Consider the following 133000-nt stretch of genomic DNA (forward strand, 5'->3'; position numbering starts at 1 on the left):
CAAATGAGAGACAGAATTTTTGTTTGCTTGTTTGTTTAATTGGTCCGTTGTGGCACTTGAACTCTGGGCCTGGGCTCTGTCCCTGAGCTCATCAGCTCAAGGCTACCACCCTACCCCTTGGGCCACAGTACCACTTCCAAGACACACACTAGGATTATGTGTCCAGAAAGAAAGAGTCTTTGTGCTACAGTTCCACTTGTGGCTTTTTCTGAGTAGTTCATTGGAGATAAGAGACTCATGGACTTTTCCGCCCTGGCTGGCTTTGAACTGTGATCCATAGATCTCAGCCTCCTGAAAAGCGAGGATTCCAGGGGGCAGCCACTGATGCCCAGCTAAGAGTGATCCTTTACCATAGCTCAGCGAGTCTTTCATCACTATTCAGGGAAAAGAAAAAGGAAAAACAACAACAAAAATTGAACAAACTCATGACATCCAAGATATTCTGGAGCTGTATTTGCACAAGATCTTCAAGCTAGATGGCCAAGCTGTGTTCCAAGAGCTGCTTGACCAGCACTCCAAATATTGGGCCCACGAAAGATTTCCTGGCTGGGGAAAGGGGGTACGGGTGAGAGGGTTGATGGATCCAACATGTGGGCCTTAAGAGTAGAAGTGATTCACTCAGGAAACTCACTATGGAAGCAGCGCCATTACCCTCCTTCCGCTAAGACACGGCACTAGGTGTGCAGCTACGCAGGCTGGGAGGAGATGGGAACCCGAGATGCTACTGCCATGGTCCCTGCTCAAATGGCTTCCCACAGTCACCACTTCCTGTTATTGGTTCCCCCCCCCCTCAGGATAAACAGGACCTAGTGACTTCATTAGTAGTGGAATGTCCTTTCCAACATCAGTGACAAAAGATTGACCTTTGTCTTCCTAGGGACCTGTCTTGCCTTCTTGGATTTTTCACCTCTTCACAACCAAGGTGAGCTGCCATTTTGGAAACATTCCTGGGGCCAGGAACTGAGGAAAAGCCCTTGGCCCCCATCCAATAAGACCGCCAGTGAGCTTGGAAGTGGGTCACAGCCCAGGGGAAGTCTCCCCAGGAGCCAATGACCTTGATGGAGGCTGCCTCCAGACCATGGAAACAAAGATTCACACTACTCCATGCTCACATTCCATTCCGGGCCCATGGAAATAATAGGATAATAAATGTGTGCTGTTGTAAGCGGCTTCATTTTGTTACGTAACACAAAAGACTCCTTTGGTTTTGACATCTTGGAAGTCAATTGCCTTGTTCTGTTGGTCCAAGTTCTCATCCAGTAGTTAAAAATCGATGGTGTGAAACAGAACATGTAGACAAGGAGCTTAGAATGACCGAAGGAAGGCAAGATTTTCTTTCTTTTTTTTTTTTTCTTTTCTTTTCTTTTTCTTTTTTTTTTTCTTTTTTAACCTTTTTTAGTTGCCAGCTCTGCGGCTTGAACTCAAAGGCCCTGGGCTTTCCTTTAATTCTTTTATTCAAGCTAGTGCTCAACCACTTGAGTCATAGCTCCACTTCCTAGCTTTCTGGTGGTTAAATGGAGATAAAAATCACACAGACTTTCCTTCCCAGGCTGGCTTTGAACCATGGTCCTCAGATCTGCCGGGTAGTTAGGATGACAGGCGTGAGCCACCAGCACCAGACAAAATCTGGTATTTCCAAGGTGTGTCTTGAGTTGGGAACACAAGGCCTGGGTAGATCTGTTCATTTTTGCTTGATCTCTAAGTCAGTGGCAACCTACCCTGCCCTCTGTCACCAAGGTGACAAAATGCCACTACAACTCCCAATGCTTTGTCCTCTGCCTACCTTCTCTCTTATTATTCCACCACTGGTAATATTTTTAAATAGCCACAATACAGTCAAAATGACTAAGGAGCTTGAGAACAAGATAATTACAGAGCAAGAGGCCAGTGATAGATTGGAGAGATACAGATGGAGTTTTGATGTCTCCTCTCAGAGAGGCTTCAGTAAGTCAACACTAAATCCCTTAAGTATATTAGGATATCCATATTAGGATAACCAATAAATATAGAAAGGAAGGGTAAGAATCCCAAACTGATGGAGTGGGAGGAGAGGAAGTGGGAGAAAAACATGAGAAGGCGTATCAGTGTTCAAGAAGTAATGTACCACTACCTGATATATGTAACTGTTACCCTGACAATAAAATACAATTAAAAAAATAAAAGAATGCCAAACTGAAAGCAGTGTGGCAGTGCCTCAAAAGGCTAAACATAGAACTCCCCTATGACCCAGCAATTCCACTACTTGGCATTTACCCAACCATCCAGAAACAAGGGCATACTAAATCCACTAGCACAACAATGTTCATTGCAGCACTATTCACCATAGCAAAGATATGGAACCAACCTAGATGTCCCTCAGTTGATGAGTAGATCAACAAGATGTGGTATTTGTACACAATGGAATTCTATGCTGCTGTCAGAAAGAATGACATCGCCCCATTTGTTAGGAAATGGAAAGACTTAGAAAAAATCATATTAAGTGAAGTAAGCCAGACTCAAGGGAACTTAGGCTCAATGGTCTCCCTCATTCGTCATAATCAGTAGAAACCTTGGGCTCTACTAGCAGAGATCTGCAATAGAGCAAAATCTTGATACATAAGGCCATATAATGTGAAGCTAATTGAAAGGACCTCCAGGATAGTGAAACAAAAGCCATATAATGAATGATTGTTGTCCTTAATGTACTATGTTGTCTCTCATCTCCTTTGCTGTCCCTTGGTTATCTCATATTGGTATAGTATCTCACTTTGTTATCTGATATATTGCATTTATTTGTATTTGGATATTTGAAATTTGATAGGGAAGGGGGGAAAACCAAGACGGGTGGGGGGTGTAGGGGGGGAGGGAAATGGGTACCAAGACATGTGAAAGGGTATCAATGTATGTGAATTAATGCACCTTCTATCTGGCAAATATCATGTAACCCTTTTACTAATTAAAAACAAAAAAAAGAATGCCAAACTGGTAGAATTCACCCAGGTCCAAATATAGATAGAGCTAAGTAACTAGGGATGTGGCTCATGCCTATAGTCCCAGCTATTCAGGAGGCTCATATATGAGGATCACAGTCCAAAGACAGACAAAGCAAGACTCTTTCCCCATCCCCTCAAGACCTGGGCTTGAACTCAGCGCCTGAGCACTGTCCTTGGACTTTCTCAGGGCTAGAGCTCTACCACTTGGGCCTCAGCACCACCTCCGGCTTTTTTCTATGTCTGTGGTACCAAGGAATTGAACCCAGGTCTTTGTGCATGCTAGGAGAGCATTCTACCACTAGGCCAAACTTCCAGCCCCAAGACCCTTATCTCCAAATAACCACCAAAAAGCCAGAAGTGGAGCTGTAGGTCAAGTGGTAGAGTGCTAACTTGGAGTGGAAAAGCTTAGGGACAGTGCCTAGGCCCTGAGGTCAAGACCCAGGACCAGCATAAAAAACAAACCAAACAAAAAACTGTTATGGTCAGAAATCATACATCCTAGGACTTAGGACCTAAAGCCAGACTGTTGCTTTCCCCAGGAACCCAGCACAGAGTGTGCAGGAGTTTGACTCTACTCCCCCGAGGCCTCACCAGACACCCCGCCAGCCTCTCACCCACTCGCCGACTGGAGCTCTGGCTCTGCAGGGTCTGGTCTCTGGGGTCACTGGGCAGTGACCCTCCTCGGGTGTCTCCTTGGGCTCTCACGGACTTTGTGAACTTGATACTTTGTCCTTCCATCGGTCAGGTGCCCGGTGTCCTTCCAGCTGCTTCCCTGTCTTTTGAGGAAGTTCATTTAAATCAGTGTCCAGTTCTAACCCAGAATGGCAGGCATGGAGAGCGAGCCCTTCATGGCTGCATCCCTGAGGGGGCCAGGCATTCCTGCTGGCACGCACCGACTCACATCCACCGATGGGAGAATGTGTCTACCTTCCCACCAGTGCTGGCCCAGGGCCCACAGGGGTCTGCCTGGCTGTGATACTTGTTTAGTCAAGTCTCCCCAGTGTCACTTGTTCTTGTCTCACTGGCTGCTTCTCCCTCCTGTGATGCTAGCCCTTCCTGACCTCACCTTCCTCACACTGAGTGTGCAAGGATGCACAAATACCTTGCTCTACGTCTGCTGCGTCTACAGACGCCAACCTCGTACCACACCCATGCACACCACGCTTTGCTTTGCCACACTCACTGGTCCTGAGATGCTCCCCGATCAGAAAAGGAAGGGAAGGGGGAGGAAGGAAAGTGAAAAAGAGAGGAAGAGGCAGAAGAGGGTGAAGAAGAGAAATAGGACGAGCAGTATTAGGTGTATTTTGAATGTAAGCTGAGAAGAAAAGGAGACACAAAGTTAACTCCAAAAGTGTGTGTGTGTGTGTGTGTGTGTGTGTGTGTGTGTGTGTGTGTACTAGGTTTTTGTCTCAGGACCTTGTACTCTAGCTTGATTTTTTCTTTTCTGTTCAATAAAGATTATTTTATATGATCAGAGACACAGAGGCATTGCACCTGTTGTGGCTTGGCTTTTTCTGCTCAAGGTTCGAGCTCTATTATTTGACCCATAGCTCCACTTCCGGCTTTTTGCTGGTTCACTGGAGATAGTCTCATGGGCTTTCCTGCCAGGGCTACCCTCAAACTCTGATCCGCAGATCTCAGCCACCTGAGTAGCTGGGATAACAGGTGTGGGTTCCCAGGGCCTGGCCTCTTCTCCACTCCCACCCCCGGTTATTTTTAGGTGATTTTTCATGCTTCTATGTTATTATTTGTGGGGAATTGGGCAGGCGAAGGGAGCTGCAACATTATGCCTCTCAGCTTGATCCCTGTTTAAAGTTTTTCCTCTGAGTGTCTGAGCTCGGTCCGGCAGGGGCAGTCACCTCGGCGTCTCCGCATTGGCTGAATCCACCAATGGGGGAGAAGAGATGAGGGAACCTCGCAAGGGAAAACTTTGTGTGCTGGATTATTACATCTGTTTTCCCGAAGCCACAAAGTCAAATCCCAGCAGGCACTGTGGAAGGCCAGCTCGACACATATTTCAAGAGAAGGTAGATCACTGGGAGATGTCCACATTTTAAACTCCTAGGAGTGCATTAAAAACGTTTTTTTAAAACTGTACACTGGTGGCTCACACCTGAGCTACGTAGGAGGCTGAGACCTGAGGATCGTGGTTCCAAGCCAGCCTGGACAGAAAATTCCATGACATTCTTCTTAAGTCCAATAAACCAGCAATAAGCCAGAAGGGGTGCTGTGGCCTAAATGGTAGAGTATCAGCCTTGAGCAAGATAGTTGAGTGTTAAGTAAAGTCCTGAGTTCAAGTCCAGTCCTGACAGAAAATAAATAAGCAAATAAGATGACAATCTGAGCATTTACGTACAACCTAAATACAACTCTGAGCTAGGGCATAGCACTGAGAATCCCTGGACTTACCTACCATGAGTTTCCTGTGACAGTGAATCCATAAACATAAAAGCATAAAACACACACACACACACACACACACACCTTTCATGGTAGATGTCTTCCATGTCCACTTCTACAAGACATCCATCAATGAAATTACTAGAAGCAGGGAGAAGAGGAAAATGACAGAGACGGGCAAGGAAGAAACGAAATGGCATGGTTTACAAGAGACGGTGGTGTACGTGGAAAAATATGACACGTTTGTGACCCACCAGCACCGGATGACACCATTCACATTATGCTTTGTCCAGAACATTTGGAGGACGGAAGGCAGATGGGGTCCACAGGCCACTTAGCGCCAGCCCTGGCTTCCGTCACCTTTTCCTCCTGTTTTCCTTCTTCCCCCACCTGCTGGTGACTTAGCTCTCATTTAGATGGTGGCCCTTCCACTTGATTGTCCCCACAAAACCCTCATCACCAGCAGCACAGGGGTGGAGGAGCTTCCTGGCCACTCCCGCTTGTGGTTCCTATTTGGTGTGTGGCCACAGCTCTCCCTTGCACAGTGGCTTCCTGTTGAAACGACTGGGTCCCACCTGCACTTGGGACTCCTAGACCAGAAGGGGTGCAAAATGGGGGCCCTGCTGCTTCTGCTACCCCTGCTGTGGGCTGGTGAGTGGGCCCAGGGAGGGGGGCCAGGCCGGGGGAGGGGTGCATCTGAGCCTCCCCTCCCCTCCCTCACTCCAGGGTCCCTGCAGGAGGACTCGGGGCTCAATCTCCAAGTGCCAGAGCAGGTGACAGTGCAAGAAGGCTTGTGTGTCCTGGTGCCCTGCACCTTCTCCTACCCTTGGCACAAGGGTACAAGACCGCTCTACATCTACTGGTTCAAGAGTGAGTACAAAGCAAGGCTTTATCCTGTGGCTACAAACAACCCACAGGCAAAGGTGGAAACAGGCACCCAGGACCGATTCCAGCTCCTTAAACATTCAACGGGCGTCAACTGCTCTCTGAGCATCAGGGACGCCAGGCTTTCGGACACAGGAAGTTACTTCTTCCAGGTGCAAGAAGGAGCGAGTGCAAAATATACTTACAGAGATAGGAGGCTGAATCTGGAAGTGACAGGTAGGCCAGGACTCCAGGGAGGCCAGGGGGCTGGCTGGCTTCAGAAGGGGTCAGGTGCTGAGTCACTGTCCTTTCTGAGGGTCACACGGTGGTCTCCAGAGACCTGGATTCAGGTGTCCACCCATCTCCTTCTCAGCCCTGACAGAGAAACCGGTGATCCACTCTAGGACGCCTCTGCAGTCAGGCTGCCCCACACAGCTGACCTGCAGTCTTCCAGGATCCTGCCAAGGGGGCCGGCCTCTCACCTTCTCCTGGATTGGGGATGCCCTGAAGTCCGTGAACCCCAGAAAGACCCACACCCCAGTGCTCACCTTCACCCCACAGGCAGAGGACCACAACACCAGCCTCACTTGTCGGGTAGAACTGCAGGGAACCACAACTACCGAGAGAACCATCTTGCTCAATGTCTCCTGTGAGTGCTGGACAAAGGGGTGGAGGAGGGAGGGAAGAAGAGGGAGGCCCAAGTGGGGAGAGTGCTCACAGGGGTGTGTGTGTATGGAAGATGGGGGGTGTCTCTGGCCCTTTGACCCAGCTTGTCTTTTTTCTCACCACAGGGACAGGGTCTCTTTTTTCTAAAGCCATCAGAGGCTGTCTGCTTGCTTGCTTGCTTGCTTGCTTGCTTTTTTTTGTTTTGCCAGTCCTGGGCTTGAGCTCAGGGCCTGAGCACTGTCCTTGGACTTTCTCAAGGCTAGAGCTCTACCACTTGAGCCTCAGCACCACTTTCGGCTTTTTTCTATGTATGTGGTACCGAGGAATCGAACCCGGGTCTTCGTGCATGCTAGGCAAACACTCTACCACTAGGCCAAACTCCCAGCCCTGTCTGCTTTCTTTCTTTCCTTTTCTTTTCCTTTGGTGGGTCATGGGACTTGAACTCTGGGCTTGGGCATTGTCCCTGAGCTCATCAGCTCAAGGCTACCACCCTACCCCTTGAGCCACAGCCCCACTTCCAGTTTTTAGTGGTTAATTAGAGATAAGAGACTCATGGACTTTAGTGCCTGGGCTGGCTCTGAACCGCAATCCTCAGATCTCCACCTCCTGAGTAGCTAGGATTACAGATGTGAGTCTGCTTTCTTTCTTCCACAAAATCCAAGTGGTTGGTGAGGCTTGGAGCTTCCTCTGAAGATAAGGGTCCCAGAGGCATTTGTCATTGTCCCCAGGGGCTGCAGCCCCTCTCGGACTCTGAGTGGAGAGGGGGCCTTCGCCACCTCCTTTCCTACCTTCTCTCCTCCTCTTTCATTCTCCCATCCTCCTTTTCCTATTTCTACTTGTTCTTCATCATCATTTCCTCCCTTCCCATCATTCCCCCTGCAGCCTCTCTGCCTTTCATATTCTTCCTGCAAACTCTCTCTGCCTCTCTGTCCTCCGAAGACTTCAAGAGTGTGCGTGCCTCCCTTTCTGCCATAGAGGGCTAGAATCTGCAGGTGCACTGTGCTGTGGACAGGTAGCCCCTGCACAACCAGGCTGGTTCTGGGGTCTCAAGCCCCCAGTACCTTCCATCTCTCCCCCATGGAGACCCTGGAGCAGGGTAGAGACTGAAGAGGAAGAGGGCTTCACCTGCTACGCTCAGAATGTGCTGGGTTCTCAAACTGGCTCTGTGAGCTGTGTGTGGGCAGAGGACACCTGTTGACCTTTGACCTTTCTACCACAGACCCCCCACAGCTGCTGGGTCCCACCTGCTCCTGGGGGGCCGAGGGGCTGCACTGCACCTGCGCCTCCCGCACCTGGCCGGCCCCCACCCTGCAGTGGTGGCTGGGGGAGGAGCTGCTGGACGGGGACATTGGCAACGCCTCGGTCACCATCACCTCCAGCTCAGAGGGGCTCTGGGCCAACAGTTCCCTGAGCCTCCACAAGGAGCTGGGCCCCAACCTCAGGCTCAGCTGCGAGGCCCGGAATGTGCACGGGGCCCAGAGCGCCTGGGTTCTGCTGCTGCCAGGTCAGGAGCCTTTTCTAGAGGGACCCAGAGCAGGAGAGGGGACACTTGGGTCTCAGGGGAGTGGATGTGCAAGTGAGGGCAGGCTGGGAGAGTTGGTGAGCAGGGGCCCGGAGTGAGTTCCAGGGAGGTGGGTGCAGAGGACAAGGTCCTGAGACTGAGTCCTCTGTAACCCTTTCCCTCTCCGCTCCCCGCCTCAGGGAAGCTGGCATCCAAGGCAGGGTCTCCACAGGCACTCGCTGCCCTCGGAGGTGCTGGTGCCACCGCCCTGCTCTGTCTGTGTCTGTGCCTCGTTTTCTTCTGCATGTAAGTCCTGGTCCAAGGGGAGGTGCTGGCACCGAAGATCGTTACTTGGGAGAACTGGGCTCCAAGAACAGGAGGAGCACAGAGGGGGAGAGCTCTCCTCCCTCCATGCCAAGGAGTCTCGTTCAGTGGGGAGAGAGTCAGGAGTTGGACGAAGACACCGGGGTACAGGGCACACATGTACCCCCGCCTTCTTTGGGGGTTCACACCATTATCCAGACAAGCTGGAGCAGTAAAGTACTTGCTGACCACAAGGGGAGCCAAGCCCAGGCCCTGGGTTCAAACCCTAGTACTGGTAAAAAAAAAAAAAAACAAAAAACAAAAAAACAACAACCAAAAAACTAAACTATAAGCCTGAAAGGCTTGAAGTATATATTCACACACACAGTCACCATCCATCTGTACAAGTTCAGAACTTTTTTCATTAGACCACAAGGGAGAAAACAAACACTTGAGGGGGTCTCTTTCCGGGATTCATGGCTTCAAGGGTGACCACAAGGACTCCTGGATTAGTGATTCCCACTCCTTTCTCTTCCAAATAACATCCAATCGTGTAGAGAGAAACAGGTCCACTTGTCAACTGCTGGCTGCATCTTCTTCTGGGAAATGGTGAAATCACTGTGACCCCCCAAATGTGTGTGTGGGGGGTGCTTCCAGGAACAGCAACTCAGTCTTAGATGACCTTGGGCAGATGACCTCAGGCTGCCTGGGGCTGGGGTGGGAGCCTCCTGTCACATGTCAATCAGTCCTCTGGGCCGGGTTCTGGGGACCTGGAGCTCAATCATCCTTTTTATAGTCTTAGCAGGGGCAGAGGTATCCTGCTCTCTTGTTCCTGAGGCATCCTGGCCCACAGTGTGCTGTTCTCTTCCCTTAGAGTAAAGATGCGTAGGCCTCACGCCACTGGGAGACCGCAGGGCATGGACGGTGAAGACCCTGTGATGGGTACCGTCAGCTGGGTGAGTGACCAGGACTTCTTCCCCCGAGGTTGCCCTCTTGGATACTTGTGTATGGTGTGTGCTGGTTTGGGGACTTGAATTCAGGGTCTATCCTTTGAGCTTCTTTTTACTCAAGGCTGACACTCTACCGCCTGAGCTACAGCCCCACTTCCCATTTTTTGGCTACCAACTACGATCTATAGATCTCAGCCTCCTGAATAGCAAGGAATACAGGTAGAAGCCACCAGCACCCAGCTTGGGTCCTTGTTTGGTTGGTTGGCTTTTGCCAATCCTGGGGCTTGAACTGAGGACCTGGGCTCTGTCCTTGAGCCTCTCTGTGCTCAAGGCTGGTGCTCTACCACGTGAGCCACAGTGTCCCTCGGCTTTTTCTGAGTAGTTTATTGGAGATAAGAGACTCATGAACTTCCCTGCCCAGGCTGGCTTTGAACTTAGATCACTAGCACCTGGCTGGTCCATCCCCACCCACCCACACACCCTGGACACTTTTTGTTGCTACTGTAATGCTATTTGTTAAATAATGTACTCCCTTAATAATTGCGAGAATGCAGAATTATAGCATTAAAAATATGTGATGATCTTTTGTGATTCAAATAAACACCACAAGTTGGTACAGTTATGCTCTTGCTGCTTTAGCAGCCGAATTAAGCAAACCTGATACTGTATTTATAGATAACATCTAATCAATTGAGAGCATTATTAGATTTGAGCAGATACCTGAGTTCTGGCCATGACTGAGGGCCAGATGCAGTTGTTTTTAGTTTCCCTCTTGTCAACACGGTGCCAACACGACCTGTGGTTGAGTTCCTGGCCTGGACTCCTCTGGGGCCTCCCTGTAGCTCCTTCCAGTGACACCCACCTCTGCCGGGTGGGCCCAGTTGCCAAGGATTACTTTATTTCCTCCATAAAGTGAAACTTTAATTACATCTGACTCCTAGCAGGGCTGGGGTTTCAACCCAGGATCCCCGCAGCACACTCCAACCCCCCCCCCACCTGCTAGGCAGTTGCTCTACCACCTGAGTCAAGCCCCCAGCTTTTCACTTTAGTTATTTTTCCAGTAGGATGTGATCTAACACCATACATGCATGTATGGAAGTGCCATAATGAAACCTCTTATTCTGTACAATTAAATATATGCAAATGGAAAAAGATTATCCATGCACACAAACCCCAGGGAGATAAAGTGAGCACATGTCTTCTCACAGGGCCAATGGGAAAGGAGGGAGACAGACAGTCAGACACAGACTGACTTTTGAGCTCCAAGATGTCACGCCACCTCATTTCTCTTAGGAATTCTAGTGGGTTTAGCGGATCTGGTACCACTTCCCCTGGTACACCGCCAGTGTAATCTGTGTGGCAGCAGGGCACATCAGACACCCAGGTTGCTTATAGCTCTCAGAGGGAATTGGTCTCCTCGAGTGACCACATATCACAGATTTCTGGCTTAACACATCTTGAGTAAGTGAGAGGAAACAGCCAGAAACTGTGTGTGTGTGTGGGGGGGGGAATTAACAGAAAAGGTCAGTTTACGTTCAAAATAGATTCTGAAGCAATATAAAATTGTAAGAATTTCCGGGCTGGGAGTTGGGTCTAGTGGTAGAGTGCTTGCCCAGCATGCATGAAGACCTGGGTTTCATTCCTCGGTACCACATACATAGAAAAAGCCAGAAGTGTTGCTGTGGCTCAAGTGGCAGAGTACTAGTGTTGAGGAAAAAGCCCAAGGACAATACTCAGGCCCTAAGTTCAAACCTCAGGACTGGAAAAAAGAAAAAAAAAAAGAATTTCCATCCTTTCTCCCTCCCCCCCTCACCTTCCCCTCTTCTTCCCTCCTCTCTCCTCCCTCCCCCCTCTCTCTCCCTCTCTCTCTGGCTGATCTTGAAGCTTGAACTCAGAGCTTGTGCACTATCATTAAGCTTCTTTTGCTCAAAGCTGGCGCTCTACCATTTGAGACACAGCACCACTTTCCAGCTTTTTCTGAGTAATTTACAGGGGATAATAGTCTCATGGACTTTCCTGCTGGGCTAACTTTAAACTGGAATCCTGAGATCTTAGCCTCCTGAGTAGCTAGGATTACAGGTGTGAGCCACCGGCACCTGGCTTATCTCTATTCTTGTGACTCTTTTTCGCTTCTTTTTCAGTGGTCCAGACAGAAGCCCTTGCCAGACAACTCTGGGCACCAAGCATCACCAGCCAAGGCAGCTCCTATCTCCACCGTACCACAGGAACTCCATTATGCCTCTCTCAGCTTTTCTCGGATGAACTTTCAAGAGTCTTGAGACCAGAAGGTCCCTGAAAACAAGTACCTAAACATCAAGACAAGCAAGTGAGGGCTCCTCAGAGCTCAGTCTTGGCTACATTGCCTGTCTGAGGAGAAGTCAGAGGTGAACCACTGAAGTACCAGGCCCCGAGACAGCAATCACTTCTTTCAGATCATCCTCAAGCAGAGCAGAAAGATGATACCTAGGGGATTGGGCAGACTTAGGCTCTAGCACTTTCTAAGGCATGGCTTTTGTGAGTTCTCCAAAGGATTTATTTTATCCGAACAACAAAAGCTAGGAAGACATGGTAAGACAAACATTTCAATGCTATACCCTGATGTCCTGATATCCAAGTTAATATATACTCTGTTACCAATAAAAAGCAAAGGCCAGCTCCTCAGGGAGCTGAGATCTGAGAATTGAGGTTTAAAGCCAGCCCGGCACTAACGTCTGTGAAACTCTTATCTCCAATTAACCACCCGAAAACCAGAAGTGGCACTGTGGCTCAAGTGTAGAGTGCTAGCCTTGAGCTGAAGTGCTCAGGGACAACACCCAGGCCCAGAGTTTAAGCCCTAAGATCAACCAAAAAAAAAAAAAAGCAAAGGCCAGGGAGCCCCAGGACTGGCCAGATGGGTCCAGGGCCTAACTCTCTCCACGTGGTATGTCCAGAATGATCCTTTATGCCAGCACTGAATTTTCTGGACAAGACCCTAAGGGAGGCCACATCCACCCTGCCATCTACTCACCCGTCTTCTCTTCATCCAGCTTTCCTGAAACCATCCATGCTGGCTCACCCCTGTGGTGTCTTCACCCCTGCCACCTGTCCCTTGGGAAATCAGGACACCTCCTAGCCCTGGCTTTCATGCTTTTCAGACATGGGCTGTTGGTGGAGTCTACTGGAGGTCCAGGCGAGGCTGGAACCTTCAAGCCTGTTCTCCAAGGTGGAGCTCTGAGAATGCTTTTCACTGCTGAAATCAGGCAAACTGTCCAGCAACAGTGGTCACAAGAGAAGGTGGCCAGCGTGTAACTAACTGGGGGACATTGGCTCTGTGTCCACTGCCCAAACACATGGCTAACATTACATAGTGGAGCTGTGGAGCCGGGGAGGGTGGGGAGCAGACGCCAATCCCCCACTCCCCAGCCACCCAGCCGGGCCGGGCCCCCACCCCCAGGCCCCGCCTCGTCTGGAGCTGGGGTCTCCAGGGTCAGGGTGAAGGGTCAGGCCGGCCCTCAGCCCTTCCATCGGAGATGGGCCTCGGCACCAGGCCTTTGACCTTGAGGTCCTCCGCCCGGGGCAGCCCTGCCCGAGCCGGCTCGCAGGTGGGGGATCCTGCAGGGCCCCAAGCCCGGCCTGGACCTCTGGGGCTGCTTTGCCAGCGGAGAGCGGGGAGGAGGGCAGGGCCAGGCGGGGATTCCGTCCTGGAAGAAATGGGGCCGGGCCGCCGAGCCCAGCCCGCGTCCCAGCGAGTGAGGCAGCGGAGAGAGGAGTCCGGGCACCTCCAGAATGCCGGGAAAGAAATTCAGAACCCCTCAGTTTTAAGACTCCAGCCCGACCGGGGGTCGGGACCACACAGCGCCGTCTTCGTTAGCCTTGGCCTGGGCAAACCCGCACTGAACAGCCTGGGGACGCCGAAGCGGGTGAGCAAACTACGACTCCCAGAAGGCTCTGGGTCTGCCAGCTCGCCTATGACTCCCAGGCCTACAACTCCCGCCGGCCCTTGCGGTGAAGGTGCCCGCGCCGTCCACCGTTCCCCGAGGAGACAACCTGTGCCTACAACTCCCGTCGGCCCTTGCCATCGGATAGCGAGCGCTGCCGGCGCTCCCAGAATGCACCAGGGCCCCTCCGTTGTCTGTGCGCGCGGGAGCCGGGCGGCGGGCGCTGCAGGCCCGCGCTGCGCCGCTTCTTCCTCAGCCGGGATGGGCTTTTCTTTTGTTTCTCTTTGTTTCCGTTTTCTTCGTTTTTGTTTCTTTCCTTTTTGGATGATTTTTCTGCCCTTGCAACACTCGAGGGAGAGAGGCGGGGAAGGGGCTCCCCGGAGGGGGGCGTGACAGGCCGGAGCCGGCGGGCCGGGGCCTCCTCGCGCGCCGGGGCTCGGGGCCGGACGGCGCCGAGCAGTTAAGCACTGGTCGGCCCCGCACGCGACCCCGGTGAAGGCTGAGGTCAGGAATGAAGGTGGGTGAGGCCGGCCCCACCACCTAGCAAACCCCCTCACGTCCGGACTCAGGCCCGGCCCCCCGTGTGCACTGGTACCGATTCGGGGGGCGGGGGGCGCGTGCGGACGGCGGCCCCCGGGTTAGGCTCTGCGTGAGGGCGCCGGAAGGAGGCCTCCCTCCAGGCCTGGCCTGCGAGCACGCTGGTTGAACGGGGACTGGTAAGGTGGTGGAATTTAATGGGAGGGTCCCCTGGCTAAAAACCGGAGTGGAAGAAACAACCGCACACAATGAAACGGTGGCTTGTGCCAGCCGCTGCTCTTACCCAAGCCTGCTCGCTCCCGAGCTTCTCTCCTGTGACGTGCCTACAGCCTGGAAGACCTGTCAGATATAAACTCGTTCACACAGAAAAGTGTTGACAACAGTCAGTTCTGCCAAACGACCATCGCTGTCATCTCATCGAGACTGCTTCATTAGAGAGATGTCTTTCCGAAACTAAGTGTTCTTCTATTGCAAGCAACAAGGTGATGGTTAAGTGTCTGGAAGCACTTTAAACGTCATAAATTAGAAAAAGGGAAGGCCACTTCGCGCATCTTGTAGCCAGGGACCAGGAACACACTATGTGTTGGTAGCCTCCAGCCCCAAATGTTAGTGCCAAGGTAAAGAAACTCCAAACAATGTTCAGACATGCCTTCAGTTTCTACCCTAACACTAGTACACTTAACATTTGAATGTAGCATATGTAAGAACTGCTCATTACGTGAAACACCAAAAGTATTTCCTGAAATCTGACATAATGGTTTTCCTTTGCCATGACAGTGAACTGGAAGTCACATGATTATGAATTGTGTTTTGGTCATTGCTCGAAATTAAGTTTCCATCACCCCAAATACAGTGACAGCAGGACTTGAGTGATAATCCCCATAATGGGGATGAGAATTATGAAGAGAAATAAGTAAATGATAGTTTTTGGAATCGGCAAAGGCTCCCCTCACTGAAGTCAAACTGTCATCTTTTCTTGGCTCTTCAGAAGAAAAATCCCATTTTGCCTAGCAACAGCCCTAAGAAATCTCAAGACATGTATCCTGATAGACTTACCCTAACAATGTGTGACATTTGCTCATTGGTGGCAACACAGAAACTACCATTCACATCTGAGGAGTTGTGCTCTGGGGCCAGGAGATCACATGCCATCAAAGACAAGTTAATTCCTTCAAGCTCACCAGTGCCTGCATGACTAAAACAGGGATATAAAGCCACACAGCTTTTCTTTGCACCTGTTGCTTGTGTGACACAGTTCAGGCATTGTCTACATTCACAGTTGGGAAATAGAACCTAGGATCCCTGCTGTTTTCAGCTCAACAAACATCCCTAAGTTACAGTGAGTCAGGTCTTACTGGGATATTTCAAAGACTAGCCTTGGTCCCCAAAAGCACAGCACTAAATCAAGCTGAAGTTCCTGATCTTGAGCATTGAATGAAGGTCTTTGTGTAGGTGGTGCAAAGTTCTTTCTGGTAGGGTTTGATTTCTCCTTGTTTTGCTTAAAACACATGGCTGAATCTAGTGGCTGAATGATATTCTATGAAGCCATGCTCCCTTTTAAGTTGCCCTCCAGCTGAAGAGCTGGGAGAAAAGGGCCAGGAGTGTGGCCTAGTGATAGAATGCTTGCCTAGCATGCATGAAACTCTGGATTTGATTCTTTAATACCACATACACAGAAAAAGCTGAAAGTGGTGCTATGACTCAACTGGTAAAGCACTAGACTTGAGAAAGCCCAAGGAAGTGCACAGGCCTTGAGTTCAAGACCCAGGACTGGCAGAAAAAAATGATGATGACAATTAGAAGGAACTTCAAACGCCTGTCCCACAACAGAGGATGTACAACTGAAATCCAGTTGTCTGTTTAGTGCTCGTGATCAAGAATTCATCCTTGCTTGGCTTGGTGGCTCACAACTGACATCCCAGCTACTCAGAAGGCTGAAATTTGAGGATCGCAGTTCAAAGCCAGCCCAGGCAGGAAAGTCTGTGAGACTCTTCTCCAAATAACCACCAGAAAACTAGAAATGGTGCCATGGCTCAAGTGGTAGAGCACTAGTCTTGAGCAAAAAGAGCTCAGGAACAGCAACTGAACCCTGAGTTTAAGCCTTAGAATTGACCATGAAAAAAAGAAAAGAAACAGTTCCTGGAACATATCTGTCTATACCCATTCATCCACCAAAGACTTCCTGTGCTCGGAAAAACGAGGGCCCTGGGGATGAGTCACTTCTGAACCTGGCCTGTGCCGTGTTACCAGTGTGGTGGAGGAAGTTGTGCCTAGTCTTGATCCAGGATAGACTGCAGCAGGGGGAGACTGCTGAGCTGTGGAAGCCACTAGAGACCTCTTGGGGATGAGTGGAGGAGGGACAGCATGCACAAGGAAACCGCCTGGTGTGGGAGCCTCCCATGCCAGAGGCTGGAGATGTGAGGCTAGGGTGGGTGAGGCTGGGAGAGAAGGGGCTAACCACAGGCAGGTACTGGCAGTATGACATTGAATGTCTTTGGACCAGCTTCTCTCACTGGCGTCTCTGTGGCATCTGCAAAGCCAATCAGGAGGCTGAGTGCAGGAGACTAGACTGAGCCCCAAGAACAGTGAGCTAAAGTAAGCCAGGTGGCTCCTGGGCTTTGAGACTGGCCCTGTGACTGAAGGACATAAAGTATCCCTGAGCCCAACACATCCCATGATATATTGACACTGCTGCCTTGTTAAACATGCTTTCTCTTCTCTCCTTCACCGTCTCAACTGTCTGTCACTGCATCCCTGCTGAACCGTGCATCTGTGCTGTCACAGCTAGCACCACAGAGCATCTTCCATTCCTGCTGCCTCCTATGGGATTGCCAGAGGTCCAGCTGGGTAAGTGGGGTAAGGTGGAGCCTGCTGTGTGCAGAAGCCCGGGATGGGTCGGAGTGTAGTGGTATGAAGGGAATGTGAGGGCACAGGCACAAGTGACATACAGATTGGATGCCTGCTGGTTGCCAGGCAGTGGCAAGAGTAGGGGAGTTTGGGGACAAATAGTACACTGGGGCAGAAAGGAGGATTGGGGTGAGGGTAGTGGCTCAGGCAGGCAGCCGTGCAGATAGGGTAGCATGGAGAGGTGTTTGGGGTGTCATGGAAAGCTCTGAGGTTAGCTTCCCTGCATCTCCGTGCCTGAAGGGCAAGCTTCCCAGATAGTAAAGACCACCATGGAGAGAAGGGAGCTGTATCCCACAGTCTTGCAGTGATTCCAAAATGCCTAGGGCAAAGGAATACCTTCCCCATATTAACCTCAGAAGAAGCCCCAAGATAAAGGTAAATGTATGGGGAAATACGAAGGACTGAAGACATTGAAGAAGGTGATTGTCCAATGTGTGTGTGTGTGTGTGTGTGTGTGTGTGTGTGTGTGTGTGTGTGTGTGTGTGTGTGGTCGTGGGGCATGAACTCTGGGCCTGGGCATTGTCCCTGTGTTCTTCAGCTCAAGGTTACCACTCTACCCCTTGGGCCACAGCACCACTTCCAATTTTCCAGTGGTTAAGTGGAGATAAGAGTCTCACAGACTTTAGTGTCTGGGCTGGCTTTGAACTGTGATCCTCAGATCTCCACCTCCTGAGTAGCTAGGATGACAAGTGTGAGCTCCACACCCAACATGATTGTCCATTCTTAATCCAAGTTAGTCACCAGTTGTGTCTACCTCTCTTCCTTTGAGTGGGGGCATTTTGAACTTTCCTTCCCAGAAAATGTCATAGCATCTGTGGCTTCAGATGAAAGCTCCATTGAAGATAACTGGGAATGGGATGGGGGACACAGAGAAAGATATTCTGTTTCCTTTGCCATGCACTGAGGTAGGACACTTATTCTCATAGTGATGATAATAGGAGATAAGCTATCCCAGTTTTCAGGCAAGAGAAGGGAAGTGACTTATCCAGTGGCATCCACACACTAAGAAAGGGATAGAGCAATGACTGAAGATCCTTGAAGGCAGTTGGAGAGCGAGGAAGAAAAGCTGCGTAGACTTTGACATCTAGTGTTTGAGGCAGGGGAGGGATCAGAGGCAGCATAGAAGCTCAGAACACTCATCTTCATCCGTCATTCACCTACACACCCATTCATCCACCCATCCATTCATGTACCCACCTACCCATCCATTCACCCCTCCGTCCATCTACCCTCTCATCCACGGTCTGTTCGTCTACCCATCTATCTATCCATTTACCTGCCATCCATCTGTTGATTCTTCCATCTACCCACCCATCCATCCACCCATGTATCCATCCATTCACCCATTCATTCATCCATTCATCTGCCCATTTATTTACCCATCCATCTTCTAACCATCCACTCACCCATCCATCCAACCATCTATCCAGTCATCAATCTACTCATCTGGAACTTAGAGCATCAGACCAAGGTCAGATGAGGGAACAGAATGAAGTAACTGGCTGGCAATGGAGGATTCTGTGGACATCATCTTACCCCTGACCCTTGCTCTCCACAGCACCTGCTAGGCTGCTCAGCTCTTCTTGCTCCGTGGAGAAGACCCTGAAGTGCAGTTGTTCCTTCCACGGGATCCCCACGCCCTCTGTGGAGTGGTTGGTGGGAGATGTCCCTGTGGACATGAGGATTGTGAGGGGTGGCTTCCAGGTGACGTCCACCACGCTCGGCCCCTGGGCCAACAGTACTCTCCACCTGATGGAGCCAGCCAAAGGCACAAGCATTCTCTGTGAGGGCAAAAACCCAAATGGGACTCACGCCCTGAGCATCTTCCTGATGTCACGTGAGGGGGACCACGGGGACATGGTGACAGGGAGGGGATGTGCACTCAGGCTGGGGGTGGACAGCATGTGGTTTCCCATTGGAGGTACCGGGAGAAGAGCACCCCTCACACACCTCTACTTACAGCAAGGAGTCCTCAGGCTCCGGGGGTCTTCCTGAAAGGGATCATCCAGGGTGTTGTCTGCGGAGCCACTGCAGTCACACTGATATTCCTCTGTCTCCTTCCCATCATGTGAGTATATCATGGCTCCCCAGGCCCCAACAGTAACCCCTGATCCCAGGGACCTCAGGGTCAGAGGTCTTCAGTGCTTTTGGCAAAGAAAGTTGCTGAGGGAGCGGTGGTCCTGGAGAAGCCAGCATGGTGGCCCTGGCTGCTGTCCAGGGTGGCCCAGGAGTCCATGTGATCACTTTTAGGTGGAACATAGTGTCCCCAGAGGCCTAATGACACATCTAGGTATCTTCAGTGTCTGTGTAAGGTCAGATGCATTGAGAGAGGCAGGTACCAGCTAAACGTAAAACGGTGCTCGTTCATAATTACCCTGGGTACGTGCTGAAGGGGTTGGCTGGAGGCACAGCAGAGTGGCTGCAGGTCTTCCAGGTCAGGCAGGGAACCTCCAGCCATTCAGCCATACCAGCCTCACCTGGCAGCTATGGGGCATGGGCTTTGGTTGGGACACAGCTTATCAAGCTCCTCCTTAACACGCATGCTTCTATCGACATTATACGCATGGAAGACCAGTCCCTGGGTAGGTTTGGCAGCTAGCCCTAGATAACACAGCAAGCCGGCTGAGGTGCTCAGGCTCTCACCCATAATGCCTGAACAAGGTAAGAGCCCATGCAGGAGCAGCTCAGAACTGACCTCGGCTATTTCCACAGAGTGAACTATATCAGAATGAAGATAATGAAGACAACGGCAGTGACTGAATTTCAGAAGAGCCTGGAAGTGAAAAGAAGCCAAGATTCTAAGACATCTTTGAGGCCAGAGGCACCAGGAGCACTGACACTAACCTCACCTCCTGAGAGCTGGGTTTTGGTGGGTAGCTGTGTGTCTGGAGTCCAGTGGATCAGAATAATATCAGTGACCCCCGCGGGGAGAGGTTTGTGCAGTGTAGGGTCAGGATTCTCCATCCTGTAGGATGTCTAGATACCCTTGAACTTAAACAGCACAGAATGAGGACTGTGCCCAGGAGGTTATATTGTGTTGGCCAGAGGGGAGAGGAACCAAAGCCACATAGGAAGTCATACAAGACACCCTGGCTGTCAGTGACCATTGATTGCATGCCCACCGTTCATGGGAAGGGAAGGCAGGGCTCCTTCCACCCTGTAAGGAAAGGGCGAGTCTGTGAATTCTGTAGTGGCAGAGTACTCTTTCTCTCTGTGTCCATACTGTGCCTCTAGAGCTGTTCCATGTTCCTCTCCCCTTTCCTCCATGCCTTCATTCTAGGCAAGTCAAGATAAGCTGACTCCTGTGGAAACAAAACCACGCCTGAACTTTGAATCATCCTCAGAGTTACAAGAGTCTACACAACCTATGGAGACTCCAGAAAACCCGGTGCCCTTGGAGTCTCGGATCTCAAAGCCCTCTTCACCCCGTCCGCTTCCTCACACAGCTTCTCAGTTGCGTATGGGTCACCCTGGGACCCGGCCTGAGAACCTTAGAAGGTAAATTCTGCCATCTGTTGTTTGAGCTGGCCAAAAGAAGCATGACGCACTGGCCATAGTGTCACCGGCAAGAAAGAGGTGAAACTATGCAATAGATCTGTAGTGTTTGAGGCCCTGCACACACACAGACATCAGGATTGGAGCCATCTTTCAATGTTCCATGTCATGTTCAAGACAACTCATCACCAACCTCTGGACATCAACATCTCCAAACAGCATGCATCTGGGTGGACAGTGAGCTATGAACAGTGGTACCCAGAAATGTAGGTGGAGGGAAAGACACTGTGGTAGACCTTGAATGCAAAGCTAAAGCATCAGAGCTTTGTCTTATAGGACCTTATCCTGACCCTTAGATGATAAGCTCCAGAGAAATAAGGATCCTGTCTGCTTTGTTTTCCATTTGTAAAAACCAACACTTAAAATATAAGAAGCTCACAAAAATGCTTGCCAAATAATGAGTAGTTGCATCAATGCATGCACACATGCATGGATGGAAGGATGGATGGCTACATGGATAGATGGGTCGATGAATCAAAGAATAGGTTACAAGCTATCACAAAGTTTGAATCAAGGAAGTGGAGTGACCAAATGCATAAGGATCATTCTCTCTGAGGAGGAGAGAGATAACATGTACTTAGTAAAGGGCTGGGAGCGTGGTAGAGTGCTCACCTAGTATGCATGAAGCCCTACGTTTGGTTCCTTGGTACCACATACAGAGAAAAAGGCAGAAGTGGTGCTGCGGCTCAAGTGGTAGAGCGCTAGCCTTGAGGAAAGACCAAGGACAGTGCTTAGCCTGAGTCCAAGCCCCAGGACTGACACACACAAAAAAAGTACTTAGTAAAGATTGAGGTAAAAGAGGCAGCCAAGAGTTGACTTTGAAGATTGTTGCCACCTTTTTGACCCAGCTGGATGGCAGGCATTCAAGGAAGAACAGGATTCCAGCATTTGAATGGCCTATGGCTATGCACCACTCCACGGGCCAGTACTCATGAGTCCATGCCGATCCCGCAATGATTCGAGTCCTCATCTTGTATTCAGGGTAGATGCCCTGTCGTCACCATATATACAAGCATCTCTCCACAGAAGTCAGAGCTGCCATCATGTGCCCGCTGAGAGGGAAACACTGATGACACTGGCCCAGCCTCTGTGGAGATGATGAAGAAATAGAAGACACGGGTGTGTAGTTGATTGGGCAGAGGAATACTGTGGGGAAGTTAGTAGCAGGAGAGGAACTCGGTTTTGACAATTTGCTGCTTTTTTCTGAGGAGCCAGCCAGAGGGAACAGCCCCCATTGTGGGCTCTGAGACTGGTGAGATCTGGTGAGTTTGGGAGCCCAAAGCAGTCCTTGGTGGCTTGAGCTCAGCGTGACAGTTGCACTCAGAGGAGTCAGAACCCGGGGCTCCAGCACCCGAGTGAGTCCAGGTTGATCTCCTCCTCCTTTGTTTTGTAAGTTGGGAACTCCAGGGCACACCTTTGTGGATCTAGGAATCTGCAGTGAGCCTGGCACTGGTGGCCACACCTGTCCTCCTGGCCGCTCAGGAGGCTGACCTGGGCTCTTGTTTGATTGACAACCCGGCTCTGGGTTCCCACACAGAAAACAAGCCCACTCGGACTGGCCCTGGGAGGCGAGCCTTGGTCATTCAGACTTCCATCAGTCATTACCTGCTTGTCCATGTGGCTGAGTTGACCGGCACGTTGACTGGCTCCGGATGGGTGGCAGACCAAGGCTCCCCACTGGGCGTCGAGGGGGAAGGGGACAGCAATTCAGCTTCTCCACGGCCCCGCCCATGTCCCAGCAGCTCCCACGAGAGCATTGCCAGGCCCTGATCGGCTCTGGGTTGACATAGGCATGCTTGGTAGGTTCAAGGGGCGGGGCTCCGCGGGGGCGGGGCTCCGCGGGGGCGGGGCTCCGCGGGGGCGGGGACGTTGAATCCATCTGCTGGATGGATTCCATCTGTGGGTAGGAGGTTGGTGGGGCTCGGTAGTTGGCCCAGTGGCCCAGCAGCTCCGCTTTGTCCACAAAGAGAATCTCGGAAACTCTGCAGAGCATCGGCTGAGTGAATGGGCGAGTTTGCTGGGGATGGAGGATATGGTCAGTATCCAACCCCCAGCCCAGGTCCCTGGGCCCGGTGGAAGTCTCTGTGACCTTCCTCCTCCCCGGTCACTTCCCCTGAGTCGCCCAGCCGTTGTCCCACTCCTCCCGATCGATCATCACTTCGGCGGGCCCTCAGGACACCCTCGCAGGGGTCCAGTCAGTCCTTCCCTCCGGAGAGTCATTTTTCCATTCTGAGACAGCCAGTAAGTCGCCTGGTGCTCTGCACAAAACCCCCAGAAAGTGTTCCATTTTCCAAGAGAATAGGTACAGAGGTGGGACCAGCCTGATGCTCTCAGAACCCGAGGCCAGGAGGTAAATTTGGGGGAAGAAAATGATCATTTAGGGAGAGGGAAAGGTGGTTGGTTTTAAAGATAGCCCAGGGATGTGCCAGTTTCTGGGATACATGTTGGAGCCAGGGGTTGTAAAATACCACAAGAGGTACGTGTATAAAACTAGAAAGCTCTAAAAAGAAAGCAACAAAATGTTCAAAGGATGGGAGAAGGAATGAAATTATTGCATTACTTAAAGATTTACATTACATGTGAAGTGGTGTGACAGACCCTGGAGTACAAAGAAGGAAGTCTAGGATTATCTGATCGGCCATCAATATGTTACTTGTTTCTCAGAAAACCCTCCTAAATACACCCCTGCTCTGTGCCTGCCAGTTTCCATAATAAAGTCCACAAATCACAGACTCCATCCCCAGTCCTCTGGCCAATGGCCTCCTCCAGAGAGGCTTTATGCTGATGAAACCTGCCCCACCCCACACCCCCAAGTTTTCCATGGCTTCCATGACCTCCTCATTGACATGAGGGGGGTCTGAGCTCCGCAGCTTTGAAACAGGAAGGGGCTGAGCCTGAAGATGCAGTGAAGGAGAAGAAAGTGGCCCCAGTGTTAGGGCTTCACCATCATGGATGACCACCATCCCTAAATCCCTCTAGCTGGTCCCTGTGGCTCTTAATTCTCCAGGTGAGGAGGTGTAATGGCACTTAAGGAGACAAAGGTCCTTGGAAAGCAGTGAAGGTTTTCTGTCTCATTCCCTGCCTTGTCCTAACCTGTTCCACACTCTTCCCTCCAGGACATTCAGGTCTGATGCCAGACACTGCAGCAATACACATCCTGGGCTTCTCTGGGTCCTGAAATCCTGCCAGGAGGCATGACATGGCCACTGTTGTGTTTGGGTAAGTGGAACAAGGGGCAGGTGCAATGTCTTAAGAGTAAAGGAAGGGCTGAGGTGGACATAGGTGGAAGAGTAGAGTTGAAGATGAAAATGGAAGGCAAACAATTATCTTGGTGTTACGAATATGGCCTAGTGGTAGACTGCTTGTCTAGCATGCATGAAACCCATTCCTCAGTATCACATAAACAGAAAAAGTTGAAAGTGGCACCATGACTCAAGTGGTAAAGTGCTACCCTTGAGCAAAAGCTCAGGAACAGTGCCCCCAGGCCCTGAGTTCTAGCCCCAAGGCTGGCAAAAATATATATATTCTTGATGGACATGGTAGTGTCTGCCTATTATCTCAATACTCAGAAGTCTGAAGCAGGAGATTAGAGAGTTTAAGGATAATCTGAGCACGCAATGAGACCAAAGAAGAAAGAAGGAAGGAGGAATTGCATTGTTGATAAATAAGCAACAGACATGTTCTCGATGAATACTTTTGGCGAATGCTGGTTTTGTCTACAAAGCCACTCTTCCAACAATTATTACTCCCTATCCCCCGATGAGCAAACCAGCCCTGAGAGGTTAAGCAATTTACCCCAAGCCTCTACTTGAATGCCCAGCTCCTATTGCAGCAGAAGGTCACTTCAGCCACAGTTGTTCTCGCCATCGCCCCCTGGTGGTGGCTACTGATAAGTCACAAGAATCAAGTGTTCAGCATCCTGGGTGTGTGATCTGGAGAAATCACTCTGACTTCTCTGACCTGAGGACTGGGGCTTGATCTCACAGAGCCTCCATTTACCCCTATGTCTAGGGGATACACATGAACCATTCTGGAGTGGCTTGCGCGGGCATCTGCGAGGACACTGGGTAGAAGGGCTGCCATGGTTCTGACGTGGTCTGAGGAGCTGTGTAGCTCACCTTTGTGTCCATGTTCAGGCAGAAGCAGAGGGGATGGATATCCAGCAGGAGCCAGGGGCCAGGGTTGTTTTTGATACTGACCTCAGAGCACCTGTGCCTCTAGTTCTCTTTCATTCTCCTGACACTGTAACATGGGATTATTGTAGCCATTTCTCAGAGACTCAGAAACAAGGCAACACCCAGTTGCTGGTCATAAGATACAATTAGTACCAAGATGAGAAGGAAAACCGATTCAGCAGGCTGAGTTGGGACCACTGAGAAAGTCAGTGGAACTGTCACACTCTTGGCGATGGAGATTACAGCAAAAGCATACAGATTCAACTCAGCAGAGGACAATGGCACAGGGAGGAGAGAGCAAAAACTTCCTCTTGTCCTTTCCCGGGGCGGGGGAGGGGGGAAGGGGAGTTCATAAAGCCAGCACCGTTCTCCACTGCCATGCCAAAAAGCTCGCCAGCCAAGTCCTGGGTCCCAGGGTTGGTTGTGTGGTGTTGATTTTGTTTTGTTAGTGTTTTTTTTTTTAAGACAAGGTTTTACCAAGACATGTGAAAGGGTATCAATGTATGGGAATTAATGCACCATCTATCTGGCAAATATCATGTAACCCTTCTATTAATTACAATAAGAAATATATGAAAAAAAGATAAGGTTTTGCTGTGTGTCCACCTCCAGCCCTCAGTCCTTCAGCCTCTATCTCCCAAATGCTAGGAAGACGGGACAGTGCCACCACGCCTGGCATGGTGATCCAGTGACCTAGGTGTAACTGGCTTAGGCTTCACCCCTGACAGGGGTCAAGGACCCCACTAGTGTGGGGTTAAGCATGGCTCCCTATGGCTCAAGGACCTTCTCAAAAAGGACATCCCAAGGCCTCCGGGGTGGCCTTCTGGGAGCTGGGCACATGCCGGGTCCATTTCTGACTGAATCCCTCCCCGTAGGTTTCCTGTCTCACGCGTTGATGGACATCACACAGACGCCAGTGGAAGAGGCGCTGTGCGCCGGAAGTCCTTGTTTCTCTGAGTTTCCTAAAACCTCCTCAAGCGGTTCCGTGAGGGCCAGCCCTCATCTGGAGGAGGACAGCAGCTCCTCCGCAGCCACCATGGAACTCAAGGCTACCACCGACGGCAGCGCCACGGTTGGACTCGATGCAAACGGGAGCCCTGAGGGGCATCACTGCACGCTGGCAATCCAAGGTGTCCCCAGAAGGAGCAGCCTGGCGTACGTGCTCCCCGTGCTCCCCGAAGACCTCGGAGAACCAGAGAGTGCCGCCAGCTCCGAGGCAGGTGATGCCTCATCTCCTGCCACACCGCGTGAAAGCGGGGAACCCGGAGGGTTTTCACCTCACCCGGCCCTAGGCTTGATCAAACATTCAGTATTTGGTTTCTACAGTAATATGACGAGATATAGTTGGTCCACTTATGGGTTGGTTTATGTATTTGTTTTGTGCCAATGATGGGGCTTGAACTCAGGGCCTGGGCACTGATATCTTTCAGCTTTTCTCTTCAAGACTGGCACTTTACCACTTGAACCACAGCTCCATTTCTGGCTTTTTAGCAGTGAACTGGAGAGAAGAGTCTTTTTTCACTCCTGGGTTGGCTAGGCTCACAGGCTTGAGCCACTGGCAGCTGGCTGGCTGGCTCATTTTATCCAAGTAATGATGACAAAGGGAGCATGGAACATGTTCCCAGGGCATGGAACAGGAGAGGGCAAGAAGGAAGATGTGCAGATGAGACTGGAGAGCTGATCAAGTTCAATCTCGAAGGTTCTGAATTCAAGTTCAGGCAGTCTCATCTCAGGTCTTACGTGTTGGCTCATTTGTGGAGCTGAGTGCACCCCATCCCCACAGAGAACAGAAAGCCATTAGGGAAAAAAGCAACAACACTCACAGCCTCTAAACTGTGGGGGCCATGGGGTGGAAGCATGGCGCAACAGTGGCTGTGAGGCTCTCGCCCCTAAAGTGTAGAATCATTCCCTCTCTCTTCCAGATCTGACCCCCAAACCAGAGCTCACAATCCCAGAGGGGCTGATGGCTGGAGACCCCAGCGCCTTGACCTGCACCATCCAAGGAGCCTGTGGAGAAATCCAGGCCTCCCTGCTGTCCTGGGCCGGCGTTGCCCAGTCCTCCAGGGTCCCACCCCACCCTGTCCCTTCAACCTCTCCCTGGATAACTTGAGCAGGAGTAACAATGAATGCTGAGGGGTGGCCAGGACAGGGTTCTGAGTTGAGGACGGTCACAGATCCAACAGAAAGTGCTGATGGGACTCAGTGGAAGAGAGGAGGTGAAGGAAAAGGGGGATCAAAGGGGAGAGGAGGGCAGGTGTTATCAAATCACTAAATGTGCATATATGAAAACCTGATTAGAAAGTGGCTCAAGGGGTAGGGCGGTAGCCTTGAGCTGAGGAGCTCAGGGACAGCACCCATGCCCAGAGTTCAAGTCCCATGACATAGGAAAAAAAAAACCTGATTAAAAAATAGTTTTTAGAGCTGGGAACTGGGTATTCAGGAGGCTGAGATCTGAGGATCCCAGTTCAAAGCCAGCCCAGGCACCAAAGTCCATGAGACTCTTATCTCCAAATAACCACCAGAAAACTGGAAGTGGTGCTGTGGCTCAAGGGGTAGGGTGGAAGCCTTGAGCTGAAGAGCTCAGGGACAACACCCAGGCCCAGAGTTCAACCCCACAACTGACAAAATAGAAAAAAAAATAGTTTTTAAAAGGAGGGAAGAGGAATAAGGAGTGATTGAGAGGATAAGCTTGATAAAATATATAAATATAGACGATCTAAATATATAAGATGTAAATACCACAGTGAAACCCCATTGTGTGATGAATGCATGCAAATAAAGAGGAAGCCGGGCTCCGGTGGCTCGCACCTGGAACCCTAGCTACTCAGGAGGCTGAGATCTGAAGATGGAGGTTCAAAGCCACATGGGGCAGGAGAGTCCAGGAGACTCTGATCTCCAATGAGCCACCAGAAAACCTAAGGGTGCTGTGGCTCAAAGCTGCAGAGGGATAGCCTTGAGCAAAATTGCTCAGGGACAGCGCCAGGCCCAAAGTTCAAGCCCGTGGGTACTGGAGGGTCTCAGTTCCCGTTCCCCCTTGAGAGGGCTGAGTCAGAGCTCACCTGAGACCAGCGCGTATGAAGAGAGAGAGCGAGTGGGGAGCGTCTCAGCTCTGGGTTTTGTGGAAAGTCTCTTTGTGAATCATAAACACAGAGACAGAAGAGGAGGGAGGAGGCAGGAGAGGAGGGGGAGGAGGAGGAGGGGGGAAGACTGGAGGGGGAGGCAGGAGAGGAGGGAGAAGAGGGGGGAGGCTGGAGAGGAGGGAAAGGAGGAAGAGGAGGGGGGAGGCAGGAGAGGAGGGGGAGGAGGGGGGAGGCTGGAGAGGAGGGAAAGGAGGAAGAGGAGGGGGAGGCAGGAGAGGAGGGGGAGGAGAGGGGAGGCTGGAGAGGAGGGAGAGGAGCAGAGAGGCTGGAGAGGAGGGAGAGGAGGGGGAGGCAGGAGAGGAGGGAGGGGAGGGGGGAGGCTGGAGAGGGGGGAGGCTGGAGAGGAGGGAGAGGAAGGGGGAGGCTGGAGAGGAGGGAGGGGGGAAGGCAGGAGAGGAGGGAAAGGAGGGGGGAGGCTGGAGGGGAGCAGGGAGGAGGGGTGCTGGCTGATGCCACCCCCTCTCCACAGCCCCCGCCAGGCTGCTCAGCTACACTTGCTCTTTGGAGAGGGCCCTAAAGTGCAGCTGTTCCTTCCACGGGGTGCCCACGCCCTCGGTGCAGTGGTGGATTGGAGACATCCCCGTGGGCAGCGGCAGGACGGGCAAGCCCCTGCAGGTGACTTCCAGCAAACTTGGCCCGTGGACCAACAGTACCATCTACCTCCGGGGGGACCCAGATCTCATCATGAGACTCCAGTGCGAGAGGAAGAACCAGCTGGGGACCCACGCGTCCAGAATCATCCTGCTAGCAGGTGAGTCGCGGGGGCCTCATAACCAGCCGGGTCCACAAGGAGGCCGGAGGGAAGCAGGACGCCACCGCGCCACCCTGGAAGTCTTAGGAGGAACACCTCCCTCTGATTCCAGACAAGACGCCCCTTTCCAAAGTGTTCAGGAGAGGGCTGACCCACGGCATTGTGTATGGAGCCATTGCATCCGCCCTGCTTCTCTTCCTCCTGGTCCTCTTGGCGTGAGTATCCAGGTTCAAATCAGCCTTCTCGAAATGGACTCGACATTAATGGTCAGTCACTCTTTATTCTCCTGGCTATACATTTCCCTCTACATGCAACCTTAGCTGCATCCCATGGATGTTCACTTACATTATCTTTATTATCATTTGGTCAAAACATTTCTAACTAATAGTATGGTTTTTTGACTTATGTTTTTGTTTGTTTTTTGCCAGTCCTGGGGCTTAAACTCAGGGCCTGAGCACTGTCCTTGGGCTTTCTCAAGGCTAGAGCTCCACCACTTGAGCCACAGCACCACTTTCAACTTTTTCTATGTATGTGGTATGGAGGAATTGAACCCCATCTTTGTGCGTGCTAGGCAGGCACTCTACCACTAGGCTAAATTCCCGGCCCGACTTTTGTTTTGTTTTGTTTTAAAGATACATTAATAATTTCTAATAATCCTCTTTCTAGCTTAAATCCAATAAGACTAGAAAATATATTGTGCACAAAATCAATTTCTCTCTGTGTGTGTGTGGGGAGTGGGTGTGGTACTGGGGCTTGAACCAATGGTCTTACACTTGCTAGGCAAGTGCTCAGCCCCTTAAACTAAGCTCCTAACCTTCAATTTGCTTTGTAGCAACTTTTTGTTTAGGTTTTTTTTTTTTACCAGTCCTGGGACTTGAACTCAGGGCCTGAGCACTGTCCCTGCGCTTTCCTCAAGACTAGTGCTCTACCACTTGAGCCACAGCACTACTTCTGGCTTTTCTGTATATATGGTATCAAGGAATTGAAACTTGATTGGTGTGCATAATAGGCAAGCACTCTGTCACTAGGCCACACTCCCAGCCCCTTTGTTTAGGTTTTGTAAACAAACATTCCACCGAGGCTTAAAAAGAATGTGTATTCTACACTATTTGAATGCAGTTCATATGTATTAGATATGTGTGTATATACATGTATGCAACTTGAAATCAAACTTATTCATCATGTCTGAATCTTTCCTCTTTGCACCTATTTACTTGCCTGATTTTTTTTGAGGGGGGGGTCATGGAGCTTGAACTCAGGCTGGGCGCTGTCCCTGAGCTCTTCAGCTCAAGGCTACTGACCTACCCTTGAGCCAAGCCCACCTCCCATTTTCTAGAGGTTCATTGGAGATGAGTCTCAGGTCCTTTTGTGCCTGGGCTGGTTTGAACCTTGATCCTCAGATCTCAGCCTCCTGGAGTAGCTGGGATGACAGGCGTGAGCCACCGCGCCCTGCTTGCCTGCTTGTTAAAAAGAAAGGTATGCCGGGCATGGTGGTTCCTGCTTATAACCCTAGTACTTGGGATCCTAAGAGTTTGCACATTCAAGGGCAGCCTGAGAAAAGTCAATGAGACAGTAGCTCAGAAAAAAACAAAACAAAACCGTGAAGAGCACGGGTAAAGCTCAAGTGGTGGAGCACTTTTCTGGTGAGTAAGAGGCCCGGGATTCAGTTGCCTAGAAAGAAGAATAAAGGAGAAAGGAGAAGGGGAAGGAAGAGGAGGAGGAGGAAGAGGGCAAGAAGGAGATGACAAAGGAAGAGAAAGGGAAGAAAGTGGGGAAGGTGGAAAAAAGGAGACAGAGGAGGAAAAGGTGAAGAGGAAGAGAAGGGGGGATGGAGAGGGTGGGGTGGGGGCTAGGCAGATCACAGCACCCTCGAGTCCAGTCCAGGGCTTCCTCCAGGAAAAGGGAGAGGGTGGTGGTGGGGTCAGGTAGAGAGGGGTGCCAGCCTGGCACTCAGCATGGGTCTCATCCCCTTAGCAAGAAGATTGTTATGTGGTGTCAGGAACTTCAGGATGCCAAGGCCATCGAAGACCAGAGCCTCAACTCCCTGGGTGCTGGAGAAGCCCCGGTTCCGGAAGGAGTCTGAGTTCCCTGGCACTGCCAGGAGGCGAGAGCCCAGGTGCCCACTGCAGGGGGCACCCTCGAGGGCCAGCAGGACTGAGGCAGGTCTGTGGTCCCTGTTCCTCCCACAGCTGGGCGGGGAGTGGGAGAGAAAGAAGAGGGTAGAAGGAAGAGTTCGGACACCCCTTTTACCCCTGAAGCCTGCCCAGCCTCCCCTCAGACTCAAGACCACGCTCTTGCACCTGCACAGGACATATGTCCCCTCTCCCAGGCTCTGGACTGGGAGACAGAAAGGGTGAGACTGTGGAGGAAGTTCAGGTCACCATAGCTGTGCGGTCCCCCCCCCCCAGGCCCTTGTTGGTGGGACCCAGGCAGAAGGGGGCATGCAAGGGGGAGCAGACAGCCCTGAGAAGTGAGCCCCAAAGGTCCTCTGTCCTGTGGCAAAGACACTGCAGCCCCTCTTTTAGGGAAACATCCTGAGTATAATCCAGTCCTCACCTTCCACGTCTGCCATTTTATGACCTTCCACGGACAACTTCCCCACCCCATCCTCCACACCTGCCAAGCACTGCTGCAGTCTCTACTTCTGAGCAGTCCACCTTCGTTTTACTGTTAAGACTCCATATGAAAGTGAACTAGTCATGCCATGTGTGTCTGTGTCTGGTTTGAAGTGTGCCTGAGGGAGGGGGCTGGGCCTGAACCCCGGGTCTGAGGGAGGAGGCTGGGTCTGGACCCCGGGTCTGAGGGAGGAGGCTGGGTCTGGACCCCGGGTCTGGGGGAGGAGGCTGGGCCTGGACCCCGGGTCTGGAGGAGGAGGCTGGGCCTGGACCCCGGGTCTGAGGGAGGAGGCTGGGTCTGGACCCCGGGTCTGAGGGAGGAGGCTGGGCCTGGACCCCGGGTCTGGGGGAGGAGGCTGGGCCTGGACCCCGGGTCTGGAGGAGGAGGCTGGGCCTGGACCCCGGGTCTGAGGGAGGAGGCTGGGTCTGGACCCCGGGTCTGAGGGAGGAGGCTGGGTCTGGACCCCGGGTCTGGAGGAGGAGGCTGGGGTCTGGACCCCGGGTCTGAGGGAGGAGGCTGGGTCTGGACCCCGGGTCTGGGGGAGGAGGCTGGGCCTGGACCCCGGGTCTGGGGGAGGAGGCTGGGTCTGGACCCCCGGGTCTGGGGGTGGAGGCTGGGCCTGGACCCCGGGTCTGGGGGTGGAGGCTGGGGTCTGGACCCCCGGGTCTGAGGGAGGAGGCTGGGCCTGGACCCCCGGGTCTGAGGGAGGAGGCTGGGGTCTGGACCCCCGGGGTCTGGGGGAGGGGGCCGGGCCTGGACCCCCGGGTCTGGGGGAGGGGGCTGGGTCTGGACCCCGGGTCTGAGGGAGGAGGCTGGGCCTGGACCCCGGGTCTGGGGGAGGAGGCCTGGACCCCGGGTCTGAGGGAGGAGGCTGGGCCTGGACCCCCGGGTCTGAGGGAAGAGGCTGGGCCTGGACCCCCGGGTCTGAGGGAGGAGGCTGGGGTCTGGACCCCCGGGTCTGGGGGTGGAGGCTGGGCCTGGACCCTGGGTCTGAGGGAGGAGGCTGGGGTCTGGACCCCCGGGTCTGAGGGAGGAGGCTGGGCCTGGACCCCCGGGTCTGAGGGAGGAGGCTGGGCCTGGACCCCCGGGTCTGGGGGTGGAGGCTGGGCCTGGACCCCTGGGTGTGGGGGAGGGGGCTGGGCCTGAACCCCTGGGTCTGGGGGAGGAGGACTGGGGTCTGGACCTTGGGTCTGAGGGAGGAGGCTGGGCCTGGACCCCAGGGTCTGAGGGAGGAGGCTGGGGTCTGGACCCCGGGTCTGGGGGTGAAGGCTGGGCCTGGACCCCCGGGTCTGGGGGTGGAGGCTGGGCCTGAACCCCCGGGTCTGGGGGTGGAGGCTGGGCCTGGACCCCCGGGTCTGGGGGAGGGGGCTGGGCCTGGACCCCCGGGTCTGGGGGAGGGGGCTGGGTCTGGACCCCTGGGTGTGAGGGGGGAGGCTGAGTCCGGACCCCAGCCCGGACCTGCTGGAGGTGGGATGTGTTTGCCAGGCGCCTAGTGGGGAGAGGGCGGACGGGCGCAGGGCGGCCCGGTAACAAAGGCCTCTCCCTCCGACTCGGCCCCCCCGAGGCCCCGCCCCCGCGGCCCCCCGCCTCCTCTGATTGGCCGGCCTCCCTGCCCGTCAGCGCCGCCCCCCTCCCCGGGTCTGCAGCAGCTCCGGCCGCCTTGTCGCGCCCCCCCGGCCCCCGCCCCCCGCCCCCGCCGCCCCCCGGGCCGGTGCAGCCGCAGGCGGGGCCCCCTCCCCCTCCCCTCCCCAGGCCGCGCGCCGGCCCCTCCCCTCCCCCGCGCCGCCGCCGCCGCCGCCGCCGCCGCCGCGATGCCCCCCCCTGCGCCCGGGGCCCGGCTCCGGCTCCTCGCCGCCGCCGCCCTGGCCGGCCTGGCCGTCATCAGCCGAGGTACCGCAGCGCCGGGCGGGGCGGGCCGGGCCGGGGTCCGGGGAGCCCGCTCCCCGCCGAGGCGGGCGGCGCGGACGGCTGCGGGCCCGGGGCGCGGGAGCGCGGCCTCCCGGCCGGGTCCCCGAGGGCCGAGCCGGGGCGCGGGCGGCCGCACCGGGAGGCGCGGGGCCGGGGTCTGTGGGCGGCCGGGCCGGGGCCGCGGGACCGGCGGGTCTGCGGTCCGCCGCCCGCCCCGGCTCCTCCCCGCCGCGGGCAGGTCGACGTCTGGGTGCGGCGGTGGATGGGGGATAGTTCGGGGTTCCGGGAAGTTGGGGTGACTCCGACGGAGAGGCTCGGGCGCGGGGCCGGGCGAGGGGCGGAGGGTGCATGCGGCGGGGGAAGCGGGGCGGGGGCGGGCGGGGACGGAGCGGGGCAGGGCGGCCACCCCTCGGGGGCGGGCGGGGGGACTCGGCGCCCGGGGCAGGGCACCTTGTGACCTCCCCGGGGTCGCGGGGCAGGGGGGCCCGGCCCGGAGGCTGCGTGGCTCTGCTCGCTGACCGCCTCCCTGGGCGCGCGCGTGTCTGCGGCGGTCACTCGCGTCTCCCCATGTCCCGAAGCCCCTGTGCAGCCTCCGATGCTGGAGGGTAACCCCCCACCCGCCTTCCCACCCCTCCCTGCTCAGCCGAGTCCCATCTTCCTCTCCGCCCTGCCCCAGCCCCTCTCCCTGTCCTGCCTGCCTTCCTCCTCCTCCACGACTCAGCTTCCACCACCACCTCTTGACTCTCAAGGAAGCAGACCCCCAGATCACCCCTGTCCCCGAATCCCAGCAGAGCCCGAGCGAAGCCATGTGACCTTGGTTCAGAGGTGATGGGCTGGGGGTGAGCCCAAACAAAATGGAGTGCCAGGGACAGTCCGAGTGAGCTATGCCCTGGCCTATTTTTTATTTATCTACTTATTTATTGTTGGTCACTGGGCTTGAACTCTGGGCCTGGGCACTGTCCCCGAGGTCTTCAGCTCAGGGCTGTGACTCTACCACTTTGAGCCTCAGCCCCACCTTCGGTTTCGTGGTGGTTCTTTGGAGGTGAGAGTCTCATGGACTTCGATGCCCAGGTTGGCATTGAAGTCTGATCCTCAGATCTCAGCCTCCTGAGTAGCTAGGATGACAGGTACGAGTCACTGACACCAGGCCCCTGTGGTCTGCTTTTTAAAAACAAAAACAAAAACAAAGTTCCTTCCTTCCTTTTTTGTTCTAGACCAGGATGAGATGCCTTTGCTCATGTCCCGGCCCCCTGACACTCAGCTTATGCCACCAGGTATGGTGGCATCTACTTGTAATCCCAGCACTTGAGAGGCAGAAGCTTGAGTTTGAGGCTGAGTCTGGGCTACATAGTGGGACTGTCTGGGGGTGGAGGGGGGAAGAAACCCTGTGGGACTAGGGAGAGAGAGACCCAGACCAGCAGCCCCAGATACAGGGAACCCCTCCCCAGCGTACACAAACTCAACACAGAGGTCAAGGTTAAGAGAGGATGAGTTGGTTCATTCATTGGTGCTTTTCCAAACGCAGAAACGAAATGAGCCCATTTCTCAGCTCCTGGCTTATTTCCACTTCACTTACGAATGCCTCCCTGGCATTCGTAAATATTAATCTACTTTTAATTCTTTTCTAAACTCTTGCCAACACCCCCTTCATGCCATCAACATTCATTCACAAAAGCAGCTCCCTTGTATCGTGAAATAATCCCATTCAACCCAGCAACAACTCCAAGTAAGTTAGAGGTGCCTCTGCCCCTGCACACCTGCAGGCCCACAGTCAGGGTTTGAAGCCTGGTACTGCCCCTGGCTTTTTTGTCCCAGAAGGGGTGGGGGCTGGCCCTGCTTTACTAGTTCATTTAGCGAATGCATTGGTGTTTTGTTGGTGTTGAAACCAGGTCTCAGGTTGCCTTTGAACTAGAGAACTGCCCTTCCCCAGCAGAGGGCACTCTCTTGGCTGGGGTCCTCGAAGGTGCCAGGATCCATTCTCACATCCAACTCCACGTCCCTCTGTGAGAAATCACTTCCTCTCCTTGATTTATTGGACAGAGGTGAGGCCTGCTCTCTGCAGCAGGAGCCCTGTGATACCTCTGTGCCCACAGGATGCCCCCCAAGCCAGGAAGGACTATCCTCTCCATGGGGAAACTGAGTCCAAAGAGGTGGAGTCACCGCACGTGCCCTCCCTGCCGCCAAGGAGAGGTTATTGGAGTAGATGCTTACAGTGCATTGTGTAGGAGTTACACAGCACTAGCTCAGTCAGTTGTACCACACCAGGGAGGGGTGGCATGGATGCTTGAAAAAGGAGGCACCGTTTAGGACCAGCCAGCACGTCTCGGGCTCTCTGCGTGTCGGGCGCTGAGCTAAGCACTCTGCTGTGGTCCTGGGTGCCATGGAGTTTTTGGGAAAGGCCTCCTTGGCACGGGAGCTCTCTGTGGCAAGGTGTGTGCGTATCCATCTGTCAGGCTGTGTGCTGAGGTCCTGCCTGCCTGTGTGTGTGGAGGGTGCCCGTCTCTCAGCCCTGGCCTCTGGTTCTGGGACGCTGCAGTCTGCGTCTCCAAACTTGGCAGGACCCTGGACAGCTCCTCCGTCTCCTCCGGAGCCCCGCCCACCGCCGAGCCCCGCCCACCACTCAGCCCACCCCCAACCCTTTGGCCTCTTGGTTTCATTTCTCTAAGAGGATTTCTCACTTTTGCAGGATTGGCCTCAGACTGCAGCTCCTTTGCCTTTGCCTCCCAAGTAGCTGTGACTGTGGTGTGTACCACATTCAGCCCCAGGCTTTCCTTCCTTCAAGCTCTCTGCTGTCAGGGTCACTGGACCCCTCAGGGACACACAAGCAGAGTTGAGCTATGACCCACTGCGGGATGGGGATGCTTTTCAGAATCAAGTGGATGTAGAGTAGGGATGCTGCCAGGATCTTGCAGTGCCCAGAACAATCTGACCTCGAGTGCCAGCGTGGGAGGTTGGCGGCCCTGGCCTAGCGTGCGTCACCAGCACCTTCGTCTGCGTCTGCCTTGATCAGTCTAGGTAGTGATGTTAGCACCCACATATCCACACGTGGCTGATGTGGGTTTGGGTCCAGATCTTTTTTGTTTGGATTGAACACCGGGCGTTGGTGTATGCTCAGCAAATGCTCTATCCCCAGCCCTTGCTGTGTTGTTTTGTTTTGAGTCTGGGCTTCATAATGCAGCTCAGGCTGGCCTTGAACTTTCAGCCCTCCCACTTCAGCCTCTGGGGTGCTGGGGGTTGCCGGTCTACATTGCTATGACCCAGGCGTTGTTTTCGTGACATCTCCTCGTGTAGGTTGTAGCTTGGTGTGGGTGTACCCGGTGCCTCCTTCCAAAGCTGGGGGCGGGGGTTCAGATCTGCTTGGGCTAAGGATGTCACTGGAGGGGGGGGCTGTCCCCTGAGTGGGCTTCTTCTTAGCCATGTGTGGAGTATCGGTGTGTGGATAGCACTGTGGGCAAGAGTGGCATTTTCTGAGGTGACTCAGTGCGTGGGCTGCCTGGCCTCCCCTCCCCCCCATGACTGAGCTAGACAGTCTGGCTGCTCCTGGAAGACAGCCCGCATTTCCACCTGACCTGCTGCTCTGCGTGCATCTGGGCCGTGGGTGTCACCGTGACTGTGTGTGTGACTCTGGCCTGGCCTCGGGGCTCTGGAGTCCCACATCCTGGCTAGCCATTGCAGTTGGCTCTGTCCAGGTCCCGTCCTGAGGGACTGTGATGGAGAGGGCTCCTGGGAGCCATTGGGGCCAGCATGGGCAATTAATTCATTAGATTAATTAGCTCTTCTTCCCAGGCTGGGGGCAGGGAAGCCCCTCACAGGGCCTTCCTGCTCCTGGCGTCCAAGGTCACCCAGCTGGCCTCCTCCCTCCCTAGCCTGTGCCATCTCCTGCTGCCGCTGCACACTCAGCCCCCACTTGCTGGCCCTGGTCCAGCCCACTGGCTGCGGTCCACAGAGAAGATGGACAGGCCCTGTGGACCACGGGCGAGTGTGGGCAGGAGCAGGCTGGGCCTGTGCACAGGGGTGCAGCAGGGTCTGACAGGGGTGCATGCAGTCTGTGCATGGCCCAGTGCTATGGATGCCTATTGTCAGGTCTGTGCAAGGGTGTCCGCGCTGAGTGTTTGAAGTTGGCTGGCTCCATATGTCTGGATGAGTGTGTGCATGCATGGGTTTCTGCACGTGGGTTTCTTATGTGTGGTGTGTTACATGATGTGTGTGCCTGTGTCCTGTCTGTGCATAATCATGGAGCTCTGTGTGTTGTATCTGTGTGTAAGGGCTCTGTGTACTCATGGCTAGTCACACACCTGTGTCCACATACCTCCTCTGTGTGTGCATGCACCTGTGTCTGTGTGCATACCTGCTCACACATGTGTGTACATATGAATCGTGTCTACATGCATGTGTGCATTTGTATGTGTATTTGCACATGCCCCCGTGCATGTGTATATTACTTATATATGTGCAGGTGTCTGTAGACATGTGCTTGACCTGCACATGTGTATTGCCGTGTATATACACATGCTAGTGTGCATGTGTATCCATGCATGTCTATGTGTGGGCATCTGTGACTGGTGTGTATACATGTGCTGCTGTGTAAATGCACCCCCTGCCTGTCTTGTGTGTCTGTATCTGTGAACACATGTGATTGGCATGTACATGTATATAGACATTTCCCTGCACATATTTGCGTATCAGTGTATACTGTATCTGTGGGCACATGTGATTAGCATGAATGTAGTTTGTGTTGCACCTGTGTGAGCATGCGCGTTTGTGTTCGTGTGCTGTCTGTGGGTCATTGAGGTGTGACCGTTCACTTGAGCCCGGACCCCGCCTGTGTGTTCGCCTTGTGTCTGCTGTGTCCCTGTTGACACCATTGAATGCGGTGTGGCCGTGGGCACACAGGCTCGTGTCCCCAACCTGGGGCTGAGCATGTGTGCTCCCCCATGTATGGCTTACCCCTATACCCCCACTGCCGGGACTGAGCCCCCCTCCCCCACTTCCTGCAGGGCTGCTGTCTCAGAGCCTGGAGTTCAACTCCCCAGCAGACAACTACACAGTGTGCGAAGGAGACAACGCCACGCTCAGGTAAGGAGCGAGCCCAGCTTCCATCCCGAGGGGGTGGGGAGCCTGGCCCAGGATTCCAGAGTTGTCCTCCACCTTGCTTAGAGGGCGGACATAGTGGACCTTCCCAATCTGTGAGCACAGAGGCTGCCGGTCCCTGTGCTTGCCCACTTCACCTGAGGGCCCGGGGCCCCTCTCACTGGGCCTCTGCCCCCTGCCAGGTCTGAGGCTCTGAGGATAATCCTGGATCTCTCTAATCCCTCAGCCCCTGGGCTCCACACATGCCCTGTCTGAGCCTCAGTTTACCCACCGGCAAGGCATATGCGCAGGATCGGCCTGGCTCAGGGGCCCTCCCTCCTCTCACCCACCTCCCCCACACACAGCTGCTTCATCGATGAGCATGTGACCCGGGTGGCCTGGCTGAACCGCTCCAACATCCTGTACGCGGGCAACGATCGCTGGACCAGTGACCCCCGGGTGCGGCTGCTCATCAACACACCCGAGGAGTTTTCCATCCTCATCACCCAGGTGGCACTGGGCGACGAGGGCCTCTACACCTGCTCCTTCCAGACCCGCCACCAGCCCTACACCACGCAGCTCTACCTCATCGTCCACGGTGAGCTTCCCCAGCCTGAGGTGGCCGGGACCCCAGCGCAGGCACACCCCACAGGTCATGGCGGGGTGAAGGGTCCCCACCCACCCTCACAGGGCTATGACAGCAGGAGATGTCGCCTGGGCAGAGGGAATGGCCTGGATAAGGGCAGCTCAGGGCCACAGAGCTGTGGCTGGAGAGCCATGTGGGGAAGGAGTGCAGGGGGTTTGCTGGGATCCATGAACTCCGCACCTCATAAGCACTGAGGGTACACGGGGTGGGCTCGTGGTCCTTGTTGGAGGTGGACTTTCCAAGGAAAGGCTCAAAGAGGGGCTTCCTAGGTGGGACACCTGCTGACATGTGTGGCTGGACACAGAGCTAGTGTTAAACAAGCTGCTGGACCTGCCAGGCCTGGGACAGAATGAACCAGATGCACACAGGCCCTGCCTCAGGGTTCCGAGCAAGAGACATGGAGCCCCAGAGAGCCCCAGAGAGGCTAGAGGGAGCAAAGAGGGTTGGAGCCTGGACCCCTAGGTCTGAGGGAGGAGGCTGGGCCTGGACTCTTGGGTTTGGGGGAGGAGGCTGAACCTAGACCCCTGGGTCTGAGGAAGGAGGCTGGGCCTGGACCCCTGGGTCTGAGGAGGAGGCTGGGCCTGGACCCCTGGGTCTGGGGGATGAGACTGAGCCTGGACCCCTGGGTCTGAGGGAGGAGGCTGGGGTCTGGATCTCTGGGTCTGAGGGAGGAGGCTGGGGCCTGGTCCCCCAGGCTAAGGGAGGGGGTCGGAGTCTGGACCCCCAGGGCTAAGAGAGGAGGCAGGGGCCTGGTCCCAGGGGCCAAGGGAGGGGGCTGGGGCCTGGACCCTGGGTTAAGGGAGGGGGCTGGGGTCTGGATCCTGGGGCTAAGGGAGGGCTGGCCTGGCCCACGTAGCCCATCACTGACTGCTTGCTGTGCCCACAGTGCCCGCCCGCATTGTGAACATCTCCTCACCTGTAACCGTCAATGAGGGAGGCGACGTGAATCTGCTCTGCCTGGCCGTGGGGCGGCCGGAGCCCACGGTCACCTGGAGGCAGCTCCGAGGTAAGGACCCCACCCTGGCCAGTCTGGGCCATTCCATCTCCTGGACCCCTGCCCTCACCAGTGGATTCATTTCCCCATCCATCCTGGTGTTTTCGTCCCCAGACCCCAGGCCCTTAGCACCTCACCAGTGGCTTCCCTCCTGCTGCCCACATGAGGCCAGTGCCTTGAGGCGGTTATCTGTCACACCATCCCAGCTGCCCCATGCCCACTTGTGTGTTCGGGACACAGGACCCCACCACTAGATCCCCAGGCCAGACGGGAGCCTGGGACCTGGCCAGCTCCCACCTCCCACTCAGCTCCTTCTGCCATCCTGCTGGGTGCTCTAGCCCGGAAGGATTTTTTTTTTCTTTTCTTCCCCCTTCTTCCTCCTTCTCCTCCATTTCCTCCTCCCCCTCCTCTTCTCTCCCCCCCCCCTTTGCTTTCTTTCCTTTCTTCTTTCTTCTTCTTCTTGGCAGTACTGAACTCACAGCCTTAGACTTTGCTAGGCAAGGCCTCCACCACTTGACCCACTGCTGCCAAGCCTACTTACTGGTTTTCAAAGCATGGTCTGCACACCCTGGGAAATGCCCAGAAATGCATGTTCTCGGGCCCCTGCTTAAATGCACAGGGACTCAGCAGCGGCCTTCTCCCTTACCTTAATGAGCGCTGGGTCACCGCTGCAGCTGCCCCTAAACCTAGCATCAAGGGGCCTGAGCATCACAGCCCAGCGCCCAGACGCGCCCTCCAGCACCCCAGTCTCACTCGGAGATCCCGACCCGGCTCTAGAGCCCGACCCATGGTCCCCTGAGACCCAGACCCCCGGGGCCAGCGTCCTGGAGGGTCTGCCTGGACAGTGCCTCGGTGGATGGCTGCCTGGGGGACAGTCTAATTCTCTGGACCCCAGCAGCTCCACTCATGAGCTCCCAACTGCGCCCCCAGCCCCCAGATGCTTCTGGGATCCGGACCGCGTCTCCTTCCCTTCCAACCCCTGGAGCCTTGGGCTCTCAGGCACGAGGGAACTGCGGCCCCGCCCCGCCCCGCGGCCACACCCCATGCCGAGGCCCCGCCCCACAACCCCGCCCCGCCCCGAGGCCACGCCCCACCACGCGGCCACACCCCACACCGAGGCCCCGCCCCACAGCCCCGCCCCGCCCCGCGGCCACGCCCCACCCCCACGGCCACGCCCCATCCCGCGGCCACGCCACGCCCCACCCCGCGGCCACACCCCACGCCGAGGCCCCGCCCCACAGCCACGCCCCGCCCTGCGGCCACGCCCCGCGGCCCCGGACCCGGGCACACCCGGCCCTGCGGTGCCCGCCCCGCTGATGTGTGTCCGTGTTGTGCCCGTGTTGTCCCGTGTTAAGTGTTTGTGTCCGGCCCCGCCCCTCCTCCACCCCCCCCTCACAGACGGCTTCACCTCGGAGGGCGAGATCCTGGAGATTTCCGACATCCAGCGGGGCCAGGCCGGGGAGTACGAGTGCGTGACCCACAACGGCGTCACCTCGGCGCCCGACAGCCGCCGGGTGCTGGTCACCGTCAACTGTGAGCTGCTGGGGCGGGGGGGGGGGTCCCTGGGGAGCAGCAGGGGGCGGGCCCGGTCCCCGGAGGAGGGCCGGGTGCCCGGAGGAAGGGGGGAGCTGGCAGCTAAGACACCTGGCTGGGCTCCGCCCCTCGCCAGATCCCCCGACCATCACCGACGTGACCAGCGCGCGCACCGCCCCGGGCCGGGCCGCGCTCCTGCGCTGCGAAGCCATGGCCGTGCCGCCCGCGGATTTCCAGTGGTACAAGGATGACAGACTGTGAGGACGGCGCCGGGGCAGCGGAGGGGGGTGGTGGTGGAGGGGAGGGCCCGGAGGGGGGTGGCGGAGGGGAGGGCCGGGGAGGGCGGAGGGGACGGGCGCTACCGCGGCAGGACTGCCCCGCCCCGGGGAGACCGCTGTGCTCCCGGGGTGGTGAATGCTGAGTCCCCCGGTCCGGGGCCGGGGTTCTGCGGCCACGGCGGGGAGGGGGGGCGGGGGGCCGCTGGGGCAGAGCACGGGCCTCCGGGAGGAGAAGCCCGGGAGCGGGGCTGGGCGCTGAGCCCCGACGGGGACGGTGCCCAACCCGGACCGGGGTCCCGCAGGCTGAGCGGAGGCGCGGCCGAGGGCCTGAAGGTGCAGACGGAGCGCACCCGCTCCATGCTGCTCTTCGCCAACGTGAGCGCCCGGCACTACGGCAACTACACGTGTCGCGCCGCCAACCGGCTGGGAGCATCCAGCGCCTCCATGCGGCTCCTGCGTGAGTCGGGGCGGAGGGCGGGGCCCGGGTCTGGGGGCGGAGCCTGGCGGGGGCGGGGCCCGGGCCTGGGGACGAGGCTGTGGGTAGGGGCGGGGCCCAGGGCTCGGGGCGGGGCGGGGCCGGGCGGGGGCGGGGCCCGGGCCTTGGGGCGGGGCCCAGGGCTCGGGGCGGAGCCGGGCGGGGCGGGGCCCGGGTCTGGCGGCGGGGCCCAGGTGGTGGTACTGAGGTTGGGGACGGGCCAGGAGGCAGAGCCGCCTCCTACTTAGTCCACAGTTTAGGAAAGGGATAGACGCTGAGATTAGAGCTCTTCAAGGGGCTAAGAAAGCGATCCGTTCCCTCAGTGGTACCCGGGCGCCCGCTAAGGGCCAGGCGTGCCGCGGTGGTACCAAGCCAGATGGGGACTTGAGGGGCTAGCGCGCTAGCCGGGGCGCCTGCCCTCAGAGAGGAAGGGGCGTCAGAGCCGCAAAGCAGGTTCACTGGAGGCTGTCAAGCCCAGGGATGGTGGTGCTTGGTGAGCTTGTGAACCAACCGCTCTTGGTGGAATGGGCTGGGGCAGGGTGGAGGAAGACCACCCGAAAGGAGGCTGCTGTAATAGTTCAGAGTCACTGGAGATGGCTGGGACCCAAACCTCCCCACTCCACATCCCCCAGCAGCTTTGGAAGGTGAAGCCAAGGAGGATGAAGAATTTAAGGCCACCCTGACATGCTTCCCAAGACCATGTCTCAGAAAGGCAAAAGGAAGCTGGGCACTGGCGGCTCACACCTGTAATCCTAATTTCTCAGAAGACTGAGATCAGAGGATCCGTGGTTCAATGTCTTCCTTGGTAGAAAAGTCCAGGACACCCTTACCTCCAACTAACAAGTGGAAAGCTAGAAGTGGAGGTGTGGTTTAAGTGGCAGAGCACTAGCCTTAAGCAAAAAGGCTGAGAGTGCAAGGCTCCGAGTTCAAGCCCCAGTATTGGCACAAAGTCAAAGTAAGAAAGCTAGATGGAGAGACTTAGAGGTTAACACAGAGACAAGACAATGTGCAGGGCTAGAGTTCTCCCCCATCCCAGCCTGTGTCCATGACCGCTCTCTCTCCCCAGGCCCGGGATCCCTGGAGAACTCAGCCCCCAGGCCCCCAGGGCCCCTGACTCTCCTGTCTGCCCTGGGCTGGCTGTGGTCCAGGATGTAGATACTGGGCGTCTCCCCCTGCAGGGGGCCTCGGGCCAAGAGAGGAGAATAGGGGGAGTGAGAAAGCGCCATTGAGTCTGGAGGGGGCAGAAGAGCTCTCAGCCATGGAGGAAGAGGAGAGGAAGAAGAGGAGAAAGAGGAAGTGGAAGGAGGAGGAGGAGGAGGAGAAGGAGGAGGAGGAGAAAGATCTTTAGAAAACCCGTCACTGTGAGGGATACTGTAAAATTGTCCATCTTTCTACAGCCATTCTCACCACCCGTTCACCGTTCCGATTGCGACCCACCCCCGGCCACCCCTCGCCCTTCTCTTAGCTCAGGCTGTCAACTGGCTCGTGTATGTCTGTGTGTGGATGCGAGTGTGAGCCCACATTGTGTGTGTGTGTGTGTGTGTGTGTGGTGGGCTTGAGGGGTGGAAGGGACCAGTAGTCCTCTGTCCCAGCCACCCCAGATCCCCCTTCCAGCCCCGCTGCCTCTCTGCCCTGGCTGGAGGTTGGGATGGGGGTCCCGGCGGTGGACGCTGAGTGGAGACTGACCTGCCTTTCCCATATATGCACGCACACTGACCCCTCCCTTCTCTCGGGAAAGGCGCCTTCCGCACAGCCCGCTGTCATCAGCCTTGTGACGAGCTGGGGGAATCTCCATTCTGGCTGCTTTCTCTCTGCTACACCACCAGCTGCCTGTAGCCAGAAGCCCCACCGCTGGCATAGGGGCCTGAAACCGTCCCACTTACCCTGTTTCCCCCAACACACTCCCCGAATTTTCTGGCCCCCTTTCCCGGGCCAACCGGTGCTTCCATACAACTGTCAGGCTTGCGGCACCACTGTCGCCTGTCTGTCTCAGTGCTTTGCCCCACCCTATCACTGCTCTCTCCCCACCCCTTGGCCACCAGCTGTCCCTTGGGCCCCTGCAGCTGGTCCCCAGGTGTGGGATCCCTGGTGTCTCCACCGATCGTACCGCCCAAAGGCTGACCTGACTGTACTCACACACACGCAGACACACACGCACCAGCGCCTGTGACCAGCAATATCTCCTGGCTCCTGTAGGCAGTAACCAGGACTGCACTCAAGGTGGACCCTTGTGGTCAGGAAGGGGGCACCGAGAGGCTGGGGCCTCTACTCCAGGGCGGCAGGAATTGTCCACCCTGGCCACCACACCACTCGGAGGGGGGATCACCCAGATGTCCTGAGCCCAGACAAAGACACCATGTCACCTGCCCTGACAACCCCCTAGACCTGTAACTGCTCACCCAAACTACACCGTCCAGAGCCTGCTGGAGAAGACGGCAGAGGGCAGGGGGCAAGGGGTAGAGACTGTACCTCAGACGGGGGCGTGGGCCCCATCCCACATTGTCTTCCATTCCCAGGGCCCAGGATGGGGCGGGAAGAGGGAGGGGAGCCAGGGAGGGGGGTGGGTGGACCCTGGGAGCCGTGTGTTCCAGTTCATGGGGAGTGTTGAGACCACCACACCAATAAAACACCTTTTTCCAAAGTCTCTGCCTGCAGAGGTCCGAGTCATTGATGACTGAGTGATTGGAGACAAAAGGTAATGTATTGGGGAAGGGGACCCCGTCCTCTTTTTCTCTTCGGGTACAACGGTGTGAAGATGTGATGGCCAGAGCTGCAGCAACCACCTGGCTACAGCATGCCTCACACACAGGGAACATGTTCCCACCTGTCACAAGGGGCCAAGCAGAAAAATTCAAAGGGCCCAGACCCTTGAAGGGGAGGCACGCCCTTTCTCACCACCTCTTACGTTGTTAGTAGAGCCTGGGCGAATTCTTGCCAAGGTGCCACCAACATTCTCCGCAGGCTTGGGGAACATGCTTGCAAGAGGAAGCCATAATTATTCTGAGAGAAGCCACAAGACCAGCCCTCCACTGCCACCAAAACACTGCATCCGTCAGCCTAGCCTGTGTGTTTATTGGTGGCCGTGTGCAAAGTCCAGGGTTAAAGGCTGAGAACATGGGGTCATTTGAGTCTTCTGGAAGAGGGAACCTGTACATTTACACAGGGGAGGGACACTCAGGGGCTGTGTGGGTCTCGGTCCGCAATGGGGGAGGAGGGTGAGACCTTCAGAAACGACAGAGATTCCCTTGAGATGTGCTAAATCGATGGCATGAAGGGACCAGACAGAGCGAACTCTAGGGACCAATGCCTGGGGTGGGGGGGGGAGAGGTGAGAAAGGTCAAACCACAAGGACATCTCAAGATCAGGACGTGGAAAAGGGGGTGTGCAGACTTCGACAAGAGATTACAAGGAAGAGGGGCGGGGTTGCGGCGGGAGCTAGAAGGGGCGTGGCCTGGAGGAGCCAACTCCCCCCCCCCAGCTTAGGACCAGTCACCAGCCTCCCATTCCAGCTCCCAGCACCACAGGAAGCCCCGCGCTGAGCTTGTGGTAGAGCACACTTAGATTTGCAGGCGTCTTCCTGCACCATGAGCCTTCTACTCCTATGAGAGAGGCCAGAGAGACAGCAGAGAACTCCTCAGCCATGGCAGGCCCTCCGTGCTGCGGGGCAGGGCTGACCGCTGGCTCTGCTCACACCTGTGTGGCTGTCACACCTGGGCAGATGACTGGTCTCGAACCTGTGAACTGGAAGACAGGTACGGTAGGGGTGACCTCAGGAAAAGGTCCTGCATAGAGCCCTGGCCGTGCCCAGCTCCCTTTCCAGAGCGTTTCAGAAACTACCAGGGTTCTCTCCATTTGGAAAAGGGGGAAAAAGAAATGTCTGGCCACCCTTGGACAAACCAAGGGACACCAAGCACCAACCCGGTTTTTATGTAGAAACAAATTCCATTCACTTCAGAGGAAAAAAACAACATGATGGAAGTCTTGCCTAGGGGAGGGGGAGGGCCCACACCCCTCTGAAAGAGAAAGAAGACTTCTTTCTCTTCAGTTGCTCCTTTAATATACATAGCTGCTGAGTGGAAAGTCCTGTCCAACTATCATACACTTCTTAAAAAAACAATATGGGAACCAGGAGTTTGGCCTAGTGGTAGAGTGCTTGCCTAGCATGTACGAAGCCCTGGGTTCCATTCCTCTGTACCACATACATAGAAAAAAGCCAGAAGTGGTGCTGAGGCTCAAGTGGTAGAGCTCTGGCCTTGAGAAAACCCAAGGACAGTGCTCAGGCCCTGAGCTCAAGTCCAGGACTGGGAAAAAACAACAGCAAAACCAAACAAACATAAAACAACCAATGTGGGAGCTGAGGCAGGAGAGTTAGGAGTTCAAAGCCAGCTCAGGCTACAGAGTGAGACACTGTCTCAAGATGGCTAAAACAAAATTAGTGTTATCAGCTTTGCCAACTAACAGCTAAATGCTGGAAAGAGAGAACCGAGAAGGCCTGGCCCTCTCCGAGCACCTATACTCACTTGGGCCCTGGGGGGGGCGGGGTCCTTTGGCTGGGACTTGAGGGGCCCTGGCTGCGGAGTGTGGACGGGGGTCGCACCCTTCTGCATGGTCTTTCTCGGTGGGGTCATCACAGGTGCCAAGGTCGGGGGCCACTGCTTTTTTGTAGGCGCCCTTCCTGAGCAAGGGAGAAGAGGAGGGCAGAGCTCGCGTGACCCACAGGTATTGCAAGAGAGGCTGGCGAAGAGGCAGAACCTTACTCTGATGGGCTGGTAGAGTAGGAGGGAGGCGGGACACATGCTATAGGGCCCGTGCTGATTGGCTCAGGTAGGCCTCGAATGGGCATCTTGCTAGGGGTCTCCCCACTTGTCCCCAGTTCCACCTGCCACTCACCCCGGGAGTGCCGCAGGCAGCAGATACACAGGACAGTGAGCCCAGCCAACAGTGCCAGGCCCAGGAGGGATCCCAGGACGATGCCAGCGATGGCCCCGGGGCTCACAGTGGGGCCTGGAAAGACAAACAGAAATTCAAGGCAGGACCCCAGCGTCCAGCCCCACGTCCTCCCACTCAGAACCCAGGAGTGAGGGATTAGGACCCAAGAATCCAGCCCCATTCCCCCCCATTCAGAACCCAGGAGTGAGGGATCCTGGCAGTCTCCCTTGGTTTACTGCGTCTGGAATCTGAGGCGGTTGGGGCTCCCCTGGTGAGAAAATCCAGGCAAGGTATCTGTTTTGTGAGATTTTGTTCTGGGAAAGGAGTCAGAAATAAAATGAGCAACTACAACGTAAGGACAAAGTGTGGAGAAGGGAGGGGTGAGGAGTACAGGTGGAAGGTAACTGAAATGTAGAAATCTAGCCTGGCATGGTGGTTTTCTACTGGAATCCCAGCACTGGGGAGGCTGAGATAGGACGTTTGCATGTTCAAGGACAGTCTCAGTGACATAGCAAGAAAAAAAAGGAAAGAAAGCAGAATCTCGGCGTGGGAAAGTGTCTTCTGTGTTCTGCAAATGCTAATGGGGATACAGGATGTGAGATGGGTGAGGGAGGAGAGGGGAGGGTGAGGGAGGAGAGGGGAGGGTGAGGGAGGAGAGGTGAGGATGAGGGAGGAGAGGGGAGGGTGAGGGAGGAGAGGGGAGGGTGAGGGAGGAGAGGAGAGGGTGAGGGAGGAGAGGGGAGGGTGAGGGAGGAGAGGAGAGGGTGGGGGAGGAAAGGAGAGGGTGAGGGAGGAGAGGTGAGGGTGAGGGGGGAGAGGCGAGGGTGAGGGGGGAGAGGGGAGGGTGAGGGAGAAGAGGGGAGGGTGAGGGAGGAGAGGGGAGGGTGAGGGAGGAGGTAAGGATGAGGGGAGAGGTGAGGATGAGGGGGGAGAGGGGAGGATGAGGGAGGAGAGATGAGGGTGAGGGAGGAGAGGGGAGGATGAGGGAGGAGAGGGGAGGGTGAGGGAGGAGAGGTGAATGGCCACGGAATGGGGGCCAGGGGCAGATCCTGGGGAGCTGTGATGGACGGTTGTGGTTTATCACCGCCCTGGTCTCTCTACCACCTTGCAGCCACCTCAGGACCCTGTCTGGGGACAGAAGGACACTCTAATGTGACACACTGAGGAGGGCTGGGCAGAAGGTGAGGAGGAAGCCGGAGAGCAGCTCACCGCTCTGGTAGACCCGGCTTTGGGATGGAGTCCCAGGACGGCCTCCCAGGACGGGCAGGATCCGCAAGACCCACGTCCTGGGGTCCCCTGGGGAGAGCGGCAGCACGGCCGAGCGTTCTCGCGGTCCCACAGAGAGCAGGGTGACCCAGTCCCGGTAGCTGGTGACTCTGCTCAGGTCAGGTCTCTGCGTCCGGGCCTGGATCTCAAAGCCACTGATCAGGGCCCCCCGCTCCACGTCCCAGGTCAGCACAGCTGCGTGTCCGGCTCTCTGTAGTCTCCACGAGGAGATGGAGGGTCCTGGGGCAGAGGGAGGGGTGGCTGGGCTCTCAGGGGGCTGAGGGGAGAGGGAGGGGGCAGAGGGCATGGATGTGACAGAGGAAGGGGTTGGGGCCTGGAGCCCTGGGTTTGAGGCTTTAGGGGGAGGGGGCCTGGGCGGGTGAGGCTCACCTGCAAGCGTGATCTGGTTGCCCCCAGCGCCCAGCGCCCCGCTGCACAGCACAGAGTAGTTCCCCAGGTCCCAGTCAAGGCTGAAGTTGCTGATGAGAAGTCTACGCCCATCCTGGCTGAGCCGCAGACGGCCCCCTGCTCCCAGAGCCAGGGGTCGGCCTTCCCGAGCCCAGACTGCTCGTGAGGGAGCGGGGCAGCCCGAGGCCTCCAGTACCACTTCTGCCTCCCCTGACCTGGTCTCTGCCACCAGGGGATGGAGCAGCACCTCCTGCGGGGCCTCTGGTGGGAAACATCCAGTGAGAAGCTGCGGTGGCTTAAGCCAGGGTGTTTTGTCCAAGCAACATTATTGGTAAAACTCAGCACCGGAGCCAGATGAGGACAGAAAATGACCAATTTTTTTTCCAGTCCTGGGCCTTGAACTCAGGATCTGGGTGCTGTCCCTCAGCTTTTTCACTCAAGGGTGGTGCTCTACCACTCAAATCACAGCTCCACTTCTGACTTTTTTGGAGGGGTTCACTGGAGATGAGAGTCTCATGGACTTTTCTTCCACGGCTGGCTTTGAACCAGGATGCTCAGATCTGTTACCTGAGTAGCTAGGACTGCAGGTGTGGGCCACTAAGCTCAAGTTCGGGTATCTTGAGTAACTAAAGGAGACGATACCACCCTCCCTGTCCCCTACCCTAGCCATACCTTCCTTGTTCCTTGTCTGGGTTCATTCCGCTCCTTGTGAAATAAGGAAAGGAGGGACTCAGCCCTCCTCCCTCCTGCCTCAGTTTCCCAAAGGACCAAAGAAGCCCAGGCCTTCTCACCTGGGGTGACAGTGCAGGTGCGCGTGGCCGCGAGGTGTCGGGCCAGGCAGGTGACAGTCACCCCGCTAAGCCGGGGGTGGGCGGGGACGGCCACCAGGAGGGTGGAGGACACTGGTCCCGCGCGGATGCCTTCAGGGAGACCCTGGAACTGCAGGGAAGCAGCTGGGACCCCGCCAGGCCACAAGCAGCGAAAACGGAGGCTGAGATCCCCGGGACCCCCTTCCACTGAGCACTGTGGGGCTCCGGGGGGCAGATCTGTCGAGGAAAGGGAGATGCGGGACCCAGCATGTCTATCCTTCCATCTGCAGCATGCTGACCCCGCCCCCAGGCAGGCTGGCCCCGCCCCTTCCCGCCTCTGGACCCACCCCTCTCCAGAGTGCCCGCCCTCTGGCTCTGGATTCCCTCCCTCCGGCTTCACCCTCCCCCAGCCCCCAGGCTCCTCCTCTTCACCGGCGTGGCCACGCCCACACGTGGCTCCACCCACACCCGCAGCTGCCCGGATCTACAGATGGCCACGCCCCTGCCGCCCTCCCAAGCTCGTCGTCCCCTCGCTGGCCCCGCCCATCCCTGGCGGCCCCGCCCCGTCGCCCGCCCGGCCACGCCCAGCCCTGGAGGCCCCGCCCCGTCGCCCGCCCGGCCCCGCCCCCGCCGCTCTCACCCGCCACCGTGAGGTTGAAGACGGAGCGGCGGCGGCGTCCGGTGCGCGGGTTCGCGGCGATGCAGGCGTAGGCGCCCGCGTGGCCCGGCCCCACCGCGGGCAGCCGAAGGCGAGGCCCGGCGGGCACCGCCGCCTCCGCCGGGTCCGCCAGGCTCCAGGCGATGTCGGCCGGCGGCCGCGAGGCGGCGGCGCAGCGCAGGGTCACGTCGGCGCCCGCGGAGACGAACTGCGCGGGGGAGGCGTCGCGGTCGGAAGAGACGGTGATCACGGGCGGGTCTGGGCCATCTGCGGGCGGGGCGGGGCGGTGAGGCTGGGGGGGACGGAACGGGGGCCCTGACCAGACCCCAGCGCCCCTTCTCACAGAAGACGCTGACGAGGGCCGCGGCCTCGCGGTGGCCGAAGGGGCTGCGGACGCGGCAGGTGTACCGGGCCTGGTCCTCGCGCCCTGGGCGCGCGATGAGCAGCTGGTCGCCCTGGGCGCGGATGCGGGGCTGCGCGGCGCCGCCCTCGGGGTCCGCGGCCGCCAGCGCGCGGCCGTCCCGGCTCCAGCTCAGCTTCCCGCGACCCGGCTTCCAGCCCAGGCAGCGCAGCCGGAGCTCGGCGGCCCCCTCCTCCGTCTCTGGGGCCCTGGGCTGCACCGACAGCGGGGCCAGGGGCTCTGGGGAGGCAAGCGGCGGGCGGGTTGGGGTCGTGCCCCAGGACCTCGCTCTCGCTCAGGGCTTCGGGGCGGGGGCATTTTCTCTTTTGAGCACCCCACCCGCCCCATTGCGCGGGAGCCTAAGCGCTCAGGGCTCCCCCAGCATGCCAAAGACCTGGGATCCAGGACAGTCCTCCTCCCCCAGACCCGGAGTCCAGGCCCAGCCTCCTCCCTCAGACCCGGGGGTCCAGGCCCAGCCTCCTCCCTCAGACCCGGGGGTCCAGGTCCCAGCCTCCTAACTTTACATCCCAGGTTTCAGACCTCAGTCTGCCTCCCTCAAGTCCCCTATCTTATCCCCCCACCCCTGCTCCCCGTCCTCGCCCCAGCTGCCTTGGGTCCCACTCACCGTACACATCCACCGTGACCTCCCGAACCTGCCGGGAGACCCCTCCCCTGAGGACCTCCACTGTGTAGACCCCCGCGTCCTCCATGCGCGCGGAGGCCAGCTCCAGGCCCCCAGTGGCCTGGTCGAAGCGCAGGCGGGCTCGGCGAGCAGGGTCCATGCTAAGCAGAGGGGCCCCGGGGCCCAGGCCCCCAGCGGCCAGCACCCTCGAGCCCTGCCGCCAGACCACGACCGGGGCAGGGGGGCCGGGCCTGGGGGCCGGGGTCAGGGGGAGGCGGACGGTGGCCCCAACCAGCACGGCCAGGGAGGTGCCCGCCTGCTGCGGGGCGCCGTCCTCCGCGGGGGTCCCGGCGGACTCTTGGAATTCGGGGCTGGAGGCTGCGAGCTCCTGACTCCCGGAGGGGAGTTTCGAACCGGGAGCGTTGACCGGTGCCTTGCTGTCCTGAGCAGAAACGTCGGGGGCCTCGGGGGAGAAGGGAGGCGAGGCATTTCGGGCAGGAACTTGAGCGCCCCGGATGACAGGAGAGAGGGGGGCATCCGGGCTGGGCGCCCCTCTCTCCACGGGCCCGGCCTGGGCATGTCCATTCAGAGACCCGGGAAAGGCGGTGGAGTCGGGGGGATCGGGAGCCGCCTGGGACCCCACAGACCCCTCTGAGGTCCGGCTTGGGGGTTCAGAGGAGGGAACTGTCGAACCCAGGCCCTGAGAGGAGCTGACCGCATCAGAGGAGACAGAGGTTGGCTCCAGGCCCAGAGGAGCTCTGAGAGGACGGATCTGGACTCCAGAGCCTGCGGAGGAAAGAGGGGAGGCCATGGGTGTGTGTGTGTGAGAAGGGGACGCGGGGAGGGGGCGAGCAGGTAACTCACCCAGGAGAAGGAAGAGAGGCAAAGCCCACCAGGTGCCCATGGCGCCCTCCACACCCCAGAGAGGACGGAGAGGACGCTGGAGCGGGACCGGGCACCGGCATGGGTGCCTCCTGAGGCAGACGAGTCAGACAGGAATGGTGGCTTAGCTTCCTGGGCAGGGAAGGAAGCCAACCCTGGTGGGTGGTGCCAGAGCCCTCCAGTGAGATGGGGGGCCCACCCACCCTACCTGTCCACATCCTTGGCAGGTCCAGCCTGTGGATGAATGGGTCCAGCCAAGCCCTGCCTTCCCCACCCTTGGGGAAGTGAAGCCCAGCCCCTCCCCCGAAATGTGCTGGCAAATCTGAGGGAGCAGAGCCAGGAAGACTTCCTAAAGGAGTGTGAGATGGCATTTGGGAAACCCCTTCATTCCTCGGATGTGGAGTGGGGGAGCCCTCCCTCCCTCTGATGCCCTGGCCTCTACCCAGACCTCTTTCTTACACGCTTCCTGCTTCCAGTCCCGTCTCAGCCATGTCTGACCCTGCTTCCCCCCACTCCTCTGGCCCCATAGCTCTCTAACACCCCCAGAACCCCATCTTAAGTTGCTGTCTTCCCTCAAGAGGTCCAGAGCTGGATTTCCACATAGCCACCCCCCCCCCCCCGCAGCTTTCTGCTCAACTCTCCATCCTCCTCCTGACACTACCCTCCTCACTACCCTCCTCCTGGCTCTTCCCTTGCAGGGAAGCTCCCTCACCTGAGCAGGTGCTCCGCCACCCTCCTTCCCAGCTCCCAGCCCTCCCCCTGTGAACCCTGCCCTTGCCTCCTGAGCCTCCTTCCTCTTGCTTTCCACTGGCTGGACTCTGTCTTTTCCCCATCTCTCCCTAGCTGCCTCCTTTCCGACCTAGTTTCCCCCCGTCTGCTGATGGTCTTTCCTCTCCCAGAGCAGACTTCCCTGGTGAACCCCCCCACCTCTCCCTCCCTGCTTCCGGTACCAGCTACTGCTGGCCGTTTCCTCTACCTGGGATGATTTCACTCCTCCAATCTGGCTAAACCACACCTTGCCATTCATGTCTCACCTTCTTAAGAACCACGACAATAATTACTATTTATGTTACACCAGGAACCACGCTACATTCCTTCCATGTGTTACTGGGCTGAGCCCTTCTAAATGCCCTCTATGCTGGAGATGAGGCTGAAAGATGGCAAGGGATGTGTAGGCTGACCAGCCGGAGGGAGAAGCTGGACCGGAGAGGGCCAGTGACCAGTCCTGTGCTGGGATGGGGCCTGGGTGCAGCTTCCAGTCCTTTAAGTCCTGGCATCATCCTCACCACGCAGGCACTAAACATGGTAATAAGCTAGATTATCCTCCATGTATCTGGTGTGTTCCTGGAGATGCTACATAAACTTACCTTTCAACACACCAGGGAGAGGCTGGGAGTTTCGCCTAGTGGTAGAATGTTTGCCTAGCATGCAGGAAGACCCAGGTCCGATTCCTCAGTACCGTATACATAGAAAAGGCCGGAAGTGGTGCTGTGGTTCAAGTGGTAGAGCTCTAGCCTTGAGAAAGCCCAAGGACAGTTGCCCAGGACTGGCAAAAAAAAAAAAATACAAGCCAGATGCTGGTGGTTCACTCCTGTGGTCCCATCTACTCGGGAGGCTGAGATCTGAGGCTCCTGGTTGGAAGCCAGCCTGAGCAGGTAGGTCTATGCCTCTTAGCTATAGCTCAAGTGGTAGAGTACCAGCCTTGAGTGAAAAATGCTCAGGGACAACGCCCAGGCCCTGAGACTCCACAAGGACCTGGCAGGTGAGAGGCCTCAGCAAACCTCTGCAGGTAGCAGGGGGAAGAGCTGCCGCTCTTCCTGGCATTTGACTTGGTCATCTCTGGGAAGTGCCTGTGACCTCAGCAGCCAAGCCAGCGCCCCATCCAGCTTCCCCGCACCCAGCTCCCTGAACCTCAGCATCTGTCCCCAGCAACGTGGCCCTAAGAGCACAGATATGACTCACTGGTCTCCCAGGCCTCACCCAGCACAAGGCCTGGTACCCAGGAGATTTAAGTCCGTGTCTGATGAATGAATCAAGGAGTGGATGGACAGGGGATGAGGTGTCAGAAAAAAAGTCATGGTTTTATTGTTCAGCTTCAGGGAAGGGGCTCAAATCCGCCCCACCTCCCTTAACTTGGCCACCAAGTCTTCTGTCGTCTCCACCTTGACCCCGGCTGTGCGCTGAGGAGGATCCTCCACACTGAGCACGGAGAGCTTGGAGGTCAGGTCCACACCCAGGTCTGCAGCCTTGATCACTTCGATCTTCTTCTTCTTTGCTTTCTGTACACAGGAAGCCACAGCTCAGAGGACTCTGGAAGCCTGTGCCTGCCTTGCCAGAGGCTCTCCTCCATGGTGCCATGTCTACAGACACGTGTACATGGCTGAGCCCTCAGTACCTCTCTGCTGGCCAGGACCCCCTGGTGTGGACAATTCCTGTTGATTGGAATGCCCTGGGAGGCTCCAGTTCTCCCTTCAGGGACCAGGACTTTGGCTGAACTGACCCACTGAGCCCTCCCCATCAGATAAGATGAATATTGCACCTCCCCCATTGGCTAAGCTGAGCCACTGTCTCCTCATTGGCTGATCTGACCGACTGAGCTCTCCTCATTGGCTGAGGTAACTCATGGGATGGGTTCAGTGTATCATCTCATTCTGCTATACTGAAAGCCTTGACCCTCTCATTAGCTGAAGCCTCTCTGTTATCTGGACTGCTCCACAAAGGGGACTGGCTGAGATGACCCAACAAACTTCCCCTACCCATTGGCTGAGACTATGCACTGAGCTGTCCCCACTGGCTGGGATGATACACTAAGTCTTCTCTATTGGCTGAGATGATCTGCTGAACTCTCTAGATTGGCCAAGCAGAGCCAAAGGACTCATCCTGCTGGCCCTGAAGATCAGTGAACACTTCTTGTGGGCCAAGAGAAGCCACAAATTCTAGTGAACCAAGATGGCCTACATGACAAATTCCTGTGGGCAAAGGATCTCCTTCCACGGTCTGGAGTGACGAGGAGAGCCCTTTCTGCTTCCTTAGAGGCCTTCACATGGGCTACCAGCAACCATCCAACTCTCCCTCAGTTCTCGAACTCACATTATTGGCAGCGATAACCCAGCAGACTCCACATCCAACCACTGGACATGCACGGCCCCTTCAGGCCCCCAGGGCTCTAACCCTTTCCCTTCTCACCATGATGTTGGGCAATGTGGCGTAGCGGGGCTCGTTGAGCCTCAGGTCAGCAGTCACCACGGCTGGCAGCTTCAGGCGTATGGTTTCCAGGCCACCATCAATCTCCCGCTCCACTTTCAGCTTGTCACCTTCCACGGTCACCTGGGAAGCGAATGTGCCCTGGGAAGCACAGAGGAGGAGGAAGAGAGTGGACGAGGTGACTTGGTGCCAGGCACAGAGCATTCTCCATGCTCACACTCTGCACAGAGGGGGCGAGCCTGTGAGAGCGTGTAATCGGAGTGAGCCAATGAGAAAGTAGCAGACAGAGGGGCCAAGGGCGCACAGGGGATGCTACCAGTCTGGGCCTTACCTGCGGCCAGTCCAGAAGTCCAGCTGTCATCTGACCTGTCTGGTTACAGTCATCATCGATGGCCTATTGGGGGAGAAGGAAGGCTATTGGTGGCAGAAAGGCTTCTCATGGCCCTGCAGGCATCTACCTACAACAGAGGTCACAGCAATGCTGTCTCATGCTTGTCATCCTTGCCACTCATCAGGAAACTGAGATCTGAGGAGCCTGGTTCAAACTCAGCCTGGACAGGAAAATCTGTGAGACTCTCATCTCCAACTAATGAGCAAAAAAGCCAGGAGTAGAAGTGTGGTGCAAGTGGTAGGGCACTAGCCATGAGTGAAAAAAAAAAACGGCAGAACAGTGCTCCGGCCTTGAGTTTAAGCTCTAGGACAGGCGTGTGCGCGCACGCGCACGCGCACACACACACACACACACACACACACAGCAAGGGTTGGTAAACATTTTCCGTTATTGGCCCCAGAGTAAATGTTTCAGACTTTATGAGTCATCTAATCTGTTTCACAAATACAGAGCAGCGTGCAAGCACTGTGTAAATGAGATGTGTGGGTGGTCCAATAAAACTTCATTGACCAACAAATTACACCATGGGTCACAGTTCACGGACAGGAGGTCCAGAGTGGATTCCCTCTGGACCAGAGAGAAGCAGCCCTGGTCTCCAGCCAATGACAGCACCTCTGTAAACACTCCCAGGAGTCCCCAAGATTTGGGACACTGAAATTATTTTATTGGACTTCGACAGTTGAGTCAGGGGTGATCACATGACTGGAGATGGATCCAGGGAGCTTAGGTAGAACCCTTGGGAAAAGTGCTATCTTCTTCCCAAGGGGAACACGAAGTCAGTGTGATGTGAGGTGGAGTTACAGATGGTGACCTGGAGGTGACAGTGCCATGTGTGGTCCTGGGTCAAGCTGTGCTTGAAGTCCGTTTGCAAGGGCTAAGGAATTTGCGCTTCGGTGATGGCCAGTGTGATTAGTGAATCCTCTTCCTGACCAGTTCATCTGGTCCCTAGACCCAGAGCAAGCAGGGTGCAGGAGGCTCATACATCTCATCCCAGCTAGGCAGGAGGATGAGATCTGAGAATCACGGCTTTCCATGTTCCAAAGACAATCATAATATCTACGTTGTACCCACACTTTCAGCAGTGGGACTTATAGACACAGAAGTCAGTAAATAAACAACTGTGTAATAATAAAGTTTCTCCTCCCTCCTCAGTCCACTCCTCCAGGTCTCAGAGGGCATTGTTCTGTGCCTGGGATTGCGTCCCGTCCAGCTCCTGCTCCCTGACCTCCGTGCAAAGTCTCTGTTTCACAAGCTCTCAGTCCGGTCCCCTGATTCTGCACCGAGAGTCCTACAGATGTCCCCTAGGCCTGCCACAGGCCTCGTGGGTCATGGAATTTCCTACCTCAACGTGACCCAGCCAGGCCCAATCATGTCCTCATCCTATTCAGAGCAGCTTCAAGCATTGTGATCAGGGAAACACAAATGTCTTCTCATCACTGTGGCCTCCAGGCTGGATTTCAAAGCCCTATGTGACACAACCCTTTCTGCTCATGTTTGTACAAGATGTGGGGACAGCATTGTGCTTACTTCCTAATTACATGTGTGTGGATGTGTGTGCATGCATGCATGCGTATGCACCGGTGCTAGGGTTTGAACTCAGAGGCTGGGTCCTGTCCCTAGCAATCTACTGCTTGAGCCACAGCACAGCTCCACTTTTGGCTTTTCGCTGGTTAAGTGGACATAAGAGTCTCCCAGGCTGTCTTGGCTGGCTGGATCCTCAGATCTCAGCCTCCTGAGCAGCTGTGATTCCAGGTGTGAGCCAACAGTCCCCAGCTACTTTTCAATTACTTATAAACAAATAAAAACCCCTTCCTCCCTCCCCATTCTGTCCTCTTGGCCCTGACCCAGGCATTTCCCTTATCCCTAGAGACCAAAACCACAGCCTCTGGTATCATCCTGCAAGACACCCAGCATGACCAGCCCTCCTTGCTCAAATGCTCTGCCAGGGGAGACAGCAAACCTTAAGCTCAGCGGCTCAGCCCTGAAGGCTGAAGGTCTGTAACCCGAGCCACCCACGGGGTCAGGCTAGCTGGGCCACACCTACCTGCTTGCCCATCAGGACCAGGTTCACCTTCTCCTTCTCTGCCAGCTTGGCTAGGATCCTCGCCACCTGCAGGGGCCCCAAGCCAGTGGCCTCTGCAGCCGGTACCTCCACGTGGATGCCGCGGTCTGCACCCATGGCCAGGGCAGTGCGGATGGTCTCCTGCCAGGGCAGAGGGTTAGCTTCTGTCATCAAAAAGACCAAGAAGCCTAGCTCCCAGACCTCCTCCCTCAGACCCCCAGACCCCAGCCTCCTCCCTCAGACCTGGGGGTCCAGGGCCCTGGGTCCCTGCACACCTGGCACTGGGAAGGGCCACAGCTGACAGCGATGACCTCCTTCACCAGCTTCTTCTCCTTGAGCCGCACGGCCTCCTCCACGGCGATCTCACAGAACGGGTTCATGGAGTGCTTCACGCCATCCGTCACCACCCCGGATTTGTCCGGCTTCACACGGATCTTCCCAGCAGGAGAGAAGACAGGATCATGGCAAAGCAGCCAGAAGACCAGGGTCTCCGAGCCAACCCCTCCCCTCCCAGGCCTCAGAGACCACAGGGGCCTTGGCCAGAGTCACACAGCTCTAGGCTAGAGCTGGGTTCCCTTTCCCAGGCCAGGCCGGGGCACCCAGTCATTCTTTCTGCCTAGAATCTAGGGAGATTCAACAGGATCATTCCTACTGCCTGTCCACGCCTCAGGCTGGACAATGACCACATCCACATCCACGTATAGAAAAATAAACACCCGGGTTGGGGGGCAGGGTAATGGGACCAAGACATGTGAAAGGGTATCAATGTATGTGAATTAATGCACCTTCTATCTGGCAAATATGTTACCCTTTTATTAAATACAATAAAAAATAAATTAAAAAAAAGAAAAAGAAACACCCAAACACTCACCCTGACGGCATCTGACACCCCCCGTCATTTCCGATTATCTTGGGGTTGGGGGTGTATTGGTACTGGGGTTTTGAACTGAAGACTTGGGTGCTGTCCCTTAGCTTTTTTTGCTCTACCACTTGAGTCACACAGCTCCACTTCTGGCCCTTTGCTGGGTAACGATATAAAAGTCTCCCATACTTTCCGCACTAGCTTTGAACTGCAATCCTCAGATCTCAGTCTCCTGAGTAGCTAGAGGTACAGGCATGAGCCACGGTTGTGTGTGGCTGCCAGGAGGGTTTTTTAAGGTGCCTTCAGGCAGCTGGACCTTTGGCCTAGAACAGAGAGTATAGTAGGATCTAGTAGGAACTACTGCCAGGAGCAGTACAGGCTAGATTGCCCGAAGCCAGTCCAGGGTAAACAAATCAAGACACTCTCATTCCAATTAACCAGCCAGAATGCCCAAAGTGCAGGTGTGGCTCAAGTGGCAGAGCACCAGTCTTGAATAGAAAAAGCTAAGGAAGAGTGTGTCACTGAGTTCAAGCCCCAGCAGTGGCACAAAAATAAAATAATAAAGAAGGGAAGGAAAGAAGGAAGGCTGTAGCAACATCCCTATGACCACAGCCAGAACAGGAGGTATCCTCAGGCCACAGAGCTGGGAATGTAAAGGGCGCTGCAGTCTGGAACTAGGTTTGCCTAGCTTTCCAATCTCCGCTGCTTATTATCTGGGTGATCTCCTGTTTCCTCATTCATCCCATGAGCTGAAGTGTAGATAGGCTACCGAAATGGGTTAGTCTTGTGAAGGACTCAGGGGTTCCTGGCATGCACTAAATAAACACTCACTTCCATGTCATTAACATTTTCAAACCTGAATCTGCTATGCCCTTCCCCATCGCCACTTCACTTCCACAGTAGGCAGAGACAGGGTTAGCACCAACTTTGCAGCCAGGTTTCACCCACCAAGAGTGGGGAGGCCTCTGGGATGTCAGTCCCACTGTGCTGAGTTGTGGTGGGAGTGTGGAGGTGAGCTCCCTGCCGGGCTCAGGAAAGGAGATGAACAAAACCACCCCTATCAGCTTGGTGTGGGCCAAGCGCTGAGCTACAGTACGTTTTCTGGGATCAGTTGTTACCCACCTATGTCTCAGCCAGGCCCACCACCGGGTCCCCTGCCACGCCTCCACCTCCAGGTCAATCAAGTTGGCCCTTTGAACTCTCCTTCAAGCAAACTTAAACTGCAGCCTCCGCACTCACCCTGTAATTATGAGGGTGGCAGGCAGTTTCTTGGTTGGGAGTGGGGGCCCTGTCTGATCCCCGTGATGGCTTATCTGGGGTGCTGAACGAACCAAGTTGAGTGCAGGAATCTCAGGATCTGGAGAGGAGTCTGTGCTCTGCTCCCCACACTCCCTCCCTTTGTGCCTCTGTTTCTCTTTGTGTTAAACAGAGTCTCTGACTCTTCCAGCCGGTAAGGAACAGATAAGGTAAGTCGTCCTCCAGATCTGAGTCCCGAGCGAGGGAAAGAGCGGGGGGCGGGGGGATTTCCGAGCCCAGAGGAGTCGGAACTTCACAGCCCCTGACTTTGACATTGGGGGGGAGGGGAGCCGGCGGCGGAGACCAGAGGTTAAGCAAAGATCCCAGGCGGTGCACACTGGTGATCCCGGAAGCATATGGCTGCGGGTCTCGGGGAGGTGGGAGGGGGACCCGGTCACCTTCACCGCGAAGTCGATGACCCTCTTGACAGCCACGAGTGCGCGCAGCTCCGCCATCTTCCCGCCGCAGCCGCCCGCGCCGGGTCAGCCCACACTCTACTCCGGGGCCGACAGGTCGCCCTGGCTTCTCGCTCTGCGCCTGCGCGTCGCCAGTTACTCAAGCGCCCCGGCAGACAGCCAATCAGAAGGCCAAAGCAGGAGAGGCGTGGCAGGCGGGGGACCAATAGAAAGCAGAATCCGGGGAGAGAGGCGGGACCCGGCCGGGAGGGAGCAGCCGGGGCGGGGGGGCGTGGCTGGGAAGTGGGGGAAAGGTCGTGTCCCGGAACTGGGCGAAGCTGTCCTCGCGAGCAATCCCGGAGTCCCGGGTCCGATCTTCCCTTCTAGGTCCCTCTTTCCCACGTCCCCAAGGCTCGGTGCCCATGTCCCCCCACACACGCGAGACCCCGCGTTCGCCTCTCCAAGCTCCGCGTGCCCCGTGGCTCCCGCGCCCGCCCGACGGCCCCGCCCCCCGCCTTCCCCGAGCCTCTCTGACCCCGCGCGATCCCCAAATCCGTGCCCCGGCCTCTTTAGGCTCGGTTCCCACGTCCCCCACAAAAGCACGCGGAGGCGCGGCGCTAAGAATGGTTCTTTATTCTGCCCCTCACAGGCGCCGTCACAGGCACACGGGGAACCCACTGATGGCCTCGGTGCTCTGCACGATCATGTCCGCCAGCAGAAAGCAAAAGCCTGGCGGGAGGGGAGCACAGGGCGGCTGCAGGAAGGTGGGGCACGGGGGCGGATGCCCAGGTGGGCCCGGGGACCGGAGGGCGGGGTTCCCTGGACCGGGTCTGCGGGAATCGGGAATGGAGACCCTGGAAGTCCCTGTGAGGTTTCCTGGGGAGAGGGGCTGGGCAGTCTCTGGGGCCAGGGTATGGGGGTCCTCCGAACAGTCTCCCCCCTCTTCCCACTGTGCAGATTACCCGCGAGAATAGAGAAGGGGAAAGCCAGCCACCCGGAAAAATAGGACCAGGAGAAGAAGACGTCCTGTTTCCACGCATTCTTCACCGTGTAGCCAGTTAAGGCGATCAGCAGCAGCAGCCCTGGGCCACGCCCACCCACCCCGTAAGTGTCCTGGCAAGGAGTTGCACCTGGGCTCCGCCCAGCGCACCTCCTCCGCCCAGACCCCGCCCCGTGGAGCCCGCCTGGCCTATCAGGCCTCTCGTTCCTCTCTAAGCCCGCCTTCACTGCTTTCCCTTTAGCTCCGCCCCTCCGAGCCAGCCAGTGCCACGCCCCCTCCGCGCGGCCCGAAGCCACGCCCCCGCAGTCTGGGGTTGCGCCCCGCCAGGCCCCGCCCCGCCAGGCCCCGCCCCGCCAGGCCCCGCCCCTCCGCTCCCCGCCCCGCTCCCGGAGCCTGGGGCCGCCTCTCCGCCGCCTCCGCGCCGCTCCTCCGGCTCACCGCTGAGGAAGAGCATGGCGCTGGTAGTCTGGCCCCTCATCGCGTCGCCCTCCTGGCACCGGATCCGCAGCCCCATCGCCATGGCCACCAAGCCGAAGCCGGCCGCCAGCACCATGCACGCTCCGGTCATGGCCAGCATGGCTGCGGAGGGCGCGCCAAGTCAGCCCCGCCGCGGCTGCACCCGCCACCCTCCGGCCCGGCTGTGAGGGGTTCGGACGGGACGTGGGGGTCACGGCGTGGCGGGGGGGCGGGGGTCCGCGTCGGAGTCTGGGGTGGGCCAGGGTCCGCGCTGTCCCGGGGGGCCCTCGGGCGGGGAGTGGCCTGACCGGGGGAGGCCTCACTCTGGCAGGGAATGTTGGAGCAGGTGCCCTTCGAGCACTCCTGCCACAGGCCGCTGTGGCCCCCATGCTGGCGGGTCCAGTAGTTGGTGGCAGTGGACAGCACCGCGAGGACGTTGGTCAAGAGACTGAGCAGGACGCCCCCGCTCTGAAGGCTCCGCTTCACCCCCATGCCGCGGGAGCTGCTGCCAAGGACCCCACAAGCTCCATTGGGCCCCCTACAGCCCCACTTGAGGAAGTCCCCTCCAAAGACCCCCTCCTCAAAACCTTGCCTAGAAAGGCTGGGAATGTGGCTTAGTGACAGAGTGCTTGCCTAGCATGCATGGAGCCCGGGGTTCGATTCCTCAGTTCCACATACACAGAAAAAACCAGAAGTGGTGCTGTGGCCTTGAGCAAAAGAAGCTCAGCGACAGTGCCCAGACCCTGAGTTCAAGCCTCAGGACTGGCAAAAAAGAAAAAGAAAGGGGAAAAAACCCACCTTGCCTAAGGACCCCCCCCCCAACTCCTTTCACTCCGTCCTCCAATTACCCTTCTAGAGACCAGATACCTCTCCATTAAAGTCCCCAAGGCTTTGGAGCCTCTCTTCCTCCCCCTCAATGAAATGTCACTTCTGGGGACCAGGTGGCCTCCCCACCATCCCACCACTACCCACATCCACCTAAGTGACTCACTGAGCTCCCCAGGGTGTCTTGAACACAGATCCCAAAGGGGTGGGAAGGGTGGGTCTCTGTGAGACCTCTGGGGTTCCAGAACCCCCTTCCCCAGTGACCATTTAAAGGGATAATGCCTAAGTACACACCAGCCAGCAGTTCTAACAGAATGATGGGTAAAGCAGCAGGTCTGGGGGGAGCTTAGGACCTATCTTGGTAGGTCAAGCATTTCTTGAAACTTCTGTTCCCTTGACTTTCCAGGTACACACAGACTCTTCTGGTCCCAGCTCCTTGTGTCCTTGCAGGCCACAGGGCAAATGAAAAGTGGGTGAAATAGGCTTTGTGTCCGGCTCAAATGGTAGAATCACCTGTTCAGCAAATGCCTTGAGTTCAAATTCTAGGACCCTCCCACCCCCCAAAAAAAGACAACAACCACAACAGCCCATTGGCACCATCAAAAACAGCGACTTAGGGGATTCATGTAACTATTTGAAAGACAGAGACTGGAGGATTTCAAGTTCAAGGCCAGTTCAGACAGTGAGACCTTATCTAGGCCTTATCTAGACAGGAGGCTGAGGTGTGAGGATCAAGGTTCAAAGCCAACCCTGGAAGATAAATAAATCCAAGAAACACTTCTCCAATTAACCAGCAAAAACCTAGAACTGGAGACATGTGTGGCTGACGTGGTGGAATACCAGCCACACATGAAAAGGCTGAGCAAGAATGGAAAGGCTGAGTGTGAGGCGAAGTCCCACACTTCAATTAATTAATAAAATAGCAGACCCAGAGGCCAGGGAGCCTGTGCCTACACAGGATAGAAATCCCCTACCAATGGGGGGGGGGGGGGGACAGATCTGAGCAGCTCTCAGGTTTCTCAGACTACCCAGGATCACTGCTGTCTTGATGGAATCTTGGGACAATCAGATTTCAGCACAATTTTTATTGAAAGTAAGGAAATAGTTGAAGGTTGATGGCCAGGAGGGAGAGGCAGAGGCAGAATCAAACATTCATTTCTCCTCACTATTCAGATCTCAACACAATGCCCCAAACCGTGCTTTTTTCCTTTTCCTTTTCCTTTTTCACCTTTTACATGGTTTCGTAGCCAGGTCGAGGGGCGCTACAATGAGCACCCAGACTCAGGGAACCTGTGATGGCCAGAGAAGCGTTTTAGCATCTGGCCACCGCCCTACCCCCTCTCACCCTCCCATGCTGCCCTTGGCTGGGCGTGGGGGAGGGGGTTACCTGTGCACAGCCACAAGATGGCTGAGACCCAGCCCAGGTAGAATGACCAGGAGAAGAAAGTCTGAATCTGGGGATGTGGAAGCTGGTTCCAGCGCTCACTGGTATATACCACCATGGCCACGATCAGGGACAGCGCTGGGGACAAGGATGGAATGGCTGAGCCCCTCTGTGGAATCTCCACAGCCCAGGGGCCCTGCTTCTGCCCGGGGTCCTCACCTGCAGCAAAGGCCGTGATGGTGGACAGCAGAAGACCTCGGCCTGGGCCAGACAAGGCAGGGATGCAGGACAGGACCAGAAAGCTCACAGACACCAGGCCCCACAGGGCCGCCAGAATGCAGAAACTCTGAGTCACATGAATGTAAGCTGGGGGAAGACAGACTTCTAAGCGCCTGCTCCCCAGAGTCCGTTCCTCCCCAAAGTCCTTCCACCTTACCTGCTACTGGGTCCTGGGATCCTGTGGGCCAGAGGCCTGAGTGAGCAGAGGAGGTGGGTCCTAGAGCTACGAACCAGAAATCCGTGCTGACAGCAACCAGGCAGGAAATCAAGCCCAGGGAGCCAGCAAGTAGTGCCAGGGTCCTGTAAGGCTCCATACAGTTGATCCCTGGGAGACAAAGGGCAGCTGGGGCTGAACCTTGGAGAAGGAAGACACCCAAGTGCCTGGATTCCCACGGCCTCGACTGCTGAAGCAGCTTAGGGGTCCAGTACAACCTCAGACAAGGTTCTTTACACCTCCTAGCTTTCAGGTTGCATATATAACGGATGGCTTCCTTCCCTCCCCTCTTCAGCCCTGCCCATGGGTGTTTCTACCGTGTGGTGGGGTGGGCTCTTGGGGTGTCAGAGCGCCAGTGGTTTCAGTGGTGATTCAGGGGGCCGTCCACATTAGAGAGGGCTTCCAGGAAGGGGAGAGGAGGTTCTGGGGGGAGGGCAGAGAAGGTGGCCACTGAGGTGGGAGGTATGAGCTGGAGGGGAAGGGAGGTGTGGAGGGAGGGGACAGTTGGGGACCTGTGTCATTCTTTCCAGTGGTTTTGTAATTTTCTGATGTGGGAGAGGAGGGCCCCAGTTCTAGAGTCTCTGCCAAAAGAGAGGTTGAGGACCGGAAGTCCAATGTGAGAGAAGAGAGAGGCAGGGAGGCTCAGACTCGGTGTCCTGGATTCCAGAGCTTTTGCCCAGAGCAGATGAACAAGGCGATGAGTTAGGATCCTGAAAGATAGTGGAGAAAACAACCAGCCCACCTCCTCATCTGGTCAATGGAGTGATTTCTAGGAGGGATAAAAAGCAGGCACAATCCCCAGATCTCAGCCTCCTGAGTAGCTAGGATTCTGGGCGTGAGCCATCGGCGCCCAGCCTGAACTAATATCACTGTCATCTCTAGAATAAGCCTCAGTAGCTCCACTTACATAGGCCCTGATAAATTATTTTATTTATTTTTTTTTCGCCAATCCTGGGCTTGAGCTCAGGGCCTGAGCACTGTCCTTGGACTTTCTCAAGGCTAGAGCTCTACCACTTGAGCTCAGCACCATTTCTAGCTTTTTTCTATGTATGTGGTACCGAGGAATTGAACCCAGGTCTTCGTGCATGCTAGGCAAGCACTCTACCACTAGGCCAAACTCCCAGCCCTGGCCCTGATAAATTATTATCACAACGAGGTTTCATTTTTCATTATGATCACAAGGCACCTCTATAAATACAGAGCTACTATTATTTGCAGAGGACTTAATAAATCACACGTTTGGGACCGTGCTTCTATTCATATAACATTTATTAGCATTGGGTGTCATAAATAATCTCATGATTGGGATCCACTCAGTAAAGCCCGTGGCATTGGGTAAACATTTGAAGAAGCAGTTAGTGAATGAGTAGATGCAGCATAAAGTAATGTCAAGGTCAAGGTCAGAGTGAAGAAGTAGGGCTGGGAGACCCAGCTGGGAGCTGGGAGGGGAGAGGATCTGGGAGAAGCTGCCTGTTCACCCATTTCTTTCTGTCTGTCTGTCTTTCCTTTTCTTTTTTTGTCAGTCGTGGAACTTGAACTCTGGGCCTGGGCGTTGTCCCTGAGCTCTTCGGCTCAAGGCTATCACCCTACCCCTTGAGCCACAGCACCACTTCTGGTTTTCTGGTGGTTAATTGGTGCTAAGCATCTCTTGAACTTTAGTGCCTGAGCTGGCTTTGAACCGTGATCCTCAGATTTCAGCCCTCTGCAGCTAGGGTGACAGGCGTGAGCCACGGCGCCTGGCTCTGTCCACCCATTTCTAGGAGTGGACATCAACTTCTCTCGAAGTTGAAGGGCTCTGGTTGGGGAATGAGTCTCCAGAAACTGAAAAATGTGGGGGCCACCACTACACAGCACCCCTCCTTCCCACTCCAGCCCCTCAATGATTCACACGTGGGCCTGGTTTCACCTCAGTTTTATTAGACCTTCTAAAGGATTTGCCATGGCTCTAACAACCCAAGGGCAGTGGGGCTCTGTTCCTGTCCACTCTCTCCCCAGGACAGAATGCAGGAGTCAGGGGCTCTGCCCAGAGGCCAGGGCCAAGCCTCCTCATTCCCCCAGGAACTGGGACCTCCAGACATCCCCTCTCCTCTCCAGAGTCCTTGGCTTAGCTTCCAGCCGCGACAGTCAGCGTGGGGTGGACAGGCGGCGACACTCGTGCATGCGGTAGGCGCACATGTAGAAAATTCCTACAGGGAGACAGAGAGCCTGCTTTGGTCCCCAAGTCACCCTGCCAGATCCCTGCTCTGGGCCTCCAGCCCCCAGACTTCCCAGCCCTGGTGACTTCAGACCATTTCTGTGGTCACTCTGTTGTGACCTGTCCCTCTAGCCACCCTCCCAGTGACTCCTGTAGCCACCCTTCTCCCCTCAGCCCAGTACCTGCAAAGAAGGTCATAAGCAGAGACACCCAGCCCAGGATGTACGACCACGAAAAGCGCCAGTCCCCGAAGCGCCGGCCCAAGAAGCTGACAGTGACCCCGGTGTAAATGGCCAAAGCCAAGAGGACAAAGAGGGCTGGGGAGAGAGGGGCGGGGTGGGGGATGAGCAAGGCCTCACCAAGGCTAAGGGTGGGGCTGGATTGAGAATGAGGTGCGAAAGAGTGGTGGGACAGGGCTGGGGTGTGGCCAAGCAGTAGAGTATCTGCCTGGTAAGCACAAGGCTCTGAGTTCAAATCCTACTATGCCAAAAATCAATCAATCAGTCATCACAATACAGGGTTTCATGGGTCACTGAGAGGCAGGGAGAGCTGGAGGTTGAACTCAGTCCTGGCTTGTAGTTCCATCAATCACTTGTGTAATAAAACACCAACAAAGCCCCACCATGGCTGGACCTAGTGATGATGCCTGCCCAGGAGGGGAGGAGGGAAGGAGGGGAGGAGGGAAGGAGGGAAGGAAGGAAGGAAGGAAGGAAGGAAGGAAGGAAGGAAGGAAGGCAGGCAGGCAGGCTGATCAGATCATCATGGAGTTAATTTGGGAGGGTGGGATGGAGAGTGGGGAACTGGGGAGTGGGGAACCCCCTCCAGTGCAGCTGGGGGTGGGAGTTGGGAAGGGAGGAGGGAAGGGAGGAGGGAAGGGCGATCACTCACTGGAGGCCAAGAACATGATGCCTGCGGAGAAGGGCCGGGAGAGGCGGGTGATGGTGGACTGCTGGGCGAAGGCCAGGATGCCCACGACGATGCCAGCTGTGGCACACAGCGCAGACAGGATCATGAAGGCCCGGGTGGCATTCCAGTAGGCTGTGAGGACACCCCAGGTCACTCTCAGGCTCCCTGCGTTGTGAGGGACACCACTGCTCTGGGTGGGAGCGGGCTGTCCAGTCCTCCTTGTGTCTGCTTCAGCTCTTCCTCTGCTTCTTAGCAAATGTTCCTCTTTCCTCCTGGCGAACTCATATTTACCCTCCAAAGCCCAACTCAGTGGGGGGAGCATCATTCTCACCTGCTTCTCTGGGCTATGGCCAACTTGTCGGTGTCCCTTCTAGACTGATTTCCTCCTGAAAGCAGGACTGGCTCCATTCTTGGGCTGCATCCACCGCCCCTCCCCCACACACAACTTGGTTTGCACAGAAATGCCTGTCCAATGTATGTACCCCTGTATGTGTGCATGCGATAGATGGATGGATGTTTGGATAGAAAAAATAGACCAACAGACAGTCAAATAGATGGCAGGTGGGTAGATGGGTAGTACATGAATGGACAGATGGATGGATGGATGGTTGAACTGATGATCAATGGATGAGGGAATGGTTGGATGCGTGGACATAGGGAGGGAAGGACAGAAGGAAGAACTTCCCCGCCCTCCTGCTCTTTGTGCTCTGTTCTCACATAGCCCTTGCCTTCATACATTCTGTCCCTGTGTGCAAGTCCTGATGGACGGCTTTTCCCCTGTGTGGGACATGTCTGCCCCCTGCCCCCCCCCCGCCCAGCTCTCAGCTCTGTGAGGATCGCCTTGTCTTCCCACTGGGGACAGTCACCAGGTCTCCCTCTGTGCTGCCTGGCGGAGGCAAGGACACCACGAGGTGGGGCTCCGAATCAGACCAGGACTAGCCTCAGTTTATCCTTGTCACAGCGCTCAGCGACAGTGGACCCTTCTCTTCCTACAGCACGGTACTGCTCTGTATATATGACTAGTAATATAAGATAAATGGCTAATTTATTAATATATGACATAAAATATTGTGATGTCATATAGACCATCTGCTATGGTATACTAGGTTACATGATACATTGTATTAAGTACAATGTATTCTTTATTATCAGTTTATAATATTCTATATAGTACGGATATTAAATACAATTCGTTAATATATAATGTATACTATATAGTACAAAGTTCAGTATAACTGTGAGATGCTACATCTACTATCTCTATGTAGGAAGTCTCTCCTTTTTTGTCTCTCTTTCTCTCTTCTGGCATGCAGTAAGTACTAAACATTCCTTCATCAAAACCAGGCATGGGAGCTCACCTGTGATCCCAGCTATTTGATCTGGGAAGCAGGGGTGGAGGAACATGAGTTCAAGGCTAGCCCAGGCAAAGTTATCAAGACTGCCTCAAAACTAAAATAAAAATCAAAGGGTTGGCCGGGCGCTGGTGGCTCATGTCTGCAATCCTACTCAGGAGGCTGAGATCTGAGGACTGAGGTTCAAAGCCAGCCTGAGCAGGAAAGCCCGAGAGACTCTTATCTTCAATGACCCACCAGGAAACCGGAAGTGGTGCTGTGGTTCAGAGTGGTAGAATCCCAGCCTTGAGCTGAAGAGCTCAGGGACAATGCCCGGGTCTTGGCTTCAAGTCCCATGACTGACAAAAACAAAACAGAATCCCCAAAGGGCTGGGCTGTGGCTTGAGTGGGGGAGCACTTGCCTCTCAGGGGAGAAGCTCTGGGTTCAATACTCGGTGCAGAAAGAAGACTTGGAGAGAGGAGTTCTTCATTGTCTTCACACATCTAGACCCGGGCCGGGCCCTCACACAGCCCTGTCCCCAGCTACCACGTACAAACCCCTGCTCCCGTTGTCCTGGCAACCCCACCGCTTCCTGTCACACCTTCTCAGTCAGGAAATGCCTCCTTCCTCCCCCTGCACACCCCGGGGAAGGGGGGGCACTCAAAAGGAGTCCCTGAGCCAGCTTCTGCCCTTCCCCTGCCATGTGTCCTCCCCTGGGAGTCTCAGGGACCTGGGGGACGTGGGGGGGGGGAAGGGCTCACCGATGCTCTCCGTCTGCAGGTAGCACTTGGTGCCCAGGCAGTACCGCCACAGGCCCTGGTGGGCGAAGGAGCCCGACAGCCGGTATTGCATCCAGTGGTCTGTGGCGGTGGCCACCACCAGCAGCACGGTCCCCACCCAGGCACAGAAGAGGCCGCCACCCATGAAGCTGTACATGCTGACCTGGGGAGGGTCAGACAACAGACGGTGGGGTGGGGGACTCAACTGAAGGGACCTGGGAGGGCCCAGGGCCCCAGGTTCAAGTGTGCGGGAGGAGGCTGGGCCTGGACCCCCGGGTCTGAGGGAGGGGGCCGGGCCTGGACCCCCGGGTCTGAGGGAGGGGGCCGGGCCTGGTCCCCCGGGTCTGAGGGAGAGGGCCGGGCCTGGACCCCGGGGTCTGAGGGAGGCGGCCGGGCCTGGACCCCCGAGTCTGAGAGAGGGGGCTGGGCCTGGACCCCCGGGTCTGGACCCCCGGGTCTGGGGGAGGGGGCTGGGCCTGGACCCCTGGGTCTGAGGGAGGGGGCTGGGCCTGGACCCCGGGTCTGAGGGAGGGGGCTGGGCCTGGACCCCGGGTCTGAGGGAGGGGGCTGGGCCTGGACCCCCGGGTCTGAGGGAGGGGGCTGGGCCTGGACCCCGGGTCTGAGGGAGGGGGCTGGGCCTGGACCCCCGGGTCTGAGGGAGGGGGCTGGGCCTGGACCCCCGGGTCTGAGGGAGGGGGCTGGGCCTGGACCCCCGGGTCTGAGAGAGGGGGCTGGGCCTGGACCCCCGGGTCTGAGGGAGGGGGCTGGGCCTGACCCCCGAGTCTGAGGGAGGAGGCTGGGCCTGGACCCCCGGGTCTGAGGGAGGAGGCTGGGCCTGGACCCCGGGTCTGAGGGAGGGGGCTGGGCCTGGACCCCTGGGTCTGAGGGAGGAGGCTGGGCCTGGACCCCGGGTCTGAGGGAGGGGGCTGGGCCTGGACCGCTGGGTCTGAGGGAGGGGGCTGGGCCTGGACACCTGGGTGTGAGGGAGGGGGCTGGGCCTGGACCTCTGGCTTAAAGGGAGGGGAGGCTGGGGTCTTTGGCTGTCTGGTCCATGGTAGGAAATAGGGTGGGATCTGGAGTCCTTGCTGAGTTGTGGTATGGGTCCAGGTCTCTGGGAGGGGAGGGCACTGCCCACACCACATCTTCAGGAGAGGGTGATGGGCCCATGCCTGGTGCCTACCTGAGTGGCAGAGCCTGCTCTGAGCCCTCCTTCTGCCACAGCCCCTCTGTGCAGACTGAGACACACCAGATCCCTGTCCTCTCTGTCCTGCAGGTCCCAGATCCCTTAAGCCTCCATCACAATGGACCCATGAGCCCCTACACAACAGGCCCAGGGCCCAGCAGCTTCTAGAAGCCAGAAATGCAGTGGTAGCAGAGGCCCCAATGGAAATTGCTGAGGCAGGAGCACTGATGGCTCCCCCACAGTCGTGCCCCCCCCCAGGCCTCTGTCTCCCCCAAGCCCTCCCCCTCCTCACAGCACCAGCTGGCCCCAGGCAGGAAAGAACTCAGCACAAAGTGCTAGAAAACAACCATCCGTTTATTGATGCCACTCCTGTCGGGTGGTCCAGGGGAGTGCAGGGGTCCACGTGGGTTGAGGGTAAGGGGTTCTCAGGGCTGGGGCAGGAAGACCAAGAAATGGGAAGAGGGTCCACATGGGATGGGGGAGGGGGCAAGAGATGCATCAACAGGTGGGGGCTCTGGGGTTAGGACTGGGTCTAGAGGAACCCTGGGGGCGGGGAGAGGGGGGGGAAGAGGGCTGCTGGCAAGGGTCTGGGTGTGAGGGGGGCGGGCCCAGGTCAGGGACCTGCCTGCCACTGGAGACCACACCAGGTGACCCCAGGACCCACTTCTAAGGCTCAGGACAGGATGTATTGGGGCTAAGGTACCCCAACACTGCTCTCCAGGGACCTAGTACTCAGACTCCCAGTCCTCCGCAGTGGGCAGGGGGATGGTGGGGGCGGGGCCCAGCTCGGGATCTCTGGGTTTCTTCTCATCCTGGGCCTGGCCTGCCATCCTTGGGATCTTGGGGTGAGCTCCGGTGTTCCACGGCCTGCTCCTCTTTGGCTGCTCAGCCATCTCGGCACCCCAACTTGGCTGGGCCTGACTGGGAGCATGCCTGCGGGGGGTCGCCCAGGCTCCTCGACCCCGGGCCCGACCCCTTCCCTGTCCCTGGGGTGGGGGGGTGCAGCTGGCTAGGGCCTGCTGGTCAAGGCCAGTCAGGGAGGAGCAGGGGCAGGAGGGCAGGGCCTGGTGGAGGCTGTAGGCCCCCATCAGAGCACTGTGCAGGAGGTAGGAGAGCGTGTCCAGGCGGATGGGCACAGTCACCGAGGCCAGGTGCTCAGGAAGCCCCAGGTGAGCGGGGTTGGAGGTGCTCAGGAGCCAGGGCGGCAGGGTGGGGAGGGTCCCTGGGGCCGACGACTCGGTCCCAGGCGTAGGCAGGGACGGGTCTTTCCTAGGATAAGAAGACAGGTTGGTAGTGGGCCTGAGCATCTGCCAGGCAGCCTGTCACCTCCCCACCGCTCTGGGTCCAGAGAGCCAATCCTGCCGTGGATGTGGGCGTCAGGCAGGACTCTGTCCCCACCCCCGGATGGCTGGCTGGTTTTCCATGTCTGTGTGTGTGTGTGTGTGTGTGTGTGTGTGTGCATCTGTGTTCTGGCTTGAACTTGAGGCCTGGGCCTTGTCCCTGCACTTTATCTGCTCAAGGACGGTGCTCTGCCAGTTGAGCCACAGCTCCACTTCTGGCTTTGTGGGGGTCTCCCCAGGCTCATCTGCCTGGGCTGGCCGGCCTCGAACTATGGTCCTCCGACCTCAGCCTCCCGAGGAGCTGGGATTGCAGGCGTGAGCCACCAGGCCACTGCCGCCCGGGGTGGTCTGGGGTTGAACCCCAGGCCTTGTTCACAGCCGCAGATGGACGAGCTCCCATTTTCCTCCATCTGAACCTTGTCAGCTGCAGAGAGGGCCCCGGGCAGCCTGGGCCACCCTGCCCCTGCCCCTGCCCGTGCAGCAGCGTGACATGAAGGCTGCTGGCTGTTGCAAGTTCTCTAGTTTGACGACGACTTGGCTTCTACTCCCCCCCCCCCCAGCCCGGTCACCCCGGGGGCCGGGCCTGGCCCCCCCCCGCGGCCCTCCGCTACGTGGGGCCCTCTCACCCCTCGGATCCAGCCTCGTCCTTCGGCTGCTCCATGTTCACGGCAGGGCCTGAGCCTCGTCCTCTGGATCGGTCCAGGGAAGCCGCTCAGGAGCTGGGGGCGGACGGACCACGGCGGAGCTGCGCCCACGCGCGGGGGGGCGGGGGGCAGCCTCCACGCATGCTCAGACGCCAGGCCAGGGGACCCCGGCCCAGCCTCCTCCCCCAGACCCGGGGTCCAGGCCCAGCCCCCTCCCCCAGACCCGGGGTCCAGGCCCAGCCCCCTCCCTCAGATCCCGGGGGTCCAGGCCCAGCCTCCTCCCCCAGGCCCGGGGGTCCAGGCCCAGCCCCCTCCCCCAGACCCGGGGTCCAGGCCCAGCCCCCTCCCTCAGTCACAAGGGTGTAGACCCAGCCTCCTCCCCCAGACCCGGGGTCCAGGCCCAGCCCCCTCCCTCAGTCACAAGGGTAGACCCAGCCTCCTCCCCCAGACCCGGGGTCCAGGCCCAGCCTCCTCCCTCAGTCACAAGGGTGTAGGCCCTGGTGCCAGGGTTTGGCCTAGTAGCTTGCCTAGCATGCAAGAAGACCCAGGTTCAATTCCTTGGTACCACATACATAGAAAAAAAGCCAGAAGTGGTGCTGTGGCTCAGGTGGTAGAGTTCTAGTCTTGAGAAAGTCCAAGTACAGTGCTCAGGCCCTGAGCTCAAGGCCCAGAACTGGCAAAAAAACAACAACAACAACAAAAAAAGTCTAGCCCCAGCCTCCTCCCTCAGACACAGGTTTGGGCTCCAGAAAGAAGAGCAGAAGAAGGAAGAGGAGAAGGATGTTATCATGGAGATTAGCTATTCCAGTGGAGAAATGAGTGCCAAGGCAAAGTTAGCAAGCAATGTTTTCCCTTCTTCTGGAATAGCCTGAGATTTTTGTTGTTGTTCATTTTATACATTTATTTTGGATTTTTTTTCTTTTGTGCTGTACATAGCCTTGAATTCAGAGCCTGGGCGCTGTCCCTGGGCGTTTTTTGTTTTTTTTTTTAATCCCCACAGCCAGCGTTCTATCACTTGAGCCACATCCCCACTTCCAGCTTTTTGGTGGTTAATTGTAGGTAAAAGTCTTACAGAGGGGGGTGGGGGGGAGGGTAATGGGGACCAAGACATGGGAAAGGGTATCAATGTATGTGAATTAATGCACCTTCTATCTGGCAAATATCATGTAACCCTTTTATTAATTATAATAAAAAATGTTTTTTAAAAAAAAAGAGTCTTAAGGAGTTTCCTTCCTGGGTTGGCTGTGAACTGTTCTCAGATCTCAACCCCCTGAGTGGCTAGGATTACAGGCCTAAGCCACCAGCTCCCGGCTGGGAATTTGCTTTTAATTTCTTTTATTACTGCGATAAGGCTTGATTTGTTACTGTGATCAGTATTTTTGCTGTCTGGCAACAGGGAAATCCACAGTACCTGGCCCTTTAAGGTCAGGTTCCCCGCTGAGGCTGGAGGCGGGACCTTGTGTTGCTAAGGAAATGGCTTTCCCTTGCTTCCAAAATTGACAGGCCGGTTCTGAGAAGGAGCCAATCAACTTCTTCGTTGGAGTAAGTAAGGCTTCCGATTTGCCAGCCACTCTTTGCCACCTGTTACTCAGTGCTAGCCACAATCTCGTCTATGATTGGCTGATGATTTGTAGAAGGCGGGTGGTCCTGCTTGTCTGTTTGTTATTGGCTATGTTTCTGAGTGACAGCCTTTCCCTTACTCTGTAATTGGCTGCTGCATCTGGCGCCTTTCTGAGGAATCTTTGCCTAGGTTTCTGTCTGCACTGGGTCTGTGTGGGCTTGTGGGGTGGGGATGTGGAGAGGAGGAGCCAGGCCTGGAGATCAAAGCCTAGAAGGCATCTGGTCATACACAGTAGTATTTATCAACATGAACTTCAGGAAATGAAAACAAGAGCCTTTTAATTTTTTATTTTTTTGCATTTTTTGTTTTCCTCATTTTTTTTTCCTGTTTGCTCGTGTGTATGACTTTGGGAGAGGAAGTGGGCACAGAAATGGAGAGACAAAGCATGAACAACTGCAGCAGTGGTACCCACTAGAGACTGTGGAAAATGAACTCTACAACTTGTGGGGCTGGGAGGGGAAAACTGGGAGAGAGGGAGAGAAGAGGTGACATTGGCCAAAAAGAAATGAACTCTTTACCTGACTTTGTAACTGTAAACCCTCTCTGTACACCACCTTTTTTTTTTTTGCCAGTCCTGGGCCTTAAACTCAGGGAGGGCCTGGGCACTTGTCCTTGGGCTTTCCAAGGCTAGAGCTCTACCACTTGAGCCATTTCTGGCTTTTTAAATTTTTTTTTAATGTGTGTGATACCGATGAATTGAACCTAGTCTTTGTGCATGCTAGGCAAGCACTCTACCACTAGGCTAAACTCCCAGCCCTGTACACCACCTTTACACTAACAATAAGCCTGAAGGGGAGTCCCAGGGCCTCTTTCCAGTGGTTAGGCTCAGCTTATTTCTGTCTCTGCTCTGATGTTTTTGGGAGTCTTCTTTCCTTATGAACTCAAATATTCTCTTAAGTCCTCTTCCTCTCATTTATTCCTGCTTTTAGGGGGATCTGGGGTCTTGCTTCCCCCTCTCAGTCTCTCAGGAAACCTTTCCAACTGCAGAGATGAGGATAGGACCTGTACTGTCCTTGACAGTCTCTCTCCTCTCTCCCTTTCAAGGCACAGGTGGGTATTCTTATATTTCCTGCATCTCCTCACGTCTAGGGCTGGGGGGGGGGGCTCACCTTACTGCTTCCTCCTCAGCCACTTCAAGGTTGGAAGGGTCCAAATCCAAAATCCTTTGGATTTTGCCCTAGGAATATACTTCTTATGTCCCTGGGGTCTCTTGTAAGGGCACCAGTCCCATTTGGGAAAGTCCACTGCCATGATTTAACCACCTCCCAAGAAATCTGCTTCCAGACATAGTCACACCTTGGCTTGGATTTCAGTGTAGAATTTGGGAGCAAGAATAGCCATGATCACGTATGTGCTGCAGAAGTAGCTAAGCTTTGCTTACCTTCAGGCATCTCAACTCAAAAGGCAGCAAGAGACTACATGTGTTATCTTCTAGTGGGGGGCTTGAAGGAGTTGGGGATCCCAATTCTTAGATCAAGAGACAGAAACTGAGAAATTTTCTGTGGACACTCAAGTCTCTAAATATTCGCTGCAAGAGAGACTCTGGTTTGGGACACCTGGCACATTGAGGACTTGCTCCTGCTGGACAGAGAGGTAGCTTCAGCCAATAGAGGTCATAGTGATAGTCAGGCCCAAGAGGCACTTGTCTCATTAGTTGTTCTTAAGGCTAAAGTATTCTGATAAATAAGATAAATAAGGATGGAAGTGAACAAAGAAAACAGTCTTATAGACAACTGGTCTACCTCTTCTGGGTGTAGAGGGGAGCCAATGAGCTTTGAACTGAATTTGAGGTTAAGATTTAAGGTGAGGCTGAGCTTTAGTAATCAGTACTGCCCAGAGAGTTATACAACGTGATAGGCATTGGTAAAAGGATGAGAGAGAATGAGTTTTATTTTAGAGGAGCTGGGGTTTGAGCTCAGGATCTCATGCTTGATAGGTAGATCCTTTACTACTTGAAGTTCAAACCCAGCTCCTCTTCTCTTTGGTTAGTTTCCAGATAGGGCTTAAGTTGTTTACCAGAGCTAGCCTGGATTACAATTTTCAGACCTAAGGTTGCCTGAGGAGTTGGCATAATAGGTGTAAACCACCATGCCTGATAAGAAAAGTTTTTTTGTTTTGTTTTGTTTGGGCGGTCGTGGGTCTTGAAGTCACGGCCTGGACTCTGTCCCTGAGCTTTTTTTGCTTAAGGATAGTGCTGTAACGGTCGGAGCCACAGCTCCACTTCTGAAAGAAAAGTTTTAGCAGAGTATAATTCAGGCTAGAAGTGTGGCTCAAGAGCACGCGCTTGCTTGGGATGCATCAACCCTGGGTTCCATGCCAGCCCTATGAGGGAAACAAAGCCAAACCACACAGCAAAAGTATGGCTGTTTTGTACTTCCTAGTTTCTGACTAAGAGATTCAAAAGAGTGTGTGGCCATGTCCAAGTCCCAGCTGTGTTTTCTGACACCAAACATTGTGGGGCTCCCCCCGATTTATACACTTCATTTATCCAAGAATGTCAGATAAAAATACCTTCCCATAGCTGGAGGTGTGGCTCAAATGGTAGAACACCTGCTGAGCAGAAGCCCTGACTTCACTCCCCAGTACCACCATAATAAAATAAATATTTTAAATCTGCCAGACTTTAAACCAAAAAATGCTTCTCTTCCTCCACATCTTAAGCCATTATTGCAGAAGCCAGAGTTCCAACTGCTTGGCTAAATTTGTTGCTCTGGCAACACAACCTTCTGTGTCCCAAGGTCAAATACACATTCCAGCATTGCTATCTGAGCCGTAACCCCACTTCCAGCTTCTTGCTGGTTAATTGGAGAAAAAGAGTTTCCTGGATTTCTCCTGCCCAGGCTGTTTTTGAACGATGACCCTCAAATCTCAGCCTCCTGGGTAGCTGGGTTTACAGGCCTGAGTCACTGGGATGGTTTTGCTCAGTCACATTGTAAAGTTTCATACCACACAGAACGAGAAAAGGAAGCAAGCCAGACATGGGCCCTAGCCAGTTGTTAAGGTTTTGTGGGTGACGGGATGGGAGCAAGGCCAGGAAGCTCAGAGGACAGGGCTGACCTGTTCTCCCTTTGCTTCGTCCTCTCTCTCTAGAACCGTCCCTATCTCCTGTGAAGGTCACAGTAGCCAGTGGTGAGTCAGTGAATAGTTGTGACAAGCTGAGAAAATCTCCTGTCAGTCCTCATTAAGCAAATAGAAGCTTTGGATGTTGGTAATGACTGTTTTTCTGAGCCAAAGAAAGATCAATACTTGCCAATGTCAGACATTCATATTTAATGTGTGGGAAATAGTCTATAGTTCATAAAGTGCTTTTGTCTATACTGTCTTTTCTTTTATCTTTTTTCTAGTGTGGGCCTTTAGGGCTTTGACTGTGGGCCTGGGTGCTGTCCCTCATCTACTGTTGTTTGAGGCTAACACTCTACCACCTGAGCCACCGCTCTACTTTCTGCTTCTTCTGTGGTTAATTGGAGATAAGAGTCTTATGGACTTCCCTGCCCAAGCTGGCTTTGAACTATAGTTCTCAGATCTCAGCCACCCAAGTACGTAGGATTACAGACCTGAGCCACGGGTGCCCAACTTACTCTTCTATTTCTCTCTTTCCTTCTCTCGCTTCACCCCTTCTTCCTCCTCCCCTCCTCCTCTTTCACCCCCCACCACACACATGCACCTACTACATCCTAATCCTTTTGCTTTTAGTCTATTTTCCAAAGAGGGTCTTGTGCTTTTCCCTGGGCTAGCCTGGAACTATAATCCTCCTATCCCCATCTTTGTAGTAGCCAGGATTACAGATGTGTATTGCCTGGCCTCCTTTCCTGCTCTCTCTCTGTCGCTTGTGACTTAGGAGTGTCCCCTGCAGGAGATATTGTGAACTGTGGGGGGAGCACTGTGTGTTGGGAGTGGAGGCCTAAGGTAGATCCCTGTCCCTGTCCCTGTCCCTGTCCCTGTCCCTCTCCCTCTCCCTCCACCCCTACCTCTTTGTCTCTCTCCCTCCCCCTCTCCCTTCTCCCTCTCTTTTCTCCCCTCTTCCTCTCCCCCCCATACTCTGGGGCTTGAACCTCTTTGTGTTTAAGGCTGGTGCTCTACCACTTGAGCCACAGCATCTGCACTCTGGGCATTTTCTGGGTAGTTTATTAGATAAGAGTCTCACAGCCTTTTCTGCCCGGGCTGGCTTTGAGCTGTGATCCTAGGACCTTGGCCTCTCGAGTAACTAGGATTACAGGCATGAGCCACTGACACCCGGCTGCGGGTCTCTCTTGCTGTTCCTGTGAGGTTTTCCTTTTTTAAAAAATTCACTTTTAATTTTTGTTTTGGTGGTTTCGCAATTGAAACCAGCACCTGTGCCTGATGGAAAAGTACTCGACCGTAAAGCTTTGCCTCCAAGGAGATGAGGAAGAATTGGCTCAGTTCTGGGAGGGCTGATGGCTGGTGCTGGAGGGTTTTGTTGTTGCTATCATTCTGGGTGTTGAGGCTTGAACTCAAGATTCTATCTCAAAGGTTCTTCACTCAAGGCTGCTGTTCTACTGCTTGAGCCACAGCTCCACTTCCAGCCATTTGGTGGATAATGGGTCACAAGAGGCTCATGAACTTCCTTACCAGGGCTGGCTTGGAACCATGGTCCTCTGATCTCAGCCTCCTGAGTAGCTAGGCCTCTGGCGACCGACTCACCCTAAGAGGAGTTTTCAACCTTACTAAAGAGACTTGGTCTTCTGGAGCTCTTTATTGCCTCCTTCTCACTCCTGTTGTGAGCATTTAATAGGGTGAAAATATTAGCGTGATGATATAATAAATATAATATGAAAATGGTATATGATGGACATATTGTAGAATGCTAAATGAATAGGATATAAAATAGTGATGTAATAATATGAGTAGAGTAATTAAATGAAATACAGTAATGAAATGAAACTAAGAAATATATTGCCAATACAAACTTGTACTTAAAGGCTTATGGACATGGGAGATACACGATGATGTAACGACACATATGACTGTAACCATAGGAACGGTCAAGAGCCTGGCTTACAAGATGAAGTACCACAGGAGCCCAGACACCTGGGCAGAATAGATAGAGCAAGCAACCAGCACATCCCTGGGCACCACTGACCAAAAGGTGTAACCAATCCAGACCAAGCAAGGACCAAGGCACAACCAATCCAAATCAAGCATGAAGGAGTTTGGGCCAGAGAACAGGAGGCCAAGGACCAATATAAACCAAGGAATCAGAACAGAGAGCAGCACTTCTGCTGGCCTTCACCGAGACTGTGTTTCGAGGATCTTTGGCCATGCAGAAGCTGCTCCTTGCCCGAGAGAAGACCGTCGAGGACCGAGACTCGTCATGCGGCCCCGGAGCTCACACCGCAGCAGGACTGGGAGCTGCGTCTAACATCCGCTGGGCAGGCCCTGTTCGACTTCAGGACCACGAGATGTCAGAGAGCTGAGTCCAGCGGGTGTGCTGGATAGGCAGATGAGGATTAGGCAAGTTAGGACTAGAAGATAGGAAGTAGAACATAGTGTCGACTCTGCTAAGCTATGTGAAATGAACAAACTACATTGCATCATGTTATCTGCCTATTGGTGAATCACTTCGCCTGCTCACAACACTCCTTAGCCAAGGTGCAGATCTACAGCCGAGGAGACCCTCTGTGGACGCGGACTTCCGCATAATTCTTCTGGTCCTCTTCCCTGGGCCTCTGCACCTCCCCAGGCCGGAGGAAGCTGATAGCAGCATAATGGAGTTCTTCTGGTTTGTTCTCGGGGTCTGGGCCTTGTCTGGGTGCTTTGGGCTCAGGGCTCTTCCTTGGTTCTGGAGAGCTAGTGCCCAGAGTAGGGGTCCTGGGAGGGCTACTTGGCTTGGCCTTCCGACCCTGCATCCAGGAAAATAATGACCATATTTCATTGATTCATTCATTCATTCGTTCACTCACTCAGCACATACTTAGGCAGGACTTAGGAACTGCAGCCACAGCTGGGGATCCTCACCCAGTCCGTTCCATCCCCCGTCCCCCAGGAGCAAAAGGTACAGGAGGAATGGCGTGGACAGAGTGGGCGTGGACAGGTTGGTCCTTGCATTTACTAGGCAGGTGCTCTACCAGTGAGGCCACATCCCCAGGCCCTTTTGCTTTTAATTCATTAATTTATTTATTTTTGCCAGTCCTGAGCTTGGGCTCAGAGCCTGAGCACTGTCCTTGAACTTTCTCAAGGCTAGAGCTCTATCACCTAAGCCACAGCACCACTTCCAGCTTTTTCTATGTACGTGGTACCAAGGAACCGACCCCGCGTCTTGGTGCATGCTAGGCAAGCACTCCACCGCTAGGCCAAACTCCAGGCCGGTGTTATTGTTTTGATGGTGGGATATAAGCAGAAGTGAGCAGTCATCTGCACATCCATTCTCCTTCCCACCCCTTCCAGTCTCTCCCTGCACGCGCCCACCCAGAACGGTAGAAAACCCACGCAGTCCCAGGCACCCTCTGTAACACTACTCCGTAATCAAGAGGTACAGGGAGCAGAGTGGCACACACCTAGAGTCCCAGAGTTCAGGAGGTGGAGGAGCAGGAGGATGGCGAGTTTGAAGCCAGCTTAGGCTTCAAAGAGCAAAACCGCCCTGTTCCAAACATACCAACAATCCGGAGTCTCCAGAGAGAGAGAGAACGGGCTTAATTTAGACTCCAGAGCAAACTGGCAGCCTGGTGGGCCAGCACTCACCTGGGCCCCGGCTGTGCGGACGACATTGACGTAATCCAGGATGGTACTGCTTCGGGAGACCTGGGTTCTGGGCTTCTCTGCCTGAGGCCATGATTTTCTTAACGTCTTCACACTGTGGGAAGAAACCCCACCTGAAAGCACTGCTGCCCCTGCCCTTTCCCAAGCCCCATACCCATGACCCTAGGACCCCCGTGACCCCTGACCCCTCCCAACTCACATGACCACGATGAGACACAGGGAGAGGAGAGCCGTGGCACCGATGCCCAGACACACGCCCTTGGAGAACACTGTGGAGATGGAGCCCTCGTCTGCATGGGAGAGCCAGGTGAGGTTAGCCTGCTGGCATGGGGCAGGGGCTCACAGTCAACCTCCCCCCCCCCCGCCCCACCCCAGTGTCTGGGCCTCATTCGGAACCAGGCCTTCCTTCTCTCTCCTGTTCTTCCTCCCGAAGCCAGCCATGGACCAGGGACTCTGGTGATGAGGGATTCTGGCCACTTCTTTCCGTCAGAGGACAATGGTCAGAGCAGCAGGTGTCCACAGGCCCCTGCCCCTGTCCCCCCAAGCCTTCTTCTTCCCCATAATCTCCTGAACAGGCAGCAGCAGGACAGGGGCGCTCTGGGCCCAGACACATTTTGTGCCTCTCAGCTGAGCCTGAGGCTGGAGCTGAGCCCTTTCTGGGGGCCCTGTGCCTGGCTGACCTGGAGGTAAAGGTGACTGAGGTGTTACCACTGGCCCTCGGTCCCCCAGGAGCAGAAGGGGCCCAGGAGCTGTGGGGGCCTGTGGGAGGACAAGGGCCAGCAGGTGTCCCTGCCCCGGTGGCAGTGTCCCCTCCTCCACTCACAGTGCACAGAGAGGTCCAGGGAGATGTGCAGGGCGCCCAGGGGGTTCTGTGCCCGGCAGGTGAATTCTCCTTCGTGCTCCACCTGCACCACGGGCAGCTCCAGGACCCCAGGGTCTGCAGGCCAGGGGGGGCTCAGGGTCTGCGAACCCCGGACCCAGCTCAGCGTGGCAGGGGGGTTGCTGCGGGTGGCACAGACCAGGCGCAGGCTTTGGCCCTGCAGGACAGGGAGGGACGAGCCGTTCCTGTGGATTTCCAGCTCTAGGGAGGGAGAGAGAATTGATGTGGGGCTCAACCACCTCCACCCTTAAAGGACACGAGAGGCCCCTTCCTCTGTCCCCTTCCACCTGTCCTGTTTCCTTGAGAAGCGGCCACTCTCAGCTCCTCCGGAGGGTCTGCAATGGAGACAAAAGGGCCAGGGGTCCTGGCTGTGCCTCAGACATGAACCTAGGCCCTGGGCTTGCGGGGACTGGGTGGGGGGGCTCTGGCCTTGTGGGGGCCCTACCCCTCCTGTGCCATCTCCCCTGCCCCCTCCCTCTGCTCAGCTCCCAGCACTGGGGGCCCCAGGTCCACTCACACTGCACGGAGAGGTCCAGGGCGCGATGCTGGGAGCCAAGCCTGTTCTCAGCGCGGCAGGTGTAGCGCCCAGCATGCCCCGCCTTCACCCTGGGCAGGTCCAGCCCCAGGGTTCCCGGGTCCGTGACATTTGACCTCAAGAGAACTCGGTTCCCCAGGACCCAGGTCAGCGTGGGGGGAGGCCAGCCATCAGCAGTGCAGAGCAGCCGCAGGAACTGGCCTTTCACGAATGTCATGTTTCCTGGGGACTCTGGGGAGGGAGGGGAGAGGGGGAGACAGAGACAGCAAGAGACACACAGACAGAGAAAACACAGACATAGGCAGAGAGAGACAGAAAAAGAGACATGCCTAGACACCCGGAGACGAGGGTGGGGGTGCCTCAGAATGAGCTGCTCCCCTCTACCCACCCTGGACTTCTCACTTCCCTGAGGGCGGGCCTCGCACCTTGGACATTGTCACGGAAAATGGTGATCACTGGGTCTCTGGGGGCATCTGAAAGAAGGTTGTGTGCTTTCTTCAGGAAGGACACTCGGGTGTCTGCCACCAGAGCCACTTCCCCCTCTGGGAAGAGAGAGCCCCATGGCGCTGGCCCCTGCTGGGACTCCCAGACCACCTTCTCTACCCCGTCCCCCATCATACACACACCAGGACACCTCATTGGGCTGGAACTAATGCGGGGACTCACAGGCCACTCTCAGCTGGACAGTTTTCTGCACACTGACCCCAGCTCTGAAGTCCACGTGGCAGGTGAGCTGGGTGTCGTGGTCCGTCAGGCGTGGCGTGAGGCTCAGCGCTGACCAGAAGGAGAGCTGTGGTTGGAGGCCCTGGGAGGAGAGGGCCGGCCCGGACCAGGAGATGGAAGGGGCCTGACACTGCTCAGAGATCCAGGGGAACACACAGACGATGGTCACCGCCTGCCCGGACTCCAGGGCCCCCGGCATGAAGATGTCAGGCGTCTGAGTCAGGGCTTAGTGGGGTGGGGGGAGAGGGAGACAAAATCCTGATGTTCAGGCTATGGTCGTGGAGACCCTGCCCTGCTCCCCTGCCTGGTCTCCGCCGCCACACCTGTCACTTGCAGAATGAACTTTCTGCTGCGGAAATTGTATTTCAGCTTGGCTCCCTTCTCCACCCGGAAGAAGTAATGCATGCTGTCTTCTCTCTGGGCGTCTCTGATGAGCAAGCTGCAGTTGTTTCTGTGGGGGTCCCCCACCAGCTGGAATCGCCCCTGCGTCCTGCTTTGTGCTGGTCGAGCTGGGTTGTTAGATGCCACTGGAATCCCATGGTCGGTGTTGGTTTCATCTTGGAACCAGTAGCCATAAGCCAGGGAGGAATCCGCCTGGGCCATGGCCTCGGGGTAGGAGAAGGAGCAGGGCACGAGGACGCACAGCCCCTCCTCCACCGACACCTCGCTGGGCACCTGCAGCTTGTAGCGGGGGTCCCAAGCCTGGGACCCTGCGGGGAGACAGACAGGGGCTCAGTGGGCGCCCCAGCCCCATTCCCAGCCCAGGGCCCCCTGGCTCTTGGCCACATACCGCCCAAGGACAGCAGAAGCAAGGAGAGAAACATTTCTGTCTCAAGCAGCGCGGTTCTGTGGTTGCAGGGACAGGAGGGGAAGTACAAAAAGCTGAGTTCTGGCGACACGCATGAGTTCTGGCGACACGCATGACGTGAACTACTGACAGAGAGGCCAGGGAGGGGGCTGGGGACTCTCTTCTCTCCACCCCCGCCCAGGGGCTCATCTCCTGTGGGCTGGGGTGTCTGCTCAGCCTCTGGACCTGTGGAGCCACCTCAGACACCTCTGCAAGCAAAGTGAAGGTGAGGAGGGGGCGGAGAAGCCAGGCCTGTGTCTGGCTTTGGGGCCTGGCTGGGGGGGTGGGAGAAGGGGAACAGGAATCCCCCCACTCAGCCCTAGGTTATTGAGGAAGCAGAAATGAAAGTCAGTGCCTTCCCTGGGGGGGCCATGGGGTGCAAAGGGAACACTTCTGGAGGGGGGGCGGTGGGGGGGAGCTGGCCTTGCCAGATAAACTGCAGCCAGCAGGCCTGCTTATATCTATCTATCTATCTATCTATCTCTATCTATCTCTATCTATCTCTCTCTATATGATAATTATCTTCTTGTTTTTTCTTGGTGTAAGAATAGATCCAGGGGAAAGTCCAAGGACAATGCTCAGGCCCTGAGCTCAAGCCCAAGACTGAAAAAAAAAAAAAGAATAGCTCCAGGGCTGGGAGTTTGGCCTAGTGGTGGAGTGCTTGTCTAGCATGCACAAAGACCCGGGTTAGATTCTCGGTACCACATACATAGGAAAGCTGAAGTGGTGCTGAGGCTCAAGTGATAGAGCTCTAGCCTTGAGAAAGTCCAGGCCCTGAGTTCAAGCCCCAGGACTGGCAAAAAGAAAGAGACAGAGAGAAAGAGGAAGAAAGGAAGGAAGGAGGATACCTAGTTAAATTAAAATTTCAGATAATCAAAAAATTTTTTTCTCAGCAAAAGTTCTCCAATCAATGTTGATGTTGGAGCTAGTCTTTTTTTTTTACTTTAAGATATTATTTGTTTCTTTTTTATTGTAATGTATAGAGAGGTTACAGTTATATTTGCCAGACAGTAGGTGTCTCACACATTGATACCCCTTCTCACGTTTTTGTCCCTGTTTCCCTCCCCCACCCCATATTCTTTTTTGTCAGTGGTAGCTCTTGATATTTTTTTTTGCCAGTCCTGGAACTTGAATTCAGGGCCTGGGCACTGTCCTTGAGCTTTCTCAAGGCTAGAGTTCTACTGCTTGAGCCACAGCACCACTTCCAGCTTTTTCTACGTATGTGGTACTGAGAACTTGAACCCAGGGCTTTGTGCATACTGGGCAAGCACTCTACCACTAAGCCACACTTCCAGCCCTCTTCCCCATTTTCTTTTCTTCCTTCTTTCCTCCTCTTCCTCATCTTTTTCCTCTTCCTCCTTCTTCTTTATTTTGTGCTGGCCCTACAGTTTGAACTCAGGGCCCAGATGCCATCTTTGAGCTTTTTCACTCAAAGCTGGGGCTCTTCCACTTGAGCCACAACGCTTCCTCTGGCTAATTGGAGATTAGATCTTATTAAATACCTGCTTGGGCTGGCTTTGAACTGCAATCCTCAGATCTCAGCCCCCAGAATAGCTGGGATTATAGCCACTTTCACCCAATGTGCTCTCTCTCCCTCTCTGCCCTCCTCTCTCAACAACTCCAGACCTATCTCTGGGCCCTGTCTTCACCCCCCCCCCCCCCCCCGCTGAAAACCTCTGACCTTCAGTACCCCAGATGGTTCTAATCTACTTCCCTGTGGCTTCTTCCTGTTTGGGCAGGCCGTGGGTGAGCTCGCCAGGGTGGCAGCTCATTGCTTTGCAGCCCACGCAGTGTGCAGAGACTGCAACGAAGCTCCCACCAAGGTCCCCGCCTCTCCTGACCCTTCCTAGAAAGATGCTGGGTCGTGGTGGAAACTGGGCATAAATATCTGCTCAACTAGGCACCCTGCCTCCCAAGAAACCCAGAGGCAGAGCCCACAGGCCTCTCACCTCAAGGCCAGCTAGCCTGATGGATGAAGAGCCTCTGAACCCCCGGGTACTTATCAATGCCTTGACCGCTGAGAAAGGCCTCAAGACCCACATGCAAGAAGCTGTGAATAACCGGGCACAGTGGCTTCCACCTGTCATCCTTGCTACTCAGGAGGCTGAGATCTGAGGACCTGGGTTCAAAGCCAGCCCGGCCATGAAAGTTCATGAGACTCTTATCTCCAATTAACCACCAGAAAACCAGCAGTGATGCTGTGACTCAAATGGTAGCGAGTTAGCCCTGAGCTGAAGAGTTTAGGGATCACGGTCAGGCCCAGAGTCCAAGCCCCACAACCTACAAAAAGAAGAAGAATTAGAAGAAGAGGAGGAAGAACAAGAAGAAGGAAGAGGAGGAGGAGGAGGAGGAGGAGGAGGAGGAGGAGGAGGAGGAGGAGGAGGAGGGGAAGAAGTTACATATGTACAGAGTATACGCAGATTTCTTTTCTGTCCTTTTTATTATTCCCTAAATAAGAAGCAGCGATGATTTACAGGTATCTAAATGGTAAGAACCAGGTGTGGTCAAGCGTTCCTGTAATTAATACCAGACAGGAGAGTCACAAGTTCAAAGCCAGCCCGATCCCTGCATGGAGGGTGTCAGATGTGACTTCATTTCTCCTTTGGCTGACCCGAGGGTCCAGGGACGATGGGCCATGTCTGCCATGGGACACTAGGGGGCACACAGAGCCCAGGTTTCTGCTCTAGGAATGGCTCCAAGCAAAACAGGAACTTGCTGGAAGGGATATGGGGTCCTCCCTGACCTGGGCAGCTTGGTGACGGCTCTGGAGGTAACCACTGGCAATGTCATTTCATCATCAAATCGGACTTGTGTCACAGGGTGGGGTAAGTGGGGAAGTCCTCAGGGTGCCATCCCAGTTTGCGGGTTCACCATTCCCGTACCTCTCCTCCATCCTGCTAAGTCAGGCAACAAACGTTTGTGGGTTCTTTTTTCCCCTTACCAGTCCCGGGGCTTGAACTCAGGGCCTGAGCACTGTCCTTGGACCTTCTCAAGGCTAGAGCTCTACCACTTGAGCCACAGCACCACTTCTGGCTTTGTTCTATGTATGTGGGGTACCGAGGAATCGAACCTGGGTCTTTGTGCATGCTAGGCAAGCACTTTAACCACTAGGCCACACTCCCGGCCCCCAAACATTTGCTTTGGATTAGTGTGTGTGTAAATTGTATAGAAAGAGCCTGACTCCCTTTGTGTTCACGCAGACGTTCTCTGTGTCTGTGCCAGTCCTGGGCTTAAGCTTAGCATCGAGGTCCTGTCCTGGGCTTTTTGCCTCAAGGCTCGACCGTTTGACTCACAGCTCCACATCCAACTATTTGTTTTTGTTTTGGGGGAGGTATATATATATATATATATATTTGCTAATTAGTTGGAGCTAAGAGTGTCACAGACTTCCCTGCCCAGGATGGCTTCAAACCATGATCCTCAGATCTCAGCCTCCTGAGTTGCGGGGATGCCAGGCGGGAGTCCCTGGGCTCACGGCTCACGGCCTCTTTGGGAGGGAGTAGGAAGAGATTCCACAGGGCTGGCCTGTTTTCATGACGGGAGCAGGGTCTAGTGACTGGACATCCATGCAAACACATATTTGTTCCATGACCACTGTCCAGCCAAGCGCCCAGCAGTACCCCAGTTTGGTTGAGTTTTGCATTTCCTTATGGTTGGGTATCTTCTGTGCTCTGCCACCGTTTCCGGGGCTCTGGAGGGTGTTTGAGGGGTGATCACGCTGCTCCATGACACTGGCCTTAAATCCGGGGTGACCCTCCAGAGCTACACAGGAGCAGGCCTGGGCTGGGGGTGGTCAGAATGTGCACAGTGCGGGTGGGGGGGTGCATTCTGGAGGAAAGCCCAGCCGGTGGAGGCCACAAGAGGCCCCTGTGTACAATGTGGCACTTGACCTGTTCTATCCACGTGAGAACTCAGCTGTGTTGGTGTCAGAGACTGTGTTTAGAAACACATTCTGGAAGCCGGTGCTGGGGGAGCATGGAGGAGGAGGGATGGAGGGGGTCCATGACAAGGGAAGTCACCAAGGGTAAGATGGAGGTAGGGCTGGGGAAGGGGGAAGAAAGAAAACAAAAACCAGCGAGGAGCTGGGCCTGGTAGCTCTCGCCTGTAATCCTAGCTACTCAGGAGGCTGAGATCTGAGGATCAGGGTTCAAAGCTAGATGGGGCGGGAGACTTCTTCATCTCTGGTATGGGACTTCATCACCCCGGCCTCCCTTGCACCTTCAAAAAGGAGTGGAGCACTGGCGGATCCTGTGCTGTGAAAGGAGCCTCATAAAAAGCCACATTCTGAAGGATTCCATGTGAGTGCCAACTGCCAAGGAAATCACGGGGTGACTGACAGCCCCGGGGGCGGGACATGTGTGACGGCATCAGGCAAGCTGCTGGCTTGGGAGGTCACATTGTTGTGGGTTTCATAGAGGGGATGGTTAGTTACACACCACTGCAAAAAGTCAAGTTACTGCATATGCTATAGTAGTTAGTGGTGAATTCATGTTATATGAATTGACTCCCAATTTTCAAAAGTATGTAGATGTATCTAGAAAATGACCCAGAGATTGCAAATTTGGCCTGAGACTGTGCAAGGTCAAAAGGTGTCACTCAGTATTCCTGATCTGCTGAGCCAGGGGCCAAAACTGATCACCAAAAATGAAACCAAACCAAACCAAACCAAAGGTTTTGCCCCAAGAGGCAACGGGGCCAAGAAGGACTCCCAAAATATAAGAATAACCTAGCTATATTTTCAAAGAATTAATCTCATCAACACGCACAAATATGCATGTACACATATGCATGCACACACACAGGTAGACGCAAGGCTACACACACATTTCTTCCTTCCTTCCTTTATTTTTCTTTCTTTCTTTCTTTCTTTTCTTTTTTTTTTTTTTTTTTTTTTTTTTTGCCAGTCCTGGGCTTGAGCTCAGGGCCTGAGCACTGTCCTTGGACTTTCTCAAAGCTAGAGCTCTACCACTTGAGCCTCAGCACCACTTCCGGCTTTTTTTCTATGTATGTGGTACCAAGGAATTGAACCCGGGTCTTTGTGCATGCTAGGCAAGCACTTTAACCACTAGGCCAAACTCCCAGCCCCTCTTTCTTTCTTTATTCCCAGTCCTAGGGTTTGAATTCAGAGCGTGGGCACTGTCCTTGGGCTTTCTCAAGGCCTGCACTCTACCACTTGAGTCACAGCAAGACCTCTGGCTTTTGCTGTGCATGTGCTACTGAATTGAACCCAGGGCTTCTTGCATACTAGCCAGGCACTCCACCACCAGGCCACGCTCCCTGCCCCTGCTCTCACATTACCACTGATCGAATGGAACCACAGCCATTGTTGGGAGCCAGAGTGGAATCAAACTGTACCTTGACTTGCATCAGACGATGGCTTTATTGTCTTATTGTTTTCTGGCCCTATTCTATGTAAATGACCTGAGAATTACCATATGAATGTAACACCTGGAGGTTCCCTGGGTCTGGAGGAGGGAAGAAGGGGGAGTGGAAAATAAACGCGGCAGTCTTTACCTGGACTGCGGACATCCCGGACCCGGTGTGTCTGTCTCTCTTCTATTTCTTCCTAGTCCTTGCCCCCCGATTTCAGGAACCCCAATCTGCGAACCCTGGTTTGCTGCCTGTTGGCCCCGGCAAGCCATGAAGGCCCATTGGCCAGGACGTCCACAAAACCAGGTGGACACCTGAACAGTGAGTATCATGGCCCTGGAGCCCAAGGACTGGCTGTGACTTCCCAGGTGCTTGGGGGAAGAACCAAGGTCCAGCACAAACTGGTAGGCCACTGGTCACTTTTCTGAACGGGGAGACTGAGTCTGATGACAGAATAATCTGCTCACTCCACTGTTTGCAGGGCACTAGAGGCTCCAGTGTCGTAAGGCTTTGCCCATCCTGAGTTCTAGACCCAGCTGCAGCAGGACAGAGGGCTCTGGGCCCCGGGGACACTCAAGTGTCAGTTGAGCCTGAGGCAGGCTGAGACCCCACAGAGGCTCAGGCCCTGTGTCCATCCTGCAGGAGGTGCGAGGAGGGGGCTGTGGCAATGGTCTGGGGGACGAGCGTCAAGACCTGGGTTGGGGATGGGAAGAAGGGGAGATGGGGAAGAAGGGAGTCATGGGGGCAGATGCTGAGAGGAAACAAACTCTGACCACAAAGGTAAGGAGTGAGCCTTCTCCCTGATTCCTGTGACCACAGGGCCCCGGCACTGCATGGTGCTGGGGGGAAGAACAAGGAGAGGCAGTGGAAAGCCAATGGCTTTCACAGGACCACCTGGCATTCGGCCCTAGACTGTATGTGCTCGGGTCAAGGCCCCCACCTTACCAGAGCTGGGGTTTGCTGGGGTTCACTGTGGCCAAGTGATCCCCTGAATCCTCACAGGGACGTGGATGAGCCAGAGATGGAGGGGAGGTGAAAGCTGGAGGCCCATGGCTGAATCCGGCCCTGGGACTGCAAAGCTGCCCTTAGGACAGTTTTATTGGCACCCAAGGAGCCATTTCCAAGCATTAGAACAGTCGCAAACCCCATGCAGCCGTGCAAGCGGAGCCTTCCCCGGCTCGGCCCTCGCAATGGACCCCCACTCGACCGAGCCAGACGTGGATGCACAGAGCAGCCAAGCCAGTTGCCCCAGGTAACACCCAGCCTGGATTTGAACTCTGAGGGCTGCTGCCTGCAAGAATCTGTCTCCAGGATATGCTTTCGTCAATCATGGCTTTGGGGGTCCCCTGAGCTCCGGGGAGCAGATGTCATCCCTTGCGGATCTTGACCTCGGTGTACTGTGTTGCTGGAATCCTGGTCCTGGGGCGCCCTGGGCTTCAGGCTGCCGAAGCTGAGGGAGGCATAGTGGAGCTCAGGCTCCGCCCCCTCGGCAGGCGTGGCCTCCTCGCGGGGCGTGGCCTCGGCAGGGGGCGTGGCCGCGTTCGAGGGTGTGGTCTTGTTGGGGGGCGTGGCCACGGCAGGAGGCGTGCCCTCTGGAGAGCCTCTTGGGTAGGGTGACTTCAGGTGACCCTGACAGAGGTGGGGAGGGGAAGGGAGCTGGCTTGGGGACCTGTGCATGCGATTATTTCTTTACCCGTGTCATACCCATTTCCCGAAGATTCGTTCACCCACTCATACTTGCACTCTTTCGTTTGTACTTTAATTCTCTGTTTTTTTGTCCTTTTTTTCTTTTTTGCCAGTCCTGGGGACTGAACCCATGGCCTGAGCACTGTCCTTGGGCTTTCTCAAGGCTAGAGCTCTACCGCTTGAGCCTCAACACCACTTCCAGCTTTTTCCTATGTATGTGCTACCCAGGAAACAAACTCAGGTCTTTGAGCATGCTAGGCAAGCACTCTACCACTAAACCACATACCTGACCTTTAAAAAAGAAAATGCTGCGGGTCCTCATGCAAAATAAATACAGCACATCAATCCAGGCGTCAGTGGCTCATGCCTGTGACCTTAGCTATGCAGATGTCTGAGATCTGAAGATCACGGTTTGAAGCCAGCCCAGGTAGGAAAGTCGTGGGGCTTGAACTCAGGGCCTGGACACTATCCTTGAATCTTTTTGCTCAAGGCTGGTGCTCTATCATTTGAGCCACAGCTCCACTTCTAGCCTTTTGGTGGTTCAATTGGAGATGAGTCACACCAACTTTTCTGACTGAGTTGGCTTTGAACCATGATCCTCAGATCTCAGCCTCTTTAGTAGCTAGGATTACAGGCGTGAGCCACTAATGCCCAGCTGTATTTTATTTCTGAGACAGAACCTTGCTAATCTTACCCAGGCTAGCCTCATATTTACTAGCCACTGTCCTGCCTCCTTCTTCTGAGTAATTGGAGTTGTTAAGTATGTTCAAGTACATCCTTTCCCCCCCACCACCCCCCGCCATTTTTAAAGGTGTCTAGTAGAATTGACAGGCATGGTGAATCACTGGCTCTTGGAGCAAAAAGGACTGGAGGGAGAGTGGCTCCCAGGCCTGAGGCTGCAGCAGGAAATCTGGGCTGGAGCAGGGCGACTTGGGAAAGAGGAGCTCAGTTGGACATGCTGAACTCCATGGAAATGAGACTCTGTCACTCACCAGGAAGAAGGAGCTCACTGCAGGCTCCGCGCCATTTCCCACCCCAGCCTTCTTCACAGACTTCTTCCTATAGGTCTTCAGGCTGGGGAAGAGAGGGCAGGGTCTCCAGTCAGGCTGCAGGGCCAGGGATGGTCCAGCACGGAGGCAGGCGCCAGGGGCCTCAGCGACCGGATGCTGGAACCCAAGTCAGGAGCAGAGCCTGTGCCTGGCCTAGGAGGCCTGAGGCAGCCATTCTGTGCACCTGCGCAGTCCCTGACCCCCTGTGGTGGCGGCACCTCTGGGCTTTGAGTTTTGGAGGCTCTCTGAGCTGTCTATCACCACCCCTACCAAGACTTTGCCCAGAGGAGCCATCACTCACGCGAAGAAGATGAGGCAGAGGCTGGCAGCAAGCAGGGCTGTGACTCCAGCTCCCAGGATGGCTCCCTGCACCATTCCTGTCCACTCCCCCGGATTTCCTGCAGACAGGGAAACACAGGGTGAACTCTAGCCATCCCCAACCCACCCCAAGATTCTGCCTCTCTCCAGGACTAGCTCTTTCATGCTTCTCCCCTCTGTGTGACAGGAGTCTCTCCCCCTGCTCCCCACTCCTGTGTCCCCTAGCCTAGGAACAGAGGACCCTGAGTTCCAGCCCCACTCGCCCCTGGCAGCCTCTCCAGATCTCTCCCCTTCCCCAGGCCTTGCCTTTCCAGTCCTCTGGACCCAGCAGCAGCAGGACCGGGGTGCTCCGGGCCCCGTGCACGTTCCGGGCCTCGCAGCTGAGCCTGAGGTTGGGGCCCAGCCCCTCGTGGAGGTTCAGGGAGCTGTTGGCCCAGAGCCCCTCTGAGCTGGAGGTGATGGTGACCGAGGGGTTGCCAATGTCCCCGTCCAGCAGCTCCTCCCCCAGCCGCCACTGCAGGGCGGGGGCCGGCCAGGCGCGGGAGGCGCAGGTGCAGTGCAGCCCCTCGGCCCCCCAGGAGCAGGAGGGGCCCAGCAGTTGGAGGGGGCCTGTGTGGGGAGCAGACAGGGCTGGGAGGGGCTCTCCCTCCAGTGGAGGCTGGGGTGTCCTGCCCCCTCCCCCGGAAGTCTCTACACTTACTCTTCACGGTGAGAACTATGGAGGCATCCTGGGTGCCCAGTGGGTGCTGCGATCGGCAGACATATTCCCCACTGTCTCCAGCCTGTGCCCCCGTCAGCCGCAGGGTTTCCTGGCTGGAGGGCTGTGAGGACCCCAAGGCCGGGTCACCCCAGACCCAGAGCAGCATGGCAGGCGGGTGGCTGTGCGTGACGGTGCATGTGAGGTTCAGCGACTCTCCCTCCTCGATTTCCAGGGAGGAGCCGTTGGCCAGGATCTGAGAGCCTGGGGAGGCAGAGGGGAGACTGAGGCAGGACGTGGGCCCCCCGGTGGCTCTGTACTGCACCCCATGGCTAGAGTGTCTAGCTTTTTTCTTCCATGTCCTGACGGGCTCATTCTGGGTGGACCTGCCCCATGGGGCCAGTAGAAGGAGATGCTATTGCAAGGTCACTGGAAACTCCGGTTTCCCCTCTCCTCGTAATCCTCCTGTCCTGAAGCAGCACCCCACCCACCCCGTGGGATGGAGAAGGCCTCAGGTCTACAGTGTCTGTCAGGAGCCCGCAACTTCCGGGGTCCAGCTCCTGTAACTACTGTCTCTGAGCTTCCTCCTGAGACAACACCTCTGCGCTCGGCTGAGCAGAGACAGTTATGCTCACACACTTGCAACACTCACACTCACACTCACACTTGTAGGGATGAGAGGTGGTGTCTTACCTGTGCTGGCTCCCCTGGACACACTGATGGTCAGGTTCTGAGGAGCATCTGGACAGACAGACAGACAGACAGACATGGTTGTCCTCTTTTCTATGACAAGAGTTGGCTGTTGGCACTTGCCCCACAAAAACTTAGAGGAAGGAAGTGGGATTCAGCACCCACTTTCTTCCTGAGTGCTTCCTCCCCTGCCCTCGCGGGCCCCCTCTCCATGTCCTCCCCTGCCCTCTGTCCCCAGAGGCCCCAGGGCCTAGTCCGGCACTCACAGGACACATTCAGCAGCACAGTTCTCTCTGCCATCACCCCAACTCCAGGGAAGGTCACCTGGCAGGTGAGAGAGGCGCCGTGATCCTCTGGCTTGGGGTTGATGGGGAGCACGGGGGCCTGTCTGGCCCCAGGGTCCAGGACTGTGGGCGATGATGAATTCCAGGAGAAGATGGGGGGTGTCCCCTGCTTGCAGGCCCATGGCACTGCACAGGTGACATTGCTGAGGCGTCCTGACTCCAGGGTCTCTGGCACGTCGATGACTGGGGCCTCTGCCAGCTCTGGGGAGGAGACAGACCGGGCTGGGGTGCTTGTGAGGACAAAAGGTCATCGGCTCAGGGCAGCCCATGTACCCTCACCCCTTCCCTCCCCCATCTGGCCCTGAAGAGCAGGGGCCCCATTCCCAGCCCTCGGGCCCCAGGGTCCCTCCCCGGTGTGTCCCTGTCCTGACCTGTGACTTGCAGAGAGAGCTGGCTGTCCAGGTAACTGTACCACACGTGTCTGCTCTCTATTCTGAAGTAGTATCTTCCCGTGTCCCTCCTCTTTGCGTCACTGATGCCCAAGGAGCAGTTGTTGTCCTGCGGGTCCCCGACCAGGTAGAATCGGCCACGAATCTCCTCATCCACCTCTATGCTTGGGTCGTTGGTAGCCACCAGAAGTAAAAGGTATTTATCCCGGTACCAGTAGCCAAAGACCTCGTTAGTGGAGTGCTGCAGACCAGAGTGGAAGAAAGTGCAGGGCACGATGGCACACAGGCCCTCCTGCACCGTCACGGACGCTGGCACTTCCAGTGTGTACATCCCAAATGTGTTCCAGAACCCTCTAGGGGAAACACGGCTGTCAGCTTGGCTCAGCTTCTCTGGCCCCTGGCCCTGTGCCCACTCAAGTGCCCACAGCAGGGGCAGCAGCAGCAGCCACAGCATGGCAGAGGCAGGGGGCCACTGGCTGGGACCCTGCAAGGTGACAGCAGGGAAAGTGGGTGACGTGAGTTCCCAGGAGTGCAAAGTGGCCGGCCCTGGTGTCACAGGGCTGACAGCCCCAGAGGACCAGTGGGATGAGGCCCAGAGCCAAGTGACCGCAGAGGAGGAAGTTTACGCCCAGTGGCTGCGGGAGCTCTTGAGGAGAACCTTTCCTACCCACTTCCCTTCCCAGATGGGGCCCACTGGGGGGGCACATTCTGCCAAGGGGGATGGACACTCCGCTCTCCGCCCTCTGTCTGTGGCCTCACCTCTGCCTCCACCAGGCCAATCACAGCTTTTAGGCTCTCTGGGGACTTGAACTCAGGACTGGCTGGAACAATGGGAGAAGGTCCTCTGGGCCAGGGAGGTGATACTGAATAAAGAAATGACCATGACAGCAACCGCACAAACGGTTGCTTCTTTTTGTACAAGAGGAGCCAAGACCCATTTTGTCTCTGCCCTCGAGAAATTCTCTAAGGAAGGAGGAGGTGGTGAAACTCTGGGCCATGCCAGAGTTTTTCTGGAAGGGGCTGTGATGCAGGGGTATGTAAGAAATCCCATTAGCCCACGCAGCCGGCAGGAGAGTTCTCACACAGACGTGGTTTGGGGAAAGAAGGTGGCTTCTCGAGTGATTTGACCGTCTGAGCTTACTTTCTCTCGGTGGTGGTAAATCTTGATGGCTGGCTTGACTGAGGTTGCATGTGCTGAGATTGGAGACAGGTTCCTCAGGAAGTGTGCGAGCTGAGGGCTGTTCTGAAGTCAGTGTGCTCATCTACTCATCCAGCTTTTCTTCCTCCTCCTCCTCCATTTCCTCCTCCTCCTTCTCCTCCTCCTCTTTTACTTCTTCTTCTTTTTTCCAGTCTTGGGACTTGAATTCAGGGCCTGGACACTGACCTTGAGCCTTCTCAAGGCAAGTGTTCTACCACTTGGGCCACAGTACCACTTCTGGCTTTGATGTGTGTATGTGATACCAAGGAATCGAACCCAGGGCTTTGTGCATGCTAGGCAAGCACTCTCCCATTAGGCCACACTCCTGCCCCCAGCTTCTTTCTTTTTCCTATTCTCTGCTTCCTGGCTGCCATGAGCTGAGCAGCTTTCCTCCCCCAAGTCTTGCCACAGGCCTGAAAACCACGGAGCCATCTCACTACAGAGCCTGAAAGCCTGGCATGTGAGCACCAGCCACATGACCTTGGCTCGGGAGTCAGGGATGCTCCTGGACCCTCTCCCTTCTGCGTCTCAGCCCCCTGATCTGTCACAGGAGAGATCTCAATTCCTGACCCTCCCACAGGAAGATGGAAGTCAACATTCCATGCAGACTCCGAGCTAGCTGTCATACACACCGCAGAGGCCACGTGTCCGGCCTGCCCACCTCCAGAGGTCATCCTGAGAACTACCCCCCAGTGAGCATCTCCTGCTGGCCCATGTGTCTTCGAGGGGTGCAGCATCTGTGGCCTTACAGCAAGGAAATCAGAGTCTGACTACAGAGCCACACAGTGGCCAGGCGGGGCCTGTCTCCTAATGCCTGCTCTGCTGCCCAGGGAAGGAGCCCAGCCATGCCGCATGGCTGGATGCCTCTGCGCTGACAGCGTTACAGGCCGATTACATCCACTGTCAAACTCACATGGGAAAGTCCCAGCTCTCCAGAGCTGGGAATGTGACTGTATTTGTATATTGTGTCTATAAAGGGTATGTAGTTGAAGATGAGGTCATGGGGGTGGGTTAGAATCCCATATACCACGTGTGCTCAATAGGAGAGGAGGTTAGGACCGATTGCCACGCAGGGCAGGCCATGTGAGAGCGCCGAGAGGAGATGGCCATCTGCTGGTCAAGGCAAAAGATCACAGGAGGCATCAGTCCAGCTCCCACCACGGCCCCGGCCTTCCTGGGCCTCCCGGAAGTCAAGCACTCCAACATCTTGGTCTGGCCCACAATCTGGGCCAGCTAATCTTCAGTCCTCAGACTGTCAGGACAAGTCTATAAGACCAGGCTGCTCGAAGATGGACTGAGGAGAAAGAGACCTGAAGAGCCCCTGGCACGCAGCTCTATTACTTCACCCTTGCTGACCCCTCCCCAGGGAAGGACAAGTTCTAGCTGTTGAATTGAGGTCTCTGGGGGGCTGAGTTGAAGTGGGACAGACTGTGGAGGGGCAGAGGTGACAGGGAGGCCTGGTAAGATCAGAGCTGAACAGGGAGCCCACCAGGGGGAGCACAGATCTGTCTGGTGGGAGGCAAGATCACCCCCAGAAGAGTAGGCAGGTCCAGGGAATGGAAGAGACTGCAATAGACTAACACAATGAAAATACCTGCCCACTCCAAGCCTGTGTCCCTACTAGGGCAGACAGACCAGAAACAAAAATCCTAAGGAGCTAGAGTGTTGAAAATCTGTGTAACAAGCCAGAATGTATGCAATGAAGAAAATATCAGGAAAATTACGCCGTTTTTCAAGAGGAAGGGATTCGATCCCGGTTCTTGAATGAGGCCTGGTTGCATTGGTACTGGTATAATTCCAGGGCTCCGCCCACCATTACGATTGGCTTGAGCTCACTAGGCACCAGGGAAGGGCCATGCACTTTCAGCTCCTGATTGGCTCTGGTGGCTATCCATCAGCTGCAGGAGACACATACTCCAACTGGCTACGGGGCGGTCATGTGCATTGCTGGTTGGCTGGAGGACAGACATATATACTCTGATTGGCTGGACTTGCCGTCCTAGCAGTCACCCGGTTAGTTCCACCCCCAGCTCTGGACCCCAGCTCAGTCAGTCAGGTTCTTTACACTGTGTGATCCAGTATCCTAAGAAATGTTAGTCTGAACTCTTCTTCCTCCCGTTCCTCCTCCTCCTCCTCCTGTTCCTCTTCCTTCTTCAACTATCCTTGGCCCTTTCTAGTTCCATATAAATTTATGAATCAAGTTCTCAGTTTATCATATACATGTATATATTAACCTATATTTACTTACATGCATAATATGCTCATACACATATACATATATTGTAGCTTCACAGGATTGTTTTATTGGTTTTTTTTCCTTTTGTTTTTTTTTAACATTACTGGGAATATTTTAAATCAATATGGAAAAAATTGAGGTGGGTTGTTTGTTTTGTTTTTGGTCAGTCCTGGGGTTTGAACTTAGGGCCTGAGTGCTCAGATTTCTACCACTTTAAGCAACAGCACCACTTGCAGTTTTCTGGAGGTTAATTGGACTTTCCTGCCTAGGCTGGTTTCAATCCTTGATCCTGTAATCTCAGCCTCTTGAGTAGCTAGGATTACAGGGGTAAACCACCAGCACCAGGCCTAAGGTGACGTTTTTGTTTGTTTTTCCTGTGGCAGTACTAGAGTTTCAATGCAGGGTCTCAAGCTTACTCAGCTGGTCCTCTAACTACTTGAGCCATGACTCCAGCTCTGCTTTTTTTTGCCAATCCTGGGGCTTTAACTCAAGGCCTGGCCACAGTCCTTGGGCTTTCTCAAGGTTAACACTCTACCACTTGAACTACAGCACCATTTCCACCCTTTTCTGTGTATGTGGTACTGAGGAATCAAACCCAAGGCTTTGTGCATGCTAGGCAAGCACTCTACCACTAGGCCACGGCTCCTGGCCTATAGCCCTGCTTTTTGCTGGTTAATTGGAGATGGAATCTCTTCAACTTTTCTGTCTGGATTGGCCTCAAATCACAATCCTCCAGATCTCAGCCTCCTGAGTAGCTAGGATCACAAGCATGAGACATCAACACCTAATTTGTCTTTCACTGATTTTTTTTTTACCATAGTATCCTAGGGAACTTGAACTCTTCCTCCTCACCCTTCCCAAGGACTGGGATTACAGGAATACACTGACGTCACTCCTTTCAAATAGCTACCATTGCTTTACATTTCTAAATGTCAAAACCCTTAAAGTCCTTTCTTTTCAATATTTTGAATACACATTGCTCTGTCATTGGTGACCAGGTAGACAGACCTAGAGCACATTTTTAAGTGATATAAACTAGGCACAGGGAGAGACACATACTGCATTGCGTAATCTCACTCATGTCTGGTTTAAAGCAAAACCAAAAACTCCCCGAGGTGGAGGGTAGGATGGGGTTGCCAGGATCTGTGAGGCTGGTGAACAGAGGAAAGATCCGGCAACAGCCCAGATGTTCCGTGTGGCCGGAGAAAAGAAAGGACTCTGGCTTTTCCTTTACCCCGTGGAGGGCAGGAGCCTTCCAGTCGGGACTGAGGCTTTCCAGTTTGTCATGTGTGGGTCTGTATTTCTGAGTACTCGTTCTCCTGCTGGTCTTGCGGCTTCATCCTATGAAAGCTGAGGGTGGCGTAGTGGATGTCATCTTTCTTCTCATGGTGGATTTCATCTTCCTCTGAAGAGGGAACCTTCGGAGGCTGGTGCTGGGAACTGTCCTCTGCTTGAGATTTGGCCCTGGGGCTCTGGAGGAATTCAGGGCAGGGTGGGGGAGGAATGAGGGGGAGGAGTCCGGGGAGGAAGGAGGTCCCAGAGGACTAAAAGTCATTTCATCCACACATCCACCAGAAGGGGCTTAGATCTGATCAGCAGAGCATAAAAATCAGTAGTTCCCCCCCTCCCCGCCCAGACACAGAAAGAAGCAGGTTGGGAAAGGAATTAGGAAATCAATTCCATATACAAGAGCCTCAACCACAACCACAAATGCCTAGGAATAAACCTGACCAAAGAAGCTGGAATACTTCTACAAAGAAAACCATAAAACCTTGAAGAAAGAAACTGAAAAAGATACCAGAAGGTAGAATGACTTCCCTTGCTCACATCTGCCTCCCCTCAAGAAGGAACCAGAGCCACCTGCCAACTCCTTGATTTTAGTCCAATTAGATCCATTATGGACTGACAGAGCTGTAAGACAATCTCCTTATGTGATAAATTTGAAGAAAGCTTATGAAGCTATATGTTAGCTCAGCGCCAGTGGCTCAAACCTGTAATCCCATATACTCAAGAGGCGGAGATCTGAGGATCACAGTTTGAAGTCAGCCAGGAAGGAAAGTCGATGAGCCTCTTATCTCCAGTTAAACATGAACATGCCAGAATGGAGCTGTGACTCAAGTGGTTAGAGCAAAACAGCTCAGGGAGTGTCCAGGACCTGAATTCAAGCCCAGGACCAGTTCACACAAAAACAAAAACGATACATGCTTAAGAAAATTAAGTCTGGGGCCGGGAGTTTGGCCTAGTGGTAGAGTGCTTTCCTAGCATGCTCAAAGGCCCAGGTTCGATTCCTCAGTACCACATACATAGAAAAAAAAAAGCCACAAGTAATGCTGTGGTTCAAGTGGCAGAACGCTAGCCTTGAGGAAAACGCCCAAGGACAGTGCTCAGGCCCTGAGTTCAAGCCACATGGCTGGCAGCCACCACCTCTGGTCTGCAATGTCCCTGCCCTTCTCTTCCCAGCCACTGAACGGCCAGATAAGATGGTGAGAGTGAGTTTTGAGACCAGCTCTGCTCTCTGTCCTATGTTCAAATGGCTGACTCCAGTTTCTTTCTGGGCAATAACAGAAACCACAACTCAACCACAGAATGAAAAATCAGATCCTGGCAAGAAACTAGCATTCATAATGTAAAAAGAGCTCTATAATTCAACAACAACGAATAAGTAATTCAACTGCAAAGGAAATGAAGAAACAACCATCTTACACTCATTAGGAAAACCACTATTAAGAAAACAAAAGTGGCCAGGAATTTAGCCTAGGGGTAGAGTGTGAACCCAGGGCTGGAGAGGCCCTGGGACCGACCGGCCTTTAGGAAAAGAGAGGAGGCAACTTGGGTCACACTAGGCAGAGCAAGCTGGAGGGCTGTCCAGGAAGGATGCTAGGGGCGGCCACGCCCACACCGCTCACTGGTAAGGCCACGCCCACAGCGTGCACCTGCGAGGCCACGCCCACACCGCTCACTGGTAAGGCCACGCCCACAGCATGCCCCTGTGAGGCCACGCCCACACCGCTCACTGGTGAGGCCACGCCCACAGCATGCCCCTGCTAGGCCACGCCCACACCGCTCACTGGCGAGGCCACGCCCACTCCACGCACCTGTGAGACCAAGCCTGGGCCAGGGCCAGCGCTGGGACCCCCCACGCATGCCGTGGACCTTGCTGACTTCCTCCTGTAGGACCAGGCTCTGAATAAAGACACCAGGGGGGCTTTTCAGACTGGCCAGGCAGGGGTGTGGCGGGCAGAGCCTCAGCCCCACCTGGCTTCCCTGGTAAACGTTTTGAGGCAGGTGGAGATGGGGTGGGCTGGGCTGGTCCGGGGGGCTACAGTGCTGGGCTCGGGGTTCTGTGGCCAGCTTTCCCCCTCTTCTCCTCCCTGGGCCCCTCCGTGGCACCCCAGTACTCACAGGACGAAGAGGAGGCAGAAGCCCAGGAAGAGCAGGGTGACCACGCCAGCGCCCCCGGCAGCTCCCAGCAGCACTCCTGACAGAGCCCCCACTTTGCCTGGGGAAGGAGGAAGCCCGTTTTGTGGGTTCCCCTCTAGAACCTTCCTTCCTTCTCTTCCCCCATCCCTAATGCACCTCAAACTCCTGCTTTCTAGGCCCCTTCCTCAGAGGCAGAGTACAGGGAGGGGCAAAGAGAGGGGAGGCCTGTGCTAGGAGCCACAGAGGGAGGCTCCACAGCGCTAGCTGACTAGCTGACGGCTTGTCTTTACTGGTGTTGTTATTCGGTGGCTGGTGGTGCTGGGGTTTGAGTGTGGGGTCTCACTCTTGCTAGACAGGTGCCCTGAGCCACAACTTCAGCCTTTCTCTATTCTAGGCTATTCAAGAACAAACACGGTTGTGCGTTTGTGCCTAGCAGGCCTCTGGGACTCTCCTGACTGGGTGTCCCTCCTGGCTGTGATGGCACCGCCCACTGTGCCCAGCGTGCCTGGTCAGATGGTGCCTGGCCAGCAGCTCCTAGAACAGCGATCCTCACAACCTCCACCCCCTGAATAGCCAGAGTTACGGGGATGCCTCACCATGCCCGGACTCACTTTTATTCCTCTTACTTTAAAAAAAAAAAAAAAACTTATTCCATCCTAATAGTTTTTACATTGGTTGCTGAGCCAATAGAAAGTAGCCAGTGAGGCTCTGGGCCCCAGGGACTCTCCAGGCCTGGAAGTGGGGCTCCTCTTTGAAGCTAAGGCAGCTCACTTTGACGTGGGGTGGGGGTTTCCTTCCTCCAGCCCCTCCTCCAGCCCAGTGGGCACTTACTCTGTGAGGAGATGGTCACCGACACATGCTGGGCGCCCATGATGTTCTGAGCCTGGCAGGTGAACTCCCCGCCCTGCTGCAGGTTCACTGGAGAGAGCTCCAGCATGCCTGGGTCCGAGGGCTGAATGGGGCACAGACTCAGGTTACCCCAGGACCAGCTGAGCCGGGCAGGGGGGTAGCTGTCTGCAGCACAGAGCAGGCGAAGAGCCTGGTCTTCCTGAACCGAGACCAATGAGCCGTTCCTGAGGGTTTCCATGGCTGCAGAGAGAGAGGGAGGGGGGAGGGACACGGGTGGTCAGAAAGACAAGAGAAAGCAGGACAGAAGGACGCTGGAAGGGAATGCACATGCGTACACACACACACACACACACACACACACACACACACACACACACACAGGTAGACGGGACTGCTCACTGCCCATTGCCATTGTCCAGGGATGTCCACAGAGCCAGGCTCCACCAGACAGCCGACAGCACCATCCTGGAGCCCAAGCCCTGGCTGTGACCTTCCAGATGCTCAGAGGTTGAGCCAAGGCCCCATGTGGCCAATGGCCCGGGCACTCCTGGGAGGAGGGGAACTCTGGGAGCAGAGTGCAGTGCAGGCTGTCCACGGGTGTCCACAGGGCTGTGTCTGCTCACGAGCAGAGCCCCCAGTGCTGGGGCGGGAAGAGGACAGGAGGGCCTGGTCCTGCCGTGTGACTGTCACCCTGTCCCTGTGCTGGCTGAGGCCCATGAACAGAAGTCTGGAGGGTGAGGGGGCTGGGGTGACGGTCAAGGGGCCTCTGTCCACAGGGTGAGCTGGGGATGAGGAGGCCCCCACCCACCCCACCTGGGGGCTCCTCCTACCTGAGCTGGCTCCTTCAGACGCCATCAGGGTCAGGCTCTGTGGGGGGTCTGGGACAGAACCCACAGGCTCATCAGTGGTGCAGCTAACCCGACATGCATCCTCCATCCCCAGCCGCCGCCATCCCCAGCCGCCGTCCCCAAGAGTTGTACCAGCCAGGAGCAGTGGGGTTGCACCCTCCTTTCTCCTGTGCCCAGTCCCCCAGTACTGACCCCATGCCCATCCCCCATTCCTGTCCACCCCCCTGTGCCCAGCCCCCAGCGCAGCTCTCACAGAAGACGCTGAGCTGCATGGCTGCCCTTGTGGTCACATTGGCTGCAGGCAGGGTCACCTGGCAGGTGAGGTTGGTGCCATGGTCCTGGGGCTGGGGGGTGAAGGTGAGCACAGCAGACTGGGTGACCCTGGAGCTCAGGGAGGACACAGAGGCCCCACTCCAGGAGAAGATGGGGGGTGCCCCTGGCTCACAGGCCCAGGGCACAGAACAGGTGACATTACTGGGCCGGCTGGCTTCCAGCGTCCCTGGGAGTAGGATGTCAGGGGTCTGGCTCAAGGCTGGTGAAGAGGGGAGACACAGGGGGTCAGGAGGGAGGCCCCGAAGAAAGCTCACATTCTAATCCAGCTCCTCCCCAGAGCCCCTCGTGTTCTCCCCCACCTTTCCTAGGACGGGGTCCCATCGCCTCCTCCCTGTGGCCCCCACGACCTTCCCCAGGGCCCACCCAGAGCAGGGACTCACCTGCGACTCTCAGCACCAGTTTGTTCACATTATAATTCCATTTTATACTCCCTTCCTCCACTCGAAAGAAGTAAGACCCCCGATCCTTCTGCCTGGCGTTTCTGATGTCCAGGGAGCAATTGTTGTTCTTCAGGTCCCCAAGGAGGTGGAACCGACCCTTGACCTTCTCCCCCACTTGTTGATCTGGGTCATTTGTGGCCACCAGAATGTTCCGACTTGCAAAGACTCCAGCCTTGTACCAGTAGCCATGGACTGGGTCCCTGCTGTACTTCTGCTGGGGGTAGGAGAAGTGGCAGGGCACATGGACGCACAGGCCCTCCTGCACTGTCACCTGCTCCTTTACCGTCAGGGTGTACTCTTCCTGTGCACCCCCCACCCCTTGCACACACCCCCACCCCCACAGCAGCAGCAGCAGCCACATGTCCGGCTGGCACTGGGGACTTGGCAATCTATTCCTCTGGGCTCGCTCTTCTTTGAGGAACCAAGGGCTGCAGGACTTAGAGGAGGGGCCGCAGAAAGGGGAGGAAGTCAGGCCTGTGCTGCCAGAAGGAGGAGGAAGAGGAGAAGGGGAAGAAGGAGGAGGAGGAGGAGGAGGAGGAGAAGGGGAAGAAGGAGGAGGAGGAGGAGGAGGAGGAGGAGGAGGAGGAGGAGGAGGAGGAAGGAAACCTTAACCCAAGCACTGTCAGGATCCAGTCAACTTCCACCATCCACAGTCACCCACCTCTGGTCCCTGACACCAGAGAGAACCCCCACTCCCCTTCCCCTCCCTCCCCAGTGATGTCCTCCCTCCATGGGGGCCATTGCCTGCAGGAGACTAGAGGTCAGGAGGCCCGAGGCCCCTCCCTCCTCTCCGTCCCCTCCCTCCACAGAGCGCCTGGAGGAGTCAGCAGCCACAGGAAGGAAACGGACGCGGACATCAGGGCATCTGGAACTGCCTGCGGCAAGGTCGGCAGGCCTGGGCGTGGGAGCAGTTCTCAGGTAAGCACTGGGTGGCTCTGGCCCAGGCCAACGTCTCACCCCAGGCCCCAGCACCGGTGGCTCACACCTCTAACGCCAGCTACTCGGGAGACTGAGATCCGAGGATCCTAGTTCAAGGCAGCCTGGGCAGGAAAGTCTATGAGATCCTTATCTCCTTTGAGCCATGAAGAAGCCAGAAGTGGAAGTGTGGCTCAAGGGGTAGAGTCCCAGCCTAGGGTGGGAAAAACTAAGGGACAGTGCCACACACACACACACACACACACACACACACACACACACACACACACGCGCGCGCACGCGCACACACACACACACACACACACACACACCCCTCACTTTCTTCATCATATCCTGAGGGCCTCTGGGGCCTCTTTTCTTCTCTGAATGTGGCTCTAGTAGAAGCAGTTACAACATCCCTGTGGTCAGAAGCGTCCACCCCACCCCATGACCTCTCATCTGTGAGAAAAAGCAGAAGCAAGAGGGCAAGGCCTGCTAGCTCAGGCCTCTCCTCTCCCAGAGAGGAGAGAGGTATGAGGGGAAGCATAGTGGTGCCAGATCTGATAGGGCTCAGAAGAACATGAGAACTGTCTGAAAATGGACTCAAGCAGAAAGGGCGGGGGCACGGTAAGCATGCATGAGGCCTAGAGTACAGAGAGGGGGCCTGAGGACGCCAGAGAGGACCTTCACTCAGGTGGAGAGAGAGAGAGCTAGATCCATGTGTTCCCTGTTCCAAAAGGCACAAAGGTCCATGGTACAAGTGCCATCATTTGAACATGTCCCTCCAAACATCAGATACTGAAATCCTAACTCCTGTGACAGAGCAGAATTTCCACACTCCCTGGACTGTTCTTCCAAAAGTGCCTTTCACTCGCCCACTGTGCCGGAGACCCTCAGCCAGCTGCCAAATTCTGCGCTCCACCTGTGACCTATCTGGTCCCACGGGGGTCATGGCACGGCCCAGAGGGCGTGACCCCTCTGCCTGGACGGCTCTGGCTCCAGGGAGCCCTAGCCAGGACGGTGGTGCTGTCCAAGGTGCTGGTTCAGACTGAGCTTCCTTCCGAGCTGTGTGCAGCTCCAGGTCAGTGGGTTGGGGAGACCCTGTCATGTCCACCTGGGAGGAGGAGGCCCCGAGGAGAGGAGATCTCCGCGGCTCCCCAGGTGCTGCTGCCCACTGCCCGGAATGTCCCACGTGCCAGGTCAATGTTGTCACCACTGCCCGGGCAGAAAAGGTGGTGGCTCGGTGCTGCCCCCGCGTGATGACGAATGACACGGAGAACGCTTGCTCCTCTGGACTTATCATTAATTTTGATTATTATTGGACAGGGTCTCATTATATAGCATAAGTTGCTCTGGAACTCAAGACACAGGCCAGGTTGGCCTTCATCTCCCAGCCTTCCTGTTTCTGCCTCCCAAGTGCCAGCACTCCTCAGGAGGTAGAGACGGGAGGACCATGAGTTTTCAAGGCCGGTCTGGGCCACAGGGTGAATGTCAGTATTTATATACTATGTATCACCGGGACTGCACGAAAGCCCCTTTCTCTGGGCTGGAGAACCACAGCTCCACAGCTGCACAGCCCAAGAGGCGCGTGCAGGCTGGCAAGGAGGTCTCCCCAGGGGACGGGGCGAGGCAGGACTCGGGAAGGAGAGCGATCAGAGGAAGGTGGTCCTGGAAGCCCGGGTGTCTGCAGTCTCCCAGATCCCATCCAGGCCTCTCCGGCCCATCCTCCATCCTCGGGCTGCACCTGTGGCTTCACGTGCCATGCTGTGCACGCGTTTTCCCACCTGGTGCCTGCACGGTGGACCCACGACCTAAGCCAGGCACACGTGCAGGAATCCAGCCCTCCAAGCTGCTGACAGGCGAGGGTCTCTAGGGGTGAGAAACTCTCCACCAGAAGCCAGGCCCCCCGTTCGCACAACTGCGCATGCGCAACACTCCCGGCGTCTCTCCCCGAGGAATCCGCTGCGCGCATGCGCCAACCCATCCCTCCCTCCACCCATCTACACACATAATATATACACACACACACACTTCTCATATGCAACCAACACAAACAAAGCAGAAATCACACGCTCAGCAATTCCTTTGCAATTCGCCTCGTTTAATGAATCCCGCACGGGGACGGTGCACCATCACAGCTGAAGTAGTACGGAGCGCCCGGCTCAGCAGGGAGCCGCCGTACGCAGGCGCAGAAGAGAAGCCCAGCCGCGTATTTGAGAAGAGGTAGAAGAGAAACCGAACCGCAAGGGTTGTCGGGAGTTGTAGGCAAAGCAGTCTCGAAGACCCTTTTGCCTCGGCCGGACTGTTGCATTCTGGGAGCCATAAACCGGGCTGTCCCAAGGCCTTCTGGGAGTCGTAGTCTCAGAGTCACTTCCGCGCCCAGCTTCCGCGTTCTGGGCGCGTGGAGGGCTGTGCTGCGTTTGGTCCGGGTGAGTGTTCTCTCCCTCCCGCTCCCGCCCCCCCCGCATCGGGTGGGATGGCGACCCCTGCTACGGTGAGGGCTGAGGGTTTTCTGGATCGGAGTGGCGGACTCGCCTCTGGTTTCCAACGTTTATGCTCCAAATGCCAGAACTCCCGTTTTGGGCACGGTGGTCTGGCCCGCCACTTGGCAGGAGGCAAAAATTCGTGTGCGCGCGTGTGTCTGGGTGGGTGGGGGGACGCCGTGACTGATGGGCCCCGTGGCCACGATAGGTGAGGCCCCGGGGAAGCCCACGCTGGCTTGTGACAGAAAAGGGGACCCCGGACGGAAGGAGCTGTGTCGGGGGCGCGTGGAGCAGAGGCCGGAGTGGCGAAGGAGATCGGCAGATGATATCAGAAAAGAAGCCACACGGCCTGACACAGACCATTAGCCTTTATTAGATGAGATGATGCTTGTCTGTAATCCCACTAACTGGGGAGGTGATGGTGGCAGGGTGGAGTGTTCGAGGCCAGCCTCTGCTACCTACGGAGCCAGGGAGACCCCATCTGAATGGATGAATGGATGAGTGGGTATAGACCCCAGGCCAGTCGCGGCCAGAGACCCTGTCTCAGTCATCTGGGCAGAACCATAGCCCTATTAGACACAGGGAGACCGTGGAGACCTGTCTGTGGACAGCCGCGTCTATCTGGCAAGTCCCAACTCTGTGTCGCCAAACTATCTCTCCGTCGGCCAACAAGCAAGTCAATAAAGTGAGGTGAGACCCAGAGCTAGCCGAGATCGGGAGAGACGGGCGGGTAGACTGGGCGTGGCGGCTGCAGGCCGGGCTTCACGTGTAACGCCCTTCTCTCTCCCCGCGCAGGCGAAGCCGACCCCTCCGACCCCTCCGGCCCGGGCCTCCGCGACGCGACCATGCCCGCCCCGACCTGCGCCTCCTGCCGGGCGGCCCGCGCCGCCCTCCGCCGCCCGCGCTCGGGGCAGGCGCTGTGCGGCGCCTGCTTCTGCGCCGCCTTCGAGGCCGAGGTGCTGCACACGGTGCAGGCGGGCCGCCTGCTGCCGCCGGGCGCCGTGGTGGCCGTGGGCGCCTCGGGCGGCAAGGACTCCACGGTGCTGGCGCACGTGCTGCGCGCGCTCGCGCCGCGCCTGGGCATCGCGCTGCACCTGGTGGCGGTGGACGAGGGCATCAGCGGCTACCGGGACGCGGCGCTGGCGGCCGTGCGCAGCCAGGCGGCCAGCTGGGAGCTGCCGCTCACCATCGTGGCCTACGCCGACCTCTTCGGCGGCTGGACGATGGACGCCGTGGCCCGCAGCACGGCCGGCACGGGCCGCAGCCGCTCCTGCTGCACCTTCTGCGGGGTGCTGCGGCGCCGCGCGCTGGAGGAGGGGGCGCGCCGCGTGGGAGCCACGCACATCGTGACTGGTGAGCGCATGCGCGGCGGCAGGACGGCGGGAGGGGGGGGCGGAGGAGCGCCCACCCCCACCCCGAAGGCTCGGCCGAGGGTCCAAAGACGTCAGTCCTCTCCTGGGGGTAGCCATGACCTCCTTCAGCCCCTCCGCGCTCCTGGGGCCTGCATGACCCCCCCGTCCTTCCAGCGATCCGCCCTGACCCGCGCCCCCTGTCTCCCCCGCAGGTCACAACGCGGACGACATGGCCGAGACGGTGCTCATGAACTTCCTGCGGGGCGACGCGGGGCGGCTGGCCCGCGGCGGGGGCCTGGGGTCGGCGGGCGAGGGTGGCGCGCTGCCGCGCTGCCGGCCGCTGCAGCTGGCGTCGCAGAAGGAGGTGGTGCTGTACGCGCACTTCCGCCGCCTGCGCTACTTCTCCCGCGAGTGCTCGTTCGCGCCCGAGGCCTTCCGCGGGCACGCGCGCCAGCTGCTCAAGCTCCTGGAGGCGGCGCGGCCGTCGGCCGTGCTGGACCTGGTGCACTCGGCCGAGCGCCTGGCGCTGGCCCCCGCCGCCTGTCCTCCGCGCCCCGGCGCCTGCTCCCGCTGCGGGGCGCTGGCCAGCCGCGCGCTCTGCCAGGCCTGCGCGCTCCTGGACGGCCTCAACCGCGGCCTCCCGCGCCTGGCCATCGGCAAGGGTCGGCGGGGGCTGGACGAGGAGCTGGGCCGGGCGGGGCCTGGAGGTGGGGGGCCGGGGTCTGTCCCCGCGGAGGCCAAGGACCGCCCTGCGCCCCCTGGGGTTCCCACCAGCACAGGTGAGGACGGAGGCGGGGATGGAGCCCAGGAAGTGTGATTTTAAAACACCAAAGCCAACTCAGAGCTCCGCTGTCCTTGGCCATGGGTTTGGGCGGTGGACACTGAGATCTGGGTCCCCAGTGACATGCACAGGTGAAGGTGAAGGAGCCTCTGCCGTACCCGGGTCTAGGGAGGGGCCGCCCGGTGGTGGGGCCTGGACTTCAAGCTGGTCCTAGCCCGCTTTGCCTGTGCACAGTCACAGGATCTCACTGTGAGCGCTCCGGGGACACGTGCGCCCAATCCCCAGAGCCCGTCAGTGTGGGGTCTTTGTCAGGGTTGTGGGCTTCTCCCATCACCCTGCCCTGACACTGCTCCCTTGGCCCTCCCAGCCCTGGACAGGAGACACTCCCAGGCCCCCGAGGCCCCCCCCTTGCCCTGGCCCTCCCAAACCCTTGGCCTGCACCCCAGGCCATCCCAGTAACAGCATCAGGGGGAGGGGGGGGGGACGGGCTCCTGGTGCCAGGACTTTGCCCCCTGAAACGACAGTAAATAAATACTTAACACCAGACAGGAGTGAATGTCCCAGCTTTCTTCAAAGGAGGGATATGGGGGGAGAGGACGCCTCAGGAGCCCCTAAAGTAGGAGCTGGCATCTGGGCCTTGGGCAGTGGAGCCAAGATAGCATGAAAGCAAGGAAGAAGCCAGCAAACTCACTGCACTGCCAGGGAGAGGACTCCTGGGCATTGGAAAGAGCCAGGAGGGGGGAGCAAGTTTGTCCAGTCAAGAGAGCCATCCAGGTGGCCAGATCCGAGTCCAGGGTGGATGAGCATCCTCAGAGGCAGAGCCAGGGTCTTGTCCTGTGCAAGGTCCTGAGTTCAGTCCCCAGGACAGGGCGGAGGGAGGTGGACGCCCTGGTGCCCAGCACTGTACTGAGGAAGCATTCTCGTCTGCCTCAGGGGAGATTACGTGATCCAGGGGGGTGCAGCCCAGGGGGGAGACGACACCCAAAGTCACAGCAGCAGCTGGGGAGGACAGAGGGCTCTTGGTCCTTTTGTTCCACAGCCTTCTAGAAGCCAGGAGACCTGACTGCTGTTTACCAGCATGGCTTTGCATTTCACCCTGAACTTGGAGGAGAAGGGTGGCTTGCTGGTCAAGTCCCTGTTGCACTGGGGCTTAAAGGGCCATCTGCCAAGACTTGAGAAAGGTGCAGTGCCCAGCTGTGAGCACAAGGGGACACCACGACTTCACCTGTGCACCAGGCAGCCATTGACTGCAAGGCTGCCAGTGTTCAGGGCCCTCTGCTATCTCCCCGGTCTCTGCGCAGTCCCCAAGGACAGGAGAACAAGGGGACCTTTGGCCTCAGGACCCCTGGGTTGGTTCATTACTACCCACATCTACTGAGGCAGAGTTCTCCAAGACAGGGTGAAGGAGAAGAGGGCCACAGGCATAAGACCAGCCCGGGTTCAAGTGTGATACTCTAGAAAAATAATTTTTTTTTTTTATTAATTTGAAGAGGACCCAAGAGTGTGGCCTAGTGGTAGAGTGCTTTCTTAGCACACATGAAGCCCTGGGTTTGATTCCTCAGTACCACATACACAGATAGAAGGTGGAAGTGATGCTGTGGCTCAAGTGGTAGAGCTCTGGCCTTGAGAAAGCCTAAGGACAGTGCTCAGCCCTAAGTTCAAGCCCCAGGACAGGACTGGCAAAATAATAATAATAATCTGAAGGTCAAAAGGTGAGAGGCTCAAGTGATAGGGTCCCTGCCTAGTGAACCTGAGGCCCTGAGTTCCACCCCCAGTACTGCCCAAGTGGGGAAAGATGGCTCTGCCTGTTGACTGAGGTTGGGAGCATTCTCTCCCCCAGGGGGTCTGGAAGATAGACATAACCATCTTCTGCCTCCGTGAACTCCCACGGCTGGGTCAGTGGGGACCACCTTGATTCCAGGAAGAATTAATTTCCCAGATCATCCCACTGGCTAAGACTTTTATATTCTGATTATTAAATGAAATCTCAGCACTCTCAGGCAATGGGGCTAGGAATTTACTTAGCCAGCAGGCACTGCTGCTCCTGTTTCAGATCTCAAGATGGCAGCGCATGGGGTGGGGGAAATTATACACAAAGAGACCAAGCTCTTCTCATTGGTTCGTACCACAGGTGGCCAGTATCTTTACACCAGCTAGCCCTCCCCAGTTCCAGGCAGCCAACAGCCGGGTTGCAGCTGTACAGATGAACCTATCTTTGGACGGGCTAACAGTTGTGCAAGCAAGCAAGATACAGAAGCAGACAGCCACGTTACTACTGTGTGGTGCCAGAGGAGACTTGGTTTCTCAGTAAGTCTTGGGTTAGAGTTTTTCACACTGGCTCCCACAAGCCCAGCTCCTCTTTTGGATACACTCTAGTCATGGGCTATTAATTTGACCTAGGGCTGCATGCATGCCTGCACTAGGGTGAGCCAGAAGCTTGTAGGCATTGGGTGTTTGGGCAGATAGGGACCATAAGCTTCGCTGCCTGTGTACATAGTGAGTTATGCAACTAACGAGTGACTAAGGGCCTAGCAATTAAACCAGAAGCAGCAATAGTTAGAGGCCCATATGAGGGAAGGAGGTAGAATCGGTAACCAGCCATTCCACTCAGACCAAAAAGACATTGAGCTGAACTCTTTCCTTGTAAGATCTAACTTATCCTGCAGTTGTTTTACTTTATCTTAACAATCCCGGACCTGTTGGCATAAAAACAGCATTCTTCTTCAGGAATAAACACAGTCCTTGTTTCAGCGGGATGGGATGTCGTCTGTCCTCATCTCAGTTGTCTGTAGTTTTTATCTACCACTATCAGAATGAAGGCACTTATAGCAGATGATCCTGCTACTTCCAGGCTCACTGACACTGGAATTAACACAGGAATTGCTCCTTTTACCCTATTTTTCTCCTCCTGGGTATCAAAAAGTGTTACCTGATGAACAGAAGCGGGCTGTGGTAACTCTCTGAGGAGTGGGCAAGAACAGTTGACTATTGGGGCCAATGGGAAGAATGGTGTCAGCCTGACACGCCTCTTTTCTCTGGACAGTAAATCGAGACCCAGTATCATGACCACTTACAATTAATCTCATGCCCCAGGCCTTGCCTGCTTCCCAGTGCCCATTGATGTGATCTGTTGTGGCACTCCAGGGACGCACGGTTTTCTTCATAGGGTGGCAAAGGCACCATCTCGCCTTCTGGTCAGTGCAGGATGGGCTTTTATCTCCGTATATGTCTCCATGAGGCCTGTTTCACAGCCCCGCAGTGGCAAAGTCCAGCCCTATGGCAGGTGAACACGCCCTCTGCAGGGCAGGCATAGTACAAGGTTAGTTACAACCTCTGATGTCCGGATAAGGTACCACAACGTGGACTGTACCAGGGTTCCCTAAAAACTTGACGGGGACTAAATCACAAAGATCTACCCTGAAAAATAGGCTGTGAGGCGGTGGTTCCTTTGGCTGTCCCCTGGCCTGTTGTAGTTCTTCTTGGTTCTCATTCCCAGACTGGCAGTTTGTGTCTGTTCACTCCCTGTCCACTTACGATCACAGGCAAAGTGTACCAATACATTAGAATGGTCTTGACAGTCTTATCTTCAGCGGGTTGCTGGGGTCACGTTGAGTTGTCCATTATTCTGTGAGTCTGAAGATCTAGGTTCCTCATACGCAATCTTCACCTGGGAGTGATGATTCCGGTGACTCTTTCCTGCTGCCATTACCGCAGCTGGAGTGCTGAGAATCACAGTGAAGAGTTGGGTCCATGTGGGCTCGAGCGTGGGGCTCTGGTGGTGGTGGATCCACGCCAGAGTGTCAGGCAGCAGAGTTTACATACCAGCTCTACTTATGAGCTTCATTTGTTGTTGTTGGCTGTGGGACTTGAACTCTGAGCCTGGGTGTTGTCCCTGAGCTCTTCAGCTCAAGGCTACCGCCCTATCCCTTGAGCCACTGCACCACTTCCGGTTTTACTGGTGGTTAATTAGAGATAAGAGTCTCACAGACTTTAGACTTTAGTTCCCCAGGCTGGCTTTGAACTGCAATCCTCAGATCTCGGCCTCCTGAGTAGCTAGGATTACAGGTGTGAGCCACCCCACTCAGCTATAAGCTCCATTTTTAAGGCATGCTCATACTTCCTGGGATTTGTCTTCCTTTTTTTTTTGCCAGTCCTGGGGCTTGAACTCAGGGCCTGAGCACTGTCCTTGGACTTTTCTCAAGGCTAGAGCTCTACCACTTGAGTCACAGCACCACTTCCAGCTTTTTCTATGTATGTGGTACCAAGGAATGGAACCTGAGTCTTTGTGCATGTTAGGCAAGCACTATACCACTAGGCCACACTCCCAGCCCTCTTCCTCCCTTTTTAACAAACATTTTAAGACAATCCTTACTTTTCAAATCCTTTCTTATCCAGAGGAAATCGTGTTTCTTGTTTCCTCAATGCTTTTCCCAAGGCTTTCTTTACTGACTTTTCTCTTTCTTTGACATTTACCACCAGGGGGCATCAGACAGCAACGTCCTGTCTACTTGTAGGTAGAGCTCCCTCCAGATGTTTGGAGGGCAACCCTTGAACTTTTCCCAGATGGCACAGGCAGCAGTGTCTCCCAGGGTCTGGCCAATGGATGTTACACCTCCTGCTGGGCTGTAATTTTCTTTTTTTTTTTTCTTTTTTGGCCAGCTGTGGGGCTTGAACTCAGGGCCTTAGCATAGTCCTTGGGCTTTTTCCTCAATGCTAGCATTCTACCACTTGAGCCACAGCACCATTTGCAGCTTTTTCTGTGTATGTGATACTAAGGAATTGAACTCAGGACTTCATGAATACTAGGCAAGCACTCTACCACGAGGCCACATTCCCAGCCCTGCCTGTAATCTACTCAGACTGGTTAAGGATACATTACATAGGCTTGCCAAGTCCCAGGACTGGCAGAAAAAAAAATTAAAAACAAGCTGAAATAGCAACTAAACAATCATTTTGGTAGTCCTGACTTTTCTTTGTCCACTTTGAAACAAACATTTAGAAAACTTTTACTTCTAAAGATTACACTCACGAACATATTTCTGATTTTTTTTAAAGCCTTTTACTAACCTCTGCTTTAACACTTTACACTTTAGCTTTCATTTGCATGTGAAGAACCTTTTGAAACAGGCCCTTAGCCTCCTAGCCTCATTTTAAAACAGGCATTTTTTTTTTTTTTGCAGCCTGAGTTACTGCCTAGAAAACCTCTGAACTCAAACGACAGTTTTTTTGCAAGAATTACAAACATGATCACTGACTGTATCCAGAATTCAGACTTAGCATCTTTAGTCCTTTTTAAAATCTATCCAATTGTAAAATACCATTGAAACCAAATGATCACATAGATAAACTTTTAAACACTCCTTTAAAGCTTTTCCGATTTCAATCCAATCCAAGGGGCAGTTTTAGAAATACCAATCACATCACCCGCATTTTTTCCATCAGGTTTTCAGTGTCAGTCTGCAAACAAAAAAGACAGGACAGAGATGGTCCACTGGACCCATCAGACGAGGTTTAGAAGAAGAGCCTTCCTGCCGGCTCATCGTCTTTCACCATGCATGGACTCCCAGCCCCACCGTGGGAACCAGAGCTGCCCCTTTGCCAGTCCACCTCTCACCCCAAGAGATAGGCACCCAGGCCTAGCCTAAGTTTTCCCTGTCCTTTCTCTTGGTACTTGACTTAGATACCCAACAGTTTCGGACAGAACAGAAAAAGTTTCTGACACTGATAAATGAACCATCCCATTTAAATTTCCAATACTTATCCCCCAATTTTAGCTGAGGGAAATAACCCCCAAGTTCCCTGATGCCTTTTTGCTAAAGCAGATAATTTAATTACTGTGTAAACAGCCTTACTCATTGAAATACCAGATTTTCTGAAATCAAAGAATCCTTACAAAGTCTTTTAGCTCAAGTTCCTCTTTAAAGCAATGCAGTAATTCTTTGAGTCATTCAGAATGCCTAATCCTGATGATTTTTCTTGGAATTTAAACAAACTCACCCATTTATCTTTTTGTGCTTTCAGTATAAACTCACTCATTGTTTTACACAGCATGCTGACAGTTTAATCTTGAACATGTTTACACACACACAGGCATTTGCACTCACAAAGATTTTAAAGCACACAATTAATATCGGCCCTGTATTTTCTAGAATTACCACTGTTAAGAGGCCTGGTGGACTCCAACCCTTCTACTCTGAGTCTGCCCACTCCCCTGTGGAAAGCAGCTGGGCCATGTTACCAAGGAAAAGAGGGCACATGGCACCCAGTCCCCAACAAGATTCTTTAAATGAGTGGAGAGGCTTCCCTCTTCGTGCCAGGGCAGGGAAACTGGCCATGCCCAGTGTCCCTCTCGCCCCTCATCCCTGGCCAGGTCGGTGGGTGCTCAAGACAGCAGCCTGTTCAGCACAGTGGGGACTTTATACACAGAGACCACCTGCAGAGGTAACCAATCATTTCAAACCAAGCTCGTCTCTCATTGGTTCTTTTGTCACGCTGGTGGGAAAGTACACACACACACAGAGAGCCGGGGTTCGGGGCTGACACTCACGGATTCATCTGAGTAATAAAGTTGATAAGTAAAACAAGCGGGGCGTCCAACTTGGACACGTGCCCTAGAGAGAAGAACGGCAACAACACACAAGGAAGCCAGCACGTAATGCAATTACCAATTAAAATTACGTGTAGGGAGTAAGTTGAGGTGTCAGCTGTGAAGCAGATGATGGGGAGATGAACTTTCACGCTGAGATTTGAAGGGTGGGATGGGGGGGATGGGTGGGATGGGTCTCAGCCAGGAGGGGCAGCTAAGACCAAGGCCCCAAAGTAGGAAGTCACCAGCCCCAGCTTCAGAGAAGGGGTCTGCGGGGGTTGGGAGGTTGCTACACGCTGACTGGCCTGGGGTGGTTGGGTCTGATTTCAATCGCAGTGGGCCCTCGCAGGGCTTTGGGACAGGCCTCAGCAGGTCCTTGGGTGCCATGCAGAGGGTGAACGTGGCGCAGGGCGGGAAGGCGGTGTGGAAGCAGCAGGACCAGTTCCAGCCCATCTTGCACCTGCGCAGGTGAGCGATAAGGCTGGATGGCTTGGCTCAGGCGAGGCCGAGAGGAGATAAGTGGGCGTAATCCTTGCTCTATTTTGGAGCTGGGGTGACTGCCAAAGCTGGAGGTGAAAAGAGCTAGGGAGAAATCAGATCACACCAAGCTCTTGACCCAAGTGTCTGAGGGGAAGGTTGGTGGCCATGGGAAGGGATTAAGAGGGACCCGGGAGTGGGGTACTAAGGGCTGTGGGGTGTCCACCCATGACGCACACCTAAGAAATGAGGCAGAGAGGTTGGGAGCAGAACGAGGGCATGGAGCCAGGTAGGCTTGGGTTCAAATCCTGCCTCTGTTACTTGCTCACCACACAACCTGGCCTCACGTGTCTTTTCACTTGTAAAGCGGGGGCTGCGGTGGTGGGCACCCTATGGGAGAGCTGAGACACAGCCACAGGAGGTGTGAAAAGCTGGTCCCCAGCCTTCACCACCCCCGGACCCGGGGAGGACAGAGACAGGCCTATTTGTTCCTGTCAGTCAGGCTACTGTGGGGTGCTGCAGCCGCGCCGTCCACGATACTGGCTGGGTCAGCAGCTCTGTTCGGTGTTTGAATCCCAGCTCTGCCACCTGCCCAGCCTGGGTTCCTCCGCCACACCCAGGCACCCGCGTCTGTAACCCACTGACTTTGCTCAGTCCTCAGCAACCCGCTTGGTGTTTGAGCTTGCTGACAGAGCTGCGTTTGCCCACAGCTGCACGGGCATTGGGGGGCGGCGTCAGGAGGGGACCCCTGTAGCCTGGCCTGAGCGCTCTTCCCATGTCCCCACCCAGCTCCCGAAACCTGCACCTCCGCCAGCACCAAGCCTGACCACAGCTTGGCTTCCGTCACGCCTGTCCTTCACCATGGTACACCCAGCCCACCCGCCCTCCGTGGCTCTGTGGTCAGAAATCACCCTCCAGCTCCGGCGCCTTTCTGTCGTGTGGGGGAAGATGTCCCCATCCTCTGCCCAGTCCCTGCCCCTGGCAGCGTCCTCACCCCCCACCCCACCCCACCCTCTGACTCCTGGGAAGATAGAAGCACTTCCTGGCCTCCACCTGGCCCCCGCCCCTTCCTCTTCCTCTCCCTGGAACAATGGTTAGGCAGTCTCCTCTGGTCGGGAATTAATCCCACACTTAGCCGCCGGCTGTCCGGGCTTCACTCACCAGGCCACACCGGCCACCTCAGAATTTGTGCAACCTGGGGAGGGGCCTGACCTCATCCCCACTTCCGGGTCCCACGCATGCAGGGCAAGGAACCGCTGAGTGCCCTCACTCAACACGCGTCAGCCTGCCTGCCAGCGGCAAGGACCAGGCCCTGCCGGTCGGGAGGGGCTGCACACTTCCCCTTCCGGCTGGCAGGCCTTGGGCAAGCGTCTCTCTCCGTGTTTCCCTGTCTAAAATGGGTGTGAGAGAGTGCCTACCCTGTGTGCACCTCAGTTCAGCTTCCATTCCCTTCCCCTCACCTGGTCTCTCTTCTAGTCTGAGACTCCTCACACCCCCTCTACCTCAGGACGTTTGCACACCCTTCTCCCTCTCACCAAGCCTCCCGGACTCAGTATATATTATATTGAGTTATTTTCTTTCCCTTTCCTTCCAGAATAATGAAAGGTGTGTGTGTGTGTGTGTGTGTGTGTGTGTGTGTGTGTGTGTGTGTGTGTGTGTGTGTGTAGTGAGTGCTCAATAAATACTGATTGATAGGAGGGAGGGAAGACAGCAGACCCGAGGGGGGGGGTCCAGCTGGTCAAGCAAAAGGCTCTGAGTTCAAGCCCAGGTATCTACAAATGGAGGAGGAAGAAGAGGAGGAGGGGGGAGAGGGGAAAGAAGAGGAGGAAGAGACTAAAAAACAAACACAGCCTGTGTTCTGTCACATACAGAATCTAGATCTAAAAGCAAGCAAATGAGATAACATGAACACTAAAAGGGGACGCCTGGCTGAGGTGCTGGTGGCTCAGGCAGAGAATCCCAGCTACCCCGGGGGCTGAGGTCTGAGGACTGCAGTTCCAAGCCAGCTGAGTCAGGAAAGTCTGTGAGACTCCTATCTAGTGGATCACCAAAATTAGTGGAGGTGCAGCCTGAGTGGTAGAGCACTAAGCTTTAAGTGAGATAGCTAAAGGATAGAGTCCAGGTTCTGAGTTCAAGCCCCAGACCTGATACAGACAAAAAAAAAAAAATAGGCAGGGGGCAGGGAGGGGGAGCTAGTGAGGGGAGAGGGCGACCAGAGGACAGGGAGGGAGAAGAATGTGACCCCACGGTACAATAAAACATATCTAAACAAATAAAAATGCCCCAACACCACCCACCCGTCTCCAGATTTCCACACCCCACCTTGTGGTCGATCTCACCTTGGGACAAGCTCACATTACTTGTTGCGTGTGCGTGTGTGCGTGTGTGCGTGTGCGCGTGTGTGTGCGTGTGTGGATGCGGGAGCACGCCTGCATGTCTGAGTAGCTGTCCTGCCACTTCCTCCCTCACAGAAGCCCTGGCCTGCGGTGACCAGCTGCTCCTCTGTGCCTGAGGCCTGCACAGCGCAGCCCGACCCTCATGGCAGCAAAGCTCGGGGCCTACAGAAGGGTCAGGCTGGCTGTGCAGGCCTCTGCGCCCCATCAAGCTGCACACGTATGTATGCACGGGGACAGGTGTGTGGCCTGGCAGAGCGAGGCCTGGCTGCACCCCAGACACCAGGAAGGAAGTAGCCTGGAAGCCTGCTCCTGAATAGCAGAGGGAGGGTGGGAGGCCCAAGCCACTGAGTCACTCAGCCCCCCCCACCCCCCACAACCAGGGCTGGGCTGTTGTGGGACTGCAAAGGCCAGGGGACAAATTACAATCATTAGAGAATTTAAGAGGCTGGGGGAGGGGCTGGGGAGGGCAGGTCCTCCCCAAGTCAGGACCGAAACCCCAGAACCAGGGCCAGCCCAGGCTGGCTGGACTCTCCCGTCACCCCTCACTCTCACGCTGAGTCTCCATCTCCTTCCCTCCCTCCTTCCTTCTCAGCACTTTGCTCTGAACCCCTATCCTGATTTCACTCATCCACCACCCAGTCCCCCCACTCAGCACCTCGCCTTCCTGCCCCACCAGGGCTCACCCTCCCCGGCTGCTGTCCAGATTTTAGCATCCTTCCCTAGGGTGGCTGCTGCTTTGGCTGGGGAGAGAAGATGAGGGGAGGAGGAGAGAGGAGAGGGGAAGCAGGGAGGTGAGAGAGAAGAAGGGATGGAGGGAGGGAGGAAAAGGGAGGGAGGGATGGAGAGAGGGAGGGAAAGAGGGAGGGAAGGAGGGGAGCAAGGAATTCTGTAATGGAAACTAGGCAATTAAAAAAAAAAAAGGCAGCAGGGTGGGGGCAGGGCAACTGCCTGACCAGGGATAAAAGGCTCTGCTGGCGTGACTGGGAGACGCCACCCCACTTCCTCACCCGGCACCAGAGGGACCAGAGCAAGCATCCTCCTCCTCCACCCCTGCCAGAGAGCCCCAAGCCCACTGCTCACCCGTCCCTGAGTGTCCTGCCGCCATGTCCCCGGGGCCCTGGATCCCCTGCAGACTCCTCGGCTCCCACCTTCTACCTGCCGTGGCTAGAATGCTCCTCCTTCTGGCGGTGCTCCATGTCTTGGCTGGAGGTAAGGGAGCAGGGGGCCTTGGGAAGAGCCTGAGCCTGGTGGTGGAGTGGGAGGTCGAGTGGGGGCCCGAGGGATGCTGGATGCAGGATGGGGGGGGTGGCTGTCCTCACTGTGAGTTGGGGAGATGGCAGGAAATGGGGGGATCTCGAGAGGCATTTGGAGGAGGTAGTGGAGATGAATAAGGAAGTTGAGGGCCTCAGGGGTCCCTGAGCAAGTCCTGCCAAAATGGTGGACCCCGGGACCATGCTTGGTCACAGTGGGGCAGAAATGGCGTGACAAACATGGTTGTGGTGGGAGGGTGGATGGAGGAGGGTGGATGGAGGAGGGTGGGTAGAGGAGGGTGGGTGGAGGAGGGTGGATGGAGGAGGGGGTTGAGGGTGGGATCATGACCTAGGTCCCAGGAGCAGTACTGGGGAGCAGGAGGAGGGGGTGAGAGGTACCCATCGGGCCTCAGTACCCTGTGCATGCAGCCAGGACAAGGGAAGCTTGGGTGCCATCTTTCCAGGGAAGTGTGGCTGAGGGAAGGGTCCAGAACATCCTGGTAACACCAGAGCTCTGGCTCTAGTGGCAAAGTCATACGAGGTCCTGAACTCCATCCCCAGTACCCCCCAAAATAAAAGCGGCCCTCACTGGCTGTGTGGAGGTAATGTTGGGGCACAGAGAAGGTCTGGGGTTTGGGGGACTCTGGGCACCTTCTTATGTGGCTGGGGTGGGAAAGAACTGGGTCACCTGCTCTGCCTGTCCACTCCTAGCCCGGGCGCAGAGCCCGGAGGACGACCACAGAATCATTGGCGGCTACCAGTGCAACCCCAACTCGCAGCCATGGCAGGCGGCGCTGCAGGCGGGCCCCTGGCGGCGCTTTCTGTGCGGAGGGTCCCTGCTGTCTGACAAATGGGTCATCACCGCTGCCCACTGCGCCCGCCCGTGAGTGACCCTCCCTCCATGCCTACACCAAGTGTGTTGTAGAGTCTGCAGCCCCAGAGCTCCGCTGCAGTAGCCACGTGCCTGGTTTGCAGGGGATGTGTGTGGGGGGGAGGTGAGGGGTATCTACAGAAGAGTCTAGAAGGAAAGGCAAAGCTCAGGAGATAGAATCCAGAGAAAATATTTTTCTTTTCTTTCTCCTGAAAGAAATCCACTTTGGCAGCTTAGAACCCCTCAGCTGATGTCGAAAAGAACTGGTGGCTGTGGGCCAAAGTGTTCCAGATTCATTCCCCATTGAGGGCACAGAATCACAAAGCACTACCTAGACCCCAGAGCCCAGTTCAGAATATGGTCTACCTCTACTGCCTAGAACTCCTCAGACAGCTGTAAGAACACTGAGTCAGAACCTAGGATGCATTCCTGAACTCAGGCTGAACTTGGAATTGAATCTACTGTTTCTTTGAGCATCTCAGCGTCTTGAGCATTGCCTAGAATTTCTACCCCAGACTCCAAGAGACCAGAGAGCATCTGGAATAATACAGAACCCAGAATGAAATCCAGCTTTAAGTTCCTCTGATCCAGGATATGCTCTAGAGCTCTGTCAAGATTTACAGCTTCATCTTAAAGTCTGGGGCTCAGACCACAGTTGAGACTCAACAGCCCAAACGGTAGCCTATCATTCGCCTAGAGACAGAGTCTCACCTAGAACTAACAGGTCACACTAGATCGTAGCCAAGAACGTCATCTAGAAAAGAGAGTTTGATCTAGATGGAAGTTCCTACCAAGGTCCAGGATAGGTGATCTGTATCCCCTACAATCTGTTAGCTCGGGTCGTGAGGCATGGCTTGCTTTGGAACCCTCAGCCTTCGTCAAAATCCAGAACCTAAACTGAAGTCACAACACAGAGGCCAGTCAGGGGAGAACTCTTCTTGCTCATCCTAAAGCAGGAGACTAGAAGTGACTCACCCACGAATCTAGAGTAGAGTCAAAACCATGCCAAGGTCTAGAACTCAGGGTCCAGGCTAGAACCAGCACAGGGGTCTAGGCACCACATGGATTCTGAGGAAGCACCTAGAGCTAAAACACAGGGCTCGTTCAGACGTCTTCACACCCCCCAGGAGAATTAAGCCAAGAACTCAAGGCATCGCCTTCTACCCAGCGCCATGTGAGAGGGGGAAGTGGCCTGGGGTGAGGCTGAGTGAGGGGCAGAGGAAGTCTGCAGAGGGGACTGGTGGGAGAAGGGGAGGGTCCCTGAGTGGGCTCTGAGCCACGTCACTCTCGGTCCCGGGCCAGGATCCTTCACGTCCTCCTGGGCAAGCACAACCTGAGGCGGTGGGAGGCCACGCAGCAGATACGGAGGGTGGTCCGCCAGGTGCCGCACCCCCAGTACAACTCTCGCACCCACGACAACGACCTGATGCTGCTGGAGCTGGAGAGGGCTGTGCCGCTGGGGAGGGCCATCCGGCCCATCCCGCTGCCCTCGGCCTGCGCCAGCCCCGGGACGCCCTGCCGGGTGTCGGGCTGGGGGACCACCTCCAGCCCCGTTGGTAAGAACCTGGCACAGGGAAGAGGAAGCAGGGCTGGGGGACTCCCTGGGTATGGCAGCAGAGGGTATAAGGGATGAGGGCTGGGCCCGGACCCCTGGGTCTGAGGGAGGAGGACTGGGTCTGGATCTCCCCAGGTCTGAGGGAGGAGGCTGGGCCTGGACCCCCGGGTCTGAGGGAGGGGGCTGGGTCTGGACCCCCGGGTCTGAGGGAGAAGGACTGGGTCTGGATTCCCCCAGGTCTGGGGGAGGAGGCAGGGCCTGCACCCCCGGTCTGGGGGAGGAGGCTGGGCCTGGATCCCCGGGTCTGAGGGAGGAGGAGGCTGGGCCTGGACCCCCGGGTCTGGGGGAGGAGGCTGGGCCTGGACCCCGGGTCTGAGGGAGGAGGCTGGGCCTGGATCTCCCCAGGTCTGAGGGAGGGGGCTGGGTCTGGACCCCCGGGTCTGAGGGAGGAGGCTGGGCCTGGACCCCCGGGTCTGAGGGAGGAGGCTGGGCCTGGACCCCCGGGTCTGGGGGAGGAGGCTGGGCCTGGATCTCCCCAGGTCTGAGGGAGGAGGCTGGGCCTGGACCCCCGGGTCTGAGGGAGGAGGCTGGGCCTGGACCCCCGGGTCTGAGGGAGGGGGCTGGGTCTGGACCCCCGGGTCTGAGGGAGAAGGACTGGGTCTGGATTCCCCCAGGTCTGGGGGAGGAGGCTGGGCCTGGACCCCCGGGTCTGAGGGAGAAGGACTGGGTCTGGATTCCCCCAGGTCTGAGGGAGGAGGCTGGGCCTGGACCCCCGGGTCTGAGGGAGGGGGCTGGGTCTGGACCCCCGGGTCTGAGGGAGAAGGACTGGGTCTGGATTCCCCCAGGTCTGGGGGAGGAGGCTGGGCCTGGACCCCGGGTCTGGGGGAGGAGGACTGGGTCTGGATTCCCCCAGGTCTGGGGGAGGAGGCTGGGCCTGGACCCCGGGTCTGGGGGAGGAGGCAGGGCCTGGACCCTGGGATCTGAGGGAGGAGGACTGGGTCCGGATTCCCCCAGGTCTGGGGGAGGAGGCTGGGCCTGGACCCCGGGTCTGGGGGAGGGGGCTTGGCCAGCATTGGGTCCCATGTGGCCTATGTCCCAGTCCCGACCCCATGTGTCCTCACAGCCAACTTCCCACCCAGCCTGCGCTGTGTGAACATTAGCATCTTCTCGGAGCAGGCCTGCCGCCAGGCCTATCCAAGAGCCATCACGCCCAACATGGTGTGCGCCGGCGTCCCCCAGGGCGGGAAGGACTCGTGCCAGGTGAGGGCTCCTCTGCTGTGAGCGGCCCTGTCTGGGGATTTGCTCCAACGCCCTCTGGAGCCCAGGGCCAGTGGAGATATAGGGATCAGGGATGCCCAGCTGGGCCCAACCCTGGGTCCAGGCCATGCTGCCACCCTGCCCCAGGGCCCCTGGCCACTGTCCGGCCCCTGCTTCTCAGGCAGCCAGGGGTGACCTAGCCCGCTCGGGAAGGAGGAGAGCAAGGCCAGGAACACATGGAGTGAGGGCGCCTGATGGGGTGTCCAGAAACCAGTGGCCATCTCACTGAGAGGCAGAAGCAGGCAGGATGAAGACAGAGAGAAGAGGGAGGAGCCAAACATGGTGGTGGCGTGGGGGACACAGCACGGGTCCAGCGAAGGGAAGCCATGTCTCTCTGGGGCCCGAGGCCGGGACTGGGGTGGGAGGTGAGGCTCATGCTGCTCTCCTTCCATGGCTGCAATCTGACTCTGTCTCTGCCCCCCATCAGGGTGACTCTGGGGGCCCCCTGGTGTGTGCCGGGCAGCTGCAGGGCCTTGTGTCCTGGGGGATGGAGCGCTGCGCCCTGAGTGGCTTCCCGGGCGTCTACACCAACCTGTGCAAGCACCTGGACTGGATCCGGAGCATCATTCGGGGGCCTTGATCACCCACGTGACTGCTCGTCAGCTGCCCCTTGCGACCTCAGGCCCAGGGGTCCAGGCCCAGCCTCCTCCATCAGTCTGGGAACCCCTACCTGCATGATCCTCACCTTCACTTCTGTCCCCACCCCCACCCCATCCCAAACCTGGGAGCAGTGGCTTAGGTTTTTCTCTCTGCATCTCAAATGTCACTACTGTCATTTTTCAAGACCCTGCCCATCTCCCCCCCCCCCCCCGGGCTCTGAAGCAGTCACACAAAAGCTCCAAAGAAGACCATTTTCAAAAGCTTCAATGTGTCTAAAATCAAAATAAATGATGACAAGAAGGGAATCGTCTCACGTATCCTCCATCCCTTCATTCGGTTCATGTAGGGGCCATCCACAGTGGCCGGTGCCGTCCCGACAGGTGGCTGAGCAGAGTGGGGGCTGAGCCGTTCCCTGGGGTCAGAGCTTCCCCGAGCCCATGGTGGGCCCTGGGGTAGGACTGGACTCTCTTGAGCTTCTGAGCCATAGGAAAGTGTGAATTCATCACCCTTGAATTCCCAAATCAACAAAGCCATTCCTGCTAGCCACTGAGGAGGCTGAGATCTGAGGCCTGGGGTATAAAGCCAGCCTGGGCAGGGAAATTTGAGAGGTGTATCTCCAATAGCCACCAAAAAGCTGGAAGCGGAGCTGTGGCTCAAGTGGAACAGCACTGGCATTGAAGCAAAAAGCTCAGAGGCAGTGTCCAGACCCTGAGTTCAGGTTTCAGTACTGGTGCATGCATGCACATACACCCAGATACAACAAGCGGAGGGTGTGATGGGTACAAAGGAATTCGAGGGAAACCCAGGTGTTAGTCCAGTAATGAAAGGATGGTGTGATCCCCTCGTAGAGCGAACCAGGGTCGGGAAAGAAGCCTTGGGAGAACACAAGTGCAATGGAGTTTGCTTTTGAATATAGATACACTGGATGTGAAAACAAAAGTTCAAGAGCAAGGTCTGGCTGGTGAGGGGTCAACGGCATGAAGATGGAGGTCGAGGTGAGATCACACTGGCTCGAGCATGGAGCCCTAGCAGGCGGCTCAGTGGAGACACCAGGGCTGAGCCCTGAGGAGGAGCAGTTGGCCAGCGAGTTCAAGCTCCAGTACCAGCACGGAACACACCTTGTTCTGCTATGGAAATACAAGGGAAATCAAAACCTGTGTGGCTATTCGTGAGACTGGTTTAAAAAAAAAAATAAAAAACAAAAACCTGATAGTTGGCAGCTGAGTACCATGGCTTGTCCCTGCAAGCCCAGCAAGTGGGGGGAGCTGAGGTGTGAGGATCTCAGTTCAAATCCAGTGAAGGTAGGAAATTCTGGGAGACTCATCTCCAATGAACCACTGGCTGGAAGTGGAACTGTTGCTCAAGTGGTAGAGCACTAAGCCTTGAGAGGAAAAGCTCCGAGAAAGAGCCCAGGCCCCAAGTTCAAGCTTCAAGACTGGTGGGCGTGCACGCACACGTACACACACAAACACACACACACACACACACACGCGCGCGTGCACAATAATACTTGCAAGACACTTGCTGGCTAGTTATCTAGTGCCATTGAGAGGCTGTGAGAGGGAGGAAGCTGGCCAAATGGACCAAGCAAGAGAGCCCAGGCGCAGGGGGTGGACGAGGCAGACCTTCTAACCTCGGTTAGTCCGATGGAACTGTGGTGTTTGGGGAGGAGCTGGAGACCAGAACCCCAAGGATGGCCAACCCCACGCTAGAAAAAGAATCCCTCCATCTCTCCAGGAGTTGCGTCTCCCTGCATGTCCAGCCATGGAGGACCTGCATGCCTGTGTGCTGGGCTCCCTCCCATCCACCCTGTCAGTCCCTCTCTGAGTCTTGTCCCTTGGTGTCTCTCCCAGTCTCCTCGCATGGGGGGGGGAGGGGGTCCTCCTCCAGGCCTGGGTGTGGGGCCCGACTTTCTCCACCCAACCAGCAATTCCAACCGGAACTTCCAGTTTCTGCTTGACAAAGAATCCCATTTTGAAGCCAAGCTAGGGTGAGGCTGTTCTGGGAACCTTGGCTGGCCTCCATCTCGGCCTTTGCTCCTTTACCCTACAGGGGCCAGGGTCCCCCCAGGGACATCTCCTAATCTCCTTCAGAGTCCAGTAGCTCATTTAAGGAAGCAGGTATCACAACCGGGGCCACTTAGCCCACGGGGAAATGGAGGCACGGGGTCGCCATCCCCTGGCATCTCCACAGGCTGAACCACCTTTTCCAGTCGACCTTTCTGGGAGGCTGCTCTGTGCAGGGGAGAGGCCGGGAGGTGTGAGGGATGGTGCCTGGATGGGGGCCAGCCTCGGGGTGACTTTCAGCCGTGGGCTCCTGGTTGTCTTGATAATCAGGCGCGGGGCGGGAATGCCCAGCCCTCAGTGGGTCCGTGACCTCGCAGACACCCAGCTCACTCATCTCCACGCTGACCTGGCACTCACCCCTCGGCAGATGCCAAAGCCAGCCTCCTCTACACTGGGCCTCCAGCCTCTCCCCACATGAGAAAGCCTTTCTGGAAGCATTGGGGCCAGGGCCACAAGAGGGCACAGGTACCCCAAACAGCCCACACAGCCCTGTCACCTCAAATGACCCGGCAGCCTCCCTCCTCACCCCACCTGAACCCAGCTCTGCTCTGCAGGAATGAACCGGGCGCCCACTCAGAGTCCGGCCCTGGGAGGCGGAGCCAGTGGAGGGTGGGGACTCCCAGAAGCCTCTGTGTCACCTCCACAGGACCCCCGTGGCTGTGTCCAGCCCCTGGCCCCCATCCCATGCTCCCCCAACACCCCAGTGTCCAGCCACAGTGCAACAAGACCCCTTGTCAGCAACCAGACCCTCTCCTCAGCTACCTCCTACAGCCCCCACCATCCTCACCACTGGACCCCCAAGTCCACCCCCTGCCAGGCACAAACCCTCTTCAGATGCTGGTGTATGTGTGTGTGTGTGTGTGTCCATCCTGGGGCTTGAACTCAGGGCCTTGGCCACTCCTTATCACTTAGCTGTTTCGCTCAAATCTAGCGCTTTATCACGTGAGCTGCAGCCCCACTTCACTCCCCTCCACCGGCTGGAGATGAGTCTCAGGAACGGTCGTGCCAGGCCTGGCTTTGAGGCTGGGAGTCCCTGTGGCTGGGTCTCAGCCTTCTGAGCACCTGGGATTGCAGGTGTGAGAAGCCAGTGCCGGCTCAGAGGCGCCATCAAACCAAACTCCTTTTTCTGGCTTCTTGGTGAGGAACAGCGTGTTTTGTGGCACGTTTTGTCAGGGAGCCGCAGGACAGCTTTGAAGTGTAGCTCGCCAAGCGTGAGCCGCATTCTTCTTACCCAAGTCCAGGAGAACCAATTCTGCCAGGTGGAAACAGAATTCACCACCACCCAAGGCTGGCCCAGCACGGCGTGGAAGAAGACAGCAGGAGAACACATTTCATCCCTGTGTGTGTGTGTGTGTGTGTGTGTGTGTGTGTGGTTCTTCATCAGCTAATGTCACTGGGGACTAAACCAAGATAAACACCTTTTCATTTATTCACTTATTTTCTGAGATAAGAGTCCTGCTGTGCAGCCCGAGGCTGGCCTTGACCTGTGGCTCCCTCTGCCTCCACCACTCAAGGGCTGGGATTACAGGGCCGGGCGGAACTCCACGCTGGACAGACACCTAAAATCCCCGGTGTTTTTGGGCATGCATGGCCGCGCGGAGGAGGTCTCCGCGGAGTCTCCGGTGCAGCCTGGCCCCTCCCGCGCCCGCGGCCCCTCCAGCGCTCGCCGCCCCGCTGACCGGGCCTGCGGTCGGTCGGGGTCAGCTCCCCAGCCCCGGGACCCCGGCCAGCCCGAGCCGCGCTCCCGAGGACGCGAGGACGCCAGTGCCGAGCTCTGACCCCACCTCCGTCCTCCTAATCCCTAACCCGGCCCCTCCGCCCCCTGGGTTAATGGAGGGGCCCCACCCGGCCGCAGTTCCAGAAGACGCCCACGAACCCCAACCTCCACCTCTTCCTCCTTCCTCCCCCAGCCCCCAGAGCCCGCTCCCTCCCGGGAGCCTCCCCAGGCTGCCCCCCAGGCTGCCCCCAGGCTGCCCCCCGCCGGCCCCCGCCCGGCCCTGCCGACCCCGCGCTCCGCAGTCCCCGCGCCGCCCGGGTCTCGCCGGCCGCCCGCTCCCGTCCCAGGGACAGGGGTGATGCTTCACCGTTGGCTCCTCTAAAGTCCGGGTGAGAAGGGTCGGAGGTGCGGCCCGGGATCGGGGTCCGGAAGTGAGAGGGGCGAGGTGCGTGGAGGGGCGCGGGGGGGGGGGGGGGCCGCGGGGGGCGCAGGGGGCGGCCCTGGGGCGGGGGGGCGGGGCCGGGGTGGAGGGGGCACGCGGCGCGGGGGGGGGCGGTCCCGGGGCGGGGAGGCAGGGGGGGCCGCGGGGGGCGGCCCTGGGGCGGGGGGGCGGGGGGCCCGCGGGGGACGCAGGGGGCGGCCCTGGGGCGGGGGGGGCGGGGCCGGGGTAGAGGGGCACGCGGCGCAGGGGGGGGGCGGCGGGGGGGGGCGCGGGGGGCTCAGGGGGCGGCCCTGGGGTGGGGGGGCGGGGCCGGGTGGAGGGGCACGCGGCGCAGGGGGGGGGGCGGCGGGGGGCGGCCCCGGGGCGGGGAGGCGGGGGGGGGGGGGCCCGCGGGGGGCGCAGGGGGCGGGGCCCGGGGCGGGAGTTGATCCTCCCCGGGGTGGGGATCGGGGCGGGGGTCGGGAGGTTGGTCCTCTCCGGGATGGGGCGCGGGGGGGGGGAGGGGACACGAGGGGCGCAGGGGGCGGGGCCCGGGGCGGGGATCGGGGTGGGGGGGGGGGTTGGTCCTCCCCGAGATCGGGGCGGGGTGGGGGGGTTTGCCGTCGGCGGCGCCCGGAAGGTCACCGCGGGTTCGGAGGCCGACATGGGCGGGCCAGGCCCGGGTCCCAGCCGGCCTCCCGCCCCGCCCCCTCGGGACCAGCCCAGGCTGGGGGTGCCGAGCCGTCGGGGGGGGCGGGGAGGGGGAGCCCGCACCGGGAAGCTGCGCGCGGGGGGCGGGAGTGCAGGGGTTAAAAGCCATGGGCCGGGCTGGAGCTGCGAGCGGCGGCGCTGAGCTCTCGGGGGCCCCCACTCAGGTAGGGTGGGGGGGCAGGAGGGGGGGACCCGGAGCCCGCGAGGTGGCGGGTGCGGGGCCGAGGAGGAAGACCCGCAGAGCGGGGCGTGGGGGGCCGGGGGGACCGGGCTGGGATGCAGCGCCGTCGGGGCGCGGGGGGGGGGGCCGGGGGCTGCAGGGATGAATGGAGCCCGAGGCTGGGCGCGCCGGCCGGGCTGCAGACGCGGGGTCCAGGCGCCCCCTCACCGCGCCCCTCCGCCTCTCCCCAGGCCCCGCACGTCCCAGAATCTCCATGTGGCCCCTGGCCGCCCTCGTGGCCTGCCTGACCCTGGCCCTGTCAGGGGGGTGAGTACGGGGTGGGGGGCTGGGGGCAGCTGGGGACAGGGGCGCCCCGCCAGGGGAGAGGGCGCGCCGCCCCACCCCTCCCGCCCCGCAGGACAGCCTGACCCTGCCTGACCCGCTTGCTAATTGGGGTGGCCCCACTGACCCCCGCTGACCTGCGCCGGCCAGCCCGGAGGGGGGCCCTGCGGGGGTGGGGGGCCCCCATGGGCTCGGGTGAGCCTGGCCACGCGGGCCGTCTCTTCTGTAAGCTGGATCTTCGCAGGTCTGGGGAAATGGGGGGAACCCGATTTGACCCATTCTCCCTCCTCAGCGCCTTCCAGAGCTTTCCAGTTCGCTCTAACCTTAATCCTTGGGGTGACTCCACCCAAAACTTGTCCCCAAAGATGCCTTGCCTCATCTCTGAAACACCCTTCCCTGCCTTTGCAGGCAAGGCCTCTGGCCGCAACGTGAAGGCACGCACCATGCATTCGCTTGCTCCCTCCTTCACTTGTTCATTCATTATGTCAGCAGCCACTCAACTCTGGGCACTGTGCTGGCTGCTGTCTGGACACCCAGAGATACACGGCCCTGGCTGCCCTCGGAGCCCACAGCCTAGCTGGCAGGGGTGGCGGACGTTATTCAAGTAATTACTCAAATAATTAGCTGATAATTAATTAGGGAGGTGAGGTGAAGGTTTGAGGAGAGGGGAGGGAGGGGCTAGAGACAGAATAAGGGCTTCCAGCCTGCAGGCTTTGCTCCTCAAGGCCCAGAGGAGGAGGGTCGGAGTGCCAGATGCCCAGGTACCCAGCATGCGGTGTTGACCTTGGCCAGAGGTGAGGCAGCTGCACTCCCAGGATTCCCTCCCTTCACCCCTCCTGCCGCTGGGCCGGGAGCCGACATGCTGTGTCTTGTAAAATCCTAAACAGCCGGATGAGGTAGGTGCTTTATAATTACACCCATTTCGTGGCTGGAAATCCGGAGACTGGGAGACAAGAGGACACTGAGAGGCCTGAGTCAGGATCCTAATCCAGGCTCTCCGCCCTGACCACCCTGTCCTGGGCTCAAATCCCTGTAAGCCATCCTCATGGCTTCTGGTTCTAATGAGCTTCCTAAAGTCAGCTGAAAGCCAGGCGTGGTAGCACACACCTGTAATCCCAGCTACTTGAAAGAGCAGGAAGAAGGAAGAGGGGCAGTTCCCGGCCAGCCAGGCAAAGTTAATAAGCCATAGTATAAACAAAATACAAATAGATGGGTAGCTAGGGTTACAGGCGTAAGCCACCAATGCTTGCTTCCTTGATTAAAAAAAATTGAAATAAGGGGCTGGGAGTTTGGCCTAGTGGTAGAGTGCTTTCCTAGCATGCACGAAGACCCAGGTTCGATTCCTCAGTACCACATACATAGAAAAAAGCCAGAAGTGGTGCTGAGGCTCAAGTGGTAGAGCTCTAGCCTTGAGAAAGTCCAAGGACAGTGCTCAGGCCCTGAGCTCAAGCACAGGACTGGCAAAAAAAAAATTGAACTAAGAAGTAATATGCATATCATTGTTCGGAACAGAGTTCATTCTCCAACCTCAAAATAAATAAGGCAAATATTTAACAATAAGCCATAGCATGTTTGCTTGACTGGACCATCTGAAACCACAGGTACTTTGCTCTTTTGTTTTTGACACTTAGATATTGCTATTTAGTAAATAACTTAATGCATTTCAAGTGTTTTGCTCCTGGATTTTTTTTTTAAATGTCTGTCTTCTTCTGATTTTAAAAGTGAAAACCAAAGCAGACACCTAGCTATGGTGGCTCAAGCCTGTAGTCCTAGCTACTCAGGAGGCTGAGATCTGAGAACAGGATCAGCTAAGGGACAGTGCCCAGGTTCTGAGTTCAAGTCCCAGTACCAGCACCAAAGACAGGCAGACAGACACAAAGACCGAGAGAACTGGGTTGCAATTTAAATCACTTATCTCCCATCTCTGTTTCAACTAAAATGACTCTCTAACCCCCCCATAACTCCCATCCCTAACTCTAAAGTAGGCAGGTGGGGTTCAGTCCCAGGTTTCCCCTTGTGAACGGGAAGCTGGTCAGGGGAGCAGGGCTCCCATCCTAGCTCGTAATTAGGATGAAGATTTTACGTGTGATGCGGGACTGGAACTCGGGGTGTGATGGGCCCTGTGATGACACAGCACCCCTATCTGCACTTCCTCACCCAAGGGATCAACCAACTGCAGAAGGAAAATATTTGGCGGGAAAAATTGTGCCAGGACTGAACATGTCTGGACCTTTTTCTCCCTTGGCATCCGTCCCTGAGCACTGCGGTGACAACTGTTTACAAAGCAGTTGGCTTTTACGAGGCTTCATAAATCATCAGAAGTGATTGAGGCTGGAGGGGAGGATGTGTGTGAGTTTACGGCATGCCTGGAGCACCCCTGCATTCAGGGCCCCGAGTTCTTGGTGTCTCCCTCGCAGGCCTACAGACATAGAGGGATATCTGCACTCCTCAGCTGAGGAAACTGAGGCTAGTAACTTGTACCAGGGGGTATGGTTTTAAAAGACAAACAGCATGTTTGTGACTAGACTCTATGCCACCCTGCCCACAGCTGTGCCTCCATTGCCAGACACCAGGCCTAGCACAGACGAGGCTCACTTACTGAGGACCTGCTGTGTGGGGCCCGGAACTGAGCCTGAAGAATGGTGCTCTGATTAGTGAAGTCACCTCTTGTCAGGGAAGCTTCCAGTCGGGATGGAGAGAAAGGAAAGAAGGAAGGGAGGAAAAGAGGGAAGGGAGTGAAGAAGGGAGGGAGGGAAGAGACTGGGTTGGCAGACTGCAAATGTATAAACATTTAGGATGCTGGCATAACCATCAGGCAGGGGTCGGCCCAAGATAGTGGCAGGAGTTGGGGAAAGTAGATGGTCAGGACATTGAGTTGATGGGTTATGAACCACAAAGGAAAGAGGAAAGTGAAGATGATCCCTAGGTTAGG

General features: G+C 56.2%; 15 protein-coding genes across 18 annotated transcripts in view; 7 read left to right on the forward strand and 8 right to left on the reverse strand.

Annotated features, from left to right (window-relative positions):
• Positions 1–5980: 5980 nt before the first annotated feature.
• Positions 5981–11935, forward strand: LOC150043452 (sialic acid-binding Ig-like lectin 5). Its single transcript, XM_090321889.1, has 7 exons — positions 5981–6023; positions 6099–6473; positions 6610–6885; positions 8122–8406; positions 8604–8709; positions 9581–9662; positions 11798–11935. Exons 1-7 carry the CDS (start codon positions 5984–5986, stop codon positions 11933–11935), a joined length of 1302 nt encoding a protein of 433 aa, XP_090178015.1. The 5' UTR covers positions 5981–5983.
• A 1869-nt stretch (positions 11936–13804) lies between these two features.
• Siglecl1 (SIGLEC family like 1) lies at positions 13805–20893 on the forward strand. 3 transcript variants are annotated; one of them, XM_090322277.1, is made up of 6 exons: positions 13805–14090; positions 16895–16957; positions 18576–18854; positions 18980–19085; positions 19730–19886; positions 20298–20893. In XM_090322277.1, the coding sequence occupies exons 2-6, from the start codon at positions 16933–16935 to the stop codon at positions 20517–20519; spliced, it is 789 nt and encodes a 262-aa protein (XP_090178403.1). In that variant the 5' UTR covers positions 13805–14090; positions 16895–16932; the 3' UTR covers positions 20520–20893. The 3 variants fall into 3 exon arrangements, with proteins under 3 accessions (XP_090178403.1, XP_090178405.1, XP_090178404.1); XM_090322279.1 differs by having other exon boundaries at positions 13807–14090; positions 18576–18800; XM_090322278.1 differs by lacking the exon at positions 13805–14090 and adding an exon at positions 14279–14592.
• A 2800-nt stretch (positions 20894–23693) lies between these two features.
• LOC150043454 (uncharacterized) lies at positions 23694–31331 on the forward strand. Its single transcript, XM_090321965.1, has 6 exons — positions 23694–23791; positions 25623–26132; positions 26670–26843; positions 28357–28638; positions 28751–28853; positions 30613–31331. Exons 1-6 carry the CDS (start codon positions 23767–23769, stop codon positions 30719–30721), a joined length of 1203 nt encoding a protein of 400 aa, XP_090178091.1. The 5' UTR covers positions 23694–23766; the 3' UTR covers positions 30722–31331.
• A 1733-nt stretch (positions 31332–33064) lies between these two features.
• On the forward strand, positions 33065–44706 carry Iglon5 (IgLON family member 5). Its single transcript, XM_090322163.1, has 8 exons — positions 33065–33144; positions 38160–38238; positions 38598–38830; positions 39765–39884; positions 41271–41405; positions 41542–41662; positions 41986–42140; positions 43225–44706. The coding sequence occupies exons 1-8, from the start codon at positions 33066–33068 to the stop codon at positions 43311–43313; spliced, it is 1011 nt and encodes a 336-aa protein (XP_090178289.1). The 5' UTR covers position 33065; the 3' UTR covers positions 43314–44706.
• Positions 44707–45224: 518 nt separating this feature from the next.
• Positions 45225–52215, reverse strand: Vsig10l (V-set and immunoglobulin domain containing 10 like). Its single transcript, XM_090321966.1, has 10 exons — positions 52115–52215; positions 51254–52008; positions 50572–50868; positions 50211–50495; positions 49553–49807; positions 48744–49022; positions 48297–48593; positions 47049–47162; positions 46679–46833; positions 45225–45899 (listed from the first exon to the last, which is right to left on the reverse strand). Exons 1-10 carry the CDS (start codon positions 52213–52215, stop codon positions 45846–45848), a joined length of 2592 nt encoding a protein of 863 aa, XP_090178092.1. The 3' UTR covers positions 45225–45845.
• Positions 52216–54187: 1972 nt separating this feature from the next.
• Positions 54188–60483, reverse strand: Etfb (electron transfer flavoprotein subunit beta). Its single transcript, XM_090321869.1, has 6 exons — positions 60346–60483; positions 58065–58223; positions 57772–57930; positions 55668–55730; positions 55319–55477; positions 54188–54411 (listed from the first exon to the last, which is right to left on the reverse strand). The coding sequence occupies exons 1-6, from the start codon at positions 60400–60402 to the stop codon at positions 54241–54243; spliced, it is 768 nt and encodes a 255-aa protein (XP_090177995.1). The 5' UTR covers positions 60403–60483; the 3' UTR covers positions 54188–54240.
• Positions 60484–60958: 475 nt separating this feature from the next.
• Positions 60959–62834, reverse strand: Cldnd2 (claudin domain containing 2). 2 transcript variants are annotated; one of them, XM_090322002.1, is made up of 5 exons: positions 62790–62834; positions 62122–62300; positions 61781–61921; positions 61305–61424; positions 60959–61071 (listed from the first exon to the last, which is right to left on the reverse strand). In XM_090322002.1, exons 2-5 carry the CDS (start codon positions 62288–62290, stop codon positions 60998–61000), a joined length of 504 nt encoding a protein of 167 aa, XP_090178128.1. In that variant the 5' UTR covers positions 62291–62300; positions 62790–62834; the 3' UTR covers positions 60959–60997. The 2 variants fall into 2 exon arrangements, with proteins under 2 accessions (XP_090178128.1, XP_090178127.1); XM_090322001.1 differs by having other exon boundaries at positions 62122–62303.
• Positions 62835–63831: 997 nt separating this feature from the next.
• Positions 63832–64782, reverse strand: Nkg7 (natural killer cell granule protein 7). The gene is made up of 4 exons (XM_090322120.1): positions 64444–64782; positions 64227–64373; positions 64011–64145; positions 63832–63913 (listed from the first exon to the last, which is right to left on the reverse strand). Exons 1-4 carry the CDS (start codon positions 64598–64600, stop codon positions 63855–63857), a joined length of 498 nt encoding a protein of 165 aa, XP_090178246.1. The 5' UTR covers positions 64601–64782; the 3' UTR covers positions 63832–63854.
• A 1630-nt stretch (positions 64783–66412) lies between these two features.
• Lim2 (lens intrinsic membrane protein 2) lies at positions 66413–69868 on the reverse strand. The gene is made up of 4 exons (XM_090322232.1): positions 69694–69868; positions 67583–67732; positions 66877–67011; positions 66413–66686 (listed from the first exon to the last, which is right to left on the reverse strand). Exons 1-4 carry the CDS (start codon positions 69866–69868, stop codon positions 66625–66627), a joined length of 522 nt encoding a protein of 173 aa, XP_090178358.1. The 3' UTR covers positions 66413–66624.
• A 1750-nt stretch (positions 69869–71618) lies between these two features.
• On the reverse strand, positions 71619–72895 carry C31H19orf84 (chromosome 31 C19orf84 homolog). The gene is made up of 2 exons (XM_090322660.1): positions 72861–72895; positions 71619–72163 (listed from the first exon to the last, which is right to left on the reverse strand). The coding sequence occupies exons 1-2, from the start codon at positions 72893–72895 to the stop codon at positions 71620–71622; spliced, it is 579 nt and encodes a 192-aa protein (XP_090178786.1). The 3' UTR covers position 71619.
• Positions 72896–79391: 6496 nt separating this feature from the next.
• LOC150043462 (sialic acid-binding Ig-like lectin 16) lies at positions 79392–84185 on the reverse strand. The gene is made up of 10 exons (XM_090323039.1): positions 84145–84185; positions 83678–84064; positions 83298–83579; positions 83057–83104; positions 82614–82862; positions 82384–82431; positions 82040–82297; positions 81416–81506; positions 81199–81310; positions 79392–80360 (listed from the first exon to the last, which is right to left on the reverse strand). Exons 1-10 carry the CDS (start codon positions 84176–84178, stop codon positions 80118–80120), a joined length of 1752 nt encoding a protein of 583 aa, XP_090179165.1. The 5' UTR covers positions 84179–84185; the 3' UTR covers positions 79392–80117.
• A 6753-nt stretch (positions 84186–90938) lies between these two features.
• LOC150043463 (sialic acid-binding Ig-like lectin 5) lies at positions 90939–104429 on the reverse strand. The gene is given in 17 exon segments (XM_090321967.1): positions 90939–90975; positions 90977–91200; positions 92250–92331; positions 92608–92704; positions 92931–93233; positions 93325–93585; positions 94015–94062; positions 94278–94556; positions 94727–95228; positions 95504–95565; positions 99464–99650; positions 101274–101361; positions 101581–101677; positions 102430–102687; positions 103278–103325; positions 103549–103827; positions 104009–104429. Coding segments are annotated over 17 exon segments (3273 nt in total).
• A 3853-nt stretch (positions 104430–108282) lies between these two features.
• Positions 108283–110163, forward strand: Ctu1 (cytosolic thiouridylase subunit 1). The gene is made up of 2 exons (XM_090321879.1): positions 108283–108819; positions 109031–110163. Exons 1-2 carry the CDS (start codon positions 108312–108314, stop codon positions 109633–109635), a joined length of 1113 nt encoding a protein of 370 aa, XP_090178005.1. The 5' UTR covers positions 108283–108311; the 3' UTR covers positions 109636–110163.
• Positions 110164–120174: 10011 nt separating this feature from the next.
• On the forward strand, positions 120175–124631 carry Klk14 (kallikrein related peptidase 14). The gene is made up of 5 exons (XM_090321968.1): positions 120175–120267; positions 121020–121191; positions 122482–122735; positions 123858–123994; positions 124479–124631. The coding sequence occupies exons 1-5, from the start codon at positions 120228–120230 to the stop codon at positions 124629–124631; spliced, it is 756 nt and encodes a 251-aa protein (XP_090178094.1). The 5' UTR covers positions 120175–120227.
• Positions 124632–130000: 5369 nt separating this feature from the next.
• Klk13 (kallikrein related peptidase 13) overlaps positions 130001–133000 on the forward strand; it is a 7883-nt gene continuing 4883 nt past the window's right edge. Inside the window, 1 exon segment of the mRNA XM_090323060.1 lies at positions 130001–130064. Within this exon segment, the coding sequence (XP_090179186.1) occupies positions 130001–130064 (64 nt within the window).

This window comes from Megascapheus bottae, chromosome 31 (genome assembly GCF_031878675.1).
Source record: "Megascapheus bottae isolate mThoBot1 chromosome 31, mThoBot2.hap1, whole genome shotgun sequence".
Classification (NCBI taxonomy): domain Eukaryota; kingdom Metazoa; phylum Chordata; class Mammalia; order Rodentia; family Geomyidae; genus Megascapheus; species Megascapheus bottae.

What these genes read in the sequence shown, in the direction of transcription:
- Vsig10l (XM_090321966.1), bottom strand. Translation starts at nt 52,215, where the DNA reads ATGCCGGTGCCCGGTCCCGCTCCAGCGTCCTCTCCGTCCTCTCTGGGG. An exon ending in GCCTCTCTTCCTTCTCCTGG is followed by an intron (nt 52,009 to 52,114) that starts GTGAGTTACCTG and finishes CCGTCCTCTCAG; the next exon opens with AGCTCCTCTGGGCCTGGAGC. An exon ending in AAGCCGGGTCTACCAGAGCG is followed by an intron (nt 47,163 to 48,296) that starts GTGAGCTGCTCT and finishes TTGTCTTTCCAG; the next exon opens with GCCCCACTGTGAGCCCCGGG.
- Klk14 (XM_090321968.1), top strand. Translation starts at nt 120,228, where the DNA reads ATGCTCCTCCTTCTGGCGGTGCTCCATGTCTTGGCTGGAG. An exon ending in GCTCCATGTCTTGGCTGGAG is followed by an intron (nt 120,268 to 121,019) that starts GTAAGGGAGCAG and finishes GTCCACTCCTAG; the next exon opens with CCCGGGCGCAGAGCCCGGAG. An exon ending in GCTGCCCACTGCGCCCGCCC is followed by an intron (nt 121,192 to 122,481) that starts GTGAGTGACCCT and finishes GTCCCGGGCCAG; the next exon opens with GATCCTTCACGTCCTCCTGG.
- Etfb (XM_090321869.1), bottom strand. Translation starts at nt 60,402, where the DNA reads ATGGCGGAGCTGCGCGCACTCGTGGCTGTCAAGAGGGTCATCGACTTC. An exon ending in TCATCGACTTCGCGGTGAAG is followed by an intron (nt 58,224 to 60,345) that starts GTGACCGGGTCC and finishes CCTGCTGGGAAG; the next exon opens with ATCCGTGTGAAGCCGGACAA. An exon ending in TGGTCCTGATGGGCAAGCAG is followed by an intron (nt 55,731 to 57,771) that starts GTAGGTGTGGCC and finishes CTCCCCCAATAG; the next exon opens with GCCATCGATGATGACTGTAA.
- Iglon5 (XM_090322163.1), top strand. Translation starts at nt 33,066, where the DNA reads ATGCCCCCCCCTGCGCCCGGGGCCCGGCTCCGGCTCCTCGCCGCCGCC. An exon ending in CACCTGGAGGCAGCTCCGAG is followed by an intron (nt 39,885 to 41,270) that starts GTAAGGACCCCA and finishes CCCCCCTCACAG; the next exon opens with ACGGCTTCACCTCGGAGGGC. An exon ending in CGCCTCCATGCGGCTCCTGC is followed by an intron (nt 42,141 to 43,224) that starts GTGAGTCGGGGC and finishes CTCTCTCCCCAG; the next exon opens with GCCCGGGATCCCTGGAGAAC.
- Siglecl1 (XM_090322277.1), top strand. Translation starts at nt 16,933, where the DNA reads ATGGGATTGCCAGAGGTCCAGCTGG. An exon ending in GAGCATCTTCCTGATGTCAC is followed by an intron (nt 18,855 to 18,979) that starts GTGAGGGGGACC and finishes CTCTACTTACAG; the next exon opens with CAAGGAGTCCTCAGGCTCCG. An exon ending in CTCCTGAGAGCTGGGTTTTG is followed by an intron (nt 19,887 to 20,297) that starts GTGGGTAGCTGT and finishes CCTTCATTCTAG; the next exon opens with GCAAGTCAAGATAAGCTGAC.
- LOC150043452 (XM_090321889.1), top strand. Translation starts at nt 5,984, where the DNA reads ATGGGGGCCCTGCTGCTTCTGCTACCCCTGCTGTGGGCTG. An exon ending in CATCTTGCTCAATGTCTCCT is followed by an intron (nt 6,886 to 8,121) that starts GTGAGTGCTGGA and finishes TTTCTACCACAG; the next exon opens with ACCCCCCACAGCTGCTGGGT. An exon ending in TGCCTCGTTTTCTTCTGCAT is followed by an intron (nt 8,710 to 9,580) that starts GTAAGTCCTGGT and finishes CTCTTCCCTTAG; the next exon opens with AGTAAAGATGCGTAGGCCTC.
- LOC150043462 (XM_090323039.1), bottom strand. Translation starts at nt 84,178, where the DNA reads ATGTTTCTCTCCTTGCTTCTGCTGTCCTTGGGCG. An exon ending in GCTTCTGCTGTCCTTGGGCG is followed by an intron (nt 84,065 to 84,144) that starts GTATGTGGCCAA and finishes GTCTCCCCGCAG; the next exon opens with GGTCCCAGGCTTGGGACCCC. An exon ending in TGTCCAGCTGAGAGTGGCCT is followed by an intron (nt 83,105 to 83,297) that starts GTGAGTCCCCGC and finishes ACCTTCTTTCAG; the next exon opens with ATGCCCCCAGAGACCCAGTG.
- Nkg7 (XM_090322120.1), bottom strand. Translation starts at nt 64,600, where the DNA reads ATGGAGCCTTACAGGACCCTGGCACTACTTGCTGGCTCCCTGGGCTTG. An exon ending in CATCACGGCCTTTGCTGCAG is followed by an intron (nt 64,146 to 64,226) that starts GTGAGGACCCCG and finishes CCTTGTCCCCAG; the next exon opens with CGCTGTCCCTGATCGTGGCC. An exon ending in CATCTTGTGGCTGTGCACAG is followed by an intron (nt 63,914 to 64,010) that starts GTAACCCCCTCC and finishes TGGCCATCACAG; the next exon opens with GTTCCCTGAGTCTGGGTGCT.
- LOC150043454 (XM_090321965.1), top strand. Translation starts at nt 23,767, where the DNA reads ATGACATGGCCACTGTTGTGTTTGG. An exon ending in TTATGTATTTGTTTTGTGCC is followed by an intron (nt 26,133 to 26,669) that starts AATGATGGGGCT and finishes TCTCTCTTCCAG; the next exon opens with ATCTGACCCCCAAACCAGAG. An exon ending in TTCCTCCTGGTCCTCTTGGC is followed by an intron (nt 28,854 to 30,612) that starts GTGAGTATCCAG and finishes TCATCCCCTTAG; the next exon opens with CAAGAAGATTGTTATGTGGT.
- Ctu1 (XM_090321879.1), top strand. Translation starts at nt 108,312, where the DNA reads ATGCCCGCCCCGACCTGCGCCTCCTGCCGGGCGGCCCGCGCCGCCCTC. An exon ending in AGCCACGCACATCGTGACTG is followed by an intron (nt 108,820 to 109,030) that starts GTGAGCGCATGC and finishes TCTCCCCCGCAG; the next exon opens with GTCACAACGCGGACGACATG.
- Lim2 (XM_090322232.1), bottom strand. Translation starts at nt 69,868, where the DNA reads ATGTACAGCTTCATGGGTGGCGGCCTCTTCTGTGCCTGGGTGGGGACC. An exon ending in CATCATGTTCTTGGCCTCCA is followed by an intron (nt 67,012 to 67,582) that starts GTGAGTGATCGC and finishes CTCTCTCCCCAG; the next exon opens with CCCTCTTTGTCCTCTTGGCT. An exon ending in GCTTATGACCTTCTTTGCAG is followed by an intron (nt 66,687 to 66,876) that starts GTACTGGGCTGA and finishes GTCTCCCTGTAG; the next exon opens with GAATTTTCTACATGTGCGCC.
- Cldnd2 (XM_090322002.1), bottom strand. Translation starts at nt 62,290, where the DNA reads ATGGGGGTGAAGCGGAGCCTTCAGAGCGGGGGCGTCCTGCTCAGTCTC. An exon ending in CGCCATGCTCTTCCTCAGCG is followed by an intron (nt 61,425 to 61,780) that starts GTGAGCCGGAGG and finishes GGCGTGGCCCAG; the next exon opens with GGCTGCTGCTGCTGATCGCC. An exon ending in CCCCTTCTCTATTCTCGCGG is followed by an intron (nt 61,072 to 61,304) that starts GTAATCTGCACA and finishes CCCTCCCGCCAG; the next exon opens with GCTTTTGCTTTCTGCTGGCG.
- C31H19orf84 (XM_090322660.1), bottom strand. Translation starts at nt 72,895, where the DNA reads ATGGAGCAGCCGAAGGACGAGGCTGGATCCGAGGG. An exon ending in GACGAGGCTGGATCCGAGGG is followed by an intron (nt 72,164 to 72,860) that starts GTGAGAGGGCCC and finishes TTCTTATCCTAG; the next exon opens with GAAAGACCCGTCCCTGCCTA.